This window comes from Dreissena polymorpha, chromosome 2 (genome assembly GCF_020536995.1).
Source record: "Dreissena polymorpha isolate Duluth1 chromosome 2, UMN_Dpol_1.0, whole genome shotgun sequence".
Classification (NCBI taxonomy): domain Eukaryota; kingdom Metazoa; phylum Mollusca; class Bivalvia; order Myida; family Dreissenidae; genus Dreissena; species Dreissena polymorpha.
In genome coordinates this window covers 105,296,146-105,440,324 of record NC_068356.1, presented here as the reverse complement: position 1 = coordinate 105,440,324, position 144,179 = coordinate 105,296,146, and the positions used below count along the sequence as shown (strand labels likewise).

General features: G+C 33.7%; 3 protein-coding genes and 1 long non-coding RNA gene across 4 annotated transcripts; all 4 read left to right on the top strand.

The window, feature by feature from the left end:
* The first annotated feature begins 23,254 nt into the window (after window positions 1-23,254).
* On the top strand, window positions 23,255-24,955 carry LOC127869964 (putative transcription factor ovo-like protein 3). Its single transcript, XM_052412622.1, has 3 exons — window positions 23,255-23,336; window positions 24,070-24,185; window positions 24,444-24,955. Exons 1-3 carry the CDS (start codon window positions 23,255-23,257, stop codon window positions 24,576-24,578), a joined length of 333 nt encoding a protein of 110 aa, XP_052268582.1. The 3' UTR covers window positions 24,579-24,955.
* Window positions 24,956-49,479: 24,524 nt separating this feature from the next.
* LOC127869963 (deleted in malignant brain tumors 1 protein-like) lies at window positions 49,480-58,702 on the top strand. The gene is made up of 16 exons (XM_052412621.1): window positions 49,480-49,555; window positions 51,615-51,774; window positions 51,893-52,056; window positions 52,882-53,029; window positions 53,720-53,865; window positions 53,973-54,120; window positions 54,286-54,452; window positions 54,606-54,753; window positions 54,913-55,067; window positions 55,751-55,838; window positions 55,996-56,076; window positions 56,545-56,714; window positions 56,850-57,030; window positions 57,434-57,579; window positions 58,099-58,246; window positions 58,536-58,702. The coding sequence occupies exons 1-13, from the start codon at window positions 49,480-49,482 to the stop codon at window positions 57,026-57,028; spliced, it is 1,830 nt and encodes a 609-aa protein (XP_052268581.1). The 3' UTR covers window positions 57,029-57,030; window positions 57,434-57,579; window positions 58,099-58,246; window positions 58,536-58,702.
* An 8,902-nt stretch (window positions 58,703-67,604) lies between these two features.
* LOC127869962 (uncharacterized) lies at window positions 67,605-90,792 on the top strand. Its single transcript, XM_052412620.1, has 32 exons — window positions 67,605-67,772; window positions 71,287-71,437; window positions 71,676-71,863; window positions 72,734-72,884; window positions 73,959-74,140; window positions 74,264-74,414; window positions 74,567-74,739; window positions 74,823-74,979; window positions 75,074-75,243; window positions 75,732-75,942; window positions 76,144-76,307; window positions 76,453-76,662; window positions 77,065-77,220; window positions 77,510-77,524; window positions 80,517-80,761; window positions 80,931-81,165; window positions 81,458-81,654; window positions 81,849-81,937; window positions 82,569-82,638; window positions 83,015-83,200; window positions 83,354-83,833; window positions 83,970-84,113; window positions 84,247-84,496; window positions 85,393-85,577; window positions 85,916-86,185; window positions 86,342-86,462; window positions 87,359-87,475; window positions 87,824-87,853; window positions 88,256-88,374; window positions 88,564-88,628; window positions 88,781-88,938; window positions 90,683-90,792. Exons 2-32 carry the CDS (start codon window positions 71,370-71,372, stop codon window positions 90,790-90,792), a joined length of 5,067 nt encoding a protein of 1,688 aa, XP_052268580.1. The 5' UTR covers window positions 67,605-67,772; window positions 71,287-71,369.
* A 421-nt stretch (window positions 90,793-91,213) lies between these two features.
* Window positions 91,214-92,533, top strand: LOC127868370 (uncharacterized). The gene is made up of 2 exons (XR_008044098.1): window positions 91,214-91,443; window positions 91,796-92,533. It is a non-coding gene; the product is annotated as an uncharacterized LOC127868370 (long non-coding RNA).
* Window positions 92,534-144,179: the final 51,646 nt, after the last annotated feature.

Below are 144,179 nucleotides of genomic sequence, written 5' to 3'. Positions count from 1 at the left end.
TTGTCGATTAAACTAAAATAAATGTGTGCATTTGTAAACATTTATCGTAGCATTGTACAATATTAAACCTTCATCTAAGTAAATAACATGTATCACTTAATATGAGCAGATAGGGTTGAATGGTAACTTGTCAGAGCGCAATTGTGTGGCTAACTGTTTTGTTACATATGCATCCAGAGATTATCGTCGTTAAATAACAAAAATAGTTCATACAATTGTTGAATATAAACATTGGTCCCTTTGGAACACTACGGAATAAACTCATTTTGATTGCTGTGGAAAATAACTGGTTCTTGTCCAGTGCAGTCAAAACCATGCGTTTTATATTAGACCACTTCCGAATCTTCCATATTTGTAAACGGAAATATTGTTGAAAATTATACTCTGATCATGGTATGTATCAATCTTTTGCTGGTCAAAATATATTGATATTTTCCATTATAATAATGTTTTAAAAATTTGCTTTTCTAAAGAAACGGGAAAATATTCTTTCTCATTTTGACATTTTCAAAACAGTGTACTATTTTTTTTTAACCTATTTATTTAAACTCGATTGCATAACAAGCCGAAGCTTATATGAAACGCTCTCGAGTCCGTTTCCGTGGTGTCTATGTGGTACAGTTTGTATTTATGAAAGTACATGTGATCGGTTCTATATATATAACCAAATATATACCCTCGGCACATCCTAGCCTCTTGCACTCCACCACAGCTGGCGTGATATCTATGAGTTCAGAACACACCATTTCCCATACAGAACCAGTGAATATTGCAAGGCGACCATAAAACTTTGTTGAGGCGAGCATACAACTTTGGTGGACCATTTGTTAGAAGAACTTCAGATTCGAAAAATGTATTGACATATTAGTTTGCTCAGATCTAATATTTCCTGCAACAAAATACGTTACATTATTATGCATCTTAATCTACATTTATTTATCAATTGCAAACACATACATTACATCTACTACAACAAACATAACCTACTAAAAAATGCATGATATTTGATTACGAATACGTACTTCATTCCTGTAAAGTATCATCATTGTGATAGCTCCAAAATGTGCGCGACCATAAGCTTAGAATCATCAATGCAAATATTGGTGTTATAATAATTTTTGTTTAATCACTATCGAAGCTTTTCCTAAGTTAAATTGATTTATCTTTATGTTATTTGTTGTTAAGATTTTATAATTCATATCAGGACTGCCAGCGGTAATATTAATTATAAACTCTTCGAGACTTTAAATTTAAACAACAATTAACGCGTGATCATACTTATCACTGAAATCCAACACTTTACAGATAACCTTACTTCAAGTTCATCGAAGCCGTCATAACAAATCGTCCCCCACTGTCCTCCACCTCAAAACGACCGACTAGGAAATGGTACCGTTCACAAGCAAAATTGGTTTACCTGTATAAATAACATGAACAAAACCAATAACAACTTATCAACATTTATCAATAACCAACAGTATTATCAAAATATGTTTAAACAAAATTTATGGAATACATGCTTAATTTTACATTACAACAATAACTTAATGCGGAATAGGTCTGTAAGCAGGTCACATTAATTGTAGACAGTATGAGTGAATAATTTAGTAATCACTCGTTTATATTGCATTGTATTACAAATTGGTTTACGAGAAAACAAGGGCTGTTTTTAAAACATGCATGCCCCCCATATGGGCTGTCCGTTGTAGTGGCAGCCATTGTGTGAATACGATTTTTGTCACTGTGACCTTGACCTTTGACCTAGTGACCTCAAAATCAATAGGGGTCATCTGCAAGTCATGATCAATCTACCCATGAAGTTTCATGATCCTAAAAAGCATGAATTTTAATCGTACACATTACATTTTAGAAGAACTTTATACCTTATTCATCAATTGTGTCATTCAAAAGCGAAATTTCCACAAGACATTTATGTTCACAAAGTCAATACTTTAAGCTAGATTCCATCATCCCACAGATTGGCTTCTGAAATGGTGCCGCAAAGAACGCTTCCCACTGTGAATGTGCGTGAAATATAAATAAATAGTTATACACATGCTAAAATATTTACTTAACGAGTCATTAAGTGTGTATAAAATAATCAAATAATAATAATGTAATATATGCAATGCACATTATAGGTTTAATTTACACAAACAACCTTAAATTTCATTCGCATTCGGGAAATACTTAACTACAAGTCGACCTTGAAAAAATAAATGAGTAGATTGTGTGGTTCTATATAAGTGTCTTATTACCTATCATATTTGGAATGAAAATGTGTAACATGCACAGTCATATACTCGGATTTTTATTTTATATCAACAGCTCAAAGTTTAAAAATATGTATAACTTAGTTTATAGCGTTCATGCAGCAAACATATGCGTAGGTTTTAAGACATTTTTTTTCAAAACATTATTTGTAAGGAGATGATTTATACATTTTGATTCATCGAAGGACAATTTATGCCAACGTCTTCAGCGAGATTGCAGTCCGAGACAATCCAAGGCTCATTGCTACACTCGGATATTATTCTTAATTGTTTTTATTGCACATTAACTACTTAGCATAACTACTCATGTCCCTGGACCATAGATATTCGACGGAACGTCTTCTGCATTTATATTAATGAAAATACAAATATTATTTTGGTGGAATGATGAACCACGTCTTACCCATGTCCGTAAATCCGCAGACAACATTGGCGCTGTTCCCCATTACTTCCACTCCACTTGACCCGAGTATGGCTACCAACAAGGCGGATATTGCTAACAGCAACAGCATCCATGTTTTGTAAAACATAAAAACTAATGAGTTTCTTAGTACTATTTAGAAAGGTAGAAATTCATTTCTGTAATTATGTTCTGCACTACCTTGAGAAAATTTATGTAATAAATTAAATGGAAAGAATATCAAGCAAATTCCCGATGTTCACTTGAGTACTAATTGTCTATATTAGCAGATGTTAAACCAAAAGTTTACATTTTTTTGCAGCAAAGAAGTTTCAATTTTAATAATTAGACCTCATGCCTACTTCAAGAGACACAGGTTAAACGTAAACATGCATACTTTAAACACCACACTAATGACACAACATTCACAGTGGATAAACTCCCCCATGCCTAACACCCGAACTACCACCACGACACTTCGAGGCCCAGCATCAATATGAAAGTTGACAAAAAGTAACAAAGAGCCGACCCGAAGTCAAGCCCCGATCTAGGATCAGCAATGAGAGCCGTTTACATTTCTTCCTTGGAACGTTAAAGGTTTATGCTCTTAACTATGCGACCCTGACGTTTCATACTACACATATTTTTACTTTGGACTTTTTGTGTAACCTGACATTCCTCACGTGAAAATATAATATTGGAAGGTTTGGGACACTTAAAATGTTCTAGACCCACATTTATCAGAAAAGCTTTACTAAATGGTGGTTGTCTTGTTGGTTACTATTAGAGGAATGACTCGTTAATATTCTGGCTAAAATATTTCTTTAATGCGTCGCAACCGTCTTAATAACTGATTCGAGAATAAATGCATTTTTAATTGATGTCAATTTCGTTTTAGAAATAATCATATTTTGTCTGACTTTACATCCTACATAATGAAATGATAAATGTTTAAGCGAAGAATTAAAATATTATTTTGTGCCTTTAAAGTCTATGAAAAATAATAAGATACTGTCATTTATGATGTTCTATAGATTAAACCTGTGAACTCCTATTTTTAAACGCATCCCCGTAGTTTAAAATAAAAATAGAATTGTATAAATGAATTCTCTAAAACTACAGATCTCAAGATAAAAGTCGGGAACACTAATGTGTATTTTTAAAAGTATACATGTATACTATTAACACATGGGAACTCAACGGTGACCATACTGAGAAAGTAAATGTTTTTATTGTATTAGAGTGTAAAGTGTTTCTATAACTATTCACTTAATCATGCAATTAAAGCAATGAATGAGCATTATTTCATTCTTCGACAGAATCAAAGCTAAAATGTAATTAATTGCAACATTAATTATCAAGTATGACAGCGAAGTCTGTGGAATTTATCATATGATTGAGCTTGATAATTTGCTTTTAAAATTATGCAATACTGCTATACTAAGTGAACTTGGTCGCTTTCCATTATCTGTCAATTTGTACAGAACGAGCCCCTTAACCAATGGTGTAAAATCTGGAGATCACATTACACTTTGATAAATACAGTATTTAATACTGAAGTACTTATTATGCTTGATTACTTTTTGATTGCTAGCAAAATGTGTTGGCCAATTTGCTGTTAAAACTACACTTGATTCACTTGGTTTCAGTAATGTATTGTTCACAAAAGTGATAGCATTTATATTCTGAAACAAATGGTCCGTGATGTTTACATTCAGCCTTGTTTTAAATGAATGCAGTCTCAAAGTGAGCTTAAATATTATATCACATTTAAAAAGAAATTGTGTTGTGAAACATACTTGAATTGTAAAGATAACGAAACTCATATACCGTATTTCAATTGAGTTGATTCCGAGATTATGTTCGCATCATCTAGACATAGAAAGAGGGAGATTGATTAAAATTGACGTCAATTTGAATTTCATTTTCTCAGTGTGTAGGCTTACGTAACTTTATGGGCTCTCAAATGGATGTTAATGGATGTAAACACATCGGTAAGTGTTTTTTTTTCCAAATAACTTTGTGAAACCATTTTCTGAACAATTTCAACTAGTGCATAACATACAGTTTTATGCGGATAATGGTAATGCGAAAAACATCAGAATTACTTAATTTGACAAGAGAGGTATTGATGCAAAGCATCAAAGGGCGTCTGGAATTTCAGTGTAAAAGGTACTCAATGAATTAAGTGACATGGAACGATTTTTTTTCGGCTGTAAATATTAATATATTGGCCGATTATTTTAAACAAAATAGAAAAAGATACTGGTATAACCATTATCTATGATTTTGTGTTATAACCCCCAAATAACCATTATCTATGATGCTGTGTTATAACCCCCAAATAACCATTATCTATGCATTTTCTGTTGTAACCCCCAAATATTTCATAGTTCATTTTATTTACATTGGTTTCCTTGTTTACTGGCATCCGTGTGCAGTTTTCATTAATGGAACAGAACTGTGTAGGTTTTAAAAAATCTGCTTCATCTTGTAAGCGTACTTACCTATTTTTCTCAACTTCAAGGGGAGGTGATTCTGAACTTATTCTTACGTTGCTCATTTACGATAGGGGTTGAGTACTCATTGATATGAAAACACTGTAAAAGTTTTGATGTGTTTACGAACAACCCCCCACCCTCTCACACATATATATTATGGGCATAATACAAACAAAAAATGGTTACAATAAAACAGCATATTTATTTAAACTAAAATATCTACATCAAAACAAAAAGTTTACATAGAACACAAATAAAATAATTTGATTCTACTGGGGCTCGAACCTTGGACCTCTCACATGTGAAGCGAGCGTGTAACCACTACACTACGGAACCGTTTGAAAAATCACCTTCTAACTAAGATATTAATTAGTGACTGTAGTGTAACGGTTATTAATAAAGCAATTAACCGTGTATTCGCTGTCGTCTTGTAAAATTGAAGAAAATACGCGTTAACCAAAACTCGAACAGCAAAAGTCTGCGCTATTGTTAGAAAAACAACAAAATAAATATATTTTGATTGTTTTGTTTTTATACAAAACCAGAAAGTTTCACCGGTTCGCGTATTTGCCCAGTCCATGTGATCTTTTATTATTGCCCAGTCCCTGTGATCAGTTATTAATTAAAAGAATTTACTATGCATTATTGGCAATAAATGTAGTAAATGTGATAGGCACAAATGCAGTACTTATTTACACTAATTTACACGAAAAATCACCACTATGCAAGAGATTCTGACAACAAAAATATATACATTGATCCGTAAAATAACTTCTCCTCCCATAAGCGAAATAAAAACGTATTACATACTAGTCGACGCACTTCAGTGCGACGCCAATAAGCCTGTGTTATTGGCCGAAAATTCGATACATGCAAAACTCATATACATAGTAATGCTGTACTAAACGTGAAATTATGGCACTGATTTCAGACGTATTCAATGATGTCTTCTTAAATCTTAAGATATCGGCATAAACTGCAAGAAAAACATTTATGCACTAAACATTTTTGCAAATATATTTGAATAACTTGAGATATTTGCAAAAATAAAGCGGTGTGTTTATATTCTTTCCAGCCCGTGTCAAAAATCATTTGAACCCTGTTGATCTTGCACCACGTAATATGTTTTTGTCAAATTTATAAATATCTAATGCATGTCATAAAATACCTTATATTATTGAAACGAAAACAAACTGTTCTGTTTCTGCATAGTTGTTGTTTTAAATTCCTTCACATATTCCATTGTTTTTGTTAAATTTTCTTGTTTTTTTTTTCCTTTTTGTTTTAATAATATCATATCTCGACATTTTGTGTATACAATGTTTTAAATTTCCTATACTTGTGGTATACTAATAATATCAATATACGTCAATACATTGAATACATCATACGAGCTATTGTGTATATTAATGGTGTAGAAATTGCGCGGCTGGGCCACTGTCGTTTCCCGGTCGTTTCCCTTTCGTTTCCTTTCCGTAAAGAAATATACTTAAGCAGTTTTCCTTTCACGTCAACATGAAGTAACCACAATTTAAAAAAAATATGGTCTTTCCTTAACCATAAATTCAAAACAAGTATTAAAACTTTCGAATAACACCTTAACCATGAAAATTCAATTTTTCTTATTATCGTTTAGGCTTATGCAAAATATTCTCCTTGTATATGTTTAATTTGAAGTCTTGGTAAACAATGTCGTTTGGTTTGATCATTCCGAGTAAGAATGCCGTGGTAATCTTGAAACGATATCATTTATTCCAGTTCCACAGAAAGGTCAAGCTTTCCCTTTGATATTCGCCTATCGACTTTCGACCTTGAAGAAACGTGTTTAAACCCTCCCACCCTCCATTAGCTTCAACCCACAGAGTAACATTCTGTTTAAGCCATATCTCCGTAAACTCTGAAAACTCTGGGTCGTAGTTGGATTTTTTAACCATATGCTGTTGAAAGGTATACAGAGTTAAGATTCTCCCCCAGTTAGGATCTGGTAGCATCTCATTCGCAATTAGTACAAATACTGTTTTGCATACCGGAACGGTATTCACCACATCAAAGATAGCCTTGCTGTACTTGTTATTCTGTAACTCTAAAAGACCTTTTTGTAAATAAGTATTCATGGTTTGTTTTGTATATCCTATTTTTTAATATTTAACCTTTTCCAAATCAAATTTTGTTTTGACGATCAGAACAGAACACACCAATAAGAATCAAAATGTTTGTGTTAGATTCCAACCCAGGATTTTAAATAAATGTGAACAAATCTTGTCGTAAAACTTTTTCTTCTCAATGGTTTTCTAAACCACGAAATCCTCCAATTTACAAATATGGTTTCGGTTGCGGAGAAGTTGAAATAGTATATACTGAACATTTATAAAGTTCTTACGTTTAAGTTCCATTGGTTTATCCTTCCCATGAATGGAGTCGTATAAGGACGAAAGCTCCTTAAAATCTTCGATTATTTTGTCCTCTAAATACGCAATATCGTTTATACGTTTTCCAACCAAAACGTAATAAATAAAGTTAGCATTTTCGTAGTGGTTGGCATAGTTAAGCTGTTTTAAAAACATTATTATGGTATTCTTGGTTATTCTCGAGTACATAATGTGTGCGTTATCGGAGTCGTTAAGCAGACGAAACGTCTGAAACTTTTGATGTAGCTTATCAAACACCTCCTGTGGAATCTTGCACTTTTGCTTACCCTGGTACTGCTTTATGCACTCGTGAAAGTGTACTGTACGCCAGTACGCGACCTTCGTAACAATTTTAACTCGATCGTAGTCTTTGTGCACCGCCTGGCTTGTTTCAAGAACGTCGTGTTGCGTTGAGCATATTATACTAAACATTTTACTGCTCTCGTCCATTAAAAATTTTCTCGGGTCGTTATTTTGACAGACGTCTCACACCGTGTTTTGCACCGAGAGAGTTTTTGTATCTTAATGTTCCATTTCTTATCCTCCACCAACTCGGACGAAATGGCCACGTACTGTTGATACGTCGTGTTTGTTTCTCTTCAATGTTAGCATTTAGAGGGTTGTTCAGAATCGTCATATACTCCTGCACCAGTTCCGTGGTTTTAACGATGAACGCGTTTTTAATGAGCACACGGCGCTCTAGCTCTTTTTTCGTTTCATGTAAATAACGCACTGTCTCCTCCGTAAATAACGGAGAGGAAAGTAAATCGGTCACGGTTTGCAAGGTGGTCTTTGTCTCCTGTTCTTCCTGTGAACAGCGGGAATGAATTTTGTTGTGTAATGAAATAATATTCATATTTACGTCAGACATAGTTTTCATATATATAATATATATTTTATATCATAAAGATCACGAGGCTCTTGACAGGATATGTCGCACGGTACGACGGGTTAGGAAGTTTTATATTACACAAAAAATTGAATTGACTTAAGTATTTTTTACAATGTATAAAATGGATAGCACAACGTTAAAAGAGTTGATTCAACGGCGTATTCAGCAAATTGTATACCCACCACAACAAGATGATCATCTAAATACATTTTTACAAGATTTAAAATTTTCACAAAAAAAAATGAATTGTAAAATAGCCAAAAGGTAGAAACCTGTTAAAAACAGTTTTATTTATGATTATCGTATTATAACTTAAATAGATTATAAAAGGATTAAGGTTGATTTCCAAACCCAAACTGGGTTTGAAAATGTCTATTACAAGTCTATTAGGCTTTTATTGTCAACCCATGAATTAAACGATTCGGGATTACCGAGCCACTTGAATAACGACTTGTTTCCGCGTTTTCGAATACTTTTTTCAATTCTATATACTTCTTGACTTGTCTTTTGTAGTTCTTGTTCATAAAACGCACCCTGTATTTCCTTACCATTATAATCAATAATTGTATACGTTGGCGGATTCGTATATTGAACTTGTGACACTGTAAACACTTCCTCAGTCCATCTAGGCGTATATCCTTTTTCAAATATTCCCTTTTTCTTAGTGATTCTCAGCTTATCGCCGACTTGATATATTGGCTTACCGTACTTTTGAGGGTGTTTGGAGTACAAATTGAACCAAACTACGCTTTCGTTCTTTTTATGACTAGTATCAACAGGTGTCAGTTTGATTGATGAATGCTTTGTGTTGTTATAATCATTTACCATTTCATCTAAGACATCGATATATTTTCTGGTAGAGTTGGCTGAAAAATATTTGTACATCTTTTCCTTTATTGTTCTGTTCCACAGCTCTACCACGGAACTTTTCTCTTCGGTTTTTTTGTGGAATACAACTCGACTCCCAACGCCATTACATTTGTGTTGTAGAACTCTTTTCCTTTATCGACCTACAACTTTTGGGGTTGGCGTTCCTTAAATATTTTGTGAAATGCTTCTGCAACCTCAACTCCGGTTTTACTCTTTAATGGAACAAACCATCTATATTTTGAAAATACATCTATAACTGTTAGCAAGTATTTTGCACCATTATTAAACTTAGCAACAGCTTGCATGTCTACTAAATCAGCAGCCCATATTTTATCAATGCCATGGGCAACGACTATAATTTTCTAATACGTTTTACAACGGGTCTATGAAGTTCGTCTGCGAGCTTATCAGTCCATTTTAGTTCTTTAGCCACGACTGTTTTCCCCCTTATAACCTAACCCAAACATTGCCTTGGTAGATATTATTGGCTTTATTATACTACGCTCAATTCTTTCACGGATCGTTGGGTCTTTAATAGAATACATTTGTTCAAGCATAATTTTATCAGCTGCGTTTCTACTTGCTGTATCTGGAAAGTGTTGGTAAGCTAAATCATGATGGTAGGCAGCATTGTCAACTCGATCAACTGGTTTTCTCCAGTCTTTATAAGCACCAGTTGAAGTTAATCGTTCGTTTAAATTAGTTCCAGGTCCTGCGAAGTTCATTCATGGAATATGCATTTCACCGGGAAATTTAGCCCACGGAAGCTTTACTTTACTAGTTACCGAATTTAACGACGTAACCAAGTCTCCTCCAGTTTTAGTATGCATTTTTACAAACTGTGTTTTAACACAACCGCAAACGACGCACTTTCCGCGAAGCATTGGTTTATTGTTTTTAATTACAACATTTTGCAAATAAACTGTTTCAGTTTTGCTTTTGTACTTTACGCAATACATTTTTAAATAAAAAATAATTTATATTTAAAATGGAAGTTACAGTTCTTTCGTGGAATGATGATATTTCAAAAAGATGCAACAGTAGCCTTTTACCGGGATCAATACGAAATCTTATTATTGGTATAAGCGGATGCGGAAAAACTATACTATTGTTAAACCTTTTACCGAACAAGACTATAAAATAGAGAATGACGTTTCACCATTTCTTTTAGTTGAAGTAATGGCTAAATGTTTAGATAGGCCGGCTGATATTGAATGTAATTTTTTTTTAACGTCTGATGATGTACCCGATCCTAGAGACTTGAGTAGCTCTAAAAAGAATTTAATGATTTTTGACGACCTTCAGTTGGAAAAACAAAACAAATGTGAAACTTATAACATAAGAGGACGCCACAGCAATGTAGACTGTATTTATCTCGCACAAAACTACTTGAAACTTCCAAGACAAACAATACGTGAAAATGCAAATTTATGTTTATTCCCACAGGACATGACAAATATTAATCACATCTACAAAGATCACGTTTCAACTGATATGTCAAAAGAATAATTTAGAAATTTTTGTAAAGTAGCCTGGGACCGTCCTCATGGATTTGCTGTTATAGATCTTACTAGTAAAAAAAAATAATGGAAGTATAGATCAGAATTTGACTACTTTTACATACCTCACTAATTGAAAAAAACTTTTTTCTAAATAAAAATGGAAACACGAGTGCTTGAGGAAATGTTATCAGAATTAAAACAAATTAGGATTAATACAAGTCCGAAGAATTATTTTCACATTATATTGAAAGGAAATAGCTCTCGAATGTGTACCGCGGGTAAATTTCTGATGTCAAGCGTTTTGCCAGGACTTGCAACCGGCTTACTAACCGGCGTAGGAGCCGCAGCCGGTTGTTAAGTTGTTAACAACATAAGTGGATCAGGTGTTATGTATTTTAAGATAAACGGAAGAGGCTGTCAAGTAACACAAGCAGGTAAAGGATTGTATTTAGCTCCGTGGAAGAAAGATAGTTCGTTAGGAGAGGGGCTGTATCTTAAATCTGCAAAAGGAATGTACATGCGAACGGAAACAGGATTGCTACTAGGACCGAATTTGCCATTTAGCAGTGTTCCAATATTAGGGATGCTTCTATAAAAAATATTAACATATATAAAAATGCAAAGATATAGTATGCCAATTCACAAGTTTATCCACAATTCTAAACGATCACCACCAGCGTCAGTTAAATGGTTGCCACACGAGAATCTTGCACATCCTGCAGAACCACTGTATGGTAAGTGGAACATTTTTGCGCAACAATCGCTCACTATTCACCCGAAAGAAGCACTTACTATTGCATTAGGAATAGGTGTACGGCTTTTCAAGGTGTTTGTTCGGTATCGCTCAGACAAAGTTTAAAAGAAAAGAGATGTAGTTTACAAGATGGAACTATTGCTGAATCTGTTTACGACATAATTGTTACAATTCAAAACTACTCAGACGCTGCAGTAGATATCGATGAAGGTGAATCTTTATGTTTTGTTACACATCAATCGTTTTAAAAAATATTTTTTTAAATATAAAAATGGAGTACAAACATTCCAAATGTAACGCATACGATACGTATGCTAGTGACGCTAAACTATATCCATCTCTACCACCAGTTGTCGTTCCGTCGGCTCCCGAACTGATAAGAGTTGAAGGAATTGCTCAGTCATACAGACTTCAAAATATTAACGAAACTCAGAAAGAAATTGCCGCAGAAAGAGACAAGCGTGCAAACTTGTCTAAAACGTATCACAGAGCAGTGAGAATTGTAGCAGGAGTAGACAACGCTCTTGTTGTTTCTTCAATGGTGTTAGGTGCTACGGGGATAAGAGTATTGAGTACAATCATTGCAGCGCCAGTTGCAATAGCAATGGAAGGATCTGCCTTAGGTTTAGGACTATTGTCTATCGTTGGAGGTCAAACTAATAAAAAGCTATCAATGAAAGCTGAAAAACACGAAAAAATTCAAACACTTTAAGATGCAAAGTTGAATACAATAAGTGATCTTATATCAAAGGCGTTAGCAGACGATCAAATTTCGGATGAAGAATACTCACTGATTCTAAGTGAATTAGATAAATTCAATCAAATGAAAGAGGATATAAGATCTAAAATACGAGTAGGTATAGACGAAGAAACAAAACAGTCTCTTATTGCAAAAAGACGTGAAGATGCAATTTTATCGTTTCAAAACATATTGAGTAAAAAAAAGACGAACACCTCTCAATCAACGTTTAACGTCTAAAATCACGTCTCAAATCACGTCTAAAATCACGTCTCAAATCACGTCTCAAATCACGTCAAAAATCACGTCTCAAATCACGTTGAAAATAACGTCTAAAATCACGTCAAAAATCACGTCTAAAATTACGTCTAAAATCACGTCTTAAAACATTATTATTTCTATTTAAAATTGTCGTTTTTAAAGATAACAGATCCGGAAAAAGGGTCTCCATGGTGCATGAGTATCTTATGTTAAGAAATAAAATTCGTAAATACTTTTAATCTGAAAAGCTAGGAGACATTGATCAACACAGAGAACTAACAAAACTTTACAAACCTATCACCGATTCGCAAAGAGAGTTAAAAGAAGCAACGTCAAGTGCGATACAAGCACTGCAAGCAGCATTAGCAGCTACAACACCTAATGCGATTACTTTCCCTCAATACCCAAGCATACAAGCAGAAAAGGATAAAAGACCGAAAGAAACATTAAACGAACTAGGTTCAATAGCAACTGAATACTTGAGATCGATGGCAGGCAAACAATTAACCGATAAAACATTTGGACTGTATGATAAAGGTGGCGCTTTTTATATTGGAGATTCAGAGGTTAAACTATCTGGAGATGATATTTTTGTTGGAGAAACAAAATATAATGGAACCCTAGGACTTTGGAAGCTAATAACATCTAAATATTCTGATTCCGATAAATATACTTAACAAGACATTGACTCCTACAAAACACCAAATGCTATTGTGAATCCTGACACGGGTAAGGTTAAATCAAGTTCCGGAGTGAAGGACAGAAAAAGTATTAAACCAATCTATGAAGCATATTTAAAACCTAAAAAGGCACTAAAAACAACTTCATTATTCAAGAAGAAAGGAGAAGAAATAGCGATAATGCCTTCTGATCCAAACAGATTCGTTGAAATTCTTACATAACGAGTTAATAGTTATAATACAGGTAATACTGGAGTAAAAAATGAAATCACAGAAATAGCAGATGAACTGGTGAGACAAGCGGTAACAGACAAAAAATATAAAAACAAAATTATGTTACGTATTTAAAAAATGATTTTTAAATGAAGGTATATAAAAAACACATAATCGGCGGTTCTGGGATGTTTGATACCGTCTCAAATTGCTTTAAGCGAATGGTAGGATCAAAGGCTGCGAAAACTGCTGCAAATGTCGCAAAAACGGTGGCATCAAAAGTGAGTAGCGCATCGAAAACAGAAATAAGTAAAACGGCTATCGAAGCCGGAAAATCGGTTGTAAAAGAAGTTATTTAAAAGCAATTGATGTTGGAAAAGATGTAGCTATAGCCAAAGCTAAAGCTTTGATTGATGGATATAATACGCCAAAAAGTCGCGAGGTAACGCAAGAATCGAAGGATGCGTTAGCGTCTCTCATAAATATGGGTTCTAATAAAGCAACAGACATTGACAACTTGATTTCAGGTTCCGGCGTTGAGGTAAAGAGAGTTACTGCAAGGGCAACCGCAACATCAATTCAAGATCTTGTTAAAAGGTTGAACACAGGATCCGGTCTTCGTCTGGCTTAAGAATTTTTTTATTTTATAATTAAAATAGCAACAATGTCGAGCGAAATATTAAATTTTACGGAAGCTGCACCTATTGACGAATCCATTGAAAAAATATGAGTTTAAGGCGTATGAGCCTGTAAATGGTACGAATTTAAATTCATCGGATACCGTAACTATCGACATCGGGTTGTATCATGTCTTTGCTCATCCTGTGGAATCGTACCTACTCATTGAAGGTAGACTAACTAAAGTTAATGGGACCGCATACGCAGACGATGATGCAGTAACGTTAACAAACAATGGGCTTATGCATTTGTTTTCCAATATTACGTATAAGCTATCCGATCAACAAGTAGAATCGTTGAATCATCCTGGACAGGCTACGACCATGATTGGAACGCTCAAGTATCCGGATGGGTTTTCAAAAGCGCTTTGGACTAAAGATAATGCGGCAACAGCTGTTATTGCAGACAACACAGGCTTTGCTATCAGGCAGGCATACCTTATTAAGACGCCTCACCCCAAGGGAACATTCTCGTTCGTTGTTCCGCTGAAACACATTTTCGGCTTTTGCGATGACTATAAAAAGATTGTGTATGGATTTTAACATACACTCGCACTTGTAAGAAAAACTGACAACGATGCCATCTTTAGACACAATGACGAAGATGAAGGTAAAGTAAGCCTTGATAAAATGTCATGGTTAAGCCTCAGATTTAACCTGCAGATATGGAAAAATTTCAGCTGTACAAATCCATTCAGGCAAAGGTAACAGTACCCGTCGCTTTCAGTTCTATACATTGTGAAAGTATTACAGTTCCACAATCTAAGTCGTTCAACTGGAGACTTAGTGTTAGAACACCAACCGAAAAACCGCGATACATTTTGGTAGGATTCCAAACTGATCGCAAAAATAATCAAACACGAAATGCATCGATATTTGATCATTGCAATCTAAATAACATATACATGTGACTGTTAACAATCAGCGATATCCTGAGGCTGATTACAACTTATCTTTTCGAAACCAAAAGTTCTCACGAACTTACTATGAAGCGGCCAGATTAAGCGAAAAGTTTTATGGAATGGATCCGCTAATAACACAAAGTAACATTACACCGGCGGATTTCAAAGACCTGTTTCCAAATATGGTGTTTGATGTCAGCAAACAAAGTGAGCGGCTAAAATATGCATCGGTAGAGATGCAAATCCAAGCGACATTCCACCAGAATGTGCCAGCGGGAACAGAAGCGTACGCAGTTGTAATTTTCGACCAAATGATAAAATTTACCTCTGACGGATCTATAATGTATAAAGTGATGACATATAAAAAATGAATTGACTTAAGTTATTTATTTACCATTATAAAATAATGAATCGATTTGTAATAAGTTTGCGTGGTGTAGCGTCAACGGTCTGGGGCACGGCAAGGTATATGTGGTCCTCCATATGGTTTGATGATGATTGGAAATGTAGGGAATGGGAAATGGAAGGACAAATAATACTAGAAAAGAAAAAAAATGAATATTTGGAATGGATAGCCGGGGGCAGACCCATGATGGAGAAAAATGAATATTTGGATTGGCTAGAAAAGAAAAAAAATGACTATTTGGAATGGCTAGAAAAGAAAAAGAACAAAGAAACATATAGAAAAGGAAAAGATGAATATTTTGTTTGGCTAGACAAGAAAAAAGATGATTATTTGGATTGCCTAGAAAAGAAAAAATATTTCTATTTTAGATGGAAAGATGGCATTGGAAGATTGAATAGACCAAGAAACAAAAAGAAAGTGGAAGAATGAGTCAGAAAATATTGTAAACATCCCTTAAAAAATGAAAATGAGATACACGAAGAAAGTGCTAATTAACAAGTTAAAGGATATCAACATTACTACGACGACTAATCAGAGTATAATGGAATTAATGTTGATTGCAAAGGAGAACGATTTAGATTGAAATCGAAAGGATATTGTAATTCCAGAACCTAATGCCGATGAAAAAAGACCGCGAGGTAGACCAAGACAGTTTTCACCAAAATTAATTGTTAAATTAACGAATGTTGAAACTGGAGAGGAAACAACCGATAATTCAAAATACCAGGCAATTAAAGCGCTTGGTTGTAATATAAAAAAGAAAAACAACGGACAAGTGGTAAATGGAATGAGATTTGAGGTAACGTTTTTATAAGCAAAACTATATGCTTATATAGAAATGAAAATGACTTAAGTATTTTGTAATATAAATTAAATGAATACCAAAACTGTTAAAGAGTTGAAAAAAGCCGCAAAAGATCAATGTATGCGCGGATATTCGAATCTCACAAAAGCTGAGCTGATAGCGAGGCTGAGCGCACGTAACGATGAGGATGATGATGCATGGGAAGATGCGAGGGATGATGCAAGAGCTAATGATGTCTGGAACGATGCGAGGGGTGATGCAAGGGCTGAACCTACTATGATAAATAGGTTATTTAATTGGGCTGTTAGACCTGTAAAGACAGCTGTAAAGAATAGCTATGATTGGATTATTAAGCATACACCAGAGCCTGTAAAGAGAGCGACAAGCAAAAAGGCTGAGGCGTTTAAAGCAGAATTCAGATCTATTTATAATAAATATTACCATAAGAAGCCGCGAAGTAGTAAACGTAATATTGAAATTATTGAAAGTGCTATAGTAATTAAAGAAAGTAAAACTGCAAGACAATATGTTATTGATGGGGTTAAAAGAACTGATGCTCCAACATTTTATATATTGTTAGGCCTGAAGTTGTAAAGGTTATGAGCAAACATCGTCAAATAAAAATGAATCTAGTGCTTGTGTGTGAAATGGAGCGAGTAGATATAAAAAGTGAAGAAAAAATAAAATAAGATGTGCCGTTTATATCAAAAACTGAATTAGTATTGGAGGGAACTGATGTAGACGAATTGTACAATAAAGCATGAGACAAGATTTTGGAATCCATTTCCATGTTTCAAATGAAGGGAATCAATTGGAGACTAAAGTCCGTCATTAGACTGGAAATTAACACCGTAACGTATAAGCCATTAAAAGGTCAATCATACATTCCATTGCCGGGTAAGTTGGCTGCTAAAAAGGCAATTATTAACATGAAAAATGAAGATGGCGAATGTTTCAAGTGGTGCGTCACGAGAGCATTAAATCCAGTTTTTAAACATGCCGAAAGAATAACCGAACAATTAAAAGAACAAGCAAAGTTGCTTCATTGGAATGGTATTGAGTTTCCAGTTGCAGTGAATGAAAATGTTATAAGTAAATTTGAAAGAACAACAACTCGAGCATCAATATATTTGGTTATGATTCTAAAGAAAATGATATTTACCCACTAATTATCAGTAAAAACGAAAGTGAAAAGATGATTGATTTGGTGTTTATTTCAGATGGAAAAACAAAGCATTATTGTTTGACAAGCAACTTTAACAGAGTGTTAGCAGATCGAACCGAAACAGGTCATCACACTATGCATTATTGTAAAAGGTGCTTAACAGGATATCGAACAGTTGAGGGTCTTCAAATACACAAAGAATAGTGTTCATTACACAGCACACAAAAAATAGTAATGCAAGCAGAGGGAACCGCAGAGTATTTTAAGCATTACTGTAGATCAATGAGGGTTCCTTTTTGACGATGCTGCAAAGCAGCTCGTCTAAGTTATCATACCATGAACAAATTCTCCACAAAGGCGACCTATGTAAAACACCGAGCAAGTCCGATTGAGATAGCTCGATTTTTCTAATCGGATACCTCGCTGATTATTATTGATAAAGGTAAAGGAAGCTCAGCTATAAATAGGACAGAATATTCTGGAAAAAAGATTTAATAATAGTTTTAAAACGTTAATTTTTAAACAGTTATATTCAATCCAGTATATGTTTATAGATAAATGAAACAACTATGCATTTTCTGTATTGTATTTGACATTTGTCGTGATTTGGTAAATAAATTGCGAATGAAAACGTGTATAATTAACGTTTAACGCGACTTTGAGTGTAAACGAATTACTTCGAACCTGACATTTGTAAACGTTAAAGCGAGTAGGGTATATAAAAAGCATAATAGCCATGCGACATATACGAAACTCGTTCTTATGTGTGCTCTCTCGTTTTGCATATTTAATAAACTTTTCAAACAGAAATTAAATAGCCACATCAGTACACACACTATGTTTGATAATTCATTCGTTTGTTGGATATTGTTTTCTGTTTTAAACACATAGTAGGTCATATCGTGGAGATTCAGTTAACCTTACCATGTGTTCATGGGCGAACTCACGTATTCAAGTCGTATTCGACTATGTTATCATAACTTCTTTCGGGAATCATCATGAAATTATTGCCGTACTTAACGAACAAACATGCATAAGCTTATTGAATTAGAGAAAAAAAACAATAATCAAAAGAGAAAAATTATATGCTCATGCACATGGGCATGTGAAATCAAGTCCGTACACATAACATCATTAACTTAGCAACGGAAACAACGAAATATAAAGTTTGGTATGATATATATGTGAAATTAAAGAGCATTGTGTAATTAAAGAGCATGTCAAGTTATGAAATTTTCTACTACATAACGTAATGTTATAACCCACAAACATTTTACTGTAACATAACGTTTTTTTTTTAAGATAAGTGGTACATAAAATACACGTCGGAAATTTTTTTAAAGATATTTCTTGTTATTTTTGATCGAAAATGTAACCCGCCTCCCAGTTTCGCTGAATGGGTCATGTTCCCCACGGGTACTACTTCCCCGTATCCCCCCAACAAAATTTTCGTACCCAATGTTTTTTCGAAACCAATTTGTTTTTCATAACCCGATTCTTTTTCGTACCCAAATTGTTTTCGTACCCTTTTTTTTCGTACCCATTTTTTTTCGTAACAAAATTTGTTTTTCGTACCCAATTTTTCTTTGGAATAATTTGTGTACCCAAAATGTTCGTACCCATTTTTTTCGTAGCCAAAATGTTCGTACCCACATACACAATTATGGTGATGTAGATAAACTTAAATTGATGCTTTTATATCCATCCTCTTCAAAAGCATCGTAACACCAGTACTGTCAGTACTTTGATTTTAATTATGTTGATAGTCTAAAAAAATCGGACTGCCCTCTGTGGAAATGAAATGAAGTACGCAAAACTATACCAATTAAGAGCCATATATTTAGCTGGCTGTGTATTCAATGAGATATTACATAAGTATGATGGAGCCCTAATAAAATCGCTACGACGTTAAAAAAGGTAATTCAACTGCTTTGTTGTAACTATAATAATATTTAATGATACATAAAAGTGAACTCTTCATTATGTCTCGTTTCAGTATTTTCCTTATATTTAAATTAATTCTTAATTTATAATAAATCTTCTGATAAGTTACAGTTATTCTTATACAAACTCTCGACTATTTTTTTTGCATTTTCATACAAATAACATAAATTTATAAAGCAGTACCTAATTTATTTAAGCCTTTAAAAACACGTACCTAAAGTACTACTGTAAACGTGAAAAAACCAGTATTATGTCCAACACGTCGGGCCTCTTTTGATGCGCATGCGCGTAAGTGGAATTTGGTTTGTTCACATCAGATTAAAGTTACATAATTACTCTAAAACAACGAACAATTCGTACACTATTTCGTAAAATAAAGCTAACGAATTAAAAATCATTGTTCCTTATGACAATTGCCGAAATTGAACGCCAGATGTAGTCTGATAAAATAGGTGTTTGTAGATACAAAATGCTCGTTTTTATTATTGTTTTGCATGGTACCATTTTAGTGTTCGTATGTCGTATGAATAGACATATTCGCGGAAAATTAACATGGAATTGTGTCACAAATAAATAAAAGCGAACACTTTGTTTCGACATAAATCTATGTAATCATACCATAACTTGCGTTGAAATGGTTGCTTTTGCTATAATAAACACTGACTGTTTAGGTGTTAACTTTATTTTACGAAATACCTTACGAAAGGACTAGGTTCACGAAGCAGCTTTAAATGCCCTATGGAATTGTAAAAAAATAAGTTTCACATATCATCATAAATTTGGTATATTTGTGGAGCTTAACATCTTATCTGTCTCATTTAAAAGCACTTTTGCCTTACAAATTGCGTTAAACATCTCTACAATTGACCACAAAAATGTATAGTTCAGCAGAATAACCTAAATTTTGACAATTTTTGGACATTTAATGACATAATAGAATATGAAGGCAAGTTTCCCACACTTTCATATTTTAAGTTTTGATTCATATTTCGGAGTTAGATGTAATCAAAAAATTTATTTGTGTGGGAAATATGCCTTCATATTTAATTTTGAACTTTTGTGAATTTTAATATTGCTAGATGTAAGTTACAGTGTTACCAAAATTCCTTTTTGTTTTGCACATTAAAACACAAAGTAAATTATATGTGTTTTGTTGTTGATTCATAATGTAGTTATATTTAGAACACGTTTTCCATGCACGGTGTGTCTTTTAATTTATGCGAAGAAAAATATGTTTTTGTAAATATACGAATTTTGTAAACTACTGTTAGTAAGGGGATCAACTCTTGCATGATTGTTTACATCGCTCCATGACAACATGTAGTCAACACCCAGACCGATAATTTTTAAGGATCACTAGCATTCACGTAAGTTTTAACCTTTGTTTTACTTTCATAAATTTAAAATTACCATTTTAAATGCTTTATGATCGTAAAATGGTGTTCCTTCTGTTGAAATAGTCACTAGATTGTTGACAGATCCATTCGAGTATTCTGGTGTATTGCGACTGCAGACAACTCCAGCAATGTTGTTGTGAAAACCGTTGTTTTCTATCGCAATTTATATATCGTTGTATAGAATTTATTGAAACAATGTTCAAGCCTTTGAAAACATGCAAGTTGAGAGAAATTACGATATAAACAATTAAAACCATTTAAGATGACAAACGACACTTGCAGTGAACGTTATATTGCTCAATAAATATAAATCATTTTATCCCATCATCAGACCTGCATTGTCGAAATAAACCACTGTGGAATAAATTTTCCTCTATTTCAGCAGTGCTGAAATACAGGTGTCATGCGCGGCGAAGAATGTTCATATTACTCGGAATCAACTATAACGTAATCATTTTTAGTAAAATCGAATCAGATTCAACAAAACAAACAATTTTAAACCAAGATGTAATATATTTTTAACACATAATGCAACTGAAAAAGCAAATAAACATTATTTACAAATATAAAGTGCGCGTACTCGTGACGTCATTATTAACACATCAAAAGACACAATGCATGTTGTTTCACGCTAAAGATGCAGTTGTTTAGTGTCTTTTTTCATTATTTCTTAAAAATCGGGGACGTAGAGGTATTATAAACAGAAAAACAGGTTAGTTACTGATCTTTTTGTAATGTATTAGGCTCGACACGATTAAAATAATGAAACAATGTTTGCTTAAAATATCTTTGGGATTTTCCGTCTAGTTCGATTTTCCTATTCTATATTTAAAGAAATAATTTACGACTAAGAAAATTGATGGGATAAATCGAATACTAGGTCGGTGCCGAATAAAGCAAAGTTTATCTTGCTCGCCACGAAAATCTGAACCACTCGCCAAGGCTCGTGGTTCAGATTTTCTAAGCCTCGCAAAATAAACTTTGCTTTATTCGGAACCGACGTAGTATTCTCTATATCGTCATTTGTTACAATAGTGTGTGTGGTGTAGTGGATGCAGTGTCAGACTTCTACGCGGATGGTTGTAGTTCGATTCTCGAATAATTCAGTTTTTTTTGTTACAATAACTGCAAGCAATAAAAACGTAACTTTGTACAAAATATTGCACGTAATTTTTTAATGTTATTTTAGTATTATATTTGTGTTAAAGAGAAACACCTAATATGATTTTCTTTTTCTTTCAGAATGCCTCTCAAAACGTGTATTTTATGCGAAAAATGGCTAAAAATACACCAACGCCGTCCTGTAAATAAACATGTCGCAAAATATTTAAAAAAGAATTTCCTTATAGAAACAACACAAGATCAATTTATTTGTGGAAAGTGTAGTCGGCCAGCGTATTACGCTGCATCACAACAACCTTCTTGTGCACAACAACCTTTTTGTGCCTCTACCAGCTCATTGCCTCCGCCAAATTTCCTCCCAAACAGTCCTCCTTCAATCAAATTGAATATTAAAACAACATCAAAACGCCATGCGTATTGTTTCATTTGCAAGATACCTGGACCAAAATTGATTGTCGTTCCTACTTTTACAAGGACGGAAACCTTCATTCAACAAAATATTTTAATAACAGCGGAAAGTAGGTGTTGTCCCGGTCATTTCAAAAACGACATATTTGTTGTCGACAGAGGCTTCCGTGATGCCACCCTCTGCTTTAGGAGCTCCGGATCCACGCGCAGATGCCGTCATTTTTGCCGCGAGGAAGCAAACAACTACCAACTGATTTGGCAAACTCTTCACGGCTAGTTACAAAGGTATGTTTGCTTTATTTGCACAATACACCACCAGATAATAATAATCGTTGAATTTGAGCGTTATAGAGACTTGAAGTTAATACCACATGATGCTTACTGTAGAGTTTTGCTGTTGAAATTCAAAGTTAAAACAAATCCCAAAAATAAATGCATATTTTATTAGGAAAATACTCGCAAACCAGAAGGTCGCATGTGGCGGGCTTTGATGCAATCATAGTTTGCTGACTTGCCTGCGAGTATCGACTGTAAATGCTGCTGTGTCTGAGATTTATTGCAGACTCTGAATGCCCGATACCTCCTTGTTCCATTTTCTGAAAGTAAAAAGGTATTTTAATTGTCGAAGAAACGATTAAATAGGTATTTTAAAAAGAATAAAATACGTTAATATGTTGTTTCAAATAAATTTACATGGTATATCGGTGTTGTTCGGATAACCTCGCATAAAACGTAACCGAAGTGTTCAAATCAATCCAATAAATTTTATGTTGCATAACTTGTCATAAAAGCAATATTATATACATAAACGTGCCTAAATATTAAACAGCCTCAGAGTCTTCTTTGTCCCAAGTTCATAATGGGCAGCTGTGCATATGGAAACTGAAAAAGTACCATGTTTCATCAAACGGGTCAAGAGTCGATACAATATAATCATGGTAGTATCCACGGTGCCTATACCACGTGACTTTTTAAGATCTGTGTGGGGAGTAAAATATCAACAAAAGCGCGACGAAGGTAAGATTTTTAAGAATAACTTTTTGAATATGTCACCATTTTTAATGGGATAAAGTGGAGAGCCCGCTCATTTATGAGAGTTTTCTATAGGTATCATGACTTTACAAAACAAACAAGTATTTTTTCAGTAAAGTGCAACCGCGCGTTTGAACGGTTAGAAAAGGGTAGGATCAGTGTGGGGACATTATTTTTTTTACACAAAAACATCACCTCTGGTGAAATTAAGAAATAAATTTTATGGGCGGAGCTTACACTATATCATTTTGCATCCATTTTCAGGTTTCTGTTATTTATTTACGAAACAAAATTCAAGAAAACTATTCTTACAGTTATATGATCTGTGTGGTATACGTTTTTCAACGGATCTGTGTGGTATACTGTTTTTAAGTTTTTCAGTTCTATTTAGTTGTTTAAAAAATGCTTGTCAACAATGTATTTGAAACGGGATTTTTAAATGCGATAGCATGTAACACACATAATGGCTATACACTACGCTTGCACCGCTTGTTGAACTAATACATAATTATGATTTACAGGCATTCTGTACAATCCCCATTATAATATTAAAATCTTACGCTGGAGCATCTTAAATCGATGACAAGTACATGCTTACCTTAAATAAGTGTACACTTTATGTTATTGTATCAAATTCCATTTTTATTTTGGCGCCAAACACTACTGTCAGGTGAAGTAATGTATCGTATATTATTTTTGATATTATATTTGCTTTAAGGTATGGCTCAATGCTCCGAATGCGGAAAAATGTCGAAGACCAGAGCTGGATTATTGCGCCACATTAGGGGACACGCTAACTCTGGAAACCATAACTGCTGTGGGAAAGCATTTCAGGTAAGATTAAATACCTTAAAAATAGTTACATTTTTATACAGTTATGCTAACCAGATTGGACGGATTTTCTTGAAACAACACAAATATACAATATATCTCATCTCTCAGGTTATCATATATTTTGAAATACCTCAATAATCGTCAAATCGTTTGTAATTTAAAACTAACGAACGCGTGTCCTCAGATACTAACATTTTTTAAATAGCGTGTTTACGCATTGAAATGTCTCGTGAATAAATTATGTTGTTTTTTTCTCAGGATGCCTACAATCTTAGAAGGCTTCAACGAACAAAGGACCCCAATGTCACGTGTGTGTACAGTGCGGCAGGAGCTTTGCGGACAAGTACCTACTCGTGGCTAGAGAGAAAAGTGCAAAAAAAGAGGGATTGGTGAAATGTTACCAGTGTGGGTTGGCAGTTAGGAGTGAGAATGACCTCAGAGAGCACGTCAATACCCACATGCATGACAAGTGTTACAGTAGTGAGGAGTGTTTCAAAACGTACAAACGCAAAACAAACCTTTCTCGATACGTGAGGACTTCACATAAATCCGTGAATAATGATTAAAAATCATAATTGTTTACAGTTTGTCTGTGTAACTTCATTATCGTTTTACGTTATTTTATTCGTTGTTTTACTTTTACTTTACTTTTCAAAATGATTCTAAAGTTATCCGAATTTGATTAATTTTTAGGTTTCGTTTAGTTCGTTTGTGAGTTTGAAATTATTCTCAAATAATTGTGCAATAATTTGGATTTACGTTATTCATTAATATATCGCATCTGTGATTTGTATAATCGAATCTGTGATTCTTTTTTAATTATAACTTGATTAAAGTTTTGCGATGTTTTTTCGTTGGTTTCAATTTTAAATACCGCTGTCACGAGCTAGTTCGATAATCATAAGCAGCCAGGGTTTCTAATACTAGGGTTTTACACGATTGCTTTACATAATAAACTGCCTGCTTATAATTACTCTAGGCCGTGGTAATTGACAGTAAACAATGTATGCAATGTGGTTGTGTATACAATACAATACTCCTTAATTCGAAATACGTCTTGACATTCTTCAGAGCTGCATCCATCCACAACACAGAATCGTACATATATAATCATATAATATAATATTTATTCATTTACTTTTTATATTCTCTTCAAAATAATTAACGCTAAAGATAAACATACACTTGTTACACTGAATACAACGACATAATTTATGACATGACATTATCACCAACACATGGCGAATGATTGTCAATATGTATACTATGTAATAAACTAATGCAACAATATGAAATCATATATGAAATAAAACACACAGACACACACATATATATATATATATATATATATATATGTTTCTACTATGACCAGTATTTTGTTTTTAATAAACATACCGTTTACCTTAAACTTTAAATAACAACAAAATGACAAGCCAATACGTCTGGTGGATTCTGTTTTATCAGTTTGCATTCCAAATTTGATTTTAAAACATACGTATTACTCAGGAAAGAACATGCCTTTGCTTTTTGTCAACCTGTGTAATATTTGACACAATTTTTATTGCAGAATTTGTGTCAGAATTAAAATGTCCATTGTGTTCGTCTATCCGCATTCTTATTGTTGGCAACAGTTTGCTATCGTTTCGTCTCGCCCGCTCCCACCTTACTCCTAGTGTCCCCTTCTGTATAGCATTCCTGTCTCGTGAAACTGTTTCCTCTATTTTTTCTTCCCTTAACCCTTGTCCGCTCACTTGTGCCAAATAGGTGATTACTGAAATGAATGAATTTTTAAATAATAATAATAGATCTACTACTACTACTATTACTACTACTACAAGTAGTAGTAATAGTTGTAGTAGTAGTAGTAGTAGTAGTAGTAGTAGTAGTAGTAGTAGTAGTAGTAGTAGTAGTAGTAGTAGTAGTAGTAGTAGTAGTAGTAGTAGCAGCAGTATTAGTAGTAGTAGTAGCAGAAATAGTAGTAATAGTAGTAGTAGTAGTAGTAGTAGTAGTAGTAATTGTTGTATTGAAATAATTGAAATTAATTAAAAAAAATATATAGTGTCGTTATTATCTCAATTTATCCGTAAATTGTAGAAACACGGATACCACACAGATCCCTCTAAACACGTATACCACACAGATCATATTACTGTTAGAATATTTTTCTTGATTTTGTTTTCATAAATATATGAAAGAAACCTGAAAAAAGAATGCAAAATGATATAGTGAGCTCCGCCCATAAAGTTTATTGCTTTATTTCACGAGAGATGATGTTTCTGTGTCATAATAAAATAATGTCCCCACACTGATCCTACCTTTTTCTAACCGTTCAAACGCGCGGTTGCACTTTACTGAAAAAATATTCATTTGTTTTACAAAATCATGATACCTATAGAAAACTCTCATGAATGAGCGGGCTCTCCACTTTATCCCATTGAAAATGATGACATATTAAAAAAGTTATCCTTAAAAATCTTACCTTCGTCGTGCTTTTGTTGACATTTAGCTTCCCACACAGATCTTAAAAAGTCACGTGGTATAGGCACCGTGGTATCAATATTGACAACAAAGTGTTACGTACGGAGTACCGGTATTCCGTAGTTACGACTTAAATACAAAAAATAGTTTGGAATACACGTTAAGTTTTGATATCAGTTTTTATTTGTCCGACTCAGAGTCTTATTTTTTGTATTGAAGTCGTAACTACGGAATACCGGTACTCCGTACGTAACACTTTGTTGTCAATATTGATACTACCATGAATATGATTCGACTAGTTTTAAAAAACATAAGTCTGAATGTGCGTAGACATATTTATATAAAACAATCAACTGTTCATTAAACCTCTAAAATACCAATGAAAACAAGGCAATATAATATATGACCCTCGAATAAATAAAACTGTCTATAAATTTAAAGCAAAGTTTGGCAAGGAAGATAAGGATGTTTCTAACAATGTTAAAATGTCTCGCACTTTCGATTTCAAGATCCATTCGACAATCGTTTCTGAATAATAATTGTGAGATTTTAACAAAGTTCGTTTGCAATAATATCTTTTTGTGAACAACCACTACGAATTAAATATAATAAATATTATAAAAGGTTAAAATTCACAAAAATAAACAAATGACACAAGCAAACAGAATGTGAAAATAACGTTTAACATGTATTTAAAAGCAGGCATTTCGATTTCAATACCATTCAAACAGAAATTATGAGAAGTATTTTTTCGATGGATTGACAAAGTACATTTTGCAGTAATTATCGATGATTTCTTATATGAAATATACTTTTCATCAATTCGTTTATAAACTCAAAATATAGTAATGATTCTACTTACGGAACACAAGTATGCGAATGGAATTTCCACTGGTAAAATAACCTCGCCTAACTACTCCCGTTAAATGGTTTAAAGGGGAACTGCATGTCTACCACTCACTTGGTACATGTAAAGTTCACGATATTAAAAGATACTATCTAAGTACAAATTTCATTTGAAATTAGCTTATGATTTGCTTTAAATAAATTATTATTGGAGTTGTGCATGAATTTTAACCATGATAATGTTTGGGAGTCATTTTGGAGCTATTCCTATACAACACATCCGGGGGCCGTTTTATCAACAGATCTTAGGGGGATCTTACGTAAGTTTTCGTAAGATTCGGTCGTACGCTTATCGTAAGTATCGTAGGTCGTTTTATCAAAGAAATGGCAGCTAAGATGTCGTAAGGTTTTTGCTTAAAGTTACGACTGGGTAAGACAAGTCTTAGCATTCGCAAATATGGCGGCCGTGGGGGCTTTAGACGTATTTTACCATGGAAAATGATGCTGTTTCGCGAAAGAAAGGATTGTAGTGATCTGGCAGATGTAGACATATTGAGTCGTCTGCTAGACAGACGTTAGTCGAGTTGTTAAAAGATGATCTAAAAAAACCGACGAGGATATCACATTCTTAACCTGCCCTGACGCAGGTTTGTTGTTGCAGTCATATAATTGTTATGTTCTTAATAAATCCAATATGATAAAAAATAACGTATGTTTGATAATGTTTAAAATGAATCTTTTTCGCGTAATGAATTTTTTAGCCCTTGAAAGGATAAGTATTAAGATTTCTTTGCTTCGTGTTAATAAAAACAAATGTTTAAATTGCTTCTCTTCAAGTAAAACAGTTCAGTTGCCATAATCTTGAATTTTAAAGATTGAAATAGTAGTCGGATATTGCATATTTCGGATGTTGCCATGCAGACACAATTTATTGATACACCTTTTTCGCATACACTTTTTCATTTGTTGTCTATGAAAGTAAGCACTGTATAATTTCTTGAATATCTGCCCGACTGATAAGTAAGAAAATGTATACCCCATCACAACTTGTTTACGCTCTTGAAAATTTTAATTGTATGACTCTCTATAACAATGGCAGTCAGAAACCGTGTAACTAATAGTGTATAGTATATCGTAACGTGTAAATTGCAATTATGCGCACATCATCCAACGGTATTAATTTATTTACATGTTCACATCTTAAGTATTGTTTATTTGCAGGTTCATTGACATTGTGTCAACATGACATGGGTCAGCAAATTATGCCTTTGTGATAGCTGTGGATTGAAGGAATGAATATACATTATGTGATTTTATAGATATAGTATATGCTTTCTGTGATATATATTTGTTAATAACCTCAATTTCGACTTGCAGGCAAAACTAAACAATACTTTCATTAGTACAAAAGGGGACACAATCTTGCTAAAAAGCTGGTCACCGTTATACATGTAGGTCTTTGTCAATAAATGTTCATAAAAACCTCGAAAGTTATGTACGATTTTAATTGAATATGTGTAGTAAATATACATATAAGTAGTCATTGTATGCAAACCCTAACCAAAATACAACCAAAGTACAAATGGGGCATAATTCTGATAAACTGCAGGTCATAGTTATGAAACTTGGTCAGTGACTACACATAACGATCCCAAACACATGTTACATGTACGTTTATTAACTAAGCACTTAAGCTAAAACTGAGCTAAAAACAATATATTTTTCGCCAGAGATGGATAATCAAAGCTGGTGTTAAAAAACCTATGCAAAGGGGGCCTTAGAAACTTAACATTTTTGAGGGGCCTAAAAGCTGGTTTTTCATTACCTTACAGAAGTTTATCAGGTTTTGTTTAAACAAGTGGAGCATTGGCTAACAAAAAGTTCTTGAAAAGACTATGCCACTTTAGATAAATGACACTCAATATTAAAGCCATATTATCTGCTTGTCAAGAGACCAATGCTTCGATGCAAAAACGTGTGTATGCCGTCGGAGAAGAGCTCTGTGATATTAATTAATTTAACAAATATTTCCAATACAGTGTCAATATATTCTACTGCAGTGTCATTTTATATGGTCACTCAAACTTTATCAGGTTTAAATTATTACTCTGTTAACATACACAGAAGACGAAATATTGCACCATCAAATTAATGTATTTACGTCGTTTAAACCTGAATGTTAAGAAAAGTGATATTTTAACTCTATTTTTGTTCACTTACTCGATTTATATAAATGCCCGGTAAATACTTCTGTATAGTGGAAAATTACGTCCATTTAATGATTCCTTATACGGCCCTTGTACAAACCCATGTGCAAATAAAAAAAATGTTCTGTTTACTATCGCTTCTACATGTTTAGATTTCGAAACCAGGATGTATCAGCAAATTGTTTATAAAATATTTCGTATTCTTATGACAGTTGTTAAAGGAAAAACCTACATTACGTTTGAGATGTTCTCGCCAACCAGTAGAGGGCTTAAAACTTTAATTTTACAATTTTATAATATGTACAATCTATGAACTGCTTTAAGTGATCCTGCAGTTAATCAAACTTGGCAAAGATATAATGTCCACCAAGTTTAATGATAAAACTGTTTTCATTAGAGATTGGACAAGGTAAATTATGCACTTTTAATGCAATGGCAATGACGTAGAAGTTCTTAAGGTTATCTATCTTGCTATCGAATCTGGAGATGTATGCTAACAAATAGCATGTCAGGCGAACACAGTCAACTTAGATCAATTTTTAAAAAGAATAAAAAAATGATTTGTTTCTGAACTTCAAAACAACATTTGCAATCTAAGATTATTACATTACTTAATGCAGAAATGATTTTGTTTCTTAAAACTATGATATCGAGAAGGAAACTTGTATTTACAAAACAATATCTTCGATTTTTCATCTTCTTATATTCATAGCATAATGTTCTGCATGTAATGTGTCAATAAATAACACATAACTTCTTTATTTACAGAAAAATAGCTCTGTGCTGTGTTAGAATAATAAAAATACACAATAATCTGCTGCATAGCGAGACGCATTTTTATTTACTGATCAAGGGCATTATTCCGACATAAAGTTTTCTTGTGATCAACCAAGGGTATTGTACACTTGAACATGTCAACTATGGATGACAAACACTTCAATGTGATATTAAGTAAGACTGTTACAACCTTTCATGTGTTTGATTAATGGTATGTCCCGATAAAATCACAAAATTGCAATAAATAAACGGTTTGAGTAAACACTTATATCTTTGAGACACTCTGAGAACACTCAATAAACTTGAAAACAATATTTCCCTTAGACACTTGTAAGGTGAATAAACCAGTCCTCACAGACCATACACAATTTACAAGAACATATAAATCATGTAACAAATAAACACACGATACTTGACAAAACTTACAGTAACGTATTTTAAAAGGAAAGTTATACTTATATTGATGTTTACATTGTCATTTTCAATATAAATAGTGTTCCCTTGTAAAGTATCATTGTCATGGTAGAAAAGATAAACATTAAATCATCCAGTATTAAAGAGCTTATGAAGGACTGAATGCTAACATTACTTCATTTATAAAGTCGAACAATTAATAACGCTAAAAACGCAATAAGAACAAGGTAAGGTTTACTCCCATATCAGTTAAAACAAATGATTTATTGATGCATATAAAAAGTTATCTGAAAAGTATCCATATTTGATGGTTAAAATTACCATTTTTAGCTAAACATGTTTGTGTTTGAACTAATATAAGTGATATTGACTCGGCCCACATTATATGCAATCCTATGATAGATCTCCATATGTATATATAGAAAAGCTTAATTACACTAGCTCAATTCTTTAAAATTTTATTAACTGAAACTGTTTTCCTGTATTTAGTAATGATTACCTTGATCCTATCAACACATGCAATCAAAAGCAAAGTTTTAATACAAGGCGAGGATTGGATATTAAGGATCTATTTACATAGTTTCTTTTACAGTAGCTAATTTTGACGATGCTGCTTCAGTTATCATCCCATGAAAAAATTCTTCACAATGGCGAGCTATGTAAAAGACAGAGCCAGTCCGATTGAGATAACTCGATTTTTCTAATCGGCATATCTCGCTGATTGGCATTGATAACATTCTCCTGCAGAGTTGTCGTTCGTGCCTCAACACACAGCAATGACCGCGCCCATGAGAGAATTTCACACTCGTGTCAAAATTTTCTTACAACATACATCGGCTTGTTTGGCTATTTAGAATCTGTCATTTAGGATTTATGAGTTATTTATTAACTAAATCTTCGCTAATGTCAACAATGGATTGAATTCGAAGGATAAATTCGATGTGAATTCAGGACTTTCCGGACCTTGACAGCTTAACACGGCAAAACTGGTATTTTTTGTTATCAATTTAAGTCACATTTTACTTTGTAAATTGTATTCGAGCATTTTGAGACTTATTGAATGACTAAGATACCCGATATAAACATATCACATGGGATTTGCAGATCACCAAGCTGTCCTGAAAACATTGATTACAAAGTCTTTACTCAAATTACTGGTTTGTATTATTTCTTCATTCTATTCTAGTATAAAATATAATTTTTAGGTCAAATGAACTGTGTCACAGTGAAGAGGCATTTAGGCGATTGTGGCCAGTTTGGATCCAGATCAGCCTGCAGTCGCTTGAAAGCTGTTTGCTTAAAAGAGGTTTTCTGACAATAACAAGTAGTTTAATTGGATACTGATAAGACTGCCCTTTCCCTGTGGACTGGCTCAAATAATAGTGTTATCATTAATCAAATGATTTTATTTCGAACAATTATAAAGTGATTTTTTCTGGTCCCTCGGGATCAATGACTCCAGCACTTTCGTGTTGAGAATTGAATACTGCTTAAGCGCTAGATGCTAGGGGGCGTGAGAGATATTGCATCTTCCATTATCTCTCATGAACTGACTCAATAATACCGAGTCGGCAATATTTGACTTAATTTTTTGTTTGGTTGCTCTGACGAGGGATCGAACAATTTCAGAATCTTCCTAAAAGCCTAGTGGTAGAGTGTCGTTTTTTATTGCAGGAGGTTGTGCTGCGGGTTTGATCCCCAGAAGCGACATTGAAAACTAGCCAACTTTGTTATCTAAAAGGCTTCTTAACCTGATATACTAAGATAATGTGAATTATCTCTCACATGATGGTCATCAGTTATATTATATAAAAACTCACAGCAGTAGTAAACAATGGGACAATAATTAATGAACGTATCTTTCATTTGTCTTTGACACTTTGAGTTTGACATGGCCTAGATTGAAATATGTGACTTGACTTTACCAGCACTCTTGTGACAGAGCTAAAGTGTAAATGTGCCATTGAAAATCACCTAGATTTGCTATTATAGAAGTGTGGAAAGTTTTAAGGTTGTGACAAGTAAGCAAACATGAGTCATTACCGAGAGGCCACAACTGATCTATGACTGTTTTCAAACAAGAAAAATCAGTGCCCGATTTAGATTTTATTACATCGTTCAATTAAAATTAATTTCAGAAGACTGGTAAATGTTTAACGTTAATGTTACCAATGTGTCAGACCAGGGCCTTGATTTTGAAATATAGGACATGCATGGTCAGATGATTCATTAACGATTATACGTTTTTTCAAACACATACAAATGTAAATATGTATCTGTAACTTATGTAGATGTTATAAATAGTAAAATGCACTAAGTCAGAAGGCATTTGACTTGTCTGCTGGTGCGTTGGCACACCAGGTGGCTCTGTTGCAATGGTTTGATGGACTGCTTGGATGTGTAGTTACATTATAAACAGTATATCAAACTGTATTATTTCAAATATGTTTGCATCTAGTATACTTATATATATTAATATTAGAAAATTAATGTATATGAATGATAAACTTGACTGAAATCATTTAAAAGATACTGAAATCATGACATTACTTTATACTCGAAGTAAAAAAAATGTACATTTCACTTTTTACCTACTAGTTCTTGTTGACTTTCGACCCAAATGTTACGCCATAAATGTGTATTCATACTATTGCCTTCGAGGTACTTATCCGATGTTTGACGGAAAGGGCCAAGAAAGTGCGATTGTGGGTCATGTTCCCCAGGGGTACTACGTCCCCGTACCCCCATTTTTTTCCGTACCAAAATTTGTTCGTTCTCAATTTTTTTTCGTACCGAATTTTTTTTACGTTCCCAAATTTCTTTCGTTCCCAAATTGTTTTCGTACCCAATTTTTTTTCGCACCAAATTTTTTTTTCGTACTTTTTTCATTCCAAAAATGTTTGTACCAATTTTTTTTTCGTACTCACATAATTGTGATGATGTAGATCAACTTAAATTGATGCTTTTAAATTTATCCTCTTCAAAAGCATCGTCACACCAGTACTGTCAGTACTTTGATGTGATATATGGAGACTTCGAATCGTTTATTGAGCCTATTAGTTCGTGTAAACCAAATCCAGCGAGGTCGTTTACACACAAGTTCCAGAAGCATACGCCGAGCGCGTTTTGCTATCACGTAGTATGCTCTGATGGCTCATTGTATAGCCAAAGGCCTGTAGTGTATTTAGCTAGGAATCAAACAGATAATGTCGCGCAATTATTTGTTAACTCTGTTGAACATACCACTAAGGATATTTACAATAAGTTCAACTTTTTCGAGGAAATGATATTCACGAAATATGATAAAACTGAATACGATGCTGCAACCACATGTCATATATGCGAAGGTGCTGAAGGCGAGTTCCGATTAGAAGGCAACAATGATAACTATACAAAGGTTCGCGATCATTGTCACTTGACTGGAAAGTTTAGAGAAGCAGCACATTCAAAGTGTAATTCAGGGTATAGAATTCATAAATTTATTCCTGTATTACTACACAATCTTTCTGGATATGAAAGTCATCTATTTATTAAAAAGTTAAGTAATGGAGGACAAATTAGATGCATTCCAAATAACGAGGAGAAGTATATTTCGTTCTGTAAGAAGATTTATGTTGACACGTATACAAACAAAAAAGGAAATGAAACACCTATTTATCATGAAATAAGGTTTATCGATAGCTAAGTTTATGCAATCGAGTTTGAATGCTTTATCAGGAAATCTTACCGATGATCAGTTTCGTGAATTGGCTAAGGCCTATATCAGTGATGAGTATACATTCTTGAAACAAAAGGGAATCTTTCCATATGATTATCTGAGTTCTGTTGAAAACTCGAAGAAACATCACTACCCCCAAAGGAAGCACTCTTCTCAATGTTCACGGGTAAAGCTATTAGTAATGATGATTATGAATTTGCAAACAAAGTATGGAAGGCTTTGACTGTAAAACAATAAGAGACTACCTTGAACTCTACATAAAGAGTGATGTCTTGCTGCTAGCCGACGTCAGAGATGCTAGCAATAAATATTATAAACTAGATCCAGCATGGTATTATACAGCACCAGGACTATCTATGGATGCGTGTCTTAAGTTGACAAAGGTTACACTTGAGCTTATAAACGATTATGACGTGTTGCTAATGTTAAGGCAAGGTATTCGAGGTTGGGTTAGTACAATTTCAACGCGTCTTGGTATTGGAAACAATAAGTATATGGGTGATGATTATGATGAAAGCAAAGACTCATCGTTTATTATTTATCTGGATGCTAACAATCTCTACGGGTGCGCGATGAGTAAGCCACTTCCAACAGGGGGGTTTAAGTGGATCAATGAAAATGAGCTTAACAATTGGAAAAACATTTCATGCACAGGAGGACAGGGGTGTATTTTAGAAGTTGACTTGGAATATCCTGATGAATTACATGATCTTCATAATGACTATCCACTAGCCCCTGAAAACATTATACCTGAGGGATCAAAAGTTAAAAAGCTTATTCCAAACAACAAAACCAAGTATGTCGTACATTATGATAACTTGCGAAAAGCTAGGGCTCAAAGTTACCAACATTCATAGAGGAATTAAGTTTGATGAAAGCCCTTGGTTGAAAACATATATCGACTTGAACACTGAATTGCAAACAGCTGCAACTAACAACTTTGAAAAAGACTTCTTCAAGTTGATGAACAACGGTGTGTTTGGAAAAACAATGGAGAACATCGAGAATCGTGTCGATATCCGATTGGTAAATAATCATACACAAGCGGAAAAGCTCGCTGCAAAGGTTAATTATAAACGCTGAACTATATTTGATGAAAATTTAACAGCTATACATATGAGAAGAACCAAATTATGTTATAACAAACCCATTTATCTTGGAATGTCTATTTTAGACTTAAGCAAGACAATAATGTACGAGTGTCACTATAACTACATCAAAGCTTAATATGGAAAAATGGCGAAGCTATTGTTTACGGACACAGTCAGTCTTGCCTACGAAATTAAAACTAAAGATGTTTATGCAGACATTTCAAACGATGTTGAAATACTGTTTGATACGAGTGAGTATCCAAAAGATCACCACTCCGGAATTAAAACTGGTTTAAACAAAAAGGTTCTCGGAATGTTCAAAGATGAGGCAGCTGGAAAACAAATAGAGGAATTTGTAGGACTCCGAGCTAAACTGTATTCGTGTAAAATGTATGAAGGGAAGGAAAACAAAAAGTGTAAGGGGTTAAAAAAGAGCTTTGTCGAAAACACCACTACCCACAACGATTATAAGAACGCGCTGTTTTCTCGCCAAGAATTGCTAAGGTCAATGAACGTTATCAGATCATACGCGCATGAAATGTATACTTTAACGGTTAACAATGTAGCTCTAAGAGCAAATGATGATAAACGTATTATACAAAAAGACGGTATTCACACACTGGCTTTATGGAATTAAACTCATAAGAACAAAAACATTGATAGCACTATATGAAATGAGTTTTAATACCGAAAAGTATATAAATGTTGAAGGAGCTGTATTACCAAACGAACCTCTATCCAATTTTCAGTTGATAGATGCTGCTAAAAAGTTAAAAATTAAAAACTTTAGGGGTGTCTATGTTCGCGATGAACGATGAAAAGCCCTAAAAAGGTAGAATGTGGAAGTCTAAATGTATGCGACTCGCGAGGAAATGGTACACACTGGACTGGTTGGATCAAAAACGGTCATGAAAAACGGTACTTTGACAGTTATGGGTTAGCACCGCCAGTTGAACTCGTTTGCTATATAAGGAATCCTGTGTATTATAACAGCGAAAGTGTACAGACGGATGGTGAGGTTTTTTTGCGGACACCTGTGTCTTTACATTCTTAAACAATGTGAGAGCGAAAGCTTACAACATGTAATAAACTCATTATATAAAAAATGTGTATATAAAAATGTTTGTAAACATATTTGGTAAAACAAACGTCGGATCGTCGCAAAGAGTGATTTCAGGAGGTGTCACATAATCACAAGCCATTAATACGTTCTGAAGACGAGATGGTAAAAATGCAGCTGCTGAAAATATTAACTTGGATTCTCACAATCTAATCAATGTTTTGGATCCTGCTAATGCTCAAGACGCTGCAACAAAAAATTATGTTGATAATCGAACAGTTTCAAAGTCTGGAGATACTATGACTGGTGATTTAAACATGGGTGGTAGGATGGTTAAAGGATTACCTGTTCATTATCCTACATTGTAGAGTGGAAATGAAGCACCCAGTTGGTCACAAGTCACTAGTTTATTGAATGAAGCAACTACTAATAATAAACAGTATAGAGATGATCAAGATGCTTTTACTAAATATTATGCTAATAATTTAACTAAAAAATGTTATTCGGGTTGTGTTCCAATTTTGGAGGAGAATATTAGTAGAACTGGATTTGTAACAACTGCAAGTTCAGTTACTGATGATAAATTTAGAGCATACGGTGCATTTAATAGTCTTAACGATGATGGGTCTAATGGAAGCTGGGCTACACCTTCAAAAACTGGTTGGCTTCAAATTAAATGTACTGAACCCGTGACAATTTGGAGAGTGGCGTTATAAGCTAGAGCTATAGATGGTAAAAATATAACTGGATGGACTATTAGTGGAAGCCATCATGGAAAAGAATTTGAACCACTGTTGACATCTACAACTAAATTGTTTGGATCTGCTAATGCTCCTTTGTTTTTCGATATTTCAACTACTTAAGCATACTAATATTATAGACTCAATATAACAGCAAGTTCTGGAGCCAGAGATCTTGGAGTTCAAGTTATGCAGTTGTATGTTTTATCAACCTGAGTTAAGAGTATCAAACTCTAATATAAAAAATGAGATTTTATCCGTTTTTTCTAGAATGTAGTAAGCGCGAAACTGATAAGGAGAATAAGAGGTAATTGGAACTTCTTGGTTTTGGAAAATGTGGTATGATTATTGACAAAGACGATGGAACGTATACCTTATTAAAATTTAATAAAACGTTTAAAATACCAAAAACATACAGCGTCCAACAGCATGATGTACTTAATCAAATGCTCTGGACTAAAAACGATGAGTTTGAAAAGATGGAAGCAACCATTCAAGAGTCAACAAAACAGTGGAACAACGTTAAAAAACGGGATCAACTTAGGTTGATTGACAATTACGTGTTAAAATTGAAGTGTGATATGGAGGAAAAAAAATATCGCAAATGTGCTATTACCACGGCATTCTTACTCGGAATGATCAAACCAAACGAAATTGTTTACTAAGACTTTGAAATTAAACATATAAAAGGAGAATATTTTGCATAGGCCTAAACGATAATAAGAAAATTGAATTTTCATGGTTAAGGTGTTATTCGAAAGTTTTAATACTTGTTTTAAATTTATGGTTAAGGAAAGACCATAAATTTATAAAAGTGTGGTTACTTCATCTTGACGTGAAAGGAAAACTCCTTTAGTATATTTCTTTACGGAAGGGAAACGAAAGGGAAACGGCCGGGAAACGACAGTGGCCCAGCCGCGCAATATCTACACTACTTATATTTGTTAAATGCTGTTTCAATAAAAATTTGCTTGACCGTCACAGTTTTGATATTTTTTTTATATTTCCGTAATAACAAAGCAAATTGAAAATGATATTACCTGCGTGCAAAGCAAACGCAAAAGTAGCAATCACAACGACACGTTTGCAACTATCGATGCATTATCAAATGCACTGCTACACAACCGGATACGCATCTAATCATTATATATTCTATATCTATAGATCCGCGAAAACAACCACTTCCTTCTTTAAGAATCAACCTTCAAGGGAATCGCAAAATACATAAACCTGCAAAATCTTACTTAAGCAGGTTGAACAAGAAATCCATCTGTAAACTTTCTTAACAGTATGTTTGTTTAGGTAAATAAAATAATTTTTTTATTTAATCACATTGAATGTTGTTAATCAACCGTATAATTTGATATATGTCAACAGAACTTTAAAACAGAACTATTAAACATGGGTATTTAGTTATCACACAATACATTTTTATTTTTTATTATTACAAATGGACATGAAATCGATACAAGGCCAACAAATTGAGCTCAATTGTACCCGTTTCTTGCTCTGCTGCATGTTCTTTATAAGCACATGAAATCATTAACGTATGTCCTATTGTTTGTAACAAGAATCATTAAAAAAACTCAATCTAATATTTCAACAACCATTCCGAGTCTCAAAGGCCATGCCCGACCATGGCCAAATGTTATACCGGTACATATTTGATAGAACATGTTAATTTAATTCAAAAGTAAAAAAGGGTACATTTTGAAGTCTGTTATATACAAAAGTAGTAAATTTAACCCAATGCAGATCGGATAGTCTAGATTTAATAAATGTTTTATTGTCGTCAGATAATATCAGCTTATTTTAAAATGTAGCCTAAAATGTATAACTGTTTATAGCAGCTATAAAAAGGCTTTTCACTGGATAGACCGAGATTCAACATCAATATATCCACTGCCTTAATAATATGAAAAATTACACAAGTTTTTAAAACAATATGATGATTAAATTAATTGTATTGGGATCACTTTTTCACCCTTAAACTGATTCTCTTAGAAATACTTTAAATGTTATTATTAGTATTATATTTGTCTATTAGAAGAACCGTAACTCTTTATTCGGTAAAGCCAGTAAGAAAGAGTGATCAGTGTTAGACAAACAAACAATACACATTTGAATTGAGGTATTTTCCCGTTTATGCTATGTCATTTATATTTCATAATGAAATAAAAATTTATTACAAATGTGATGTTAAATGCGTTTAAGATATTTAAACTGAAATGCCTGCCTACTTATGACGAAAAAAGGAGTTGATTTTGGACGAATTCAATTTACAATCGCTTCAAATAACTGTTTATTCACTTCAGACGCAGATTATATAGGCCGAAGATATTGTGAATATTTATTATTACATATAAATCAAACTTAATCATAATAAAAATGCTTATAGCACTTTTAAGTATTTTTGTTCGTTAATGTGAAGATATACTACAAACCATATCGCACATTTGCAACGAAAACGCTGTCAGTTACAATATCTTATGGCTTTTAATGCGTGATATGTCTTTGCGATAAGTCTGATTTAGCGCTAATTGAAAGAGAATCAATGATGTCACCGAAAATCAAAACTGCAACATCTTACATTTTTTTATGTTGATATAATGGGTACACAATTTTGACAGTCTGGTTAAAATGCTTTAAAGACACATATGTGTGCACAAATTGTGCATAATGAAGTGTAAACATGATAAAAACATTCGTTAGAAAGCAATATTGGCCCATTGAAATGATCGCACTACAGATATAGATATGAGAATGAAATGGTTAAAACAGTGTTATAAGTAAATATCTTATTCCCTTTCGACTCTTCTTGTTTTTTTTTTACAGATATCTGTTTAGTTAATTTATATATTAATAGAAATGGTGAATTTAACTGAATGTGTGTGTTGCTCGTGTTGCTAGTATTATGCATGGTAACCACGGAGAACACGTCGATAAGTCCCATTGTAAATATAGCGAAACGTTTGCACTGATAACTATTAGATAAGATTTAAACTCGTGCCGATTGAGTCCGGTGATCTTCGGAAAAAACGCCGAACATATATATGGATTATTTCACGCTTGACTTAGCCTACGCACAGCTGACTAGCCCGATAACTATAGGAACGAATAAGGTTCGTACATTTCCGTATGACAATTAGCACCGAAGAGGATCTTTGATTTCAGCCCTTCGAATACTTGTACATTTTATCGGGATTTCCGGGTTTTAAACTATTGCATGGTTCATATGACATAAAAATACTTCATGCAAGTATACACGATCTTTTTTGTAAACATATATAACTTTATATAATAACCCCCTATAAAAAAGTTCAAAAATGGTAATATAAAATGAACAAAATCTTCAATGTAATTTAGCGCAAGTAATGTTTGTTTGCACAGTAGAAAACTCATCTATGTATAATAGACAACTAATGAAAAATTTAACTGATTTTAAAAGAGGAAACTCAATGTGTCGGATAAACTTGTGCTGTACATGTCCAACAGCTTTTTCACTGCTACTTCATGTACATCGCGGACTGTTTAGACTTCCATTCCCGGTTAAAGATCAAATGCAGTTTAGATTTATATATATAACAGCAACAACAACAACAACAAAGGTAACATTTATTCAGAAATATTATAAAGCTTACAATAAAGCTTCTAGCCTACAATTGTAAATATAAATATACTTCTGGTACATATGATTGTATTAATTATTTGATAAAGGAGGACGCAAACTATTATTCGTAATGGGTTTGATATAGTCTGAAATGTAAAAATGTCAGTCTGTTAATTGATTGAATGTTAAAACTGTACTGTGGATATGATTTTGACATAGCAAATGCTAAAAGGTGTTCATAAAGAATTTGATGAAAAACAATACACGTAAATGTGAATCACAGGTACATTTTAGAGAGACAAAAGTATGCACATATACACATTTAAAAAATAAATAAATAAACACGATGGATTTAATAGTAGGTCTACGAAGATACTTTCTAGAGTTTGTGATTAGTGATTTCATTTTCATCGTTTAATCACTTATAAGTTCTTCCCTTTAATTATTTGCGTGGTATATATATTTTGCTATGTTTTAAGTTCACTTTTAATTGTTTTGTAGAATGAGGATTCTAAGTTTTGTTATCTTTGGCCATCTGCAAACGTAAGTTTTTAAGTATTTTCTACTTAGTTGAGAATATAAGGAACCCGTTATGATAAAATGATATTCGTTTTCAATTAGATGTGAAGTACAGATTTTGCATTTTCTGTCTTCCCAAATTGATTAATATTACTGTGCCAAATCTGTTTGAATTGATCTATAATCCTGAGTTTAATGGTATCTGGTGATGTTTTAGATGTGACTTGGTTTATCCATAAATCCGCAATGCCCATTTGTTCCAACATTACTTTCATGTGTGACGCTCAAGTAATTTTATTGTTATTTATTTCATTTTCTGCATTCGTTTATAGCACGGAATAAACCTGTTTATTACGTTAATTTCCTTGAAATTAAGGATTTGTATCCTGTATCGAAACTTTAAAAAATTGCGGTGATCATACAGCGGTATTCGTCCAGGTTCGCCGTACAGACCCATAAGGAAAGTTGATGTTTTTACGCATAGTAATTTTCTTATTAAAACGTCAAATAATTTGATTGTTTCTTGTGTATAAAAATGCATACTGATTAAAAACCGAAAAGAGTTTATACAGTCCCCGACGCATATTCTGCTATGCATTTCTGAGTTAAGTTCCAGTTTCCGTTTTTGAAAAAAAATAACATATATATTTAAAAGATGAAATCACTTCGAGCTTTTTGCCATATAAAATTTTGTCTATATTTGCGTGACTTGTACTTTTTTCGAATATCATTATTTTTTGTTGTTGTTGCTGTATTTATCTTCAATTTCCACGTATAACAGTATAACAATATCAATATATCAATAACAAAACAATAAATCGTTTAGCATGAATTGTAAAGCGGCTTGTGATGTTGCAAAACAAAACTGATCGTCCGCATAAAGTATCAAAAATAATTCAAGTTCATTGATTGAAAATACATCGTAAATATTCGAGTTAATATTATATAAACTTTCTTTACAAATAGCATAAACAGTAAGAATAATCCACCGTCACCCTGTTTAACTCCTTGTTAAGAGTATATGATGTCTGATATCTCGTTATTATTTTTTGTTACTGATTTGACAGTGGACTACTTCGATTTAATAGCGTTAATCATTTTGATGCTTATGTTATGTAGGGCAAGTTTTTTGCCATAAGAATGGAAGATTAATTTTATCATAAACATCATAATCTATGAATTCGCTTTTAAACTTTTTGTCCGCTGTGACTTACTTTGGATATGATAGCCTGTAATAAGAAAATGCAATGCAGTGCTTTTACGTTTTTGATACCAAAACTGAGTTTTTATAATCGTTTAATTAATTGCTTTCCATATTAAGAGACCACCCTAGGAAACCCGATACCTTGTGAGCCGTGTAATACCATAGGGAACAGTGCTGTGTATTTTGGCATGAAGCCACATAGGGTAAGTAATTTTGTTAAAATTAAAATTTTCAAAGTCCAATTTGAAACAACTGCGTATTAAAATTGATAATAAAGGTATTCCAATGGCCTACATGTAGAGTAAATCCTGACGAATTGTATTATTATTTTTTTCATAAAAAATTAGCGAAATGTGGCTCCCTGAAGTAGAAGATCGGGCAAAATGAGCTATGTTCAGGCATTTAGGGGAGAACAACTGATTTAATTTGCAAGCCACTACAATAATTACAGGATTTATACAAACTTTCACATGTCTGCCATAATCACTCAGCAGGGTTTCTCCAGAAAACTAGTTCTTGTGGAGAAAATTGCGTTTTTAATGACCATGTTTGGATAACATGGATACCATATGGGAAATACCAGGAAACCTTATGTGCAGTGACTTTATAATACTTTTTCGTGATAAAAAACCTAACGTTCAGCCATTTTGTTGCAATTTCTTTGCTTTGTAGAGGTCTATAGTAAGTGTATGTGGGCATATATGCATACAAATGTACTTTTAATGCTTTTTAATACATTCTATGATATACTTTGCCTTCCATCCCACATCTTTCCAGAAACTTGAATCCTTTGCCTGATATATAATGTGGTTATTCAATGTCCACTAATGTGAAGCTGATAGTTTTATCTTAATAACTAACTCGTTTGCCAGTTTGTGCTAAAATTACTGAGTATGGTATCCATGTTTTCCCAACATGTCCATTTGACTTGTTTTCCTGATGATTTTTTGAGGTTGAACAAAGCGATCATTTGGCGGAGGTTGGTAAGAACGGTCTATGTTTGTTGGATGTCGATGCCGAGACCTGCGTTCTTAAGGGTACTTTGTTGTTGATGTTGTTCTGATTAGCTCGCGTTGCCTTTAGTAGTGGAATTTGGCAACGATTGGTCTTGATTTGCCCTGTTGTGGTTTGCCTAGCCTGGGCACTCGGTCAAGTATTATATCGTCCACTATTTGGAAATGTTCTGAAATTATTAGTTTTACTAATTTGCAGTTTTCTTGGTGTCTTTCACTGACGCCAAAGAAAATTAAGTTTTCTCGTATGCTACTGCTTTTTAGGTCGTCTGCTTTTGCTTCTAGTTCGCTTGTTTTGGTTTTAATGTCTGTTAAGATAGCTGACCAAACACTGCCCTAAAAGTACCGTTAAATTTAAATTACTTTCATTTATGTTTTGTTTTGATTGTTCCCTTCCACTCTTTGTGAATTGCATTGCATTTTTGATATCCATGAATTATGTGTCTCTCGTTTTAGATTGCTTTAACAGATTTTCTATTTGCGCATTTATACTATGAACGAGTTGTTCGAGTTTGTCTAATTAAGCGACTGATAGCTTTCTGAACTTAATGTCTTGTATATTTTAGTCTCCCATGGTTGTTGAGTTCTTGATGAGGGTATTGGTTTGATCCATTGCTGTGAAAACCTTGTTGATAAGGGGTCATGGATTGCAGGTTGGGTGGGTGGTACTGGCCGCTGTATGATGGTGTGGCGGGTAGAGGCCATATTAACGTCGCTATTACATACGTGTTTGAATGACAGTTTTGGTAGTGCTTTTAACCGCCTTGATATGAAATTTTTCAGGTTGATCGACCACATAATTGGAGATGCCTCTTCTTTTGAGCGTCTCTTTTCACTTTTATGTTGTCTTTGTTTTTGACCTTTTTCGTCATCGGTTGATGTAAAGATGTTAGTTAAAACTTGAACTGGAAAACACGCGAGGAACGTTGGGCGATCACATTGATGACATTGATAATCATCGAGACAGTTATTAATATAACTAAGTATTGATATTAGTTTACTATACTGTTCAATACACCTGAATTCACCTCAACTTCCAAGATGTTGACGATATTTTTGATGTTCCGCTTTTTTCATGAATAGCCAAAGTAAGTTGTGTCTCTTACTGATATACCCGACAAAATTTCACAGGCAAAGGGTAAACATATATTTGTTTCTAACTTCTTATTTCTTAATTAAATCAATTTGCCATATTGTTCAATATGACTGTACTCAATGTATGTTAGTGTGGATGTGGGAGTGGGGGAAGGTGGTAAGCGACGCCCATGGATAATCATTGCCATTTTATGGAGACGTAGACCAATATAGTCATAACGGAAAACTTAAAAAAACACAATGACAATATTTTACAGACAGAACAAAACAAGCGATACTACGACATATGAATGAAATGAATATCACAATAATAACACTAATTCACACACATTTATAATACAAAATGTTCAATGAAAGAAAACAGTTTAACACCTCACCAGGCTGGATTAAAGGAAGAGCACTTGACGGTCTTGGCAAATGCAAGCGTGGTAAATAAATTAACAATGGAATGAAACAAGTTATATCGACTAGCCAATGAGCATCTTCCTTCGGACTAAATTTTAATTTTCATTGGACATAAAAACTACAGGTATTGCATCAGCTTTCATGGGTAAACGCACACTATAGAGAAAGGATAGAATTTCCAAAGTAAATGTATGCTATATGAAAATAGAGACAACACATTGACGTGTGCTACTTAAAAGTTTATTCTTTCAAAAACTTAAAAGTTTATTCTTTCAAAATATCAATAGCCCAATTTTAATTGAATGCAAACAAAAGCACCAAACGGAACACGATTGCCTGCTGACGTTATCACTTGATTGCCTCATTCAGTTTAAAGACTCGATTGTCTTGGTATATTGAAATGCAGATTCATTAAAGCTAGTTCTTCTGGAATACGTTGAGCTTTTATGCCTGCAACTCAAAGCTCTCCATGGTAAAGGCAAAAACCATTGCAAAAGTGACCAACGTATGTCTATCAAATGGAGTTAAATCAACCAAATATACTGTATCAAACACAATACCTGAAACCATCGTCATCAAATTGCGTATCTTTTGTCGAGCAAAGATCAAAACAAAATCTTGATAACAAAACGTTGAATTAAAATACAATGATACAAGAAAAAACAAGTAGTAAATAAATGTGAACACAATTTCATAGTTCTATGTGAATGTGTAACATTGTGAACGTTGATTTAATTTAAATCGAGGTATATATCGATATTTAGTCTGGTTGCTCTGCGCTTGCATTGAATTGTTAAGGAGTATCTCGGTAGTGTAACCGTAATATATTACAACTACTATCGATAAACCTGCGTAATTTAAGAATAATTTATCGTAATATGTTTTGTCTATTGCTTTACACCGCGAGGCTTGCCAAGCCGTGTAGGTTTTATTCTGAGACGAGTGCATTCATGTCAGTAGAGATACTTACATACGAAATCCGGATAATGCAATCTATAATCACGCCCTTTCATTAACGGCGACACACGACACACAAGCGATACACGATAATTTGCGCGATACACGAAGCAACGCGCGAGAATGTACCACAAAATATCGCCCTTGTGTAGGAAGCCCAAAAGGCAATATATCGTGGTAAATATCGCGCGTCGCTTCGTGTATCGCGCAAAATATCGTGTGTCGCTTCGTGTATCGCGCAAAATATCGTGTGTCGCTTTGAGTATCGCGCAAAATATCGCGTCTCGCGTTCAAAGGGCGACACACGAAACACGAAGCGACACACGATATTTTGCGCGACATACGAAGCGATACTCAATATTTCCGCGATACACAGCGACACGCGATATTTGTACTGTTCGAATATCGGTGTAATAATATCGCATGACAACTCTCGCGTTTTCAAAACATCAGGGGAGACAAAACGGGGATATTTTTACGTCGGGCAGCCATATTGATAATAAATGGTTAAAACTTACTGTAACACCATTTAAAAACGCGAGAGTCGATAGGCGATATTATTACAGCGATATTTTAACAGTACAAATATAGCGTGTCGCTTCGTGTATCGCGCAAAAAATCAAGTATCGCTTCGTGTGTCGTGTGTCGCGGTCTGAACATAGACCGCGATATACGAGATTCGGATAATATGGGCGAAAATGAATAATAAACTATCGTGTATCGCTTCGTTTGTCGCGCAAAATATCGTGTGTCGCTTCGTGTTTCATGTGTCGCACTTTTAAGGCGAGACACGATATTTTGCGCGATAGTCAAAGCGACACACGATATTGTGCGTGGAACACGAAGCGACACACGATATTTTGCGCGATGTACGAAGCGACATGCGAAATGTGCCACCATATCGCCTTTTGGGCTACCTATACAAGGGCGATATTTCGTGGTACATTCTCGCGCGTCGCTTCGTGTATCGCGCAAAATATCGTCTGTCGCTTCGTGTGTCGCGCAAAATATCGTGTATCGCTTCGTGTGTGGTGTGTCGCTCTTGATGAAAGAAGGGTGAGATTATAGATGGGACTATCCGGATTCCGTACTAACGTAATATTCTCTACGTAAACTGTTATAGAAATCCGCACTTTCTGTGAAAATTTGTTAATTCCAAACGATAATTTTACCATTTTGCATTATACTATAATTACGAGTACACGTTTCTGTATCGGCGTTTACATGGTTGTTTTGAATTACATAGACGTACAAAAACAATTGATTTATCGTGTCGAAGTCGTAATAATCCATTTATACATGTGAAATAAACATATTGAAAATTATATATTAACATGGTGCGCATGCATGTTTTTTGTCATCGACTAATTTCAAATGCAGATGACAAATATACCAAACATATTGTTTTAACATCTGCAAATTTGGAAAGTAGGTCGACAAATCTACTTGTGCCAAAATTATTTGTTTTACTATATGAGCCTCCTTCCATTCACCAGTAAAACGCGATTTAATATTATTGATAATAACAGACATTCAGTGTGGATGTTTGATGACATAGACATGCGTACAGCAACTAATTTGGTAAACAAATGGACCTTTTATGACATTGTTGAATATTCGTATTAAATAATACTTATCAAATAGCTAAAATATTGATGAGTGATTTTTTTTAAATGTTTGAAAATATAGCGGCGGCGGCGGTGGCGGCTGCGGCGATGGTGGTGGTAATGATTACTGCTTTAAGTAAATATTGACACATCCGCTCACATAAAGGGTTATTTGCCTGGGTTGTATATTGCCTGGGTTGCAAATAGCACACGGCGATACACAAAATTCCCCTGGCGGCATGAATATGTCATATTTCTAGATCTAAAACATTGCGTGAAATGTTTGTAATGAAATTATATGTTAATGTGAATCTTGGGGACATTAAATGTAAGCAAAGCCGTAATAATTAAAGCAATAAACAACTATACTGAAGCTAATTTATGAACATTAAAGCCCCTGTTCAGCGAAAACAGTCCATACTTAAATGGCATCAGCTTTTGTAATTTATAATGATGTTTCTTTAACTAAAACCTATTTCGACTGAAAACACAATATAATAAAATATGTGGCTTTTTGTTCAAAGCTCTTGATTCGAATAGAGCCTTACGTACGCCTAATACGAAGAAAGTGTAGATTTATCGAATAAGCCAGAGGCTTTACACACTATCACGAATATTGAAATAATGCGATAAATACTCTATATCTTTACAAAAAAACAGAGTTTAATAAGTTATTTATAGAGTGTGTAAGATATTAGTTAGAAACAATGTCTGCATAATTAATGTGTTATGTGGTCACTGTAAATCACATAGTCAATTGTATGAAGTTTTTCGTTGGATAACTGTCTATGTAATTCATTTTAGATTTGGGAAAATGTTCATGCAACGCAGACACGTGTTTAAGAGTTGTATATTTTATGAAGATCTGCGTTAAATATGTGTTTATGAAATGCAAATCAACGTAAGATAATAACATAATTGATGCAAATGTTGTGCAGATAGGCGGATACTTGTCAATTCATATGCAGATCCAAGCGGGGTAATTGTCTATGTTATGGTGATCCACGTTGAGTAATGTTCAGTGTTAAGCAGATAACCGTTGGATAGTGATCAATGTAATGGAGATCGATGAAGTTCTTTGCACGAGACTAACGAGTGAGTTGCCTAATGATCCTTATTATGAAAATAGAACTAATAAATTGACACGTTGGGGAATATTAATTGTACATGCTGAGTTCATGTACACTTCAAAGAAAATCGACAAGTGCCCCATAAACATCTTGAATAACTTTATATCTTGTTGTAAATTACGTGTAACAGTAAAACATATATGAAGACGAATTTGAACCCAGAAAGTTTATTGCAATATTTATTCAGTTCATAAGTGTTTGTTTACAAACGTAAGCTAACAGTCAGTAATCATAAATCCGCTTTTGCAAGTACGGAGCGATATCGGGAGTTTTTTGTAACATTTTTGAAGGCTAAAAACATTGTGCGATGCAATGATTGGTTTGTTAACAAATCAGGAAGTAGTCATGTAAAGTCGAAATGACGAATGAGATCTTTGTATATCGTATATATATATAAAAACGAGACACATAACTCGTTTAATAATGCCATTGGAAATGATGGCAAGCTTTGAGTTTTCGATTTTACTGTGCGCACTTTGGGCGTTTTCTTTGTCAGCAGGTAATGACTTTTTTATTCGAGTTAAATTTCTAAAAGTAAGATTAAGACTAAAAAATAAGTATTCGTATACAATGATGTAATGTATACTAATTTGTTGTCATAAGCATAGGTATTTCAATATAATGGAAATTATTACTTCTTACACCGAAATTGAATGAAAATATACTGTTTATTTAAGAATTCCAGTGATCTAAATAAATAAAAAAATTAATTACTATTCAGCTTTTTTTCTTAACAAAGAAATAATTTCGACTAGGTAGGTGTCCTCGAGTTGTTACTGTGGACAGTTTGTGTTCATTTACCATCTTTTCCTTCCAGTGTGTATTACTCTACACATACAGTAATATTAGGAATAGATAATGTTCCCACAGAGTATTTTTCTTTCAAGAAATGTACTTATACTTATTGTTGTAAATTCATTTAGCACTAAACAGTTTTGATATAGTTATGCGAATGCTCTTTCATTAAATTCTTTACCTCTTAGATACGTATTTTGACCTGTTTGTAATCCCTTAAAAAGTTTCATTTAATTGAAGACCTTTCTTACTACATTCAAGTTTTAAAGGCTTCAATTCCAAGTTTTAGATACTGATGAGCAGCAAACAGCATAAAACCTGAACAGACTTCGAGTTACTCGCAGGCTGTTCTGGTTTTATGCTTGTTGCAAAAGCTCTTTTCACTTTGCTCTTATGGGGGAAAGGGTTACGCATATCTCAAAAAGGTTATTTGTCATACAAAGGAACAGGATATTCCTATGGTAACTTGATTCACATTTATTTAGATGACAAAAGCATATCAAGTATTATCACGTAGTCGATTTGTTAAAATTTGACATGTAATGCGGTATTTTAAAAAGAACATAATTTTAGTGTGAAAATAATTAGATGATCATGAGAGGTTATCAAGTTAAATTGTATTATCCTTTCAGCAACTGATATACTTTTATATCTACTATGCAGCTCACTGCTTTATGTGGAGGCAATCATAGAAGAATATCATTATCCTATTACATCATTTAGAAGGCCACATAACTAAAGCTTTAAAGGTCTTAGTTTACTCCCAATAACGTCTTTATTATCATAACGTAACGTATGTGGAAAACAGTCATAACTTTTATAATTTTTTCTTGGAATGATAAAGACTGCACATACATACCGTCCATAAAAGGAACAATACATGTAAGTTTTCATGTATAATAATAAGCAATAAATATGAATTGACAGATTGTAAAGTTACCGACATTAGTTCATTTTAAAATGATGGTTAAGGAAAGTAACACTCACCAATGTGAGGTTGGTGTTTAATAATTTCGGTCAGTCGGGTAACTTTGTACTAATTGCAGATCAGCTTAATCACATGTTTTCAAGATAATTGTACACTTTGAACCTTATTTTAGAAGAGCAACGCTTTGGGTGAACTGATTGTCTCACAATATTGTAACTGTATACATAACAGTTTTTGTATAAATGCACTATAGGAGTATTCTAATGGAACAGTCAAAATTATCCCTGTTTTGTTGAAAAAAAAACAAACAACGTTTCCCTATTTAATTAGCAGTATCAAATAACAGTACTGTCAGGTGTTGTCTCACCCTTTCGGGAATTTTCTCATTTTTGGGATCTCTTTTTTTCCGACATTTTTTTTCCTTTAAAATACAGCAAACAATATGACATCAATGCTAAAATCCAAAAAAGACATGGATGACAGAATCGACTTTAATACTTAAGAATTAGGACTAGACATTGAACTAAGAAATATATGGTAAGTGTATTAGTATGTACAGGCTACAAAAGATGCTTTAATCACACAAAAAATATCGAACTAAGTGATAAACCGTGTATTTAGCAGTGTTATATTCCATTTCATATTGAACTGCTTTATACCATAAAAATATTACAGTTATCTAATTAAAAATATTCTTTATTTGAAGAATAAAATCTATGTATGTGTTGGTGAACACGGGTCCAGAACCGGTTTTTATTTACTTTTGAAAATTACGCTACAACGATGCACTTGTACAGACAATATTTCTAATTTCAATTATATAATAATACGCAAGATGCGGAGGTTACAAGTATCCGCCTTGTTGGTGGCAAGACGCCGTTCTCTGGTCGCTTGGAGGTGGAGCACAACGGAACTTGGGGAACAGTCTGTGATGACGAATTCACAGTCAACAGCGCAAAAGTCGTCTGCAGGATGCTCGGATTTACGGACACCCAGTAAGATGTGATTAAGCAGTGTGTGTACCGTACTGGCTAACATATTTTGAGAATATATACTTGTAAGTTTCGTTAACACTTTGTTTACCTAATGTTATACATAGCATCTATTTTGAAGGTATGCTGAAGTTGTCAAACCAAATGTTTACGGTCCGGGATCAGGATTGATCATGCTGGATAGTTTAAATTGCCATGGAAATGAATCAGACATATCTCAGTGTAGCCATGAATCTTGGGGTGTCTCTGACTGCGAACACTCCGAAGACATCGGGGTGAATTGTCGTACGTATGCTCCATATTGCATATTGCGTATGTGAGGTATAATAAAAAAAATGTAATTAACCGCAAAATATGTTACATGCACATTGAAATATTAAGCAATAAATATGTATTGGATGTACTGTGATATTAACACATACCAGGCAGTGAGGCACGTCTGTAAAAAAACTATTCTCTTTTAAGTTACAAAATATAGTATAATTAATACATGATGTTAATAAAATATGGGGGGGGGGGGGCTGAGATTTCTTGCCACCTTTCGGACAACACTATAAATATAACAATTAATACTTTAAATAATGTTTTTGTGCTACGTACAATTTAGTTACTTCAATACAATTTCGACTTTCTACGATGCTATTTTTAATCCATAATTAAACAGCAGAAATATGTTCATCTGTATTCAAAATATGTGTAAAACAATTTGGAGGACTGGAAAGATTTGCATTCATACATAGTACAAATGAAATAAAAAATCAACCGAAATTAAAAATAAGATATTAAATGAAATAAATAAATATGGTTAATTATATTTCTCTTTAATTTTCCCACATACACTATTGAAAGTTATCAAAGACAAAAATAGTTTAAGTCAGCTACGGTGCAAGAAATAATTAAATATCCATTTAATCATGTTTAAAGTTTTGCCTCCATATTTTTGAAATCTCGTATATCTCTTACATAGCGATACAATCGTATTCTTTGCTGTAACGTCATAAAGGCAATTTCTACCATAATAAAATGTTATTCCATGAATTCCGCTAATATCCGTTAACAGTTTACATGTATTTATAAAAATGTAAAATTGTATACGTGTATGTTTATAAGACACGAAATTGCGATTGGCATCTGGTTCTACCACACACGACGGTCAGGTGGAGGTGAACATTTTTGGAAGCTGGGAACCAATATGTGCCGACAATTTCACCATATCAGAAGCCAGGGTCGTCTGTGGCATGATCGGATTCAGCTTTAAGTATGGACCTTTTAGATGAACTGATAGATGTTGTTATTCTCGTAATAATTTACGTAGCTGTTAGATTACTTAATAAACGAATATACAATATCATGTATGCAAGTTACATGTGTGCAGGGTGGTGATAAAGATCTGATATCTGTCTGCTTGTTCACTTATTTGCACTAATCTGGCCTTTTAAAAAGCTATTTATGTCTTAACACGATTTTCCTTTGAAACGGCATCGCATCGTGTGTGGTTTTTGTGTTGAAGTTAATAATGATTGCAATTACCATCTATATTATTTTCTACAAAATATTAGGCACATCATTCATATGCATGTATAAGTCTTCGATTTGGGTGTTCTTATATATCCATTTATTTAACATAGTGTGTTTTAGTTGTAAAATATCGAAATTCGCGTGACTGAAACAGCTAATTTAACTTTCATTTTATAGATCTAAGCAGGACTAAGATTTTCTCACGAAAAGGTTGCCAAAAGATCACCTTTCTCTTGGTCGTAAGCTGATCCTTATAGGAGGCATATTTTATGATGTATTTTTATGAGATTTCTAAACGAGCGAACAGTGTTTTCTAAATACTTATTAATTTGCAGTCAATGGCGCATGTTTTCTTTAATTAGCATAAAGCGTTTCAGTTATATCTACTATAATGATTTTGTTTAAATATGTGTATAATGTTTACATTTAGCGGCGCAGAGTTAAAAACATCCAACATAGCAAGATACAACTTTTTACCGTCCGCATACACATGTGAAGGATATGAAATAGATGTATCGATGTGTCAGGAGATAAATATTACCTGCTCACAGCCATATGCCGCTTTTGTTAATTGCCGTAAGTTTTTTTCGTTATATCTACACACTATGTGCGAATATTCGTTTGTTACTACTGACGGTAATTGTGTAATGTTGTTAATTCCTCTGTATTATTTTTTTATTTAGGTACTCCAATTCGGCTAGTGAACGGAACCAGTGCCAAATCAGGACGTGTCGAGGTGGAGTACCGGGGTCAGTGGGGGACGATATGCGATGACGGCTTCGATGACCTTGAAGCAAAAGTCATCTGCAGGATGTTGGGTTTCAGTGATAAGTATGCGCATGCGTAATTAGTAATCCTATAACAGCTAATCATTTGTATTTACTCGTGGCTTGAATAGCAACTATGTATTCATTAAAGGTTTATATTATTGTAATGGCTCGACAATTAATACTTAGTATTAGTGTTAATCCTTTCAATTGATTATTTATTTCTCAGAGAAGCAAAAGCTTATGGGGGTGCATATTTCGGAGCCGGAACTGGGTCCGTTACAATCGACGAGCTTCGTTGCCTTGGTACCGAAGAAGACATTTCTGATTGTAAATCAAGCGAATGGCTGTCACCAAACAACTGCGGCCATAACGAAGATGCATCGGTGGAATGCAGTATGCGTTCACATTAACTTATCATGCATCCTTTTATTATTAGTTATAAGTGTTTATGCAACTATGTTATAATATACAAAATTGTGATACATATTCAGTATTATAGTGCATGGAAAAAGGACTGCATTAAAAATTATGTCAATTCATTTTAAGAATCTGAAGTTCGTTTAGTAAATGGCCCAACAAAGTTTTCGGGTCGGCTGGAAATTCTGACTGGATCTGGTTGGGAAACGGTATGTTCTGACCTGGTAGACAACAAGACTGCTATGGTGGTGTGCAAGATGCTAGGATTTGAAGGAGGGTATAAACTTGGTTATCTACCATATTACCTTACATGAATGCATTGATTATTATATAATGTATCTGAATAGTAAATGCCATACTGACAACAACTCTCGTATGGTTTAGGAACATAACTCTTACTCATGTCAACATGTTTTAAGCTGATAAAAACTTTCAGAAATATTTCCATTTACGATGATGGACGATTTGGAAGTGGCGTCATGAAAACGCATGGCTACGACTGCAATGGGAATGAAACAGATATTGTCCACTGCAACCCAAACGAGTTTATCCCGTCGTGTTCCAATGGGACTAGCGCTGGATTCAACTGTTGTAAGATACACATGGTTGTGATGTATATAACAAAGGCTTCAAATGGTAGTAGCAGATTAAAGGATTGAAATAAATTTCGGTTGGATTCAATATTGCTTTTATCAACGTTGTGAATAATTTGGCATTTGTTCCCAAAATAAATTCATTTGTTTTGTTTATTCGTAGAACAAGTTTACATGTTTTATTAAATATGTTTCATATTCAAGTCTAAAAAAATGAAACGCACAAAATATGGACTTTACATGGCATCGACGTAAGGCTACTTCAAAAACGAATTACACAAATACATTCTGCTAAAAATCTCATGCAAATTACGAATAATATTGTAGTTAGTTCCCAGTACACATGATGTATTGCAATCCAATGCTATTATTTAAAACTAATTCTTATATTCAATATAATTACTATTAGAAATAAGATAACATAGGCTTATCGAAATGTTACCCGGCTTGAAAATGTAAAACAATCCACACCACCACAGAGTTAACAAGTAAAGTCGTTGATGACGCGTAAGATTTCTCAGCACCGCTGTTAGGAATCTTAAATCATAAATATACAAGTGTACTCTACAGTTTAAACACTTTAAGAACCTTACGCATTTATGCTTTTAATAATTGTGTAAATTGCAAGTCAAAGAGAGAAGTTATCTTCAGTTCTTTACAAATTTTTATTTCGTGTTTTAGACTCTATAACACCGATCCGACTTATCCAAGGAACAGCCATGTTTAATGGAAGAATTGAAATTTACCAAAGAGAAAACTCTGCCAACGGGTATTGACGGATACATTTTATATTCTTTACAACGTATTAAACTATATGAATATAACGTGTTGAACTGTTAGAGATTGAACCAATAACATTTATAATAATGTATGGTTCAATGAATTTCACTATTTAAATTGTTCATGACGATTTTGTTATATTTCAGCGATTGGAAAGAAATCTGCTATAATCATCTGACAACAAAGGACGCAATAGTGATGTGCAGAATGTTTGGGCATCCAACTATGTAAGCCTTAGGTTTACGATTTATTAAAGCTAGTTGGTTATCATCATTGGATTAAACTATTGTTGTCATTTTGATAAATCCCTGGGATATCAATCAAATTATAGGAAAATAACATTTAATTGATTTTACTTTCATGGAACAAAACTGTAAGTATCAAAACTTGATAAAACTATAATGTACATAATATAAGATCTTTATTGTCCGCGGACGGAAGAAATTATGGTAAAACCATTAAGAACTTGAAGTTCGTTCGGTTTACAGTGATGTTCAATTCTAACTATATAGACACTTCACGTTTACTTTTACTTTCATACAGTTTTTATCACGTAATTATTTATATAAAGGCACGACAAAGCAAATATAATTGAAAATCGAACATGTTACAGATCTTTAATCTCAATAGCATATTACAGATAATAATTCTAGAATCTCTTTATTAGTTTGCCTTTAACTGCCGTTCTCCTCCAGATACCCTACAATACATCATGCTTTCAACCATTACGATTCGAGCGGAAGATTTCCAACAATTAGTGGCTTCGGGTGCTCTGGAAACGAAACAGATATTACCGACTGCACGCCTGACACACACTGGACAGCAACTTCGTGTTATTACAACGACCGTGCGGCGATTAATTGCGGTAAGTGTTACTACAATATTCGATTATTTTTTGTTTCTTTTGAGTAATATCTCTAGTCAATATGTCCTACTTGTCTTAGACTATATGTATTGCTAATACAGACATGCTCGCATTACTTTTGTAATGCTATTTCAGGAATTAATTCTACTGTCAGAGTTGTGGATGGACCTTCAATAAAAGCTGGGCGAGTAGAGGTCTTGTACAACGGAACTTGGCTTGGTATCTGTAACCGTATACGATATAGTTCTGGCAATTACTACGATATAACATCGATGGACATTAATCTTCTCTGTAGGCATATGGGATTCAACTAAAGGTGTATACTTCTTATATTTTGAATGCATTTGAAATTCTTTTTTTATTAAAAAATCCCTTACAGGAATATATTCACAATTTCAAACGAATATAAACAGGAATATTCGTTTTGTTTGCTCGGCCTTATGAAGTATTTGATTGCAAGGCTTGGGGCATGTATTATATTGTTAATATTAATATGCGTTGTATATTAACGTGTTTTACTCTGATATGATCCATGTATTATTGAAAGATCTGCTGATAATGCGTTTTGTGTTTCCGAAAGTCAGCACATGTTTACTGCGCTATACTAATGCAGCATGATTTGATGTTGTACGCATGTTTAAATATTCCAAAAGATAACATAATTATTTGATTAAATATCAATATTGTTATATGGGACAAGAGTATCAATTGTATCACAGTGGCTACTTGGTGGCCTCATATGCAACCCGAAGTGTCAAGGTCATTCCAAACATCGCATGCAGCAGTTCTGTATCAGACGTATCCGATTGTCGATCTGGTTTGTGGGGTGTTGTGGATTCATGCCCACAGGCAGCAATCGTATGTAGTAAGTAAGATGTACATGTTCATTTTGAAAAACACTTTTATCCATAATTGATCATAACATACAAAATATCCTAATTAATTGCTTCAATCATAATATTCATCGCATCTACAAAAAACGTAATAACAAATTATAATAGATATTATAAGTTACACCGTTAGTAACTGACGGTGTATGGGATATACACCCTCAGTAATTGCATACTTTACAAGAGCGAAAACGGTGTAACAATAATATCTCAACCGACTACTCGATTACACGGTGGATATGGAAATTATTCGGGGTGTATGGAAAATACTCCATGGGCACCTGACCGCTCTAAGCCGATCGGATTAGGTCATTTTTGTAGAAGGTGGGATGTGAATATATTATCAGACAGCTTTCTGTTTGAAAAGTTAAACACTCCTCTGTGATTTGACGTCGTAATATGAACTGTTTAAACATTCAAAAACGTAAGGCAAACAAATCACAGATTCCTCATCTATCATTTACGTGGATCACAAAGCATTTAGCTTATTGCAGATAGCAGTATCCGCCTCGTGAACGGCAGCAATGAGAGATCCGGTCGAGTCGAGGTGCTGCATCGGGAAAGATGGGGAACCGTTTGTGCTGACGGTTTTAACGTCACAGAGGCTGATGTCGTATGCAGAAAAGCTGGCATACGACTTTGGTTTGCTTTAAAATATAACCTTGTTGTCATGCTTTTAAGTTTTTAAATCAGTAAGTGTCTATGTAGTACTCAGCGATCATAAAACACCAACAAGGCAATAACTCAGCTGCGTAATGTAGAATATTTTTGCCATTTTCTTTCCAGAAATAATAATACTAACATTGATTCAGACAGTAATCATTATTATCTTGTTACTTAACGAGTTAATAACCTCCGAAACATAAATTGACGGCAACACATTTAAGACAAGAGTTAGGATGAATGTGGTGAAAAGCGCTTAGATTTACAGGAATGCGTCAGTGCTCGACGATTCTCCTTTCGGGTTTGGTGCGCATGAGTACCTTCTTAACAACGTATCTTGCAAATCGAGCGAGCACGATATAGGAGAGTGTCAAAGTTCCCCATGGAATGAAACATCTTGCGATGACGGAAACGTAGCAACCGTTTTATGTCGAGTACTCGGTGCGTAAATATACAATGTACTATTGTTTACCTTATAATGTACTGTTGTTCACTGCATAATGAAGCTAATGTGAACTTGAACGCGAATTTTTGCGTATTAGTGCCGATAATACGACCATACATTTTTCATTGTATTTCATAAGCATATGTGTTTCCTTTACGCATCTCTAGTAAATTTTGCTGTGAATTGATAGACATCAATAAACATAAGGATGTGCGCGTTAAGTGGTTTTAAAGGACGACTTTTCATTTCGAATAGCGAGCTTTGTAGACGCCATGATGCCTGCGACTGCGTCCGCGCCTGCGATTTGTTAATAAACAGTATAGCATAATTCCTTTTCCTGTGACCTCTTGCTACTTGTCATGATTTGGGTCAAGGTCAATGTCAATCTTTCTATAACTCAGACGCAGAAAAAAAGAGGTTTAACGATGCTGACTTTTGATTCCATTCAAAAGTTTAAAGATATTGGACTGTTCATATCTCAAGATAGTATTAGAACATTTCGCTTACGCCCTTACAAAAGTACACAACTTATTTCAATTACTCTAGCATGCATTGACTGTGCTGTAAGTTGAGTTGTTGCCCTTATTGTTAGTTTAGCTTAGGTAAAGGTTTTTGATTATGTTTTATGAATGTTCGGTTCAAGACAGCATAATTTGTTTCAGTGATGAAATAATTGTGTAAGAAAACATTTAGAGTACTGTCATACAGGATATTAGCTATTGCTCAGTTCACTCAGACGGTAGACGGTGCTATTATTTTCTTGATCAGTGTAACTGAAGTATTTGTTAAACAATTGTATCACGTTACCGTGTTTTTTTATATTAATGCCCCCGAAACACTGGAAAAGCTAACATGTCATTCATTTCAAATTGATCCATTCAATACGTTATATCGTGAAAATAAAGCGTTTACTGAACTTGTATGATAATTTTACCTTGGTAGTGACTGGTTGAGTGTGGCTAACATACACACTCTCATTATTTATAAATCAATACATGTGACCACGCAATTTCTATATTAAGCTTCTTCCGTATTGACCCCTCCCAATATATTTATAACGGAAAAAGTTGTGTGGTTTACATTTTAACACATGAATGCATTAGGGCGTTGACATATCTCTTTGTTTAATTGTTTACGTTTCTTATTTGACATTATATCTTGTCATATTTTCGCACTATTAATCATGTGTCCGTTATAGTGATATAACCGCTCATAGGATCAACGGATCATAGGATAATGGTCGATTTTAGAGCGTGTTTTTTTACATAAACACGGAACAGTATATGTTCACTAACTTTTTTTTATCGTAAATTCACCCTTAAACGTTCACGTGCAGGTGGACTATTTTCGTAATGAACAAACAAGTTATGATTGCTTGGTATCATTTACAGAAACACCAATTCGTCTTCTGGGAGGCAAAACACCGTTCGACGGGCGGGTTCAGTTGCACTTTAAAAATGACTGGAAACCAATATGTTATAGTGGTTATAATGGAAAGATCAGCACAGACGTACTTTGCCGTTTGCTAGAATATAATTTTTCAAGGTATTGTATATTAAGGTCATTGTTTTATTATTGTTTTGTTATTACGTCATGAAAAAAATATGTTCAAATCGATGGAGGGTGTAGAGCGTTTTACGTATGTATTAGTCTATCGTTTTTTTTTTTGTTTTACTTTGCAGAGATGCAACATATACGATCAACTATGATTATTCCAACTCCTTGCTGAGAGACCTGCAATGCGTTGGAAATGAATCTGACATCTCTCTGTGTCCTTCATCAGACTGGGGATACACTTCTTGCAACTACTATGGACTCACAATCAATTGTTGTATGTTTCAATTATCTTTGTTCTTTGTGTTGCTTTATTGGGTTTTTGCAAATGGTTGATATGTGCCTTCTTCTAACACTTTATTGCCACAAATCAAAATATAATGTACAATATGTTAATGTCCAATTCATATTTGCTTATTAAATATGAAAAAATACAACCAACTATGGTTATTCTAAATCCTTGCTTTCAAACTTGCGTTGCAATAAATCTGACATCTCGCTTTGTCCTTCCTCGGATTGGGGCTCCTATAGTTGCTACAACGATGCACTCTTAAGCTATTGTTATATCTTCAACTAATCACTGCTCTATGCTTTATGTATTCTGCCAAATATAGCAAATGCCTTTTAATACTTTGCAATAGCCATTAAAATAACACGTAATTATTTTGTTGTAAAATTCCTGTTGTCTAATAAAATATGAAAATTGCTTCATTTATTTATTATTTCATCATTCTTAAGATAACACGTTACTTTAATATTTTCAGTGTCGCCTATATATCTTGATGGCGGCTCAAATCCGCATTCGGGATTTGTAAATGTGCAGAAGAACGGACGTAGCGGTTATATGTGTGCTGATAATTTAACTGCTGAGACCCAGGCTGTCATGTGCAAAATGCTGTTCAACATCACCAGGTTTGTATTTTCTAAATAGTTGAAAATAAGATAGGTCATCTGATTCTCTAAAACCGTTTCAAAAACAAAGCTTTATTCGGTTATACTTATAATTGTATGCTGCATAGAAGTGTTTGTTTAATTGATAAGGTACGACTTGTCTGTGCAATGCGACTGTACTTTCTATACACGTAATGTATTACTGCATTACTTTATTTACATTAAAGGGATTATACATTAGTTGATCAACCGTATTTCAAAGCTGGATTCGCGTCCGGTTCAGTTGTTGACAATATCCAGTGCACGGGTATTGAGGACGATTATCAGATGTGTCCATCCTCGGACTGGTTTTCAAATTCAAATTGCAAGAATCCAGCTTTTCTAAGATGCAGTAAGAAGCCGTTATTCTTCTTACGATATTTAAGTTATGTTTGTCAAGAATATCGGACGCGATTTTTATGTTTATAATGATTTGTGTATTACTTTGCGTTTAGAGAAACATTGACAAAACTTGAATCTTAATCTATGTTAGATACACCTGTTCGTCTCCGAGATGGAAGAAATATTTATACAGGAAATGTGGAGGTCTTCATTAACAAGACATGGTCAAACGTATGTTTCGACCCTTCGCGCAACGCTATGAATGCAAAGATGTTCTGCAGAATGTTGGGTTACAATTACGGGTATATTTATTTCTAGTAATATTTATGACCCTGCGTTGTTTAATGATAATATTGTGATTTAATAAGTAAAATACACATTGTCATATGTTTATATATATTTGGTTCTAAGACTAGCTCAATCGAGCAATATGACCACGCGCAACATATCAACTCTGCTACTTACGTGCGGCGGTAGTGCAGACGATATTTCCCAATGTGAAGGAATCAACGAGACAAGTTGCTCCTCAATTCTGTCAATTTCATGTCGTAAGTATTTATTTTACTTATGGCTTTGTTCGAGTATAATTATTATCTTCGTTCTTGACCAAAGTCAGTATATATCGCAAACTGTTGTTGTAACGCATGTCTTATTTTCAACAGCGACTTCGTTACATCTACATAATGGTAGAACACGGTACATGGGGCAAATAATTGTTCAACACGGTGAATATGAGAGTACAGTTGACAGTTTTGATGGCGAACAAACTGTAATGACTATTTGTAGACTTCTTGGCTTCAATTTTACTAGGTATTCTTGCATTATTGTATGTTACACGAGGTTCGTTATTATGATTGTTACTATCTATTTCATACTTCCCAAGTATTTGCTAGTTTTAATGTGATTTTGTAGAACACAGAGAATTTATTGTAATTGATATTATGCATGTATATGAACTAAAAGTAGCAAAAATTACCAATATAGAAGTGTAATTTAGCATGTATAAACAAGTCAAAATTGCTGCTTGAAAACTTATGTACATAACCAATTATCTTTATATAAAGTAACTACCAACCATCGTCAATGGACTATCTCCGTCAGAAAACACAATACCGGGTTGCACGGTTACAGAACTTAAAGTGTTTTGGAAATGAAACTGACATTGTTGAATGTCTGGAGAGCACAGTATATTCTGGATCAACGGGAACCTACTCAACACATGGGATCAGTTGTCGTGAGTATTTATGGCCTAGTGTGTTTCATATTGTATAGATTTCGAATAAAACCAAATATATTTTCCCTATAAGGCGTCATTATGTTTCCTTTGTTAACTGCTACGTATGAATTAAGAACCCGGAATTTCAATTTGATATCAGTCTGTTAATGAACCTTTTATATTCGTGTCGATGATCATATTTAACCAATTAAAATGAAGCTGTGGTGTATTTTTTTTATCCTAAAATAGTTCAACTGATTATTATATAGTATTGAAAGCATCTTTAGATAGTTACTTAATTATCTTTGGATTTGAGGTTTAGTCTCTCACTTACTGAGACATTTAATACATGTTTTGTTTCTTAAAATACAAAAGATAGTACGGGATTGCTTTTTTAATATACAATAGAGTTTCAAATTTAAAATGCGACGGTTGTATCGTGTTGTACATTATTCGTAATGGACAATAAAGTGTAAATATTCTATATTTGTTTAATAGAGACACCAATTCAGCTGGCTAAAGGCAAAAGTTTTCTATCTGGAAAACTAGAAGTAAATGTTAACAAAACTTGGCTGCCAGTATGCTCGGACGGCTTCAGTTCAAATGATGCGTACGTCATATGTCGAATGCTAGGACACACGCATGCCAGGTAACCATGGTATTTAATCCTTACTTTTTAAGATTTGGTATTCTATGCAAACAAATGAAACTATTCAGAAAAATTAATTCGCGTGTACATATAATAAAACGCACATAAAATACATTCGAATACTTTCAAACAATCAGAAACGCAACACTTTCATTAGAACCAATCAACGGTACCCTCGTCGATGGCGGATTTTCATGCAATGGGGTCGAAGATGACATTTCGCAATGTGATGGATACACTGAGAAAACATTGGAAGCATGTGGAAGCAAAATGGCGATACATATCAACTGTAGTAAGAATTTATATATCGAACGAAAAAAAAATGTATATGTAAATGATTCAATATAAAGAAGTGAAACTCCAGCTGCTGGAGCAGTATTGAATTTTCATTAAAAACAATTAGTTGGTCCTTTATTTAAGGCAAGTGACCGATTGCCCAAACAGTACAAAACAGCACAATACAGCACAATACAAACCAACATAAACACAAAATATGAATAAAGCTGGGGTCACCGCCTTGGAACGGTCAATGCAAAGCATTGGGGGTTTAAACCTGGTTATAGAGCGCTCAACCTCACACTTGGCCCAGCAATATTCATAATACATTCAAGTGTAAATAAAATTTAACGTCATAGCATTGTAACTCAAATTAAACAATAATAAAAGGGAATTAAAACGCATTCAATTTAATTACTATTTAATTACTCAATTGCATTGAAGATACAAGAGTAACAGAATTACAACTTTTTGACGAACGATCAAATAAAACTATTAACAATTGTCAACTACATTCCTTCTTTATAGAAAAGATTTGAGAATGTAGAATCATAGAGTTAATATCTCAGATAATCATCGCGCAAATACAAGAAGAAGCAGCAATAATGGGTGTAAAAATTCCATATTACATAGCTTGGTTGTTTATGTGACTGCTAAACAAATTAAAAATAATCAAATCAAACAAGAAACGCCTATCAGAGAGAAAATATAAATAAAATGGAACGTTATAAACCCAATGACCTATGCATGTAGATTACAACTGGGAAAGTCGGTCGTATGACGTCAGTAGAGAAATTGTGCTTCAAATAATGTATCTTTGCACATGAGCATACATAGAAAAATAAAAGTTAAAGCATGTATGCGTTTTTAAGATATTGTTTCAAAATATCCACTATTATTCTTTTATTTTCTGTATTATGATTGTAACGACTATATCTGTCAAAAAGTCACCGCGAGTAATTATTTGCTACAGTCATTTTAGAAAAGAGCTTAATTATAAAACTGTATTATTTTTAGGTATTTTTAAACAAATATTGATACAAAAATATACAAAATACAATTCAATACATCATTTTTAAGTGAAATGTAATATATGGTGTGTTTACATCGAAAATTTGATTATGTAATTGATTTTTTCCGCTTTTCAATTATAAAAATTAATTTACTCATCCACCACTTAATAATTGCATATTTTCTCTTTTTGAAAGTAAAGTTGTCGTTATTGTGAGCATTATAATATTGTTAATCAGCAATCAACGTGCAGTCTAGAAACAATGAGTATAAATTTAATGCCACACGAAATAATTAGTTTGTTTAAGATCATACGAAAAAGGAGAAAAAAAAAACAGCAGCGTACAGTAAAGTGGAAAGGATCGTACATAATTAATTTGTAACACTGTTAACTGATTATTTGATAAATCTCACATACCATCTAACAGTTGCTGTACGCCTTACGTCAAGCATATTTTGCTTTAAGAAACGATGGTCCTTCTTACGGGTGGTCCCTCGTCAACCAAAGGTCGAGTTGAAGTTTTCTACAACGGTACCTGGGGGCCTGTTTGTCGAGATACAACCAGCAGCAATGTAGCAAACATTATATGCCGATCTGCAGGATTCAGATATACGTAAGTTAGTGGTTTACTGGAATGGGGAAATGCTATATCAATATGATTGAAGGTTTGGTTAACAATAATACAAATACATTTTTTATTTTGAACTGTTTGCGACCTTGGTAACACTAAATGTGTGTTTATAAGTGCCTATGATTACAGTCAAACCATCATAAAGTCTATGATTCGACAGGACATGTAAACCGCGTCATATACTTGTTAGTAAGAATAAATACAGCATGAAATCCCCTCGATGCATACTCATTTATAGGATGTAGCAACGAAATTGCTTACGGCTGAATAACTGCTGAAGGGTTTGATTGATTTAGATATGGCCACGTACAATCCATTTTCACATACAACAACAAGACATTTAGCAACTATACGATATCGCAACTTTCGTGTACAGGATATGAAGAAACCATAACTGAATGTAGTTCTAATAACTGGATGACTGGTTCGTGCAGTAATTCGGCTCCACTTGAGGTTGAGTGCCGTAAGTATATATGTATGTATGTATGTATGTATGTATGTATGTATGTATGTATGTATGTATGTATGTATGTATGTATGTATGTATGTATGTATATATGTATGTATGTATGTATGTATGTATGTATGTATGTATGTATGTATGTATGTATGTATGTATGTAGTATGTATGTATGTATGTATGTATGTATGTATGTATGTATGTATGTATGTATGTATGTATGTATGTATGTATGTATGTATGTATGTATGTATGATGTATGTATGTATGTATGTATGTATGTATGTATGATGTATGTATGTATGTATGTATGTATGTATGTATGTATGTATGTATGTATGTATGTATGTATGTATGTATGTATGTATGTATGTATGTATGTATGTATGTATGTATGTATGTATGTATGTATGTATGTATGTATGTATGTATGTATGTATGTATGTATGTATGTATGTATGTATGTATGTATGTATGTATGTATGTATGTATGTATGTATGTATGTATGTATGTATGTATGTATGTATGTATGTATGTATGTATGTATGTATGTATGTATGTATGTATGTATGTATGTATGTATGTATGTATGTATGTATGTATGTATGTATGTATGTATGTATGTATGTATGTATGTATGTATGTATGTATGTATGTATGTATGTATGTATGTATGTATGTATGTATGTATGTATGTATGTATGTATGTATGTATGTATGTATGTATGTATGTATGTATGTATGTATGTATGTATGTATGTATGTATGTATGTATGTATGTATGTATGTATGTATGTATGTATGTATGTATGTATGTATGTATGTATGTATGTATGTATGTATGTATGTATGTATGTATGTATGTATGTATGTCTGTATGTATGTATGTATGTATGTATGTATGTATGTATGTATGTATGTATGTATGTATGTATGTATGTATGTATGTATGTATGTATGTATGTATGTATGTATGTATGTATGTATGTATGTATGTATGTATGTATGTATGTATGTATGTATGTATGTATGTATGTATGTATGTATGTATGTATGTATGTATGTATGTATGTATGTATGTATGTATGTATGTATGTATGTATGTATGTATGTATGTATGTATGTATGTATGTATGTATGTATGTATGTATGTATGTATGTATGTATGTATGTATGTATGTATGTATGTATGTATGTATGTATGTATGTATGTATGTATGTATGTATGTATGTATGTATGTATGTATGTATGTATGTATGATTGTATGTATGATTGTATGTATGATTGTATGTATGTATGTCTTTCTGTCTTTCTTTCATTCTGTCATTCTGTCTTTCTGTCATTCTGTTTTTCTGTCTTTCTGTCTGCATGTTTATTCGTTTGTTTGTGGGTGTGTTTGCATGCATGCGCGTATGTGCGTACGTTTTTGTGCGCTTGGGTGTCTGCTGTCGTGCTATAATGTGCCTATATGCGAGATTGCCTGTATGTATGTTTGCCTTCCTATTCAGGGACCCACACATCACTTGAACCAGGTATTAATAAATACTTTGGTTGGGCTCTACTTACTTTTCAAGATCCGTACACAGCTCAATATGGGACCATTTGTGGAACTGGGTTTTCTGCAAAAGAAGCTGACGTCATTTGTAATATAGTTGGTGCCCCGACATACGGGTGAGATAATTACACTGTTACACTGTTAAACATATTTTGATAGAATGTGATGTCAATTTCAACACGATATATTCGAGTATGCGTATTCTGTACGGCTAAACAAAATACTTATTTTAAGTAAAGACAGCGACATTTGCGTTTTAGAAATGCAACTATCTACCAGAACAACAAATTCGGAAGCCCCTCGTACAACTTTGTTATTGAACAACTGAACTGTTCTGGCAAAGAAAACGATCTCCAAGAATGTCAGTCCGAACCTTGGTCTGAGACGTCGAATACGTGCAACTCCAGTAACAACGCTGTGGCAATTAACTGCAGTAAGTGCACTGTTAACTGATATACACTGCCAATATCCGAGAGATGTTCGTTCTTTGAACACATCGGATAATAGGTGCTTCCTAATTTACGGACGAAATTTATTTTGCAGCCTCGTGTGCTATGAACTTAAGTGTCAGGATATTCTTGTTCATAAAACATTAAATGCTTTTAATAATAGTACGTATTCAAGAAAAAACAAATTTATTTCATCTATTGACAAAACAAACTATTTACATCCTCCAAGCTGTTGCATCCTACCGATTTAGTGCTATTAATGTATGTGAATAGTTGCAATCCATGAACATTTTCTGAAGACATATTTATATAACCATCTTTTGACCAGGCTCGAAGTTTTGCAAAGTGCTTTTACAGTGCAAATGATACATACAGCACTAAATGATTCGCGCTAGAATTCCCGCCTTGTCTAGACCAATACTTAGTCGACCGCGATTTAAACCGGTTTAATCGCACGATGATCCGCATTTAAAACAAAAACACTTGAGAGTACACACAATCGTATACTACACAGATACAAGTCGAAAATTACCATACGAGAAAGCAACTCAATTTATTTACAGTTTAATTATCCCTTGGTATATTTGATACCAGACTTGCAACTGTTTGATGCAGTATAAAATTAAGAATAAACAAGTTACCACGTTTGAGATAAATCCATTCTTGGTTACGAGATTTAAGAACACATATCATATAGTTTAGACTCCATGTCATTGTTATATATCTCATGTTGAACACCGATTGCATAGTTTGTAAGTTATTAAAAATATTTGTATTTCATTTAAATGAACTATTACCATGCACAGAATAGTTAATTAGGTAAACGTTTCATAAAAATCATCGTCGAATACCCACGACTAATTCATTCCGTTACTCTCCAGCATTAACGAAGAAAACTTACACAGATTTTATTTAACTCGTTTTATTTTCATATTCAGAGTTAAAAGGACCAAACAGTGGAAAAACGCATGTTTTGAATAACACATATACCTTACAATATCTATAACTTAATGTCGTTTAAATCCGTTATTTACATCGACGGATTGAATAACACAACAGTCATAATTAATAATTTGAGACGTGATCGTTTCAACTCCATAACTTTAACTTTTTTTTAAATGTAATATTGATGCATGATGAAAACATTTTTTTAAACAAACATTTGACAAGTACGAGAGGACAGAATTTATAAAAGCAAGGTGCATAGAATAAAGTTTTTAAGCAAGGCAGTTATTTTCTTAATGAATTAAAAATTTAGTCTTTCCGATTGACGGTTTACACTATAAAACAGTAATAAATAAGCAACATCTTTTATTTAACGGACGTTGAGATTACTGCTTTGGTTTATATAACACCTTGCGGTGAATGCGAAGATAAAACCAGTAAACTGTTCATTTTGCTCTTAAAGTATAAGATTTGATTATATAACTCTGGGTTGTTGTCTATATTGATTTGTTAATTGTTTCTATTGTCTTACAATATGTACTAACCTCATCGTTGCTTTACAATACGACCTATTAATGACTGCCCAGTTTAGTATTCAGTAAGTTTCATAGAAAATAGTCACAGAACGAGTGAAATATTTTCTGTGCACATTCATGACGTCAAAGTATATACAAAAGAAATGTTATGACGCTAATGCAAATTTTGCGCATTATATAAATCTTCGTACAAGAGCATTAACAAAAAACTAAACTTGTTCAATGCAGTAATAGATCGTATTATCATTCAAATGATTGTCATATAAAATAATAATTTGTATATGACGACCCACTAAATAATATAAGTATCATACACTGAACTCAACGAATATAATATATGCAATTAGGCTAAAAACAGTGATTTTTCAGTATTTTTGCAAAATACATCGCTTTCATCTGCATGCGAATATCGTTATAGAGTGTACTTTAATGTTATAAAGTTTGTTTATTGCCATAAAGTGTTTAGTACACATGTAGATAACAATTATGTAGTCAATGATTATCAAGCCCATATTACACACTATATATTTAAAACCACTTTACAATTAAGGAGATTACAGTATAATGGTAATGTATTAGGTAGTTGAAATGAAACATAAAAACATCGATTATGGTTTAAAAAAAACGTTAAACATGTTCTTAGTTCTAAACCATAAAGAAAATGCACAACATTAGCTAAGTCATCGAATTCATGTTACGGCGAAAGTTGCTTGTATATACCGACTTATTGAAGATGTTTTTTTTTATTTTAACCAGGGACTGTTGTAGATGGTGAAATTTTGACCCAAAACTATTCCAACATTCAATAAGTCTTCATTCATTTCTAGCATTCCTAGCATGCATGAGATTACATTGACACACGTGATTTTCAGACGTGAATGGCTTATATATAGAGAATAATAGATTGGTGACGTGGATGGAGAATGGTTATCTGGCAAGTCGGAGGAATTAATCGGGTGAGCCGAAGGCGAACCCGATAAGATCCTCCGACGAGCCAGATTACCATTCTCCATCCACGTCACCAACCTATTATTCTATTTATCCTGTCACATTTACAACATTCGTTGAAATGTTTCTAAAATATCTAGTTTTCGAGTATTTTGTGTTTAAATATTTAATATGGTAAACATCACGCGCGAAAAAAAAACATGGTGACGTCACGTCAGGCAAAGCGCTTAGGCTAGCTTCCATCTTGTTAAGACACACAGAAATCGAGTTAATCGTTATTAATTCAATACACAAAGACGAAATTATGCTGTTTAAATAATTATGTTTAAACAAACAGTTCTTTACATATATTTGATATTTTATGAATAGAAAAAAGTATATTTTATTAATAGAAAATAGTAAATGCATGCGCCTGCGCGGATAGCAACTGACGGATATTCGAGGTCACGTGGTCATCTAGCCTAATATCTTTTGGGATATTAGGTTACCTGGTTATCGGGCTGATTTAAAGGCATGTGACAGGATAAGTTTTTTTTTTTCGTGTATATAATTTTATTTTATCCGTTAGATATTACAGACATACATACAAGTATAACATACACAGCTTATTTTAAAGACGGGTATTTGATGGGTACATTAACTTATCTATTCCGTAAGATATTACATACATACATGCATTTTATACATACAGAGTACATGTATTTGAGTACAACATACATAAGGTTATAAACGTTAATTCATATACATTTTATAGTGTTGATATTTCAAGAATTATAACAACAAAATCTTATTTGCACATTTATATTATAACGTTTTAGTTTATTGTATGTATATCTTTAAACTGTAATATTTATACAATATACCATCAAACATAATTTGCACATGCATATACTATAATTTAGCTTCAGCTATAAGTATGTATATCTTTGATATGTAATTAATATACACGTTTGAAAGGTTACCTAATGTGACAGGATAAGTTAAATTATTAAATCGTTTGTTCCTTTGACAATATTTCGAGTAGAGAACTCAGTCGCACATTGTATGAATTAACCTACCTAAATTTCAGGACCACACACGCCGACCAGATTGCAAGGAAATGAAACCACTAAGGGAACGGTTGAAGTCTATTTTGACGGTTCATGGTATTTGATGTGCGCATACAACTTCAACTTCAGAGAGGCTGCCGTCGTTTGTAATAAACTTGGATATAAAATCGGGTATTTTAAATTAAAAAAAAATCTTTAACACTGATTACATGTATAAACGATGAACATTTGCACTTTTGACTTTATTGAGGACTTTATTATTATTATTATTATTATTATTATTATTATTATTATTATTATGGTGATGCTGAATATGATTATTATCATTTCATTATTATTATTATTATTATTATTATTATTATTATTATTATTATTATTATTATTATTATTATTATTATTATTATTAAAGGACACCTGATATACGTTCTGGAGTATACGAATCCGCTCTGATCTATGGTATGACATGCCAAGGAGATGAGACGGACATTTCTCAGTGCCAATTCGGACACTACTTTGGGTCCTATCCATGGTCTCCTACAACGTGTTGGTATAACAGTTATTACGAATATGATCGTCGTGCAGGAGTCATATGCAGTAGTAAGTTAATATAGGTACACTTTGTCATGTAAAATACATAAATATGCAGTCAAAATGGTAGTGTATTAGTGCATAAGTGTATATGTATTTTAAATTGTTAAGAAAGTGTATGAATAGTATGAATCGATATTATATGAACTATCATATCTTAAATATTTCACGAGTCTTATCGGAATATAATTATTAAGATATATTACGACATGCTTATGCTTAAAAGCAATTTTAGTATATTTACCGTATAATACCAACCCAATCCCACAAGAACGGTTTGATTAGTTAAACAGTTCAGATCTAGTTATATAATCCTTATTTGAATTAATATTTTAATACCGATTACAAGATGTCCTAGTAATTGCATTTAATTATAACTACTAAAGGGATATAATTATTCAAATGATGTGTATACAATTACCTTATAATCTAAAATTCTGTACAAACTGCCTAATCATAAAACAGGGCTTTATAACGGTAAGATTGGCTGAAAAGATTTCTTAGTTCGAAAGCATATTGTTTTGTTTGGTTCTGTCAAATACAAGTAATCGTACGTTATGAGTTTAACGAAGGACAGTCAAATGCTAAAGTTGTTTCTTCCACAAAAAGGATCTGATAGGCACATATCACAAATATCTGTACATATTGTTAATTTCGGGCATTCATTGATTCTCTTTATTATAACAACTATTTTCGATTAAATTCAATTCCAAATACAATAATATAAAAACACATCAAAGAAAGACTCTGGTCGACTGAAAGTTTAACCTTTAAAAAGCCGTTTACTGATATCAGTGCGTATTGTGTTAATGGATATAACTTAAGAAAAATATTTGAAGACAAACAAATCACACATTCAGGTGTTTACTTTTATTTCAGATAACCGTATAAGACTCGTGAGCCAAGTGAACAATTATCAGGGACGAGTGGAGTTCCAGTACTACGGTGTTTGGGGAACTGTGTGCAACAAACACTTTGATCAAGAAGATGCGCGGGTCGTTTGCAGACTGGCTGGGATCGATAGTGCAGGGTTTGTTTTAATTGTATTAACGTTTGAGTGTTTAAATTGTCCTATTCACAGATTGTCGAAATCACAAATCGTCGTTTTCTGCCGGATTAAACAAAACTGCGCAGGAAAACATTTCGAAAAAGTACCATTTTTAATGACTTTTTTTTCACTTGAAACATTTAAAAATGATTTGGAGTCTCTCTTTTATAATAATGTGGAGTCATTCTGTTGATGTTGTAACAAATACGCACTTCTCTAACATAAAGTACATTATAATTTGCATATATGGTAATGACCGTGTGCAATGCGTTTACCGTTGACTGAATCAAACACGACTTCGATATCCGAAAGTTGCGACACCTTTTATATTTGTATAATATTTTTCAAAGAATCTGCATAGAATATGCAAACATATATTTGTTTGAGTTGAATAACTTTAAATATGCACTAATATGTCTAAAACAAGTCCCATAAGATTATCATAGGGTAGATGATTGTATAATTTAAAACAAGTTGTCCACGCTCGAAATTTGTGGACAAATTCGTTTTAAAAACAATCCGTAGCTAAATTTCGAAAATGTTCAAAATAATATATCCCACTGCATTTTAACTTATTGCATGTTTCTACGTCAACGCAAAGTGGACATCGCGTGGAATGTCGAACATCATTATCGAAGATAGTCCTGAATAAATGTGGGTGACAACGTTAGAACAGACAGAAATTTTGCATCTAAAAATCCATTGGCTTGCATCGCAATGAGAATGGTTAAAATCATTCCTAACAGAAGGTTTCGAAAGATGTTACAATGACCCAAGATGGCTGATATTAATTATATTCGATTACAAGTTGCGTTGCGGTAACAAGTAATCATTCAAATCAATAAAAAAACAAATGGTTGGTTTTGTATAAATGTTGTTATATAAATTCTGCTTATTTTCTATTTATTTGAGACATTCTTTCCTGCTCGAAAGACTACTCATGTGAACATTTTAGAACTCTTAAAATCTTGTAATCGTAGTCGATTTGTGTATGTATTTTGTAATAGTTAAATAATTTTAGGTGTATGTTCTGTGCGTAAAACATGTTTATTACAGGAACTTTACGCTTCACACAAATGTTTACAAGTTTGGACAAGGGTCAGGTAACCTGATTGTAGAGAACCTACACTGCAACGGAACTGAGGCAGATATCGACGAATGTGCTTCGTATCCGTGGAAAGAAAGTTCTGCCCAACCCCCTTGCAATGCGCATTTATACGATGTCGGAGTTAACTGTAGTAAGAACTTGGTTGATTTGTGAAATTCGCGCTGATTAGCGACCATGCCATGACATGTAACTATTTCACACTAAATCCTATTGCACGACATCACTTCTATTTATTGCCTTAATATACTTTTAGGACCTGTTACTCCAATGCGCCTAGTAGGTGGAACGAACTATTCTGGAAGAGTTGAAATTGAATATGAAGGCGCTTGGGGCACGATCTGTGACAGAGGTTTCGATATAAATGATGCGAAAGTCATTTGCAGAATGAAAGGATTCAATACAGAGTAAATATTGTTCTATTTATATTATCTTTAAAACGTCGTCGTTTTTTTAAATTAAAATGTCCGTTTTTAATAAAGAGCATTTTTTTCATTTTTCCAATATAAATTTTGTTAAAATTACTTTTAAAAACTACATGATTAATTTGTCTTTTTAGGAGTATTGAAATACGTTTAAACGGATTTTACGGAAACGGTAATGGCAGAATATTTATTTCGGATCTCTTATGTACTGGCGATGAACCAGACATTTCCGAATGTAACGTGGGTCGTCGATGGAACAATACAAATACCCTTTGCACTAACATCAACGACGTAGCCGTCCAATGCAGTATGTATAACGTAAATGTATATTTCCTTTACTATCAGGAGATAATTAATATAATAATGATTCATTCGCGTTTTGTCTCACAGACACACCCGTTCGAGTACGAGATGGTCTAACATTTTATTCCGGAATCGCCGAAGTTTATATCCATGGTGGATGGCGACGAATATGCAAAGACAATTTTACGATACAAGATGCACTTACACTGTGTACTCTGGCCGGGAAAAGAGATAATTATAATGGGTGAGTATAAATGTTTCATCTCATTCAATATGTTTTTATTAAGGCTGAATACCACAACTAATATTGTTCGATATAACCGCAATACATATTGTAGGAACGTGACGATTCATAACCAGGATTTCGTCAATATGCCGTTTGAATATACGCCTATTGGAGAATTTGGTTGCAATGGCAATGAAGAGGATCTTTATGAATGCGGTTCGGGTCAATGGCTGAAGTCATCAACGGCGTGTCCTAGCGGAGAAAACGTTGCTCTCAATTGTCGTAAGTTTCATGAAATTTATATGATGAGAAACTATGAAGATAGATACGTCTGTGCTTGAAGCACTTATATTTATCACTAAGTCTCGCCAATGTCGGCATTTTTGTTGTTGTTATTTTTATTGCGTTTTTGTTAAAATCCTGGTGTCGTTGGTCATGTTATCACGATAAGTGTGATATATACCACAATGGCATCCAATGACTTTAAACTGTTAAAACAGGCTTTCCCATAAGAATCAAATCTAAATCAAATATATGTAATTCTATGTACTTTGTCGTTCATGTCAGTCAAATAAAATCAGCAACTAATTGTTTCTTTTGAAAGGGTGCATTATTATTAACAAAAGTTATGTGCGAGATTGAGAAGATCAAAATCTAGATACACTAGTCGGTATGTTTAATAGAAGTTTCCTACGATGATTGTTGTTCGTGATATATATTATTCATAATAGCGTTGTTTGGAATTTATTGGAATATGTATTGGTTTGCAGGTGCTCAAACACCGGTTCGTTTGATGGAAGGGCTACAAGAAGCAGCAGACATAGAGCAAAACCCGATTAAAGGAAGAGTTGAAGTGCAGTACAGACGATACGATCAAGAGCTGCAAAAGTATCGCGATGACCACTGGGGGACAATATGTGATGATGAGTTTGGTGATGACGATGCATTGGTACTTTGTTCTATGATGGGATACTCTGTTGGGTCAGTTTCTATCTGATACTTTTTCAAAGTATCTAATTTTTAAATTACGATCTGATACATTACACGATAAATTAAAAGTTGCTGTTTATTCTAGAGTATTTTGTAAGTATTGTCGTCAAAATTTGAACCCACAATTATTGTTATAGAAATTTTTTGACTATTTGTATTAAATATATATATATATATATATATATTAAACAGAAAGGTATATCGACCATACGAAGCTTACGCTTTGTTTGGAAATGAAACAATTATATTGGACGACTTGCAATGTCTCGGAGTTGAAGAAGATGTGTCCGAGTGCAAAGCACGAGAGTGGGGTACTCATGACTGCGTACATGACGAAAACGTCGCAATTTACTGCAGTGAGCATTTATTGCATAATATTTGTAACAAAAAATTACTTCTTGCTTTCATTTAATTACAATCATATATAAATTTTATTGAAGGTCTATCCTCAATATCCGTTTAAATAAGACCGAACATAATATTTTTTATGATAATTTTCAGATTACCAGGAAAACATTGACCCATGTGACAAAGAAAACTACAAGAGGCTTCCAAATTTAGAACTGCGATTAGTAAATTACAAAACAACTTCCAAGCCCATAAACGATAACAAATTGTCGTTAAACTGGTACTTTGTTGGAAACAATACGTTGCCTGACAAAGAACCGCCTTTTAACAGATGTGCTACTGTGTTCCCGTTATACAGCACGGGTAATATATGAATCCTTTTTAGCACAGTTCAGTAAATGGGGTCAACACTCTGGGTTTATCATTTATATGCAAACGCGTATCCACAAACTTCTACCGAATGTTACCTTTGATTGAGACATAATTATTGGTTGCATAATGAAATTCTGGAGACATTTGGAGTTGCATTTTTAATCGCAAGTCTTTTATATTAAGCAAAAATCAATAAAAAAACAGAACGACATTACACGTAAAATTATTACTTTATTTAGGGCCTCCGCCTGGAAATACATGTAGTTCAATCCAAAGAATGTGTGGGGAATTTCAAAACGACTATAAGACATGCATAACCGTCTGAATAAAAGCACATACATATATTTTTGTTCTTTGATTTGTTTTATATACATCCGTTATTTCATCCACCAGATCCGATTCCTGTGCTTGGTGCTGGGGTTAAATCACTGAAAGCTGAACAATCGGGCAATTCAAGTATCACTTACGATATTCAAGCCAAGAATTGCGGGAGTTACTTTGTGTACAGATTAGGGCCAACAAAAACGAAGGACAGCGGTTATTGCTTTGGTAATCAACATGAATGTACTATTTTTTCATTTCCATAAAATGAAAAGTTAACGACTTACTAAATTATTATCAGTCAACTTACCAAAATATTAAATTAAAATGTTCTTCATTTGACCTTATATTTAACTGACACAGATTGTTAGAATATACGTAATAATAGGACTGAACTTGTCGAAATTTCACTGCTTTTTCAGCGACAATAATTATTAACAATTTGATTGACTTTGTGATTGCTACAAATTTATGGTTAAATATGTTTTCATTAACGCTTTTCATGAACATTTTTCAGGTATAGGCTCAGAAAGTAAGTCGCTTTGTTTATGGTTTTATAACTGATACGATGTATTTCGTGGGTTATTGGTATAATTGTAGTTAAAACACGCGAGAACATAGCGTAAATATTTAATTCTTCTAATATGTCACTTGAGCACATCGATCTATAATTGAAAGTTTGAAAAATTTTGATTTCCTTCGTCTGTACGTGGGTGCGTGCGTGACCTGCCTGTGTTCGTAACAAAAAATTTCAAACGGCACCTTTCCTGAACAGCTCAACAGAACTTGACGATACCTAACAGGAATGTTTCTTTGGTGGTCATCGTTTACAATTATTTGAAAAATTTGGTCGAAACGCCAGAAAACAATTCTAAAAATGCAATTCTAAAAATGAAGTCTATTCTCCTTTGAAACCATATGGGGGAGAGGTTAAATAATTGGTATGAAACATCGTATTACGGTCCTCTATAAAAGTGGTTTCATATTAGTCCCTGTGTATAAACCTCATCCTGCAACGGGGGTTTCCAGTTTTATATAGACTTTTATCCCCTTTTCAACGCGACATTGGCGGTATTACACCTTATGGAATATACTAGCCTGTTTTCAACACTGTGGGATATACCTGTCACGTGCACGGACTACTTTTTACTTTATCACTGAATGATTTTTCATAATTAATAAAGTCGAGAAAACTTTACTTTCAAAATTATACGACGTTCAACCTTTAAATCTAGTCATATGACATAATTTTTCGCCATCCGTATAATGAATCAGCTGATTGATGGCGTCATAAAATGATACTTTTTGCGTCATTTTCCCAAAATATTATTATTATAATAAAAGCGCCATATTTCACATGTACATGTACTGTATATCGACATACGGTATTTGAATTGTCAATTAATCACATTTTTCTTATTTCGTGTAATGTGCATTGTTTATAATCATGTATATACTTTTGACATTTAAGAATGTACAACAAGCCATACAAATATCGCACAATTCATAAATAACCTTAAATATTTGCTATCCGATTTAATTCACGTTAATCATAGAGCTATGTAAAGTATAAGATGGTAAAAATAGCACCACACTGGAATTCGGAACGTCCCATTTTGTACACGGGTATTATCACTGATTTATCTGTTGTGTAATGGAATGTTTTCCATTCTTTGTGTATTTATATATTTAATTATTTTCTTGTACACAATAAGGCATTTATCATAGACAAATAACATTGTGCAAGTTTAAACATTATTATGTTTGTATGCAGAAATCTGCAAATGCATCCGAGTTTACCAACGGCTTTTATTTGATAAACTGCTCCGGTTCATTTTAACAGCAGTAATGTACATAGAGTACATGACGTAGCGCGTGACGAATCAGAAAGTTGTATCGAGTTCATAAATTCATTTGAAAATAGTGATTGGATGGCATAAGGGTCTTTATTTAAAATTATTGAGTTAAATGGATTTTAAAGGATAATTAAAGGTAAGATACTAGTTCGAACGTGTTTTGGTTTTTGTTTGTACTTTTGTCGTTTCCTGTTCTCGAGGAAATGATTTTAACATGGGGGCCATTAATGCATTGGATCACACACGGCATACCCATAACATTATATAAAAAAACGTTCTGCGCGTCCATAAATTCGTCGTCCGAAGTCGGAAAACGTATTGCCCTGCATATTAAGTCAAATAAAGTGTCAGTCGCTGCAATTGTCTATTTACTCGTCGATAGTGTACATGTAGAATCTATATTGACATCGACATCATTTTGTCAGGAGCAATCGCCGCCATATTGGATTTTGATCATTTTCTTTCGAAAATAAAATGAATTATAGTAAAGTAAAATCTTTTTTTCGCGGTCGTAATGTGTTACAATTCGCATGCTGCGTAAAATTAAATCGAGGCATATGGTGATATTTTTACTAGTTTAACAGTTTGTGTGTGATTTTTTAAAGACTGTTTTGCGTACCAGAACAAGTACATTTATATCACTACGCATGGTTACATTCGTTAGATTTTAAGCGATTTTTAAGAATGAATTAAACTAATTGTTAGGCTAAGGTTATTAGATCTAGTTATGTTAAATGTCACGTTGAAAAAAAAAATCAAATGGGATAAATAGAATACTAGGATTAGCGTTGAATACAGAGAAGTTTATGTTGCTCGGCTCGAACACCAAAAACGCTCGCCAAGGCTCGCGCTCCCGGCGTTCTACGCCTCGCAACATAAACTTCTCTGTATTCAACGCTAACCTAGTATTCTCTATATATTGTGAATATATAACAATCCGTTCAAGAGGTCCTCTACTAAGTTTAAAGAGTAATAACATGCCAAACCCGGATTCACATGTTTCTCGTTGACTTACTTTAGGAAAAATCTGGAACAACAAAGCTCAAGGTTTTCATATTACGTGATATATTTTTTTTTACCCTTGAGGAAAAAAAATGAACCCGCCCCGGAATGTATCGGTTTTATATGGATTTTTATGTAGCATCATATGGAGGTTTGCCAAAAAGTTTATTCAAATCATGCCCAAGGGGTGAAGACTTACCATGCGCTAGGGGCTACATTTATGATATGAACATGTTAACATCTACAAAACAAGACATAGTGTCTTAATCATGGCACGGGCATTACAACTTGCCAAGACCATGATTTGTATACTTATTTACAACAACAACTTAGAAAAATATAATTATATATTAACAAGGACCAGATATGTAAATATTGGTAGGTATCATCGTATAGTATTTCTATGTTAAGCTTGTTAATAGTCAGGCGTCTTGAAAATTATACCCGTGAGCTACAGTTTCTCACCTGAGCAGCAAATGATCCTCGTGATCTTCTTGTTGGTAATATTTTAATCTAGTTATACTTTGAATATACACTATGATCATTTATTACATGGAAGACAATCTGTAAGTTTTAATATAATTATGTGAATAACTCAAATTATCTAATAGACATTAAAGTTTATTCAATTATTCAATTATCTGCCTATATATTTATTGACTTCAGTACCCCCACCAGCGTTTGTTGCCAGGAGTGTTATCACGGTGCTTGAGAATAATAGTAACTCGGTTTGGTTCAGATGCAAATTCGACCCAGATGCAGAACACAATTTAACTTATCAAGTTCAATGGCATGTTTCCGGAAATTCAGAGCATATTTTAACAAAACAGTACTGTCAAAACACAAACATGCATCCTTGCTTTCTACCTGAGAAAGACTTTGCTGATATGCATGTTGGCATGGGAACGAACGTACGTTATTTGCAAACGTTTAAATAACATTCATATTAACGCTAAGATAACACATCCTTTTTATACCTTGCTTATTTTTTTTAAACTATAGTTATTGGCATTATTCGTGAATTGAATATAAAAGTTGTCTTCATTTAATTCGCTTGCCATTTGCATACACTATTTGAAGGTTTCATGTGCTGTTCGTGCGTTCAACGAAGAGGGTGGGCAACCAGGACAGTTATCGATGTTTTCGGAAACATTTTTTGTGGGTATTAAGCTCCTTACACCGTACGTCTCCGTTCGAAGAGGTGAAATAAAGTCGATTGAATTACAGTTCACCGTTCCGATTTTCTGTAGAAACGAACTTGGATGCAAAGCCACGCTTGATTACTTTACTCCAGATTACGGCACGAACTGTCCAGGTAAAAGGGTATTTTTTGCAAGATATATATGCTTCGTTATTCGGATAACTCATACTTCCAAAACAATACCGTTAATGCCAATAGATCGTTGTTTGAGATAAGCATCAATACACACATCCAACAGAACAAACCTCATACACGACTCAAGGCAACAGTTGTGAATCGGTCAGTTCACGATGTATGGATTTTGCCTATACATATTCTGATACTGTTTTCCTTTTAACTTTAATACTGGATAATTACTGATTCAATGGTGTTTTTGAATTCATTATTCCGAACTTGTTTAATTAAGATGTAGAGGGAGACTTTCCATCCGGATGTTCTCAAACAGTCGGGGCGCAACCGGTAGGGAAAATATTAAACGTTGATGTTGGTGCAGCCGAAACTGGCCAATACGGAGTTGCCGGAAAGTTCACGATTTTCTTACAAATGCACAAAAATGAAAACGTTGCATTTTTGGATGTGCCGTATAAACTGCCAGCAATTGAGGTGAAAACATATATTAAATGACACCGATTATAAATATATGTAAATGCATGAGACGAAATACATTCAATAATTAAATAATGCTTGTACAGTATATGTAAATACAGGTAACCACATTATATATATGTGTTTACCCGTGTTTAATTCCTACCGATGACTACGCATCCGTGTTGAATGCAATACTGTTGTAAATTTAGGTTGAAATTCTACCTGAAGCCGACAGACAGTGGCAAGGAAAACTATGCGGTGCACGAAACGACCCGCACATGTACACTTTTGATGGAAGGTAATTACGAAATTAAGAAACCGTTAAGGAAGGATTGGTTTTATCTATTTACGTGCCTAAGAATTATACTTTTGTTTGTAATACTGCATTTATTCTTAAAGTTTGCAATACGTGTCGAGCTCGCTAGCGAATTCATGGACGAATATTATAAATTATGGACGGCATGACATTTCTTTTTAGATCATTATATTTCAGTTGCGAAACTTAACTAACACGTGTTGAACAATCACAACAATCCATTTTTAGAGGACTTTTACAACACCAAGTTCTAAGTGTTATATTACACGCGTGTATATGTACCATTAATCATTTAACCACAAACCATCTATTTGTGAATGTTATACATAAGGAATATTAAATGATTGTGTTGGAATGCATCATACAAGTTAATGCCGTTAAATGAAAGTTCGTTGCAGATCAAAATAATCAAGCAATATAACACGAGCTTATCATGGTACCAGCTTGTTTTCTTTTTTAAAGACAGTCTTATTTGACACTCTGGGTTATCCCAATGAAATTTAAAACAAGCTTGTTGAAAATTGTTTTTTTTGATATTGACTGTTATTAGAATGTAGTTTTGATTTAAATTGAAAAATACACACATATCTTTAACAATGCAAACCTTTTGTAGATCGTATGAGCATCACGCTGAAGAGGGCGATTACATTTTGTATAAACATACAAAATATGAAAATATCGAGGTATACACTTTTAGCTTTAACATATTTTTTACCTTAAGATAAAAACAAACAAATGTTTAAACATGTTTGAATGTTTATATAATTACAAAAACCAAGTTATCAACCCTTAATGTCCTTTTTTTACTCTGACTGCTGAGTGTGCTCTCAAGCCGCATAGCCTTTTTTGTATTTTAACAAGGATCTCAATCCGCATAAACCTGATTCTTATTCGAGCAATTGAGTGCATCTTTGTCACTCATTGTTTTATTATATCAAATTCTTAAAAGTCTGTAAATTATTCTTAACATAAACTTAAAAGCTAATTGCGTATAGTGTGTGTTCAATATTTGTATACATTACGTTTTAAAACATGCTGCACATAAAAACAATCAAACAGGTCCAGCATAGAATAGCCAACTGCACAGATGGTAAAAGTCAAGCTAAATGTAACTGTGGCGTTGCCGTAAGGGCCGGACGTGACGTATACGTCATTAACGTTTGTAACGGATACATCGACATTGGCTATAGGCAGTGCTTGGATAAAGCATTGACGGTGAAAAAAGAAAACGACTATACATACACGGTATACAAGTTTTAAAGGGATCATTTAATTAAATTAAATATCTTTTAACTGAAGCCATAGTGTTATCAATTTTAAAATAAATGTTATTCGGTAATGTACAATATCCGCGATTTGTTATAGGCAAATGTTCAACGATATTTATATTTATTGAAGATCTATCTACCATATGGAACTGCGGTCCGGACCCGCATAGATAGCGCTCCGTTTATGGGCGAAGCCGGTGGAAGGGTATTGGACATTTCTGTAAACCCTTCAAACAAAGATACCAACGGTAACAGTACAGGGTTATGTGGAAGTCTGAACAATGATCAATCAGATGATTTTGAGAATCAAGACGCTTTTATCAATACGTGGAAGGTCAAGCTAAATTCATCCTTGTTTGCTAGCGAAATGTACCATATGGATCTAGAACCTTGGGTGTTTCCAACTTGCAGCTGCAAGAAGAACAATATTGGAAACAATGACTATACATGTGACAGGAGTTTAACTGGATGTACACGAGGAACTTTAACAGGATATCGCAGTTGCAATGAAGTTACAAATAGTCGACCCGTTCGTTCAGTAAGTGGAGATGTTAAACAAAGACATATGCGAATACCAGTGACACATCAGCGCAGCAGCAACAAATCTGTTGTAAGTTACAAAATCAATTTACTAAATATTGAGAATTAATGTATGGATCGTTGAACTCTTTCAGTGCAAAACAGTCTTGAAATTAAACAGTCATGTACTTTTGCAAACAAAACTTGATTATTTAAACACTTTACAGTCTAAGAGGAGCACCAACACTTGGACTGTTGAAAATGCCAGGCTTCATTGTGAAACCCAATTGGCTACGATACAAACTCTTTGCAAAAATATTCCAAACACACACACAGATGTATCTGTAGATAACTGTGCATTGGATATAATGGTAATTTTGATTCACTCTATGTATTTCATTGTTTCACTTATTTGACATACAGTATATTATCATAGAAAGGTAAATAATACAATTTTTTTAAGAGGCATATTGCCTGATGAAGTAAACTCCTTTTCTTTTACAGCTTGCTAACTCCACTGAATGGTTGTCCATGTCAAGGCAGTCTATGCTGGAAACCTGCCATAATGAAATTCATCGTAACAGTACTGTAATTAGGCATTTAATTGAAAAAGCGGAGGGAAATCACACGGCCGACAATAACGGTACGACGAAAGAGGAACTCGAAAATCTCCAGTTGCTACTACAGATTGGTCAGGAAATTGAGAAAAAGTTTTGCATCAATAATTGTAATGGTCGCGGACAATGCACTAACGGTAACTATTTTAGCATTGAGTTATTTGTGTACCGTAATAACTCTAAGTTGTCGGACAGTTAAAAAAAATAAAAAAATCGTGTCCGAAAATTTAGATACAAAAAATATTAAAAAATTACAAGTGTCCGAAAATTTAGAGACACAAAATAATTCATCAATGTGCAATACTTTTCTTGTGATTAATTCTTCTTTTTTCTGCTTGAAAAATAAATAAATAGCACTTCTTGTCTTAAATGATATAGAACAAAAAGTAAAAACAGAAAACATACTGCTTCCTTAATAAGTCCACAACGTGTGGTTGAATCCATTACTTTCTACCGGTTTAATGGTTATTTACCCGATTACGCGAATGAAATTGTCCATTGCACTCAGGCATGTAAAAATCTATGATTGAAGTGCCACAAGATAAGTGAAAACAGAGTCTGTAGAATAGCGCGGTAAACTATACTGTCCGAAAATTTAAAGACATTTATTATGGACGAAAACCCGTATGTCCGAAAATTAAGAGTCACGAAAAATAATTATTTTGGCTAAAATAGAAGGTGTTCAAAAAACTTAGAGTGTCCGAAAACATAGAGTAATTACGGTATCTTCTTTTCACAAAGTTATGTCCCGTATAGTTAAATCATGTCTGTAAATAATATGAACTGCTTTATAACTGTTAAACCATGTCAACATTAAAATAATGTGTAACATAGAAACAATTAGACATGTGTTCTTAAAAGAAATTACAGATGAAATGAACGAGCTTCTAGCACAGTAATCGTTCCAACACTTAAATGTATGTGTGTGTGATTTTTGTTTTTATAATTATTCTTTTTAATATCAATATGTTTATACCAAGGCACACTTTAATCACTATTGTGACAAGAATTTTAAATGGCTAATTGTTGGTAGGTACGTGTACGTGTGAATTGAACTATGGCGCCATAGATTGTTCAATTGATTTGACCAAGCCACCGAAGATTGCGTTAAGGAATGACAGTCTCTGTGATACGAATAAAACAGACTGCTCTGATATTTTTGTCAATGGCGGTGAATTTTCATCTTCGAACTTGACATGCAGATTGAAATGGTTCACTGTGAGTTTGTAAATTGTTTCATGAGTGTTATTTATATAGAAATAGTTATTACTTTTTTATTTGTGTGATTGCTATCGTTTTGTCTTTGTAAACACATTACATATTCGGTAAAATGTAGGGCGTTGGAGTATCTATTTATAGTGTATAATTATATATTTTTACGCTTGCTCTCATTAAGTTTACATTGACGTAGGTTACTTTTATATTTTTGTGATTGCTATCGTGTTGTCTTTGTGAACACATGACATATTCGATAAAATGTAGGGCGTTGAGGTACCTATTAATATTGTATTATTATATATTTTACGCTTGTTCTCATTAAGTTTACATTGACGTAGGTTGACATTAATGGAAGTGTCAGCGAAGATGAAACAGTATTGGTTCCTGGTGAGGCCGAAACACTAGGAACGGCAATTTGTCCTGCTAACAGATTACGACAACGTAGATCGAGTGCAAATACGTTTGTCCGAGGACTTCGTGTTTCCATCAGCAATGATGGATATAATTTCAACGAAGATCAACAGGGATCTGTCTACATTTACAATTCTGAGTGCCAGCTGTATTATACTAATTCTGAGACAGCATTAAACCTAACATTTGCGCTGAAAGTAATTCTGACAATTTTTATATATATTTTAAGTCGATGCGTACATTTGACACTGTGTTTGTATTACGTTGTAATGTCGTTTAAACTTGAGTTGTGGTAGGAATACTTAATTTTACTATTTTAATATTAGTTTTATTTAAAACTGTTTTTTTTTCAGGATGAATACTGTTTTATTGAAGACAAATGTTACATATACGGTACACTAGATGTATCGAAAGCGTTTATATGTGACCCCGCAACTGATAAGACATCGTGGACTATATACGTTCCTCCGTTGGGTCGGTGATCTTATTTACTTCTTTTATAATTATGTGCTGTTATAATAACAATTATAACGTGGTAAATTCAATTAATTTGACTGTCAATCCGTTGTCCATCTTAGTGTAGTTGATCGCTAATCCGGAATATAAATTTCAAACCCTAAAATGTTTTTGTTTTTTTAATTGCATTAATACTTCTTAAAAGATTGACTTCAAGCAAAACACATGTTTAGATGACAGAGTGAAGTGCTTTACATTTAAAACAATGACGGTGCTTTATATATTTACTGATCTTCTTTTTAGTCAACTTCCCGATATTGCTATTTTTAATTTGTCACTTCATACACATGTGTATGGGGTCCATGTGGAGTTTACTGCAAGTTAAATCCCTTGGTATTTTATTGAGTTTTTTATTTTCGCCAATATGTAATTAAAAGAAACGTTCGTGGCAACCTATATATACATACATATATATTAACTTTAAACACTATAATATGATAAATAGTTTTCGGGAGTGGTTAGGAATCGTTGTTCATCAACATTCTGATAAACGTGTACATGAATTGAGTTCAAATTTCATACATTTAAACAGTGTTTTAAAGTAGTTTAACAACTCAAATACATCTTTCTTATTTACGCTTGTATCATTTGAATAATGCTGAATGTATGGATATTTGAACCATGATTGCTTTAGCTTCCGATAATTGTTTTTAATTTGTAAATTAAATTCGCGATTAAACAAACCTGACTTTATTCCATCAACCATGACATATGGTAAAGTTTATTTACACTGTGAGTTCTTTGCAATAAAACTGTTTTATGTTGCGTTTGCTGATATACTCAGTTTTTTCTTACCTTTAATCAATATTACTACAATATAGCAGTGCATAAACAAGTATTTATCTTGTCAACAGATTGTAAAGACCCAGAAGCGTGTAAGAAAATATCCCACTCCGTATGCGAGGTAATTGCTAACGTTGCGAATTGCAATTGCAAAAGAGGCTACAAACTAGAGGAAGATGAATGCAAAAGTAAGATTCGCTTATTAAATTTGTAATTATGATATTGTATTGAAAAGAAACATTAATACAATCATCATATCATAAATTCAAGAAATGGTAAAATTCATTATTTTATTCAAAATAACATGTGCAATTTAATTTTAAGTTATGCATTTACTTTATAATTAAAAGCGGTTGGCGCTTAAGAAATCAAAATAAAACCAAACCATCAAAAACGTTATTTTTTAACCTGTGTTAATGTATTAGGTATTTGATGGATGGGAATATGGTCAGACAAAACGAAAATATAAACGGACTGTGTATTAAAACGATTAATAAAACATGTTAAAAATCAAACCATCAACCTTTTTATTTCAGAAATCGACAATATTATCGATGATACTCCGGGTAAGAAAATCCTTCAGAATACTTTTTTTTATAACGAATGTGGTTTTGATGTAATTTTATCTCGTGAACATATATAACTCTTCTTGGAAATATTGTCTAAACAATGTGTCAGTGACCATATAAATATATCCTTCTGTACTTTATTAAAATGTGCTTGACATGGTAGTTTAAGAATAATTGCGACACAATAATGTGAAGCAATATATTTCGTACGGAAATTAATTTTAACCAAATCTATATGTTATGTGGTAGGATACAATTAATCTGTCAGATTTTTCGCAAGTGTCTTATCTTAAAGAATAGACATAGTGATAAGATAAGATAGATATCCTGATTTTCCATCTGAAATTTCATTTTTATAGTTTGACTTTGGTGAAATAATATGTTCTATGATTTATAAAGTCCCAGACGGCCATGCCAGCTTGGTTGTGGAGATAACTCTAGACTACGAATTCCCGGCAAATATAAATATCGACTCGGCATTCACCTACGAGCGGTATAGAACGATATTGGTCAAAGAGGTACTTGCACCGTTTTTTAGTTATTTTTATATTATCACCTGAATATTATATGCATATTTATAATATAGAAAGAGACAAAGTATTAATCAAATATGTGTTTATTTAATTCTTTATAAATTCAGAGCTCACAATAATCTGTGCGTCACGTTCTTTTATGCGGTGCGTACCTTATGTTCGCTTTACTTACAGCTTTCAAGCTTCTACAAAAATGAACTGGGAAATCGACTTGACAAAGTGCAAATAAGAGACATCAAGTACGTATGAAATTACAAACCACATATGCATGATGGTGTTTTGTTACAGCTATTGTTCTTAATAGTATATGTTATTGTAGTGTATACATGTTTATAAATTAATTCAGATAAAACATACACAATTTCAGCAAATAAACGTTTTATACACGCAGGAATGGCAGTCTCATTGTTGATCACCGTGTGATATTTGTTCAACGCGAACATATTCTAAGTGATGTCACCAAAGCAGTAGTTAAACTGTTCCAATCCAACATCACAATAATGGATAAGAATGCTCGAATCATCAGTGTATCCCTAGGGGAAGATAAAGGTATATATAGAGTATACTAGGTTAGCGTTAAATACAGAAAAGTTTATGTTGCGAGGCTTAGAACGCCGGGAGCGCGAGCCTTGGCGAGCGCTTTCTATTCTATAAATATATAAATATTCTATTTATCCCATTTGATTTTTTTCAACGTGACATTTAACATCAATAGATCGAATAACCTTAACAATAATTTTAATTCAGTCTTAAAAGCGCTTAAAATTTAACGAATGTAACCATGCGTAGTGATATAAATATATTTGTTCTGGTACGCAAAATAGTCTTTAAAAAAATCACACACAAACTGTAAAACAAGTAAAAATATCACCATATGCCTCGATTCAATTTACGCAGTATCCGAATTGTAACACATTACGACCGCAAACAGAAGATTTCACTTTACTATAATTCATTTTATTTTCGAAAGAAAATGATCAAAATCAAATATGGCGGCGATTGCTTCCTGACAAAATGATGTCGATGTCAACATACATGTACACCGTCGACGACCTTGACAATTTCGACGAGTAAACAGACAATTGCAGCGACTGACACTTTATTTGACCTAATATACAGGGCAATACGTTTTCCGACTTCGGACGACGAATTTAAGTACGCGCAGAACGTGTTTTTATATAATGTTATGGGTATGCCGTGTGTGATCAGATGCATCAATGGCGTCCATGTTAAAATCATTTTCCCGAGAACAGGGAACGACAAAATTACAAAAAATCAAAACACGTTCGAAGTAGTATCTTACCTTTAATGATCCTTTAAAATCCATGTAATAATCCATTTAACTCATTAATTGACGATTTTGCGTCTAGGGTCTTTAATAATTATTTTAGCATATTTAAATCAAGAACCTTATGCCATCCTATCACTATATTCAAATAAGTTTACGAACTCAATAAACTTTCTTCTTCGTTACACGCTACGTCATGTACTCTACATTACTGCTGTTAAAATGAACCGGATCAGTTTATCAAATAATAGCCGTTGGTAAACTCGGTTGCATTTGCAGATTTCTGCATACAAACATAATTATGTTTAAACTTGCACAATTTTTTATTTGTCTATGGTAAATGCGCTTATTGTACAAGAAAATAATTTAATATATAAATACAATGAAAACATTCCATTACACAACAAATAAATGAGTGGATAATACCCGTGTACAAAATGGGACGTTCCGAAGTCCAGTGTGGTGCTATTTTTACCATCTTATACTTTACACAGCTCTATGCCTTACGTGAATTAAATCGGAAAGCAAATATTGCAGATTATTTTTGAATTGTGCGATATTTGTATGGCTTGTTGTTCATTCTTAAATCTCAAAAGTATATGCATGGGTTATAAGCAATGCACATTACACGAAATAAGGAAAATGTGATAAATTGACAATTCAAATATGTCGATATACAGTACATCTACATGTGAAATAAGTTGCGTTTATAATAAATCGTCAAAAATGTTTGGGGGAAAATGATGCAATAAGTGTCATTTTCAGCTGATTCATCATTATACGGATGGCGAAAAATTATGTCATATGACTAGATTTAAAGGTTGAAGGTCCCATAGTGTTGAATACAGGCTAGTATATTTCATAAGGTGTTATACCGTCCATGTCGCGTTGAAAATGGGATAAAAAGGTATATTTGATCGTGTAAATGCATATGCATTACTTTCGTAACCGTCAAATATGTATACATGTTACAATATTGTCTTATTGTTTGTTATTTTTACCTAGTTCCAATTGACCACGGTTTAGACGCCAAATGTCGCGCGTTTACAAGTGTAAAACCGTGTCAACACGACGAGGAATGTATTATTGTTGAAGGTGTCCTTCGTTGCGTGTAAGTTCAAAATAATAATGCTGTTCTATTCGTTTTATTTGTATGTGTATATGTAGTGACATATGCTGTTCACAAAAAGTATCATGACTGAAAATTATCTTATTGAGTACCATAATACTTTTATTCTACTAACATACCGTTATTCACGACGGTACCAATATGTGTTATCATGCCACTATATCGTATCATATTTTATTGCAGAAAAAAGACGCATAAATCTGGTGAGTAAATAGTTTTTAATATTCAATTTTGTTTGTATTCGCTATCGTTCTAATGCTGGTTCATTTTCCTTAAAGTAATGCACTGAAACAATAAAATGTGTATTAAAATACCATGAGATAAATTATAAATACCATGCTAAATTATATATGCTCCTTTAATCATACTCAAACTAATCTTACACAAATATTACACTGTTTTCAGAGGGAATTAAATTGTACGTTATAGTCGCTTCTGTTGTTGGGTCAGTTCTTTTCCTGGTTATTGTGATTGTTGTTGGCGTTATTTGCAAGAAATATTCGCGGTCTTCAAAGGCAAAGATTGATACAACAAACCTGCAAGGCGTTGATCTTTGCAAAATACCCAGACCCAAAATAACTGGCAGTGAGCTAGGATATGGGTACAATAATGTAAAGCCGGACGCTCCAAAGAACAGGTGTTACAGCTTTAGTGTTCACTGTCGAATAAATAAGATTTAGTTATTGTTTGAATGCCATCAGTGCTTTGTTTTCATTTTAGAAAATAAAATGTCTTTCAGATTATAAACCAATCCACTCAAGTATATATTAATTACACATTCAAAACATCGTAAATACAATGAGCACTTGATTCTACGCCTTTACATTGCATATATATATGTACATATTTTTATCTATTTAAAAATCAACTGCAGTGAACTAGACGAAGTTATGATAGAATTTTAGATGATGGTTTAGACAAATGATTAGTGTGTAAAATAAAATTAACAAAATAAACACCAAATGTATACTTTGAAATTGCGTTTTCAGGAGGAGGTATGTTCAAAATGAAAACACGTATGGGAGCTTGACTGGCTACAGCGGCAGTGTTGCAAATGACGGATTTCCAAACACAGACATGTAACAGCAGACCATAAACCAACTATGAAACAAACCTTCCGCCTACCGCATCCTAGATTTATATATTGGGAAGCTCTATATATTTTACAACAATAAACATTAACTTCCAAACCTTATGTGTGAATGCAAAGTGTATAATTGATTTATATAAGATCTGAAAATGATAATAATGTATTTCGTGTACAATGAAGGACATAATACGGACAATATTACATAATTATATGGAACACATAATTGAATACAATGTTTTATTTAAATTTATTTTTATCTATGTTTAATCAGGACTTTTAAAAAACTTTATTTGTATCTATATTTAATCAGGATTGTTTTCTTGTACTTTTCACCTATGATCGCTGGGGTTGTTTTTATTGCATAATGGTGTCTACTGATATGTTTTTAAATCCACTTGATTTTTTTTTCTTAAAAACTCATAAAATATGTTAACAGCCAATATAACATTTCGAAGCAAGCCGTTTGGAAGAGCAAAACCTTTTTTAATATTGGAAACCTTCCTCATGGAATATCCTAGTTATGGGCATAGTTTAATTTTAATATTGTGTACAAATATATATCTTATCATATTTTGTTTGGCTTTACTGTTCATTTTCCGTATATTTTTTAAATTATAAATAAACAAGTTTTTAGTGATTTGTTATAAAAATTATTTTCAAATAATCTATATCAGACTTTGTATTTATTTATTTCATAATAAATTATCGTTCGGTATTCAACTTCTAAGCTCTATACGAGTTCCGATCATTTTAACTACAAGAACACTGTATTACCCTAATATTTACGTGATAGGTTTACTCCATTTTTTTCAAACAATTACTTTACGAACAGTGGCTTTTTACGATCGTGCTAAAATGTTTATGAATATCACACAAGAAAAGATTTAGAAGTTGCCACAACAAACTAAAGGCAGTTATAATTTGATATCATGGCAACTAAAGTTCGATTGAACAGCCATGAACTTATTCATGGGAAAAAGACTTTAAGGAAAATCTTAACTATAAGAACATATTTTGGTTCTGAATACAACTATCGGCGAGGGTCTTGGAAAACCTTCGTTGTTATGTATTTAATTGAAGTTAAGAAATTTTGATATATGATAATATTAACATATAGCTAGTAACTTTATTGCTTTTCTCAATCATAATAATGTGTTGGTTAAAGCTTAAACGATAAGTGATTGTTCACATTAAAATCGTTCGTGTGAGTGCACATATTTTGACTTTTTTCATTCAGTTGCTTGCCTAGGTTGGTGAGTTAATATGCTGGGGTAAAGGTCAAAAGGTACTGATAAAATACAATTTGTGTTTTAACGTGTTGATGCTTTATACAAATCCGCTATAGTCAACGAATTTATTGTTTGAATTTAGTTATCTTATTGTTTTTATCGTCTTGCACAAATAATTACTCAAAGATGAACGTAAAACGATACTTTTTAGAAATTGGAATAGGATAAAAAACGCAAGAATATTTTACTGCATAAAATGATACTGTAATATGCATGAATAACCTTTATGCCTGGTTTAGTTCAGTGTTAACCACATGTATGTACTTTTGTCAAATAAATCAAATAAATTATTCATTAAAAGAAATAAACAAACTACGATTAAACAAAATTAATGGAGAGTATTACTAAATTAGTTATAGTATTGAAATCACGGATTAATGTTTCGCTTACACACAAGCAACAGAAAAAGGCGTTTAATTCTGAATAAAAAAAATAAAGCTTTGCCTTTTTCAAAATATCTAGTTATAAGTCAGATAAGTATATATAATAAAAATAATAAACATCATCAAGACATTCAAAGGAAGGACAACTCATGACATGTTGGTATTTTGATAATCTTATTTGTTTCATTTCGATTTACTGACTTGCTACCTTCAAACCAAATTTGGTGTTCCACGATACAACAATATGATCGCCAACGACTGCGAAAATAATCACCTTTAATAAGAGTTATCAAAACAGACTACAACATTAATTTGAAAATCAAATTTGTGGATGATTGTATGATCAAACAATCGTAACGAGCAATACGACAGTTTAGTTTCTGTTCTTTCTTCGCATCTTTTTTTTAATTGCCATGGTATTCTGCCCCTAAAATCAAAGATAAAGAACCGAGTAATTGAGGATTATCCGATTTTCAAAGTTGCCAACCCTAAATCTTTTATTGTACAGTTTTTGAGTAATCATTTCATTACAAAATTCACACTTATTAACCTTAATTTTGATAAATCAATACTTATTTGGTATATGAATATAAATAACTGATGGATGTATTCATAGTAGCACATGAAGTGAAACATGTAAAATAAAGAAAATTTAAGCAAACAAATGCTGTTATATCCCCTCAGAAAACTACTAATCTCTAGTCGTAAGTTAGTTTGAAAATAATTTCTGGAAGAATAACTTCAGAAGAAAAATACAAAGTTTGAGCGTAGAAATGTATCTGTTAAATCTAATTGATAATAAAAATAAACGTATTTATTTTACCGCACACATTTTAATGTCTAGCCTCATTTTAAAGGATATCCACGTTTGCACAAATGAATATTTCATAACCATTCTGCAATTGAGCATTCTAGATAATGCATAAATGTCATAAAAATATCGCCTTTATATACAACTACCATAATATGTTTATAAGTATGAATAACATATAGTATATCATTTTTAGACGGAAGTTATTGGGTCCGATATTGTTGACATTGATCAGTCCTAATTGCTCACCTACGGATTGACATTCAAAATAACATGGTTTACATACATAATAGTTCAATTGTGCGAACGTATGTTTAAATATGACAAAATGGTGATATTGAACTCGTACCATAACCAATTTAGCAGTAGGCAAACCTCGTGTTACCATCAGCTTATATTGACAACATGACACTATATTAATTTAGCTGTTGTTTATGTTTGCAAAGGCAGTTGCATTATTGAGTTCAATTATGTATGGTGCGAAGTTCATGCTTTTTTTAGATAAGTATTCAGATGTCAAAGAAAAACAAGCATTTCACAAGTTGTCAAGATACTTAAAGCGCTATGTGTGTCATTTCAGCGTCATACAAAACGTATTTGAACTGCTCACATTATCTTTTGTGTTATTTTATTATCATAATAGTAATGGTTTTTCGGGATACTGTAAGGGACCTTTTAAGGTATTTTGGCACGCATTGAAGTTTGTCATTAAACGCTTTATATTGATAAATGTAAACATAGGATTTAAAACGCTCCAGTAAAAACAAGAATAAAACAAGAATACAAGTAAATAAAAAAGGTACCCTCAACTGGGCTCGAACCACTGGCCACTAGAGTAATCGTCTAACGCTTAGATCACTCGGCCATCTGTGCTCATACAATGAGTGATGTATTTGATACTTTATATAAGCAATCGTAGTGTCACAAAACATTAAGGCATTAATGAATAATTTTGATAGTTCTGTTGTTGTCTTAATGTTATCAGCAATTTCATATGGATTTATCATAATCTGATTTTACATTTGTACATTAAGGTTTTTTCATGACATCTGTTGACCCTAAATATGCTTAACATTCGTAATATATGACTGAGAAAGATATTTATATATACATTTCTAAACATGTTTTAAGTAATGCCTAATGGAATTTATTTTGCAAATACAATTTAAACAAATTTGATAAAATCAAGTATATTCTGTAATACCCGTGCTAGTTCTCGTTTTATAAACGAGTCTTTGCTTCTGAACAATATTCTCTAAATATGTCAGATGAATGTGACTGACAATATTGCTATGATAATATAGAATATGTTTTAATTATAATCCATGAAACTATGTCTCTGTTTTGAACGAACGACAAATATTATCTAGGAGGGGAAAGGACTTGTTTGTATTAGAAAATTTATGGCTACCCAGCATTTAAGCACTGGCTATTTGGTCGCAGTTCTTTTCGCATCTCGTGTGATATCTCTAGTAGATAAGTGACGAAAAGGGAATTCCAAAACAAAAACCAACATCACCGTGGTAAGTTTTCTCTTTTTTTTTTCTAAATACTTGTCAAACTAATTAATTATGCATATTTCTTTATCTGTGTATAATATAAATAATAGTAGTAATACATTTTTAATAAGCGATTAAAACATAGCTTGTATGCAATAACTCACATTATTGCTCGATAATAAATTTAACATTTCATAAGCAAGCAAAATGTAGTATTAACACATCATTTTACGTAAAACTAATCTTTGCACTTATCATTTGGATCAAAACATGTTTCATCTTCTTCAAATTTACGATCGCTGGGGATGTCAGCGTTTTTTAGACATTGAACTGCTTGACTATTCGAAAATATAATAAGTATATCTTCTGGACGCGCAAGTTACCTCGTCCCTCAAAACGATAGTTTCCTTAAATCATAATGTTCGTACATAAACTATGAACGAATATTTTCATCAATGATATTATCAGGTGCAATCATACGCGTAGCCTTGTTTTGTATATTTTTCCAATTTCTTGATCAGTTTTGTATTTTGACCAGTTTTAAATCCGTATTGCCCTGTTTTTTTATATTGACCAAGTTCTAAATTCGCAAAGCATTGCTTTGTATTCAATCAGTTTATTCCCCCTTTAATTACATAAGTTTTTTGTTCAAAGCTTTCTTTTTAAACGAGAAATGTCTCCATATAAAAATATGTACCAACATGGCATATATATTTCTTATCCCCCGCCATATGCGGAGGGATATATAATTGGCGTTGTTCGTTCGCTCGTCCGTCCGTCAGTCAGTCAGTCTGTCATTCCGTCAGTCCGTCCGTCCGTCTGTCACAAAACGTGTCATGGCTATATCTCAGAAACTATATAAGATATCAACATGAAACTTCTTTGATACATAAATATCGGTGAAGAAAAGTGCCAAGCACATGAACATAACCCTACACATTTTTAAATAAGATTTATTGCCCTGTGTTGTTTTGGAGGATGTTACTTTTCAGGCTTTATCTCAAATACAATACGAAACTTCACTATGAAACTGAATGAGCATAAAGATAATGACGTGAACTGCAATGCATGAAAAAAACAACAAATACCCTACACTTAAATATTTTTAGGATAATACCATACATCAAGGGATTTGCACCCATCCATTAATAAACTTTATTTGGCGGGGGATATCAAATCAACGGATTTGCTTGTTTTTACAAGCATTTACACTATAAGTCACGACACCATTTACGTAAAGTTATTTTTACACTACATGTCACGACACCATTTACGTATTGTTATTTTATGTTTAATACATATCTTGATAAAACCATGCTAAAATTTGAAAATATCAAATAGGTCTTACATAGAATAGCTAACAGCACAGATAATAACAGTCCAGCGAATTGTGGCGTTATCGTGATGGTCAGACTAGCAGTCTTCGTCATCAACTTTTGTGAAGGATGCATCAACATTGGATATTGGCAGTGCTAGGATTATGCGTTGAGGGTGAAAATTGAAAACGACTGTACATAAACGGTATCAACGTTTGTAAGGGAATATTACAGTCAGTTTGATATATATATTTACTGAAGCAAACGTGTTTTATACAGAAATGGTATCAAACAATAAAATACCCGTTACACATTAAATACGTTTGCCATTGCGAAAGTTTAAGGGTGGAAACAAGCGAACGATTTAAAAGGTTGCATGGTCGTTCAAAAGGCTTCAAAAATCACCATATTAAATTTGTAGAACACCCATGTTTTTCTCGAAAGAGTATTCTCAGTGATAATTTCTGTCTTATCTTCACGAGCCAGAATCTGTAAAAGAAGTTTGTGATGTGAAAATCCACTACGAGTCCACCTTGGATGCAAATAGTGTTGAGGGGACTTAATGTATAAAGTAGTATAATTTTATTTACATATTTGCGCATGTCATTTTACAAGGTGGCGCACACTGATTTGATTCATTATGTAATCAAACTGCCATTGCTGCGCATGTATATCAACCTTTTCAACTTAATATGTCTGGACTTTGGTTCCCGACCATTCTTTTTTTATATTTTTTTATTCAATATCATACATACAATGTAAACATGTATATGATCATACAACATAGTGATTGTACAAAGCAATAAAGTTCAGACATGTTATACAAGATATGCTAATATATATTTATTTTTTTAGAGAGAAAAGAAAAGAACAACAGAGGAATAGTTATGAAAAATGATGAGTTGTATAAAGTCGGAAGAAAGCATACTGGACTTGTGTGTTTTGTTGTATATTCACAATGATCTTGTCAGATTGGAAAAAATAAATAAATAAACAAAACTATTTTAGAGAGATAAACTTACATTAGAGTGAAATGTATATAAGTGGACAAAACATTATGAGAATTTTATCCGATTCCATTTTTGTTCAAAGATTTGTAATGTGTCATCACTGAGGGCTATTTCTTTCTCAATCTGTATTTTTAGTTTAAGACTATGGACACAACAATTAAAATTTGGTACTTGTTTTTTGTACTTCATGTTTAAGATAAAATATTTCATCAATATAACCATAAAATTCACAATATTATTACAGTCTATTGATTTCAATGAGTTAATTCCAAAACTTACATTTAAGAATGATAGTTTAACGTTTAGTTGATGTTGTTCAAGAAAGGATATTAATTGATTCCAAATAGGCTGGATGTGTTTGCACTCCCCAAAAAGGTGTTCTATAGTTTCAATGTTTTCACTGCAGAAGTCACACAGATTTGAGTTAGATAATTTGCATTTAAAGAGATATTTATTTGTAGCTATAATTCTATGGATGTATTTATATTGAAAATTTCTCAGTGTGCTTTCAATAGTTGCTTTATATGGCATGGTAAATATGTGTTTCCAATTAAGCTCATTTTCTCCAAAAAGGACTTGCCATTTATTTTGGATTTTGGAGTTTTCTGTAGGGTTTTTAATTTGTAGTGTGTAGAATATTTTATTTGTTTAGTTTTTTCTTCCAAGTATGTTTTCTACAAATGTTGTTTGAGTACATGATGTATTATTTGTATTGATTTCAGATTTAATATGTATGGGTATGCTTTTGATAAGTGTGTAGTACTTCAGAAAATTATTTGAAAGTATTCCGTATATGTAGCATATATTATCAAAAGAGTAGAAATCCTTAATTCTGTAGTCATATAATTGGTCGACATATTTAATGCTTCGTTCAAACCAGTCTTTATAGAAAAACGTCTTATTGTTTGAAGTTATGTCTTTATTGTTCCATATTGTTTTACTGCTGGTTTGGGTTTCTAAGTTATGAGTGACATTACTTCACGCTGATAGAACATCAGACAGAAATATGTTTTCGTTTGCAATTTCATGTTAGATAGTATTGCTGATGTTACATTCAAAGAGTAAGAAGTCACCATATTTTTTTAGGATTTTCTGGTAGAATAATTTCCATTTACTCGTATTGGTATTATCTAGGTATCGTTTAACCCAGCTGCATTTGACTGCATTCAAGAATGAGTCAATGTTCGTTAATTTGATATCTCCATTTTCTACAGATTGAATTAACTGAGTTCTTTTTATTTTATCAGGCTTACCGTCCCATATGAAATTAAATATTGCTGATTTTATATCGTTAATAACATCATTTGGTGGATTTGGGAGAACTGTTAATACATATATTAATTTAGGAAGTGCAAACGTTTTCAATACTGTGTTTTTTCCGATTAGTGTAAGTTTACGATGATGCCATGATTTTAAGCAGTTTTTAAATTTCTGTAATTTAGGTAGTATGTGTTTAAGAACTGTATCCTTTTCATTATTTGTGAATGTAATTCCTAACGTTGTGGCTTCATCGGATGTCCAATTAAATTTCATTTCTTTTTTATATTGAACATTACTTTGTTTTAATTTACCTACTCGTAGCACAGAACATTTACTTTTGTTTAGTTTAAGACCCGATGTCATTCCGTAAAGGGTTAGCGACTCTATAAGGTTATGGAAAGAATCGTAATTGTTTTTCAAAAAATAAGTTGCATCGTCAGCAAATAGGGATTGTTTGATTTCTTCGTCAGGTTCTAGTGATATGCCTTTTATGTGTTTATTTGATTGGATGTGATGTGATAGATACTCGATGCAAATAATAAATAGCGATGATGAGAGTGGACATCCTTGTCGAACCCCTCGTTCGATGTTAAAACTGTTTGAAAAGAAGCCATTGTTAATGATTATACTGTTAATATCGGTATAGAATAGTTTGACCCATTGAATGAGACTTTCACCAAAGTTCATATTTTCTAAGCAAGAGAACATAAATGAATGATCAAGCGAATCGAACGCCTTTTCAAAGTCTGCAAAGAATATTAGACCAGGATTATTTGAATTGTTGAAATAGTTTATGCATTCTTGGATAAGACGAACGTTTTCACAAATGTAACGTCCTTTTATGAAACCAGATTGAGATTTTGAAATGATTGATGGTAATATTTTTTTTATTCTGTTTGCTATACTTTTAGTTGCAATTTTATAATCATTGTTTAGTAAACTAATCGGGCGCCAGTTTGATAAGGATTCTAAGTTTTTTCCAGGTTTTGGAATAAGTCATATTATACCTTGTTTTTGTAGCGAAGTTAAGTTTTCGTTGTTAAATGAATAGTTAAGTGAATTAATTAGATGTGTTTTTATATCATTCCAGAATATTTTATAAAATTCGATTGTGATGCCATCAGATCCTGGGCTTTTGTTATTTTGCATTTCTTTTAGGGCTAATCCACATTCATATTCATTAAGCAATCCGTCGCACAGTTCTTTTTCCTCCTGGTTTAAAGCGTGATGTGTATTTTTAAAAAGGGTGTTATTTTTTACATTTTTTCGTTTATAGAGGGTTTCGAAAAATAAACGTTGTTCTTCTAGTATTTGAGTTCTGTTTGTTATATCTTTGCCATTGACTACTAATTTGTGTACAGTTTTTTGTTTACTTCTACGTTTTTCAATGTTTGCGAAATATTTTGTATTTTTTTCATTGTGTTCAACATGCTGTGCACGCGCTCTTAGTATTATTCCATTGAGATGTGTATGATAGATTCCATCTAATATTTGTTTTTTTAATGTTATTTCATTTTCAATGTCGGTGGTGTCATTTGTGTTTGTTTGATGCAATTGTTTTTCAAGTGTTTCAATGGTTTTGATTGTTTCAGTTTCAAGTTTGCGTGTTTCTTTTTGTTTAAATGATGTGTATCTAATTGTTGTGTTACGTATATTTCCTTTTATGACTTCCCATAAGGTGTTTGGGATTGCATCTTTATTATTTTGAACTGTATTTAATATTTCCTGTTTTATTTGTGTTTGATATTGTGTATCTAATAAGATGCTGTTGTTAATTTTAAAGTATCCTGGGCCTCTTTCAGGTTGCATATTGTGCACTTTAAGTTCAACTAGGGAGTGGTCAGTCATAAATCCTGGTTTTATGTTACATGTGTCAATAATGTTGCAAAGAGATTCAGATATTAAAAAATAGTCTAATCTACAAAATATTGTTGGTTTTGTGTTTGAGTGCCAGGTGAATTTGCTTTCGTTTGGGTATACTGTACGCCAGATATCTATCATATTGTAGTTTTCAATTATGTTATTTAAAATGTTTCTATTTTTAGTATGAGTATAAAGGTTTCCATTCTTTTTACCTATTAATGGGTTCAGGACAGTATTGAAATCACCACCGATTATAATATTTTTATCTTGGTTATTAATTATAAAGGATTGTAATGTTTCGTAAAATGTTGAATCGTCTATGTTAGGGCCGTAGACGTTGATTAATGTTATTTGTGTTTCGTGTATTTTGATATCTATACTTGCTTGTCTGCCAATTATTATTTCCTTAAAGTTATCGACTGTGACTTCTATATTATTTTTTATCAGAAAGGCAATGCCTTGTTTATTAGTATGTTCTCCACTGAGATAGATTTCTCCGTCCCATTCATCTTTTAAGGTTTGTGCTAAAGTAGGTGTCAAATGACATTCTTGTAAAAGGCATATACTATTTTTTTTTTCGTCTAACCATTTGAAGATTTTTATTCGTTTGTCTTTATTGTTTAATCCTTTAACATTTAAAGTACATAATTTAATCATTTAAGTATGTGGAGGGTGATGTGAATAGTAATTTGTATGTGCTTGTCCAGTAAGTTTCTATTTTAAAATATGTCCAGTTGGTTTCTCTTATAGGATATAAGATTTCCATACATACAAACAAAAAAAGAAAACAAAAATTAGGAATACAAAAAGATGAATATTCCATAGACTTGAAGACGTAAAAAGAGATAGTCACAAAAGTAAGAAGAAGACACAATAAAAGACTTGTCCCTAGTAGAGACATAAGAACAGAAAGATGTACAGAAAGATGGATTGGACATTTTAACAGCTTATAATATAATGAATTATTTGAGATGATTTGCTGATTTGTTTTTTACCGAACATATTAACATAATATAGTATATTTATATACATTGGTCCGAAATGAATTAATGTTTAACATATAAATAAAGCAGCATACAATACATGTTATTGACATATGCATAATTGCTTGTGTTTAGATATTCAAACATGTATCAACATTGTCTAAAGTACGACGTTTGTGCAAAAGTTTGTTTTTCAATGATTCTGCACAAATTATTGTAAATATATGGGTAAAAATATATTTTAGCAACTTATTTTTAATAATAGTACTTCAAGTCAGTGCCAATTAAAAGCAAGGTGCATGTCAGAATTTGAATGGATTAAACGTTTGCAATCAGCTTACCCACTTGGATTGAATGATAATATTCTAAATGTTGGAACAATTTCTAAAAATAAATCGATTAATTCATTTTCTCTGTTTAGTAAACGTCTAAGAAATAAACGTTCACATGGCATTAGGAAAAATGGTAACTTAAGGCGTAAATTTAAACGTCTGCTTTCTTTAAATGATTGCTACACAGTATTACAAAATGGGGGTAAACATAAATTACTAAGTGCACTTTGCTCTCTTTCTGTTTCTTCGTTGGCGCATATTGATAAGGAATGTAAACTTATTTTACTTCAATCTGACCCTCTATATGAATGTGCTTGTATTATTGAATCTTTCACTGACTACTATCTTAAACCTTTTATTGAAAATGTACTTAACAAAACTAGAAATCGTATCAAAATTGAGTTTTGTAACAAAGGTCTTGATTTAATTGACCTTCCTAAAATATTCAATGATAAAAATGTACGTCGGTTGATTCCCCCTTATTTCCGCAATACTGAATCACCACTTATTTGCTACAAATATAGTAAACCTGTAAGAAGTATCGTTTTTAATTATAATTCTATTTCCACAGATATAAATGTAATACGAAATTGTCCTACATTATGTGACTGTACTAGTTCTAAATATATATATGGTCCAGTTGGACATGTTATTACTGGGGACCTTAATTTCATTCAAAATAAAAACCTTAGAAATTTGCTACGCAGAGGCCCTAAGTACAGACTGCCTATTCCTGTTGATTTTGATGACTGCATTAAGAATATCGTAACATCCTTACATGATTATTGCACTAAATGGTGCAGGAAGGAAAATGCTGAAATTACTGCACTCAATGATTGGAAAACAAAAATATTTAGTATGGCAATGAATAAAATATGTTTTTATGATACACATCCTTTGGCCCTACCACATTCACCTAAATTTAATAAACAAAATCTCTGTAAATTGCTTGAAGACTTAAAATCTAAATTCGCCTTAGTTCCTGCTGATAAGGCTGCTAATAATGTTATCATAATATGACGAGTGTTTTATGTTCAAACTATTTCACAAGAACTTTCACAAACTACATCATATTGTGAGTACAATAAGCAACCTAATGAAATTATTACCGACCATATTGCCCTATGCATAAAGTTAAATGTAATAGTCAATATTACTGACAAGAAATTGCCATCACTTTACTGGATACCTAAATTACATAAGACGCCATATAAAAGTCGTTTTATCGCTAATTCAGTGTCTTGTACCACCAAACAATTATCAGTGTATCTTACATCTGCATTGAGTGCTATTAGATATCATATAGCTAAATTTTGTAATAAAGTTTATGAAAATAGTAATATTAACCTATTAAAAAACACCTTAGAAGTTATAGATAAAATTGAAAATAAAAAATATAAGGTGTCACAGATAAGTACTTATGATTTTTCGACACTATATACAACGCTTCCTCACGCTTTAATAAAATCCAAACTTGTTTCTTTGATTGAAAAAACTTTTGCTAGAGAGAAATGTTTGTATCTAGCTTTAAACACTAAAGCAGCTTTTTTTACTAATCAGATATTAGATAATTACATCATTTGGACTGGTCTTGACTTTTGTGCAGCACTTACTTTTCTTTTGGATAATTTGTTTGTTGAATTTAATGGTAAAATATTTAAACAAATTATTGGCGTTCCTATGGGTACTAATTGTGCGCCACTTATAGCTGACCTTTTTTTATATTGTTATGTAAGCGAATTTATGTTAGAATTATCTAAAACTAAGCAAGTAGATTTGATTAATTGTTTTAACCTTACTAGTAGGTACATTGATGACATACTTAATTTAGATAATCCATTATTTGAACAATATATTCACAAAATCTACCCAAAAGAACTAGTCTTAAATAGATCGTGTATATCCAATACAGACGCTGCGTATTTAGACTTACATTTAACTATTAATAATAATTTGATCAAAACTAGTTTACACGACAAACGGGACGATTTTAACTTTGAAATTGTGAATTTTCCGTTTCTAGATGGCAACATCCCTAAAGGACCTTCCTATGGTATTTACATTTCGCAGTTGGTACGTTATGCTAGAGCATGTTCGTGTATTAAAGATTTTAATGATCGTAATCTAATATTAACTAAAAAATTGCTAAAACAAGGCTTTTTGTATCATAACCTAAGAAATAAATTTGCTAGATTTTACTCTAAGTATGGTGATTTAATTTCAAAATATAATGTTTCTTTAAAATGGCATTTAAATAATGGAATCTCCCATCCATCATTTTATGGAGATGTTTTGAAGCGTGTCCGCAAATTAAAATATGTTAAACCAAATGTTCATATTAAACTTTTCAATTTAATTAACTTGTTTTTATCAAAAGGATACGATGCTTATGTACTTAAAAACACGTGTTTGATGGTTTTCGATTCACTATATCTTTCTTCCCTTAAAATTTGGAATCATTAGTGATATTATAGGCATTTTTCACTGTTGAATAAAATTGTGTCATTGTGTCGTATGAACAAATCTGCATGAATACTACATTATAGGCATTTTTCACTGTTGAATAAAATTGTGTCATTGTGTCGTATGAACAAATCTGCATGTAAACTACATTTGGACTCAAATCGTTCATCAAATCATTTCTGTCTTCAGTTGTCAAAACACCTATATACTGTTTGATTCCAATAATGTCGCTTTAATGGAATTACCATTTGTATTCATTTGCTTCTTAATATTAAATCACGAAAATTTGTTTTATTAGTAGCACAGCCCCATTAATATTTTTATTTAGTACTGCCCTTGGAATTTGTTCACGTCATTATGGATTTTTGTGACGTCATACGACCGACTTTCCCAGTTGTAATCTACATGCATAGGTCATTGGGTTTATAATGTTCCATTTTATTTATATTTTCTCTCTGATAGGCGTTTCTTGTTTGATTTAATTATTTTTAATTTGTTTAGCAGTCACATAAACAACCAAGCTATGTAATATGGAATTTTTACACCCATTATTGCTGCTTCTTCCTGTATTTGCGCGATGATTATCTGAGATATTAACTCTATGATTCTACATTCTCAAATCTTTTCTATAAAGAAGGAATGTAGTTGACAATTGTTAATAGTTTTATTTGATCGTTCGTCAAAAAGTTGTAATTCTGTTACTCTTGTATCTTCAATGCAATTGAGTAATTAAATAGTAATTAAATTGAATGCGTTTTAATTCCCTTTTATTATTGTTTAATTTGAGTTACAATGCTATGACGTTAAATTTTATTTACACTTAAATGTATTATGAATATTGCTGGGCCAAGTGTGAGGTTGAGCGCTCTATAACCAGGTTTAAACCCCCAATGCTTTGCATTGACCGTTCCAAGGCGGTGACCCCAGCTTTATTCATATTTTGTGTTTATGTTGGTTTGTATTGTGCTGTATTGTGCTGTTTTGTACTGTTTGGGCAATCGGTCACTTGCCTTAAATAAAGGACCAACTAATTGTTTTTAATGAAAATTCAATACTGCTCCAGCAGCTGGAGTTTCACTTCTTTATATTGATATTTCTAATTATAGTTAATTAGTACAATGTTCACAGGTTATTTTAATGATTAAACTAGAAGCATAAACTATACTGGTTATTTTTAAAGTGAGATACAAGTACATGTTTACTGGATATGAAATAGGGCATTAATCTAGGTATTCATATACGGTGTATATGAATGAAACACAAAAATAAAAAGATCAACAGTTATTATATACAGTATTGCTAAGATTAAATATTTTCATGTGTCTGTTCAAATATTAATTGCTGATGTTTTTTATAACTTTTTATAATAAAAGAAGGGCAGAAAAAAGCAAAAATATTAATTTAACATTATTATCATTATCATTTTGTATAACGTATTATACTAGTAGTAAAGGTTATGACGATGGTAACAAACATGAGCACATATACGTTTTAACATAATACGACAAAGAGCAATAATAAAGGTACATGTCATATATATACAGTATTTAAGGAACAAAATATTATTATTGAAAAAAAAACTTTTTTGTTATCGTGATTGAACAAACATTATTGTAACGGTTATTTGTAGAGATTTATGTTTTTATTATGTATACAAGGAATGGTTTATGTTGCAAATACATGGCTTAATTAAAAATATAACTTCCATAAAGATAATTCTACAAATCAAAGAGTATGTATATATATTTTAATGTGTTAGTTTTTAGTGTTAGGTTATTAGTATTAGGTTATTAGTTTTTTATTTTTATATTACATATTACTAATGCACTGATTATAATAACACAATCAATACTCTTACATATCAAAGAGTATGTATATATATTTTAATGTGTTAGTTTTTAGTGTTAGGTTATTAGTTTTAGGTTATTAGTTTTAAATTTTTATATTACATATTACTAATGCACTGATTATAATATCACAATCAATGACCAAAATATTAACATCACATTTCTTTTCGTTGTCATTTCTGGTACATATTTTACCAGTAACAGAAACTATAGCGATGGTATTCAGCATGAGATACAAAGATTATGTAGATAACTTAATTAGAATAACTACGTTAGTATAGGCGCCATTAATGGCATGCAGACATATCTTAAGCTGTATAGTCCATAACTAGGGTACGCGCATTTCCTTGTCGAAACAAAATACAAGGATCTGCGTTAGCTATTAAAATTATTTATCTGCGTTGACCTTTTTCATTTTTCCTTATAACTTTTTATAATGAAAGGTTAAAAAGGCGTAGCATTGAGAAAATAAAAGATACGTTTTGTTTAACAATGTCTATGTGGTATTCTACAGGATCATTGAATTGTGTGTTACACCGATTAGTTCAGGCAAAATCATATTTAATCTTTGTTTTAATAAACAGAGTGAGCCATATGTATATTATGTATATCGTATTTATAACGTTTGTATTATCGCATAGGTTATAAATAGTTGACAAATTTGCACAATAGTAATACTGCTATTAATAATTAACTTATAGGCATATCATAACTTACATACATGCTTTATATAAATTTGCTATCATTACCTGTAAAAAAACACAACATATTCAAATGTTCAACGAACGTTGACATGAAATACTCGTGTATAGTGTTCCATGTTAATTGCTTTAAGCAGTAAAAGCAGTAATTCGTGAATATATAAAACTTTAAAATAGTTGTTCGCAATAAATGATAAGAAAACCAATTAGTGTTTGGGAAACGTTGCTGAATATTACTATAGGATTACAAACACATGCCTTACATAAACAATATTATACATTATCTAGCTTTCACTGTGTATTAATTTATATTTTTGAATCGCATATTAAACGTTCCGATATATTATGTCACCTTAACCGTTTACTATTTATATGGTTAGAAGTGTTTACTTCAATACAATGTGTTGTAAACGATCGTTGGATGTAATACTGTAAGTGGCGTTTCCTCGAGGAACTCGTGGTTACAATACAGAGTTAATACTGCGATATAAACTATACTGTTCACGAAAAATATCATTCTTGGACGAAGTTTCACTTTATTTTGTTGTTGTTTTGGGCCATGGTAGGTTTATCCAATGTTCGTAGCCTTCGAACAGCTGGATTTTGTTCATGTGGTTCTTGAACATGATTTTACCGTTGTTAAACCATGCATCGCTTACTTCATCGGCCATTTTCTTCTTCACACACATAAGAACATGCAGATTCAACCTGGTCATGTCTTCATTTATGAAAATGTTTGTTCCGCGGAGCTTTTTCCTGTTTGCTAGAATAAGTCCTTTGGTCTGTCGGCTTACTAGTCTTACTATAATTTCTCTGTTAGTATTGTTCTTGTTTGGTAATCTATGTGCAATGTCTATGTCTGCCATGGTGATATTGCAGATGTCGTTATCTGTTAGCATTCGTATAACCTTTTCAGCAGATTCTCTGGCCGATGCTCGCGGGTTTGTATCTTGTATGCCTTGAATTTTAATATTGTTGGCTCTGGAATATTGTTCGCTTTCATTTTCATATTTCTTTCTGTTTAAATCTATTTGTTTCATTTCAAGTGTAATTGTGTTGTTTATATCTTTCTGGCTGTTCAATTCTTCCTTCAGGGTCTTTATTTCAGTTTTAAGTTTTTCGACAGCTTGATCGTTTTCAAATAGATGACTTTCGATTACATCTATCTTATGTGTGACGGATTTAAGGAGGTCGTCTTTCATTTCTGTAAACAATTCTCTTATTTCTGTTCTGACCGACCCGTCGCCTTTCATGATTGAGTTTTCTAACTTTTTATTTAATACGTTAATCGACTCACCCAGTTTCTCTAGCTTTTTATTAAGTCTTTTCATCTCAACGGCTACATCTATGTCATCCTCTGTTTCAGATTCATTTTTGCCACACTTATTATCATTCTGTTTCTGTTTCGCTTTCTTCTTTTTTTGTTTGTCACTCTTTTCATTCTTTTTCGCTTCGTTTATTCTCGTGTCACTGACACTGGACGCTTCTCTTTTGCGTTTCAGCTCTTCCTCAGAGTCTCTGTTCATTGTTGTTGACCTAAGTACACTTTTACAATTTTGAGCAGTATACTTTTACAATTGTGTGTAGACCCTTTTCAATATTTGTGTTTCTGTTTATAGCATTAAATCTACGATGAGAGTTTTAAAGTCTAAAATGTTCATTTGAAGTCTTACGTTCTATGATTTATCCGTTTGTCCAATCCACCTTTTGTATATAGAGAATCACATATTTTGTTAAATTTTTATCTCCCAAAACAAAATGTCTACCCTGTCGTCCGTTCCCGACCATTCTGCACATCACGCTTGCGTCCTGAAAAGTCAGGAGGTTGTAGCATACTTTTTTTCGAATCGCTGATGGTAAAAGAGTCTCGATTAAATATAAAAAATACCGAACTATTCAAATCACTTTTCATATGAATTTATTTATGTTATTTAATATATAGAAATCATGATACATATTGTACAATTAATACCCGTTGACAGAGTTGGTTCTTTCTTTAACATTAACTCTGGTGTTTGTATACCATGCGCAAATATACGCAAATGGATTGCGGCCCTTTCAAGCTTGACGTTAAAATATAAAAATAAATTGAACGTTTTCTGACTTTTTGATTTTTAATTTGTCGATTAAACTTAAATAAATGTGTGCATTTGTAAACATATTATCGTAGCATTATAAAATATTTAACCTTCATCTAAGTAAATAACATGTATCACTTAAAGGGGCCTTTTCACAGATTTTGGCATTTTTTAACTTATTCATTAAATGCTTTATATCGATAAATGTAAACATTGGATCGTATCAGCTCCAGTAAAAAATCAAGAATAAAATTTAAAAAAGGAAAAGAACATTGCCCGGTCCAGGTTTCGAACCAGTGACCCCTCGAGTCCTGCCGGAGTCCTGAAGTAAAAACGCCTTAGCCTACTGAGCTATTCCGCCGAGTACACATACATGACGTATTTTATACCTTATATAAGCAATCTTCGTAGTTTCACAAAATTTAACGACAAAAACAGAACTCTCCAAATTATTAAATCGTTTCGCGTTGCAACGCTTTATAATTTTTAGGTTTTAAAATCGTCAAAAGATGCATATAACGGCTATATTAGACCATGGTAAATGTTCAGTATTACTGTTTCCTCACAAATATCATAACTAAAACGAAAATTTGCGAATCTGAAACAACTTTTTTCAATTTTGTCAATTTACCAAAGCGTGAAAAGATCCCTTTAATATGAGAAGGAAGGGTTGAATGGTAACTTGTCAGAGCGCAATGGTGTGACTAACTGTTTTGTTACATATGCATCCAGAGATTATCGTTGTCAAATTACAAAAAGTAGTTCATACAATTATTAAATATAAACATTGCTCCCTTTGGAACACTACGGAATAAACTCATTTTGATTGCTGTGGAAAATAACTGGTTCTTGTCCAGTGCAGTCATAATCATGCGTTTTATATTAGACCACTTCCGAATATTCCATGATTGTAAACGAAAATATTGTTGTGATCATGGTATGAATTAAATCTTTTTCTGGTCAAAATAATTGATATTTTTCTTTAGAATAATCTTTAATAAATTTTCTTTTCTTTAGAAGCGGAAACATAGTCTGTGTCAATTTGACATTTCCAAAACAGTTAACTATTTGTATTTATGAAAGTACAGGTGATCAGTTTTATATATAACCAAAATATATATACCCTCGGCACATCTAGCCTCTTGCACACCACTACGGCTGCCGCTATGTAAATGAGGTCATAACACACCATTTCCCATACAGAACCCATGACTATTTCAAGGCGGCCATACTACTTTGGTGGACAATTTGTTAGAAGAACTTCAGATTCGAAAAATGTATTGACATATTAGTTAGCTAAAATCAAATATTTCTTGCAACAAAATACGTTACATTATTATGCATCTTAATCTACATTATTTATCAATGGCAAAGACGTACATTACATCTATTACAACAAACATAAGCTTTTTAATCAATGCATGATATTTGATTACGAATAAGTACTTCATTCCTGTAGATCATCATCGTTGTGATCGCATTTGCTTGGAGAAAGCTGTTCGCTGGATCTACAATGGATATGGCATGTTCGGTACCAATGCAAATTTTGTATCCATTATAATGGGCCTAGTTCCCGCTCAAAAATGTGCTCGCCCATTAGCTTAGAATCATCAATGCAAATACTTGGTGTTTAAATAATTTTAATAATTATCAAAGCTTATACTAAGTTTATCTTTATATTATTTTGTTGTTGTTAATATTTTATAATTCAAATCAGGACTACCAGCGGTAATATTAATCATAAGCTCTTCGAGGCTTTAAAGTTAAACAACAATTAACGTGTGATAATACTTATCACTTAAGTACAACATTCTACAGATAACCTCACGTCAATGTCATCGAAGCCGTTATAGCATATCGTCCCCCACTGTCCTCTGTACTCCACCTAAAAACGACCGACTAGGAAATGGTACCGTTTACAAGCCAAATTGGTTTACCTGTAAATAAAATGAATAAAGCAATACAACTTATCCACATTTATCAATAACCAAGAGTATAATCAAAATACGTTTAAACAACATTAATACATTACATGTTTAATACTAAGTACATGCGGAAAAGGTCGTTGGGAAGGTCACATTAATTGTAGTCTGAGTGAATGATTATGGTAATCACTCGTTTTTATTGCATTGTATTACAAATTGTTTACGAGAAAATGAATTACTCTGAAATTGCTATTTACATCAACTCAAAACAAATGATGAAAAGCTGTCAAATTCAATGAAAACATGTTAAGATAACAGCTCTTTAGGTCCAGGTTTTTTTTAAAAAGGCAATAAACACGTCGTTCTATTGAAAAGTAAGCATTTTAATCATTTAAATTACATTTAAGAAGAGCTTTCTAACTTATGCATCAATTTTGTCATTCACGAGCGAAATTTCCCCAAGACAATTTTGTCCAAGAAGTCAACACTTGAAGCTAAATCCCATCATCCCACACACGACCTTGGCTTCCGAAATGGTGCCGCACAGAACGGTTCCCATATCTCAGAAATGTTCACCTCCACCTTATCGAACCGATTGTGAATGTTCGTGAAATATAAACAAATAGTTATATACATGCTTACATTTTTACATAATCATATATTAATTGTGTATAAAATAATCAAATAATAATAATGAATATCTTGCGGATGTTATAAAATCGTATTGTATCCTAAATATATGCAATGAACAGTATAGATTAATTTTCACAAAGGACCTTAAATTTCTCTCGCATTCGGGAAAACCTGCAAGCCAACCCAGAATAATACATAAGTACGTGTGGTTCTATATAGGTGTCTACTTACCTATCATATGGGGAACGAAAATGTGAAACATGCCCAGTCATATACTCGGATTATTATTTTATATCAACAGCTCAAAGTTTCAAAATGTGTATAACTTAGTTTGTAGCGTTCATGCAGCAAACATATTCGTAGTTTTTGAGACATCTCTTTATTTCAAAATATTATTTATAAAGAGATGATTTATATATGTTTAGTTATCTAAGGATAATTTATGCCTACGTCTTCAGCGAAATTGCAGTCCGAGACAACCCAAGGCTCATTGCTACACTCTGATATTTCTTATTTGTTTTTATTGCACGTTTAATAACTATTCAGCATGACTTCTCATGTCCCTGGACCATAGATATTCGACGGAACGTCTTCCGCATTTAAATTGATGAAAATAAGAATATTATTTTGGTGGAATGGTAAACCACATCTTACCACAATACTTTACCACCATTTGACCCGAGTATGGCTACCAACAAGGCGGATATTTCTAGCAGCATGATCACCCATGTTTTGTAAAACTTGAAAGAAATGTTTTTGGTACTATTTGGAAAGGTTGAAATGCATTTCTGTAATTACGTCATGCTCTCAATTTCACTAGAAATAATTTATAAAATAAATTAAATGGAGCGAATTTTAAGCGAATTTCAAGCGAATTCTCTGTGTTCACATGAGTACTAATTGTTAATATTACAATTTTACAAATTTCTTTACAGCAAAGAAGTTTCAATGTTATTATTCGGACCTCATGCCTTCTTCAAGAGGCTCGAGTTAAATGGAAACATGCATTCGATAATCACCACATCGATGACACAACATTCACAGCGGATAAACTACCCCATGCCCAGCACCGGAACTACCACCACGCCATTCCGAGAACCAGCATCAAAATGAAAGAAAGCAACACAAATCACAGAACGCCGCGCCGACCTCAAGCCCCGAGCCAGGATCAGCAACGAGAGCCGCTTACATTTTTAGCTTGAAACGTTCAAGGTTTATGCTCTTAACTATGAGACCCTGACGTTTCATACTACAAAAATGGCTGTGCCTGTTTTCTTTTTGTGAAACATAGTATTCCTTTAGTGGAATATAACATTTGAAGGTTTCGAACACTTAAAATGTGCTAGGCCCAAATGTAACACAAAAGCTCAACTTAATGGTGGTTGTCTATTTGTTTACAATCAAATATGTGTTCAGATTCGTCAAAAGGATAACACATAATGCACGGGGTTTTGTTATGTATAAAACCACTTTAAAAATGGCTTTGATAATGATGTATTTTTGTTACAATATTACATCGAAACAGAATACTCCTTTGTTTACAGGTATAACAATTCGCTTTTATTTGAATCTGACTCTTTAAACTTTATAACTGAACGCATATTGTATTATTTAAAGCTTGGTGATGTAGTTTTTATGTGCAATTTAAACTCGTGCTTTGGCGAGCAAGAAAATACTCATTTAAACCGTTATGTTAACATAAGCCCGCCGATGATGTTAATGATACTGATCAACCAAAGAATACATTGAATGAATTAATTTAAGAGCGCCCAGAGCCAGGATTTTTATGTCCCCCAGTCTTTACTTGGGGACATATTGTGTTTGCCCTGTCTCTTGGGTTGTTAGTTTGTTGGTTTGTTTGCGTCAAACTTTAACTTTTATTTGCCATAACCTTTGCATATTGAAGATAGCAACTTCATATTTGGCATGCATGTGTATCTCATGGAGCTGCAGATTTTGATTGTCATCCTTCAAGGTCAAAGGTCAAATATATGGGGGGACATAGTGTATCACAGATACATCTAGTTTATTTATTTTTTATAATTTAGAACAATACATTACACTTAAATGTATAGGTCAGCACAAGTAACATTATCTTTGGTTGTAAAGTGAACCATAATAATTTTATATATATTATAAGTAGTTACCCCACAAATTCTTGGGTTAGTGTACAATTTTGCTCAAATTGCCAAGAGATTTGAATATAAGTAAAAATATCCAAAGAAAGGTAATCATGTGCATTTGGATTTTTGCAGTTTATTTTTTACGCCTACCAACAAAGTTTGAAATATTTAAATACATAGGTTAAATATTATAAGACATAAACCTATTTATATTAAACACTCATGTTTTTTATAATTTATTTCAGCAAATATATAATTCTTTCATTTGTCCCCACAGCCTCACTACATGTAAAAAAGAGATAACTGGGAACTAGAGCTTTTTTATGTTGACAATGTACTGTTAACAGGGGTGTAATTTTTCCGAGGATTTCTGCAGATCGGGTTGTGCCAGGGGTCATTTCTGAGATTTGAATAAATTCGTACGATCCATTTCTTGGGCGTATTTCATAAGCGGCCCGAAATATCCCCGGTCCTCTAGATTCTTCCGCATATTGCACTGGTAGTTTCTGCCTCAGCAGTTTTGAAACGAGCATTGTCATTGGCTTCCGTTTACCAATCTTCCAATTAAACTCGGTCTTTTTAAACGTGTTTAGTATTTCTTTGCTGACTTTGTGCAAATGACGCATTTGTGAAGCGAAAATGAAGATTATTGAAAGCACGAAAAAATCTCACACAATCTCGGAGAGATGATGCGGTCAGAAACAACAGTGAATATAAATCAATACAATTTTTTGAATGTATACGGAAGATCGACAGTCTTGGTAAGGCAAAGTGAATCTCATGTGCACAACTCTTGAAATAGGCCTACGGATCCCTTGGTTAAGTTTTTTTTTTGTTGAACACTGTTACAGTTTTTACCATATTCCAAAAGAAAAGACATTGAGCTCAAACAAAAGATTGCCGTCATTATTCACAGGGATAGGAGCACATATTGTTCTTGATAACAATTAAAATGTTTACTTTCCATAGTACGTTAAATGTGAAGCAAAAAAGGTTTTCATTAATAAAGCTTGTAATGAAATTTAAAAAGGTGTTGATGTAAATGTCTGTTTTATGGTTTGTCACTGCGTTATTCATGCGGTTCGCATAGTAAAAATTAGTCGACATAATATTCCTCCCCTCGGTCTTCACCTCAATCACACCCCTGGTAAAGCATGCGATATGTCACGATAATAGTCTGTGATTCTGTTATGCGAGATGCAGTTTTGTTTCACAACCGTTTGTTTTATCCCAACCTGCTTTGATTTCATCTGTCATTACCACTAGATTATATTCTAGATGCATAACGACACATGAATAATAGTAACATTATTAATGTATGCAGTTTTTGTTGACATAGGATGCCATTATTATGCGGAATTAAATTGAAATAACTCCATGTGAAAGTCTCGTGAATTGTACTGAAATTTCTGTAATTGCAATGCATCCAATGACTGCGTTTCAAGCAATTTCCTTTTCTCCAAAATGTGTTTTCATCATTTGGCGACCCTTTAAATACAGTTTCCTCATTAAAGGGGTTAACCGAGTTTTATAAATGTTGAGACAAACATCTTACAGCTCAGGTACAGTTGGTGACATTTTCAATATTTTTAAACCTATTTAACTTAACATTAGTGTTTTTTTGTATTTACAATGTTATTTGTCTGTACATAATACGGAGAAAAGATTCCATAAAACTCCTAAACAACATACACAAGCAAACTGTGCTGTAAAAATGTTTAACAAAGAATTGAAGAAATAATTGCTCGTTACTCTACGTGTTCAAGTCCTTTAGGCAAAGTACTAATTACTCTACCTAATGGACCAGCTGGTAACGGTAGTGGATTGATCTAGCAGCACTGACGCTGCAATTCGTTACCCCGGATAAACGCGAACCAACAAGACATCTACACGGTTCATCCCTGACATACCCGACAACGACACGGATAAACACGGCAGCGATATGGACCAAACACGTTTTTGCCCCGGACCGACAATTTTTTTATACAAAAGCAAGTTAATTTTTAGTGATTCGTCTATCTGGTTAGCGCAGTGGTTGGTAAACGCGCTTCTCAACTAGGTTTCAATACCCGTTCCCGGCAGCATGTGAATCTGGTTGTTTGTCACCATACCGGGCAGGTGGTTTCCTCCGGATATTCCGACTTCCCCCAAATGCACAAAATCACATTTATTTTGAAATCTTGCAGTAAAAAATAGTTGTACATTTAAGGTATGATTCCAGATTCGTCCAAACATGCGCGAGTGAAGAAAATTATTTCGGTAGGATTGCTTGGATGCACCACAGGTCCTCACATAATGCAGCCTCAGGCGAGCAAGGGCCTGATTAACTGCAAAATGCAACACACACACACGCGCGCACACGCATGCACACTAGCACACAAACGTGCATACACACACGGTGATTCCATCATTCTGCAATCTGGTCTCGCTGCTGTTACCACCTATTTCGAGCACATAGCTTAAACGTCAAAATGCCGGCCAACACGGTACGTACGGTAAAAGTGAGCCTTCTAGTTCACAAACGATCTTCCGCTACCGATGAAGAACAGAAGCAAGAAGAAACAAGCTCAAGGTCTCGACCAAGATCGCCATCAGCTTCACAAGTAGATCTACATGCAACGGCAACACAGACGGAAACTTACGCTTAAAAGAAATAGAAGACGTCGCTCGTCCTTTAAAATGAACAAGGATCGGCTCAAGGAAAACCCTTATGTTGAACAGGAATAGCAAGCTGAAATACAAAAACATGGCAAAGAAGGCAGACCTCTGGAATTCAAACGCAGTAGAGCTTAATCTGGAGTTTGGGCCTATGTTGAAAGCCTGGTATGAGAGCGCCAGGACTTTTAGGAAAGAAGAGGGTTCGGCAATTAAAGCCAAGGCTCTACTTCCTTATGCTGAACGTTGTGTTCCTGACGTCCCACATACCGAGAAGGGAAGATCAGCATAAAGTGTGAGATTTTTTTTATATAACTTATGTGATTTCTTGTGTTATTTTTTTTATAACAGAATGTTATTTTATCCTTTCAATTGCCATATTTACTGCCGTATAGAGTGGTGTGGGGTAAACTAAGCGATATACGGTTAGTTGACACGTGACTTGACTATTTCCTATATCAAATGCCGGAACTTACTCATGATGGTTGCAATTGAGTTAAATCGACGTTATTATTTTTTATACATGACAAAAAAGGCTTGAAATAAAGAATAAAATCACAAAATGGAAGCACCAGAATATTCATTATAGATAGTGTATTGGATCGAGAAAGCTTATCGGGCTCGGCTCACCAGATAAAATGCCCACCCCTTGCACGATAAACTTTCCCCATTCAACAGACTAACCACATATCCATATAATTAATTATATTTAATACAACATAATTACAACGTTTTCACTGCAATGTGTTCACGCACTATCAACAACGCACACGGACCATCCCGGATCATTCCAGATGCTGCAATTATCTCGGATCGTCACGGATCAACACGTCAGTTTTGAACTTACCGAACATGCCGTTTTGGCCTACCGAATCCCTAAGTACATCACCGGTTGTTCCAGGACCCACAAGGATCGTCAAGGAGCTACATGGTGGCTACATGGTTCACATCCCGGATCGTGTTGGATATGACCCGTGTTGGGACTGGGGCTTAACACATTCACGTCGTCGGTATCAACAACAATATCATTGAAGTTTCAAAACAATTACTGCACATATGACAAACATACGAGATATACGAAGTGATTTCGAAGAAAAAGAGTAAGACATGACGTCAAAATAACGTCATTAAGACGCTCACTTCAGCGTCACATAGACCAACGAAACGTATTTATTTTTATCCCATTTTCACAGCGACATTGACGGTATAACACGTTGTGGAATATACTTGCTTGTATTCAACACTGTGGAATATACCTGTCGCGTGCACGGACTACTTTTTAAATGACGTCATGCGATATGCGCTAAAATTAGGTCGATTGGTTCATTGATCGAATTTTAAGGTCATCCATTGGAAGAAACTGTGCATAGTTTGCAGAAAAATATATATATGACATATTCACCAAAAGAAATGTTGAAATAAAATATAAAATTACACGATTTTTGTTTTGTTATATTTTTTATTTATATTTACCTTACCACTGAATGATTTTTTATAAGAAACAAAGTCGACAAAACTTAAGCTTCAAAATTATACGACCTTCAACCTTTAAATCTAGTTCATATGACATAATTTTTCGCCATCCGTATAATGAATCAGCTGATTGATGGCGTCATAAAATGACATACTTATTGCGTCATTTTCCCCATTTTTTTGCTGATTTATTATAAACGCGACTTATTTCACATGTTTTCTACATGTACTGTAGATCTATGTCGACATATCTGAATTGTCAATTGATCACATTTTCCTTATTTCGTGTAATGTGCATTGTTTATAACCAAAGCATATAGATCTACTTTTGACATTTAACTTAAATATTAAGAATGTACAACAAGCCATACACATATCGCACAGTTCATGAATAATCTGCTATGTTTGCTTTCCTATTTAATTCACGTTAGGCATAGAGCTGTGTAAAGTATAAGATGGTAAAAATAGCACCACACTGGAATTGGGAACGTCCCATTTTGTACACGGGTATTTTCTGCTCATTTATCTGTTGTGTACTGGAATGTTTTCAATTCTTTGTGTATTTATATATTCAATTATTTTCTCGTACAATAAGGGCATTTACCATAGATAAATAAAACATTGTGCAAGTTTAAACATAATTATGTTTGTATGCAGAAATCTGCAAATGCAACCGAGTTTACCAACGGCTATTATTAGATAAACTGCTCCGGTTCATTTGAACAGCAGTAATGTACAGTAAATGACGTAGCGTGTGACGAAGAAGAAAGTTTATCGCGTTCATAAACTCATTTGAATAAAGTGATAGAATGGCATAAGGGTCTTTATGTAACTATGCTAAAATAATTATTAAAGACCCTAGATGCAAAATCGTCAATTTTTGAGTTAAATGGATTATTAGATGGATTTTAAAGGATAATTAAAGGTAAGATACTAGTTCTTACGTGTTTTGATTTCTGTTTGTACTTTTGTCGTTCCCTGTTCTCGGGGAAATGATTTTAACATGGGCGCCATTGATGCATCGGATCACACACGGCATACCCTTAACATTATATAAAAACACGTTCTGCGCGTCCTTAAATTCGTCGTCCGAAGTCGGAAAACGTATTGCCCTGTATATTTTGTCAAATGAAGTGTCAGTCGCTGTTGTCTGTTTACTCGTCAAAATTGTCAAGGTCGTCGATAGCTAAAGAAACTTCAGCGTACAGTTTATTTAGTATTGACAGACCTGTACAAAGTCGACCCAGTCAAACATAATAAAAAGCGACATTTAAAGTTATGGTAGCCAGAACTAGGTCGTCGATGGTGTACATGTATGTTGACATCGACAGCATTTTGTCAGTAGCAATCGCCGCCATATTGGATTTTGATCATTTTCTTTCGAAAATAAAATGAATTATATTAAAGTAAAATCATCTTTTCGCGGTCGTTATGTGTTAAAATTCGCATACTGCGTAAAATTGAATGTAGGCATATGGTGATATTTTTACTTGTTTTACAGTTTATGTGTGAATTTTTTAAAGACTATTTTGCGTACCAGAACAAATACATGTATATCACTACGCATGGTTAAATTTGTTAGATTTTAAGCGCTTTTATGACTGAATTAAAATTATTGTTAAGGTTATTAGATCTATTTATGTTAAATGTCACGTTGAAAAAATCAAATGGGATAAATAGAATACTAGGATTAGCGTTGAATACAGAGAAGTTTATGTTGCTCGGCTCGAACACCGAAAGCGCTCGCCAAGGCTCGCGCTTCCGGCGTTCTAAGCCTCGCAACATAAACTTCTCTGTATTCAACGCTAACCTAGTATTCTCTATATAATTATAATGAACCGAAAAATAACGAACATATCGTAAATGCAAAAGAAAAGTAACAAAATATATTTTTTGCCATGAATGCTGGTTTTCTAATTGCGCGGTTCACATGAAATATAGTGTATCCTCAACGTATTTTTTGTACTTTCCATACGAATAAATACAAGGCCTTTGGTTAAATAGTAATTACCTGTTGTATGAACAATATATTGTTGAAATTGAAAGTACAATATCACTTGGTTCAGTAACATATGTTTTCTTCATATAAACGAATTTATAACAAGCCATCCGCGTGGGTTAAAACGTGCCTTACGATGGATATGCTATAATACAATAATAATAAATGTGTATTGATTGAGCTGCCATTTTATTCAATGAATCATACCTTTTATCTTTCATATCGGCTTTATTACTCGAAATATTTATGATATGACATGTCAAACGCATAATTAAGTACATTATACCGCCTTGGTACTAAGAACCTTTTCAATATTTAATATATGAGTATGGTATGAAAGTTATTAGCTAACTAAATGTGATATCTGGTGTTCATTAAACTTTAACAAAATGCAATATCTATAAAAGTATTAATATATATCGTTAGTGGTTTCCAATTATGTTTTGTGATTGGCATGAACCGATTTATCAGTCCTATAATAATGTATATAAAAAATAGAAAACTAGTCATTAATATTTTATTGTTACGATCGAGTCTGCGGTATTTTCCCTTATTTTCTACTTTCATTGATTCTGCAATGTTTTCTCCTTTCCTATTAAAATTACAACTCTTACACGAAACCTAAGATACAAATATTAATGTAATTGTAATAACAGTAGCAGTTCGTGAATATCACGCTGTTTTATTTTTTAACTTTATCCTGATATAATAAAACGTTTTTCAATATTCATAGGAAGTTTCGTAATGAATGGGTAACACATGTAACGCATGCAATATCTTCTGATCATGCAATATCTTCTGATCATGCATTATTTCATGCTCAGGTATTATTTCCTGATAATGCATTATTTAATGACCATGCAATATCTTCTGATCATTCAGTATCTTATGATCATGCATTACTTTATGATCGTGCAATATCTTCTGATCATGCATTATTTAATGATCATGCATTTCTTTATGCTCATACAATATCTCCTCGTCATGCATTATTTAATGATTATGCATTATGTTATGCTCATGCAATATCTTCTGATCATGCATTACTTTATGCACGTACATTAGCGCCTGATCACTAATTTTTTTCTGCCCATGCAATATTTCTGATCATGCATTATTTGATGCTCATGCATTATCTTCTGATGATGCTTTTTTGTGATCATGCGATATCTTCTGACCATCATTATGTTATGCCCATACATTATCTTCTGGCCATGCATTATTTTATACTAATGCATTATGTTTTAATAATACTTTATTTTATGATCATGCGATATCTTCTGATGGTGCTTTATTTTATGATCATGCGATATCTTCTGATGGTGCTTTATTTTATGATCATGCAATTTCTTCTGATGGTGCTTATTTTATGATCATGCATTTCCTCCTGATCTGATCATGCATTATACATAACACAGCCCGTGATGACGTACAGTGTATACAAACAGAAATATGAAACACAGATCGGGCTCAATATGATTTTATTGCAATAAAAACAGTCTCATTTGTGTTTTTAAAAACACATCTTTGAACATAAATACAAACGATAGCTTTACATGATTCTGTCTGTTAAAGGCTTACCTCGGTATTTTACATCAATGTACATAAAATACGGTACGTTCCGTTTAAGCAATGAAACAGCGCATTGTATCAGCTGTCGACGCCCATTTCGGGAGCGTACGTTCAAATACGACGCTTAAAACATGCCGTCAGATTATGGTTTAAAATCAAAAGATTGCTTGCCGGGCCCATGACAACCAAATAACACATCGTTTAGTTTCGCAAGTGTCCAAATGCCTGTATGCTGGATCCATATGCAGAATTCCTTCATCTATTTGAGTGCATGGAGTGAAACTTGTCCAGATAAGAACCATCATTCTTAGCTGATCTTTTTTTTCGGGTCCAAACAATCCTTATAGCCCTTGTGTTTTGCCAAATTATTCGTAATACTTTTGATAAAGGATAATCTCGATCCTAATCCGTTATCTGAAATGCTCAAACTGACCAATCGATCTTTCCGAGCTCTCAAAATAGTTCAATTTGGAAATTATCGCGAGCGAAACTTGAGCCTGAATCCAGTCGGTAACAAAATCCGACGTCCGTTACTACTGACCGTTCTTTCCGAAAATGAAATTTAACTCTGGCGGCATTGTAGAAAATGTTTACATAATTTTGTCTATATCTTCCTCGTATTTAGAATGATGACTTTGAATCTTTTTGTAGCGCAACTTTTTCAGTTAAAGTGTCAAGACAGTGTCACTACGGTCTGTGAAAGCAACGAAACCACGTAAACAAAGCCTGGTATAACGATACGCACTGTAGAACAAGCTGGTGAATATATATTTTTCATATAACTTGACCTGCATATACGTTTTATTTGATACATAACCCGTGCTAGTGCTTCGATGACGAAATTGTTTGTGAGTGTCGCCATATGAAAACTTATTCACAAGTTATGCTAATGATAACTTATATAGAATGTGTTTTTTATATCCTCGCACTGCATAAACACTTATTGGGGTATAAGCTTTTGTTTTAAATATGATAATCCCTCTGGGAAGTTTAAGGATATTAGTGAAATGCAGATATGCATGAAACTGAAAAAAATTGATCCTTGCTAAATAGTTACTGATTCAACGTCTTTAACTTTCATGTTACTTGCGGTCTAATTAAAAACACTCCTCTATTATTCTTGCCGTATTTTACTTTATCATTGATATAATGTTTATTTAAAATAATAATAATTATGCTGCTGCTGCTGCTGATGATGATGATGATGACGATGACGATGATGATGATGGTGATGATGATGATGATGATGATGATGGTGATGATGATGATGATTATGATGGTGATGATGATGATGATGATGATGATGATGATGATGATGATTATGATTATGATGATGATGATGATGATGATGATGATGATGATGATGATGATGATGATGATGATGATGATGATGATGATGATGGTGATGATGATGATGATGATGATGATGATGATGATGATGATGATGATGCTGGTGATGATGATGATGATGATGATGAAGACCACGAAGGCGACCGCGACGACGATGAGGAGGAGGAGGAGGAGGAGGAGGAGGAGGAGGGTCTTCAGTTAATAATCTTCACAAAGATTTAGTTAGAATCAATAACAAGAAAACAACTTGAATTAGGTCTTTTGTGTTGAACTAATGTGAGCCCATGAATGTTGGCCAGAAAGCTTGGGAACAAAAATATCTGAAAAAGACCTTCGGTGTTCTGCAACGATAGGTGTTCTGTGTCTATGGGTCGCGATTTCGTCGTCGAACTTTAGACTACGACGTGCCTGATTTTTTTTTTGTTGGTACTATTGTCCGATCCAACCAAGGATGGGTTGGTAAGGGTCGAGAATTCAAAGGCGGAGGATCTCACTTTGGAGAGAGACGGCGAGAGCGATCGCGGTACCGATAGCGTGTGTTTCTGAAATAGATCCGTGTTGAGTGCAGCGTCGGGTCGACTTTTAAACATGGGCCGATGTGTAGATGTTTTGTCGCCGCATCCGGAAAGAAACTTGAGATCCTCTTCGAATTCTCGGTTACTGTTGTGGATAACTGAGGATTTTGATAATTCGTTTCGTTTCTTGTCAAAGGACTTTGATAATTCGTTTCGTTTCTTGTCAAAGGACTTTGATAATTCGTTTCGTTTCTTGTAAAACAAACTAGAATAATCAGAAGTGAGCGAGTTCCTTAAAACGCCGGGCGAATAACCAGATCCGGAGAACGATTGAGTCAATTTTGAAAGGTCTGTCAATGACTGAGATTTCGTCATCGGGCTTCCACTTTTCTCCTGTGAAGATATGGAATGTAGTGCTCTAGAAGACGCTGTAGAGTTCACTATTGCTTCGTATGAGGATCCTGATACAGTTGCGGAATCCCAAAGACGCTCGTAATGATGCGAATTGCAGTTATTATTACTCGATATAGAGTGCTCTCTGTGCTCTCTTCGTAGGCCCTGGTCAGGGTTTGATGAGTTTAACCCTAACCTTAACGTTGGAGGTTTATCACATTTTGAAATGTGGTCGAGATTTATGATTGTATCCTTTGAGCGATCAGGCATATCCGTAATGCCGTATTTCCTGTTATCATGTATCAGTGTGTTCGGTCGTAATTTATACTTCATATTTGCAGCAGCAATTGTTGTGCCACTGTATGATTCGTTGGTGTCATCCGAGGTCAACTTACTGTTCTGTCGTTTTTGGCACCATTTTCTTGCTGGTGTGTGTGCTCATTACGGACCACAGAAACGAACTCGATGTTTTCAAAAGTATCTCCGCCATCGACATCTCCCGAGTTCAAACGTTTAAATGTCTGACTTAAACATTTCCCGGTAGGCGCTGTGGCTGCATGGTCGAAAGACGACGCGGGACCGGAAAGCGATGACTTGATGGCACTGACGACACGAGCAACGCCGGTCGTTATTGCATTCACCAAAGTGTCTCCATCTGAAATTATGCAAAATCCGTAACAGTTACAAAGCCTTGTTTTACTAAGCTAATTAATTGTATATGTGAACTAACATGTTACATTCAGAGTGATTGTTATTGTAAACGTATTTATTGCATCAAATATGCATGGGATTTGATTATAAGTTTTTGCAACATTATCTGGATCCTCTCCCAGATAATTATATAACATAAATTGCTAAAAAACATTATTTATAACTCAACAACACAATCAGTTAGTATAACATATACAAAGATTAATACAAATGAAAGTAGGTAAACAGTTGTTAAGTTCATGAGAATATTTATAAAATAGAGTGAATGTGACATTCGAATAAGTATCATTTACATGTATAACTACCTTTCATTTTAACATTTAAAAAGCCAAAACATTCTTACCAAAATTTTTTGAATCCATATTTTTGGTGATTTTGATCTCTATTTGTTTTTCTTTTTCGATGGTTTATCAAATCTTATGTGTAAATTTAATTGCAAGAATTATGTCATGACGTCTGTAACGGTGCCACTGTTTCCAAAACTTTCTCGGACTTCAAAAAAAGCAACAAAGCCGTTGATTATTAAACAGGGACAATAACTATTTCGCAGCCCTTAAAACGATTACACAAACCTTACTTTTTGTAGACGAATCGACTTTTTTTCGGATTTATTTTATAACCGTTCCAAAGAATGAATCAAAGCGCTGTAGGCGCTGAAGGCTTTTGGCTAGGTTTAGTGTGACGTAAAATGCATTTAGGATGTTTTGTCCGAATTTCTCCCTTTGTCCGAATTTATACGGATTGACCCTAGCGGTTGAGTGCAGAAGCTCAGAGACTGCAAGAAAATACAAAAGTTGTGTATATACAACAGTGTACATAGACGGTGGAGGACAACACGATACTGGTTGTGGGAACGATAACCTTTTGTTCAACTCTACAGATCTGGTAGAGGTTCGTCTACATAAGCGGTGAAGATATACAACCACAACAACATGGTCGCAAAAAACTGTTTTTGTTGGCGTCAAATAAATCACTTTCAATAGCCTAAAATAGCTTTCTATTACATCATTAACAGATCAGTAAAACACTCATACTTCCTTTGTAATGTGTATACAAAAGAAAATCCACTTAAGCCCAAGTCGCACTTTTGCCGGTAGAGTCCCGGTCCATCCCGGTTTGCTAACGCCGGTCGACCGGCGAGGACCGGGATGATTCGTACAATTTTTTAAACGCAGTCACACTATTTCCCGGTGCCGCACCGGTCAACCCGGACTGGCTACGGTTAATCCTGGTGAAGCTCCGGCAGAGGCCCGGTTGTCGCCGGCAGTGCCCCGGTGAAACCCGGCAGCGTCCCGGTATAGCCCCGGTTGTCGCCGGTAGTGCCCCGCTTGAGCCCCGGTGAAAGCCGGTAGCGTCCCGGCAGAGCCCCGGTATACCGTAACACCGCCGGCACTAACCGTGTCTATACCGGCATCAGACCCCGGCAGAGCTACGGCAACGCCCCAGTTTCACCCCGGTCGTCGCCGGTAATGCCCCGGTGAATGCCGGTTGCGTTCCGGCAGAGCGCCGGTTTTCTTATATACCTTAGCTATACCGGTACTCTAACGGCATTCACCGGGGCGTTGCCGAAGCTCTGCAGAGATCTGTATGGGCCCCGGTGGATCTACGGTGCCGTCCCGGTTGTTCCCGGTGCCGCCCGGTTGTTTCCGGTGCCGCGCCGGTCATTGCCGGTCCTTCCCGTTGACTCCCGGTCCATCTCGAAGGTATTAAACATGTTAATACTTTCCCGGTGGAGCCCCGGTTTTCCCCGGTTAATCCCGGTCGTCCCCGATGGAGCCCAGGTTCATCCCGGTAGAGCCCCGGCTCATCCCGGTAGATCCCGGATCACTCACCGGGGTTCCGCCGGCATCACAGTGAGGCTGAGCCTTTACCCTGTTCAAAACGGGGATCAGATTGTGTACGTTGTCTCACGTGGAACATTTCGCGCTCGATTTGAGCGCTCGATCTGCGCAGTGAAATATCATATCCGATAACTTCGTATATTTCCGAGAATGATCATGAATATTTGTTGTTTTTTTTCATTTTCTTTTTTCTTGAATGTCTCGTTAACGCAAAATAAAATATCTTACAATATGTTTATAAATACCAAATGTAATGTCTTCAAAAAATGTATCAGAATTTTTTTCTCACTGTCTCCGTAGACACTCGTATATTTTCGGTCTAGACCGTCAAGTGAGGAACTTATTCTCGCATGAATATTCAAACAATAATAAAAACTATGTCGTAGCCAATGCTTAGCAATTTTGCTTCAATAATATTTTTTACACGTTTTATGACACTGTCATGTTATAGTGATGTTCTGTACTTACAAGGAGGGTTATTGAGATCTGCGAAGAACTTCTTTGATTGCGCATGAATTATCGCCAAGTGGTAAATCGGACTTTTGGGAATTCATTCATTCGTGGGTTTTGGCAGCCAGCAAATTCTGACTGTCTCAGAAATTTGTATCATTGCTATGGCCTTAGGGCTACGCCCCAGGCCAAAAACAGGAAAGCATCTTGAAATGTCTCATACACATGAAATATCACTTTTCAAATAGTTTTAAGTCACAATGAAACATGTTTGTCTTTATTTATCTTTTTAGTATTGCAGGGTATGCTTGTATCACCTTAAGTGATAGATCTACTATGTTTACTCTGTATACAAAAAAAACCGATCTTAGTGAGAAAACACAGAAACAAACATTTATTATTTCCGTAATACCGTTCTATAATGGACAAATAAAAAAAATCTTGATTGTTCTCTAAATTTTATAAATTTTTAATTAGTTTTTATTCAGTGCATTTTTTGCAAATGCTAAACCGGGAAATATAAATACAAGTATGTTTTCATTTAACCTTGAAGCTGTTTGAAAAGCAAATGTTTTGTTTATTATTTAGGACTCTATTGTTAAGTCTGTGTTTCAATTCTTTCACTAAAATTTGCATGTTTTCTTTCATTAATCTGATTTTTCTTGTAGTCAGACCGCATCAGAGTCCAAAAAGTTGTCAATAGATCAAACTAAGGATATCTGAGCTGAGATTCAATTTGTTAACTTAATATACAATTTGAAAAAAATCTCAACAAGATGCTATGCAAACTATGTGTAATTGACTGATATTTTAGTCATAAAGCACAGTGTGTTAGAACCTGTCCAACCTGCCCGAGCAACCACCTTTGAATGGCGACCACTTGTCCATTACGACCCGATCGATTTCCCGACGAACGATTTCACTATATATTTAGCCTGCGAATAACGCCCACCTTCAAACAACGACCAGCGAACGCCATTTTACATTCCCAAAAGGCGATTTTGATAACTAACAACGTCCACTTCAGCGACCGCCATTTTACATTCCCAAAAGTCGATTTTGATAGCGTACAACGACCACATCAATCATAACAATCAAAGATTTCACAACTTTCAATAAAACAATGGCCGCCATGATGCTGTGATAGTCACATGATAAACATCTTACCATTGCACGCGCCGGTCGCTATGGAGATATTGGCAAGTGACAGTTTACTTAACTCGATAGTAGTGTTTTGTTTATTTAACACACATTGCTAATTGGTAGCCACCTGCTTCTTTTATGCATTTGACAGTTTGTCGAAAGTGTAAGAAGATGCCTTTTATTTTAGTGGCTCGGAATTAATGTACTTATTGCAGAAAATATCAAAGAAAAGTTTGGGGCTTACATCAACACATGAAGAAAATAAATGGTTTCTTTACAATCACGATGCCAATTACGCACATACATTTTGATATTCATTACTTTCTTAAATTTCTCCGTAATAAGACGTGCATAGAATAAAGATAAGTAAATTGCCTATTAAAGTTAACCATTATGACATCCAAACGTAAGTTCTTGACGTTGGATGAACGTGTTAAGGTGATTAGTATGTTAAAAAAAGGACACAGTTGTAGAAGAGTGGCTAGTGATCTTGGTGTAGGCAAAACTCAAATCCAGAACATTCTGAAGCGTAAACGTGAGATATTGGACGAGTTTGAGGGAAACGTTAACTCTGAAAGTAAACACCCTAAGTGTGAGTCGGATTACGCGTCAGTGAATGAGTTAGTGCAAAAGTAGTTTATGGACGCTATATAAAAACAAAACTGTGTTTTCAAACGTTTATTACATTATACATGCATTAGTTTTCACACATTTAAACAAAAGAGCTCATACATAGATGAGGTACCTGTTAAAAGCCTACTAGCATAATTTGCAAAGTTTCAATCGACCCTGCGAATAAAGAGCACATGTAAACAAATACCACAACGACCAAATCCCTGGAGTGGTCTTTATTGGCCGGTTGGACTGTATATCAATGTGCTTTGTTATCACCTACCCCATCTAATAATTATAGTACTGGCAAATTACTGCATACACAATTGTTATCATTATTTTTTAATGCTTGCCAAACATCAATATAAGCAATAATTTCCATTTTGCCTTATTATATTAACTTGGCTTGCAGATGCATTTTGGTCATAATCTTCTTGTAGAGTGTCTTTGGATCTCCATTTCACAAGTTTTACACAGTTTCACAAATTCGAACATGTTTTTTTATGAAAACAGCCGCTGCAATCTATTAACAAATTGACTTGTTGAGTTAAAAACTGTCACAAAGGCCAATTTCTTATTTTAAAAATTGTTATTTGTTTAACTTTTTATTAGCTTGTGTGATCACTTTGTGTAGGTTGTCCGTCGTGCCCCGTCAACATTTACCTCGTTAGCACTCTAGAGGCCACATTTATTGTCCAATCTTCATGAACCTTGGTCAAAACATTTGTCCCAAAAATATATCAGCTGAATTTGAAAATGGTTCTGGTCCGTTGAAAAACATGGCTGCCAGGCGGCGGGCAGTTTTTCTTATATACCGGTATATATATTGGCTATAGTAATGCCTTGTTAACACTCTAAAAGTCTTAATTTTAGTCCAATCTTCATGAAAATTGGTCAGAACATTTGTTCTAATGATATCTCAGCAGAGTTTGAAAAAGGTTCCGGTTGGTTGAGAAAAATGGCCTCTAGGGGACGGGGCTTTTTTCCTTATATGGCTATAGAAAAACATTGTTTACAATCTAGAAGTCGCATTTAAAGTCAAATCTTCATGAAACTTGGTCAGAACATTAATTTTGTTCTTATGATATCGTGGATAATTTCGAAAATGGTTCTGGTCAGTTGAAAAACATGGCCTCCAGGGGGCGAGGCATTTTGCACTGTGTGGCTAAAGTAAAACCTTGTTAAGTCTCTATAAGTCAAATTTAAGGTCCAATCTTTATGAAATGTGGTCCGAACATTTGTTTTTATGCTGAGTTAAAAAATGGTAATGGTTCATCGAAAACTATGGCCGCCAGGGGGAAGGGCATTTTTCCTCATAGGCTATAGTAAAACTTTGTTAGCACCCTAGAAGTCAAATTTTAAGTCCAATCTTCATAAAACTTGGTCAGAATTTTTTTCTAATGATATCTAGGCTGAGTTCCAAATTGTGTCCTGTACGTTGAAACACATGGCCGCCGGTGGCTGGGCATTTTTCTTATTTGGCTAAAGTAAAACCTTGTTAACACTCTAGAAGTCATATATTTTGCCCAATCTTCATGCAACTTGGTCAGAACATTTGTTTTAATGATATCTGGGCTGAGTTTGAAAATGGTTACTATAAGAAACTACGCTCTTATGTTTAGCGCCACGACGTCACGTGCATTTACGCGTTAAACGTCATATTATAGACGTCATAACGGTCATTGATAAAAACAATATTTGTACAACATTTGTGGACAACATCACAATCGAAAATTGTAAGATAATTCACTTCATGTGGAACACATCATGGAGACATGCGTCTTTCTACTGATTTATTTCTCATACATACGAAGACGATGACGACTACAATGCGTAGACGTAGAAGTAGACGATTCTCTAAACACACATACATTCAAATTATAGCAATGTAAAATAATAATTATTATTATTCTAACAATTCATTTAAATTACATTTACTTAAAACATGCACACTTCAATAAATACATAACAAATTATTAATGAATAAATTATAATAAAAAAATAAATAAATGAATAAATAATAATACCGCTTGTGCATGGTCCTCAGATTAAGGTCTCAGATGTTGATGCACTTTCAATGCTAGCATTGGACATTCAAAAATGTGAGATAACTCTTTCTCAACTAGGTTTCGCCTCTGATATTGACAATTCAGAAAACCTTAGACGCATTGCTAGACGCTCGCCCATGCATTTGATAACAAGATGGGTTGATATAGCACATGACATAAATGTTAAATCCGACATAGAGCCACAATTTTCTGATTTACTTTGCTTTGTCAACAAAATGTCACAAACTGCTAGTTCAATGTATGCTACCGATATTGTTAGAGACAACCAATCACGTAGCAGTGGTCATGATGCACATGTTAAGTCTGACAGCTTTGTAAACACAAAGGTCACAACTCTTACAACACATACGGGTAGCGAGTGTGCGAAATTTGAGCGCAAATGCATTTGTTGTTCTGGTAAATGCAAAACATTGGATGACTGTAAAGCATTTGTTGCCATGACATTAAGTTAGAGGCGGAAGTTTGTTGCCATACGTAAACTATGTTTCAATTGTCTAAAAGGAAGACACAGGTCTGTAAGTCGTAAAATGTCCAAACAATGCAGTGTTCCTGCACCATTCATTATTACATTGTTGGGTAAAGCCCGAGTCAGACCGCACTGTTTTTCAGCCGTCCGTTAATTGCGCATCTACGCAAGATTCGTTGCTAAAGGCGTATTTGGGTATCATACCTGTGAAAGTGACGGGAATGAACGGCAACACATGCGAGACGTACGCTCTGATAGATGATGGCGCAGATAAATCGTTATGCGATGAGCGGCTTTTGAAAAAGCTTGGGCAGCCAGGGAAACCAATAGATTTCAAGATAATGACAGTAAACTCATCTGGAAGTTCCGTTTCCGGCTCAGAAGTGAATCTCCGTGTTCAGTCAACTTCCGGAAGTGACGTACTGGAATTAAAGAATGCCTGGTCTGTGAAGAGACTCCCAGTGAACGCCAGATTAGCCGCTACTGCAGAGAGTATACGTCAGTTTCCACACCTAGCCGACATTCACATTCCCCGCTTGATGTCGAGTGACGTAATGCTGCTCATATGTACAGACGCAAGCGCACATTCCCATAGAAGTCCGCGCGGGAGATGGTCATCAACCGTATGCAGTCCGGACGCGACTCGGATGGGCAATACAAGGGCCACTTCCAGCAGAAGACAGCTTTAATGACGTCAACATTCACTTTGGACACTCTAGTGACGTCATTTTGCAACAACAACTAGAAAGAATGCGGACAGCAGATTTCAACGATGTTATGCACTGTGATAAACCTTCAATGTCGTTAGAAGATATGAAGGCTATGAAAATAATGGAATCCTCACTTGTGCATGAAGACGGAAATTACGTGATGGGACTTCCATGCATGGCGAGATGATGAAGTGTCCATGCCAAACAATATTGCGCTGGCAGATATTCGTTTACAACAACTTAAGAAGAAACTCTCGCGGGAGCCTATGCTTCACGAGAAATATACCGCGACTGTTTATTCGCGGTAATTCGATTATATCGAAAAAGGCTACGTGAAAGAAATACCGCATGGCGAGACAACAGATCGTACATGGTACTTGCCGCACCATCCGGTCACCAATGACAACAAACCCGGGAAAGTACGTGTTGTATTTGATTGTGCTGCAAAAGTCTAGGGCGTGTCACTGAATAATAAATTGCTTCAAGGTCCTGACTTAACAAATAGTCTAGTGGGCGTGCTGATACGCTACCGACAAGAGAATGTGGTCATAATGGCAGATATAGAAGCTATGTTTCACCAGGTGCGCGTATGTGAAAAAGGCTGTGATGCTCTTCGCTTTCTATGGTGGCTTGGTGGTGACATGACAAAATCTCAAAAGACGTACTGCATGCAAGTTCACCAGGCAACGCTGAAATGTATGATGAAGAAGTGATATCGACAGTTTACAGACATTTCTATGTCGATTACTGTTTGAAGTCTGTAGGATCAGAAGAGGCAGCTGTTAAACTTGCTACAGAGTTGCAGTCTCTTATGAAGCGTGGCGGCTTCCGATTGACCAAGATGCTGAGCAACAGTAGGAATGTTCTCGACGCTATACCGGAAACGAAACGTTCTCCTTCAGTCGTCAAACTTGAACTCGGGGACTCCCTACCAAACAATCGTGCTTTGGGCGTTTTATGGAACGTAAATGATGATACGATAAATTTCAAGGTGAAATTAGAGGACAGGCCTGTCACAATAAGAGGTATGCTTTTGATAGTAAGTTCGATATACGACCCTCTTGGATTGGTTTCTCCGGTCACGTTGCGAGCAAAGACAATTTTACAGAGCCTATGCAGAGAGAAGATCGGTTGGGATGATGTCGCGCCGCAGATATCCGGAAACGAGTGGCGGCGGTGGCTTTCAAGTCTAAAACATCTGGAAAACGTCGCCGTAAAACGTTCTTTACGGCCCAACAACACTGGAAAACTAAAAGATGTGCAACTCCATGTCTTGAGTGACGGTTCCGATTTAGGCTACGGCGCATGCGCATACCTGCGTTTAGTAGACGAAAACGACTGTGTTTAATGTGCCCTTGTCCTCGGTAAAGCACGACTGGCTCCTATTAAGCAGATTTCAATACCACACCTTGAGCTGTCAGGGGCCGTAACTGCATGTCGGTTGAGCTCGATAATCAAAGTAAACTTCATTTGAGGATTGATAAGACAGTATACTGGACTGATTCGACAATAGTACTTGGATACTTGAAAACATCAGAAATGTGTCCAAACGATTTAAGACATTCGTTGGTAAACGGCTTAGTATCATACATGAAATAAGTTCCGTACAACAATGGCGCCATGTTGACTCCGGTTCGAATCCCGTTGACATTGCTTCAAGGGGAATCGACGCCAATGATACAGATGGGCTTCTGCGTTTCTGCATCGTGATCCGTCGTCATGACCGGTATGCCCCACAGTGCACGACGTGAGCGGCGATGTCGTTGAGGTGAAGAGAGAAGCTGTCACCAACCATACATCGACTGTATAAGGAATAGATCAAGACGGTTCGCTTCTCAAACTGGACAAAGTTACAAGGGCAATTGCATGGCTATTAAGGTTCAAGTCATATTGCAAAAAACGCTACCTCAACCATAACGTAGAAGTACGCACGCCCGACTTAATCGTGATAGAAGTCTGTAATGCCGAACGGGAAATACTACAGTATGTGCAGAGGACACATTTCGCAGAGGAACTCACATCTATGAAAATGGGCAATCCGGTTAGTTAGTTAGTTGCGTTAAATCCGGTGCTGCATAACGGGTACATCCGGGTAGGTGGCAGACAACAACAGGCCAATGCTGACAATGACCCCATTGTCCTCCCTAGTAAGCTGCACGTTACTAGGCTCATCATTTGGCATTATCACAAGCTTAATGGATACGTCGGTGTTCAGCAGGTGCTCGCCTCGTAACGGGAAAGATTTTGGATATTACGCGGTCAAAGTAAAATGCAAAATGTACTTGAGGACTGCTTCGTTTGTAAAAAGCAACACAGTCCACTGCTTACCCAACAGATGGGTTCGCTACTTCCGGAACAGACGACTCTAGAAAATCCACCATTCAATACTGTAGGAGTTGACTTCTCTGGACCGCTGAATGTGAAACATGGCCGATCACACTTAAAGAAATACGGATACCTATTCACGTGTTTAACTACTCGCGCAATTCACATTGAAGTTGCACATAGTCTGACAACTAACTCGTTCGTTGCAGCCTTTCAACGGTTTATAAGCCGACGTGGGATTCCGAAGAAGGTATTTAGTGACAACGGAACGAATATCGTTAGCGGCGATAGAGAACTACGTGAGGCTTTTACTGAGTGGAACCAGTCGACCATCAATGAATACATATTACAACATCACATTGAATTGCAGTTCAACCCTCCTTATGCTAGTCATAGGGGCGGTGTCTGGGAGCGGCTTATACGATCAACTCGAAGCATTCTCAAGGCTACTGCTCAGGAGCAACTACTTACAGATGAAAAGCTTGTTAACATTGATGGGTGAAGCAGAGCGAATTCTTAACGATAGGCCTTTCACGCGTGTGAGCAATGACCCAAAGGACCCACCGGCCCTTACACTAAACATGCTTCTGCTCATGAGATCGAATGCCTGCCTTCCGAGAGGGATATTTAAGAAGGAAGATTCTCACTCAGTACGTTGGTGGAAACAGATTCATTACCCGGCAGATGTATTCTGGCGACGCTGGATACGGGAATACTTACCTCTACTGCAAATAAGACAAAAATGGCAGAGAGTACGAACAGATCTTCGCGAAGGAGATGTAGTGCTTGTTGCCGAAGACAACGTACGGAGGGGACAGTGGCCTTTGGGACGAGTTGTCAAGGTCATTCCTGGAAGGGATGGGGGCGTGCGTAGCTGTTTAGTTCGGACACGGGGTTCCCAATCAGTGAAACCTATTACTAAACTGAGCTTGTTGGAGACTGCGATCTAGGGCTCCATAGAATTTTACGATCCTGAACTAGGGTTCTTATGTATGCATTTTTTAAATGACTCAAGACTCGCGGTTATTGATCCCTTGACTTAATGATAGTTATAAAATGTTATGTATTTCATGTAACTTATGTAAATTGTATAACAATTTTAGCATTGACACATTAAATTGATAATACTTGTTCAAGTCACTTAAAAATTGATTGAATCGTTATATACAATTGTTGTATTAAATACTATTTTAATTTTATCATCTGATATAGAATGTCGAATGTGTATACACATGTAATTTCTTTCAACGATGATGAAATTTGTTTGTCACAGTTATGTTTGTTGTGCAACTGTTACAATGGACATAAAATATGCATTAATGAGTCAATGTGTATCATTAATAATAAACTTTAAGTATATATTACTTACCTGTTCAGTTCTAATGATGCGGTATGAATGTTATATGTGCATATGTGATGATTTCATACATGTTATATATAGTAAATAATGTGACATATTACTATGTTCTTCATTCAGATTATTAATGGTGAAAAGAAAGGAGATAATACTAGCATACTTATTTCGTGGTGAATGTAATTACCTATTATTGCATCTGTTTGTACTTATTCATATCACTTATTATAGAGTTTTTGATGATCAGTACATTAAGTTAATAAAATTATTTACAGATTTCAAGTTTACTTGGCTTTTCGTACGCCTGACTGTTTTGGGTTTCCCCTGGTAAAATAATGTTTACCTTGTCAGTGTCATAGTGAATAATTCTTATCTGCTTTAGGCAGAATGTATATATATATATATATATATATATATATATATATATATATATATGTGTGTGTGTTTCAATTAGTATGGCTAATTGAATTGTAATTGATATATTTAATTGGCATTTAGATGTCTCTGGTTTAAAAGACCATAAGTTCGCTATGCATGATATGTGATGAAATACTGAGATATTTCATTGTGGGGATTATAAGAACCTACGCTCTTATGTTTAGCGCCACGACGTCACGTGCCTTTACGCGTTTTACGTCATATTATAGACGTCATAACGGTCATTGATAAAAACAATATTTGTACAACATTTGTTGGCAACATCAAAATCGGTATTATTATTTATTTATTATATTTTATTCATTAATAAATTGTTATGTATTTATTGAAGTGTGCATGTTTGAAGTTAATGTAATTTAAATGAATTGTTAGAATAATAATAATTATCATTTTACATTGCTTAATATTACATTGCTTTAATTTGAATTTATTTTTGTTTAGAGAATCGTCTACGTCTACGTCTACGCATTGTATTCGTCATCATCTTCGTATGTATGAGAAATAAATCGGTAGAAAGACGCATGTCCCCATGATGTGTTCCACATGAAGTGAATTCACTTACAGTTACCATCTGTTGAAATCATGGCCGCTAGGGGGCTGGGCGGTTTTCTTTATTTTGTCTATAGCAAAACCTTGTGAACTCTTTAGTTGATAGTTTGGCCAAGTTTGAGAATGGTTTCTTGAATATCTCAAACATTGCTGAGTGTATTTCAGTTCCCGGAAGTCTCAGTTGAGCAACCGTGGGCCTTTGGCCCTCTTGTCATAAAATAATTTGTGATTTTCAATAGTAAAACATTAATATTGTTAGGATTTAAAATTACAAAATGTAGATCACATGCACTTGCTGCCTTGTTTTCAAAGGTGTTTGTTTTTCAGTACATTTAAGTCATTCAAGTCAGCTAGTCAACTATATATTTATACTGCATAGTCATTTTAATAAGGAATGAGTATTGAATCATACTAGCAGTATTGGGTCTAGCGCAAACATGCAATTGCAAGTTTGACCATGCGTACATATTCATATGAAAGCAAACACAATTTAATAAAATCCTTAAATAGTATGAATATCAAACTTGTTTGTGTCTTCTATAATAATTGTTTATTGCTGCCTAAAGAAATGCATTTAAAGTATAACATACGAAAGTTATTATGTAAATTTGGAATTTAGCTGATTTAATGAATAGTTGTTCACTTTTCAATTGTAAAATAAATGACCAGAAATGACAAACATAAGATAATTCGTGTTTCATGTAAAACGTGTCTCCCCACCTCAAAGGTTAAAGTCACACTTAAAGGTCCAAGTTATATCTTCTCATCAAACAGCTTGTCTAGATATTAACTTTTATTAATCATGCAGTCTTACAAAAACTTTAAATACAGTATCTGTAGGTCTGTTCTATACCAAAAAAAATTGCACGGACTATTTTCAGATTGCTTTGACGTGCAGTCATGCAAATTTTTATGGCAGTTAATTGAGAAAAGAAGAATATAAGACAAACGCATACAAATTTTCAAATGGTTAGACGAAAAAAAAAGTATATGCCTATTACAGGAAAGTCACTTAACACATACTTTAGCACAAACCTTAAAAGATGAATGGGACGGAGACATCTATCTCAGTGGACAACATACTAATAAACAAGACATTGCCTTTCTGATAAAAAATAAAATAGGGATCACAGCGGATAACTCTAATGAAATAATAATTGGCAGACAAGCAAGTATAGATATCAAAATACACGAAACACAATTAACATTAATCAACATTTACGGCCCTAACATAGATGATACGACTTTTTACGAAACATTACAATCCTTTATAATTTATAATCAAGATAAAAACAGTATAGTCGGTGGCGATTTCAATACTGTTCTTAACCCATTATTAGATAAAAGAAAGGGAAACCTTTATACTCATCCTAAAAATAGAAACATTTTGAATAACACACTTGAAAACTACAATATGATAGACATATGGCGCACAGTTAATCCCAATGAAAGCAAATACACTTGGCGCTCAAACACAAAACCAACAATATTTTGTAGATTAGACTATTTTTTAATATCTGAGTCACTTTGCAAAATTATTAAAACATGTAACATAAAACCAGGATTTATGGCTGACCACTCTCTAGTTGAACTTAAAATGCACAAAATATAACCTGAAAGAGGCTATAACAGCATCTTATTAGATACAGAATATCAAACAAAAATAAAACAAGAAATATTCAATACAGTTCAAAATAATAAAGATGCGAACCCACACAGCGTATGGGAAGTAATTAAAGGAAATATACGTAACACAACAATTAGATACACATCATTTAAACAAAAAAGCACACAAACTTGAAACTGAAACCATTAAAATCATTGAAACACTTGAAAAACAATTGCATGAGACAAACACAAACGACACCAAAGACATTAAAATGAAATAACATAAAAAAACAAGTATTAGAAGAAATTTATCATACACGTCTCAATGGAATACTACTACGAGCACGTGCACAGCATGTTGAACATAATGAAAAAAATACAAAATATTTCGCAAACATCGAAAACGCAGAAGTGAACAAAAAACTGTACCCAAATTAGTAGTCAATGGCGAAGATATTACAAACAGAACCCAAATACTAGAAGAACAACGTTTATTTTACGAAACCCTCTATAAACGAAAACATGTTGAAAATAACACCCTTTTTAAAAATACACATAATGCTTTAAATGAAGAGGAAAAAATACTGTGCGACGGATTACTTAATGAATATGAATGTGGATTAGCTCTAAAAGAAATGCAAAATAACAAAAGTCAAGGGTCTGATGGCATCGCAATCGAATTTTATAAAATATTCTGGAATGATATTAAAATACATTTAATTAATTCACTTAACTATTCATTTAACAACGAAAACTTAACTACGCTACAAAAACAAGGTATAATATCACTCATTCCAAAACCTGGAAAAAACTAAGAATCTTTGTCAAACTGGCACCCGATTACTTAACAATGATTATAAAATTGCAACTAAAAGTATATTAAACAGAATAAAAAAATATTACCGTCAATTATTTCAAGATCTCAATCTGGTTTCATTAAATGACGTTACATTGGTGAAAACGTACGTCTAATACAAGAATGCATATATTATTTCAACCAACCAAACAATTCTGGTCTCATTTTCTTTGCAGACTTCGAAAAGGCTTTTTATTCAGTAGATCATTCTTTTATGTTCTCTTGTTTAGAAAATATGAATTTCGGTGAAAGATTTATTAAATGGGTTAAACTATTTTATACTGATATTAACAGTATAATAATTATCAATGGCTTTTTCTCAAACAGTTTCAACATCGAACGAGGGGTAAGACAAGGATGTCCTTTTTCATCCTCGCTATTTATTATATGCATCGAATATCTATCACACTATATACAATCCAATGAACATATAAATGGAATATCGCTAGAATGAGAACCCGACGAAGAAATTAAGCAGTCCCTTTTTTCTGACGATGCAACTTATTTTTTAAACGAGAGTAGTGACTCATTCAATAATCTTATAGAATCGCTAACCCTTTTTGGAATGGCATCGGGTCTTATATTAAACAAAAGTAAATGTACTGTGCTAAGAGTAGGTAAATTTAAAAAAGTTATATGCATCTTTAAAAAGAAATGAAAGTCATCTGGACATCAGATGAAGCAACATCGTTAGGAATAACCTATACAAACAATTAAAAATGAAACAATTCTTAAAAACATATTGCCTAAATTACAAAAATTTAAAATTGTTTAAAATCATGGCAACACCGTAAACTTACACTTATCGGAACAAACACCGTGTTAAAAACATGTGCACTCCCTAAATTAATGTATACACTAACAGTTCTCCCAAATCCACCAAATGATATTATTAACGATATAAAATCAGCAATATTTAATTTCATATGGGACGATAAGCCTGATAAAATAAAACGAACTCAGTTAATTCAATCTGTAAAAAATGGAGGTATCCAATTAACAGACATCGATTCATTCTTGAATGCAATCAAATGCAGCTGGGTTAAACGATACCTAGATAATACCAATACGAGTAAATGGAAATTATTCTACCAGAAAATCCTAAAACAATATGGTGACTCCTTACTTTTTGAATGTAACATCAACAATACCATTTTGCATGAAATTGCAAACGAAAACATATTTCTATCTAGTGTTTTATCGGCATGGACTAATGTTACCCATAATCTAGAAACCCAAATAACCAGTAAAACTATTTTTATGGAACAATAAAGACATAACTTCAAACAATAAGACTTTTTTCTATAAACACTGGTTTGAACAAAACATTAAATATGTCGACCAATTGTACGATTACAGAATAAAGGACTTCTATTCTTTTGAGAATATATGTTATTTATATGGAATACCGTCAAGCGATTTCCTAATGTATTACACATTAATTAAAAGCATACCCATACATGTTAAATCTAAAATTAATACAAATAACACACCATGTACTCAAACATCATTCACGGAAAACATACTTGCAAAACAAAACAAAACAAACAAAATATTTTACAAACTACAACTTGAACACCCAGCAGAAAACTCCAAGATTCAAAATAAATGGCAAAGCCTTCTTCGAGAACAAGAATTTAATTTGAAACAAATATTTATCATGCCATATAAAACAACTATAGATAAATTTTCAATATAAATAGGTCCATAGAATCATAGCTACAAATAAATATCTTTTAAAGTGCAACCTATTCAACACAAAACGTGATATATGTAGCGAACACATTGAAACAATAGAACACCTTTTCTGGGAGTGCAAACATATTCAAATTCTATGGAACCAGTTAACAACATTTCTAGAGAAACAACAATTACAATTAAAACTGTCTCTTTTAAATATCAGTTTCGGTGTAAATACTTTTAAAATACCAGAAATTTATAACACTGTGAACCACATTATCATATTAATGAAATATTTTATATTCAGCATCAAATGCAAAAAACAATTCCTACTTTCAACTTTTTTATAAACTATTTAAAACTTAAGATCCAAATTGAAAAACAAATTGCCCTTAACAATGATAAACTTCATATATTTGAACAAAAATGGCAACATATTAAACTTGTATAACAAGTCCAGAATGCTTTCTACCAACTTTATGCAACTCATTCATATTCATAACTATTCTGTAGATTTTTTTGGAAAAAAACCCTATATATTAGCATATCTTGTATAACATGTTTGAACATTATTGCTGTTACATGATATAACTTTTTGTGTGTGATCATATGCATGTATGCAATGTATGTCTTATATTGAATAAAAAAGACACACACATGCGATTGACATCTGGTTCTACCACACACGACGGCCAGGTTGAGGTGAACATTTTTGGAAGCTGTGCCGACAATTTCACCATATCCGAGGCCAAGGTCGTCTGTGGAATGATGGGATTCAGCTTTAAGTATTGACTTTTTAGATGAAATAGTACATTTAGATATTCTTGCCATGATTGGCGCAACTGTTACATTACTTTATAAATGCATATACAATATCATGTATAAAAGTGACTTAAGTGCAGGATTTTGATAAAGAAATATTGGTCTACTGATTTACTTATTTGCGTTAATCTGGCCTTTTTGCTATTGATGTCATAATAAGATTTTCTTTTGAAACGACATCGCATCGTTTTTTGTTGAAGTTAATAAATATTGCAATGCCTATCTATAGTATTTTCTACACAATATTAGGCACTTAAGTCATATGGATGTATATGTTAACACTTGTGTATTCTTATTTGCCCATTTATTTAATTGTAAATAATCGACATTCGTGTGACTGTCACAGCTAATTTAACTTTCATTGTTACATCGTTAAGCAGGACAAAGATTTTCAGACAGAAAGGTTGTCAGAAAATCACCTTTTATTGGTCTTCCACTGATCCAAATGCGAAGCATATTTTATGATTCGATTTTGATCAGATTGGTGAAGAAGTGCAGTGCATGCACGTACTATGTTTTCTTAATACATTGTAATTTACATGCAATTGCTCCTATTATCAAGAGTTAACTTTAAGCATTCCAGCTTTATCTATTATAATGTATTTGTTTAAATATATTTATCATCTTTACATTTAGCGGGGCGGAGTTAAACCCATCCAACATAGCAAGATACAACTTTTTACCTTCCGCATACACATGTGAAGGAAAAGAAATTGATGTATCGATGTGTCACGAGATAAACATAATCTGCTCACAGCTATATGCCGCTGTTGTTAATTGCCGTAAGTTTTTTCATTATATCTACACACTTTGTGTTAATATTTAATTGTTACTACGCAAGTTTATAATTGTGAAATGATTTTTGTTTCGTTTTTCACAATATATATATTATTAAAGGTTCACCGATTCGGCTGATGAACGACACCAGTGCCCAGTCCGGGCGTGTTGAGGTGGAGTACAGAGGACAGTGGGGGACAATCTGCGATGACGGCTTCGACGACCTTGAAGCTAAAGTAATCTGCAGAATGTTGGATTTCAGTGATAGGTATGCGCATGCGTATACAGGTGTCTTATAACAGCTAATCATATTTATGTATTCGTGTCTAGAATAGCACATATCTATTCCATAATGGCATAATGGTATTTACACTCATTATTGTTATCCAAGTAATACTTCGTATTAACGTTGACCATTGTAATCGATCATTTATTTGTCAGAGAGGCAAAATCTTATGGGCGTGCATATTTTGGAGCTGGAACTGGGCCCGTTTCAATCAATGAAATGCGATGCATTGGTACTGAAAATGACATTTCAGATTGTACATCCAGCTAATGGCTTTCTAAAAACAATTGCGGTCACAACGAAGATACATCGGTGGAATGCAGTATGTGTTCACATGTATTTATCACGTACCCTTCTATTAGTTGTTTTAACAATAACAGTGTATACAGTATAACTGTATTATTAAATCCGAGTAAATAATTGGGATACATATTTATTATCTAGATGCAAAGAAGAAACTGCTTTTATTATTATGCCACTCTATTTTTAGAAACTGAAGTTCGTTTAGTAAATGGCCCAACAAAGTTTTCTGGTCGGCTGGAAATTCTGACTGGCTCTGTTTGGGAAACGGTGTGTTCTGACCTGGCAGACAACAAGACTGCTTTAGTGGTGTGCAATATGCTAGGATTTGAAGGAGGGTATAAACTTGGTTATATAATATATATTACCTTGAGTACGTTCATTATACTATCAAGTAACTGAATTGAACATCTCACGTTGAGACTGATTCTAACATGCTTTAGGAACTTTTACTAATGTCAAAATATTTTAAGCGGAAATACATTTAAACCGCAACATTATAAACATTATAATTACTTTTAGAAATATTTTCGTTTACGATGATGGACGATTTGGAAGTGGTTTGATGAAATCGCATGGCTACGACTGCAATGGGAATGAAACCGATATTGTCCACTGCAACCAAAACGAGTTTGTCCCGTCGTGTTCCAATGGGACTAGCATTGGATTCAATTGCTGTAAGATAAACAATTTTGTGATGGAGTATATTTCTTAAGGATTGAAATCAGTACCGGTTAGATGCAAGTGTTTTTATGAACGCATTGAATAATTTGTATTTTTTATAATTTAGTTCAATCCTTTAATTAACATTAT

Coding starts and splice junctions, on each gene's coding strand:
- LOC127869964 (XM_052412622.1), top strand. CDS start 23,255: ATGGTAGTATCCACGGTGCCTATACCACGTGACTTTTTAAGATCTGTG. Junction 23,337..24,069: donor TCAACAAAAGCGCGACGAAG/GTAAGATTTTTA, acceptor ATTTGCTTTAAG/GTATGGCTCAATGCTCCGAA. Junction 24,186..24,443: donor GCTGTGGGAAAGCATTTCAG/GTAAGATTAAAT, acceptor TTTTTTTCTCAG/GATGCCTACAATCTTAGAAG.
- LOC127869963 (XM_052412621.1), top strand. CDS start 49,480: ATGCCATTGGAAATGATGGCAAGCTTTGAGTTTTCGATTTTACTGTGC. Junction 52,057..52,881: donor AGACATCGGGGTGAATTGTC/GTACGTATGCTC, acceptor TATGTTTATAAG/ACACGAAATTGCGATTGGCA. Junction 55,839..55,995: donor AGAGAAAACTCTGCCAACGG/GTATTGACGGAT, acceptor GTTATATTTCAG/CGATTGGAAAGAAATCTGCT.
- LOC127869962 (XM_052412620.1), top strand. CDS start 71,370: ATGTGCGCATACAACTTCAACTTCAGAGAGGCTGCCGTCGTTTGTAAT. Junction 74,980..75,073: donor AAAAGAGATAATTATAATGG/GTGAGTATAAAT, acceptor TACATATTGTAG/GAACGTGACGATTCATAACC. Junction 87,476..87,823: donor AGAGGAAGATGAATGCAAAA/GTAAGATTCGCT, acceptor TTTTTATTTCAG/AAATCGACAATATTATCGAT.